The following is a 144179-nucleotide window of genomic DNA, read 5'->3' as shown; positions in this document are numbered from 1 at the left end:
CTCAGAAGATCCATCCTGAAACTGGCCAAGTTTCAGGAGGGACATTTCTTCTCCAAATAATTAAGGAAAGGGGGTATGCTTACTGTACTGGCCAAGTTCCCAATAAATACTCCCTTCCTTATCAGGGACCGGCTAGGTTTCCAGTTATATGAGTTTTTACTACAAGGTCACCATGCCCCTGACTTGTTTTACTATTTTTGTTCAGGTTATACTAGGGACATGGAAGAACTTCATTGATTAATCTTTCACTCATGTAAGTCCTTCCAGGTTTTCCTGAGAGCATCCTGCTCATTGTTTCTTATAGCAGAATAGCATTCCTTCACAATCATATGACACAGCTTGTTCAGTCATTTCCCCAACTATTGGTGTACCCTCAATTTCCATTTCCTTGCCATCAGAAAAGAACTGCTCTCCTTGAACATATAGCTCCTATTCCTTTTTGTTTTTGTCTCTTTGGGGATATAGGCCTAGTAGTAGCATTACTAGGTGAAAGGGTATGCAAAATAGTCCTTTGGGTATATTTCCAGATTGTTCTACAGAATGGTTGAAACATTACTCCAACATCAATGCAGCAATGTTTCATTTTCCCTATATCTCCTCCAACATTTGTCATTTTCCTTTTCCATCCTGTTAGTTAATCTAATATGCATGGTTTAGTATCTGAGAATTGCTTTAATTTTCATCTCTCCAATCAATAGTGAGTTAGTATATTTTTTAAATATAGATAGTATTAATATACTCTTCTGAAAGCTGTTCATACCTTTTGATTATTTATCAACTGGAAAATGGCTCTTATTTCCACATATTTGACTCAATTCTTTAAATGTTAGAAAAATAAGGCCTATTGCTAACTGTATTTCCCTCCATCCTATTCCCCTGTCCTTATTTTATTCTCTCTTTCCTTTCACCCTTTCCCTCCTCAAAAGTGACTAAGTCCACATCAATTTGCTTGCCTTTCCATCACCCTATTTCCCATCTTCTCTTAACTCTTTCCCCTCTATTTTATAGTACAGTAAGAGAGATTTCTAAACTCAATTGAGTGCAGCACCACAATTCTAAAACATCAGTCCAATTCACCTTTCCTTGTAGTTCAGCTCTTACAATCATACATTACTACTAGAAAAACTATAACTTTAACTATTTGGATCTTTGTCAGCAAGATTTTGTCTCTGCTTTTTGATATGTTTAGATCTGCCATCATTTTCCCTCCAGGGAGCAAGTCTTGTATTTTTAAATTTATTGCTTCATGGGACCAGTTGCTTTGATCTTAGTCTTTTTTGGCTGCTAAACTTCAAGCCAACACTTAAAATTTCTTTTTTCAACTCTTATTAAGAGATTTATTTGTTTTTCACTTTCTGCCTTCAGAGTGATATATCATCTGCATATGTAAGATCATTGATATTTCTCCTAGCAACTTTTATTCTTGTCTGGCATTTTATATAATGTGTTCTACATTTAAGTTAAATAAACAAAATAATAATACACAACCTTATATTCTTTTCCCAATCTTGAACAAGTTCATTGTTCCATGTTCAGTACCTTCCTCCTGAAAAAGAAGTAATGGATTCAATATGCAGAATAAGATAGACATTACTGGGTATGGCCCAACATAGGAATTTGGGTTATCGACCATGAATATATATTATAAGAGTTTCTGGGTTTTTTCCCTGTTTTCAGTGGAGAGTAGGAGAGAAAACACATGCTTGTTAATTGAAAAACAAATACTCTAAGAAATTGTTTTCAATTTTGTCAGTCTTTTCTTTGATTTTCAGAATTTCTCTTCTATTGTTTAATTGAGAATTTTATTGTGTTAGTTTTCTAGTAGCCTTAATTGCATCTCCATTTTATCATCTATTATTTCTTTTTTTGGAGATATAAATTTTTCATCAAATATCACCTTGACTGTATTCCCAAAACATTGCTATATTGTCTTATTGGTTTCCTTATCTTCAATAAAGTTATCTATCATTTCTATACTGTGCCCTTTGACCCATCAATTCTTTAATAGTAATTTTAAGAAGCATACTTGAACTAGAAGAAATACATATAATCAAAATTTATTATGCTTCAGCTGAAGTAAAGAAAAAAGGAGAGGCATTCATAATATTAGACAGAATAAAAGAGATAATCAGGAAAATAAGTTTTGCTAAAGGTTGCCATAAACAATTTAATTAGCAAAAATCAAATGAATTGGGCTTTCAACTTCAAAAAACCTTAGAAGGCCAACTAATTTCCCCTCCTTAAACAGCAAATAGAAATTCCGGAATCCAAAGTAGAGATGAACATAATTGAAAGATTTTTTTTTAAGTCCAATGCTCATTAAACTAACAAATAAAATTTAGAAGTTTAAAAAAATCAATAGACTACATAAACCCTTCGCTAATTGGAGTTTTAAAAAAAGAAAGAAGAAAACTACATTGCTGGTATCAAAATTATAAAGGTGAATTAACAACAAATGAGGATGATGTTCATTAATGTACTCTTTAAGGAAAGAAAACTAGAAGCAGAAGAATGCATTTAACAAACATGTTCTACTAACTATGTTTTTAAAAATCATTCCAATAATACATAAACTGTTTGAAAAAATAGGTTAAGAATGATTTCTACCAAATCCTTTCCAGAATATAAATATGATCTTCATTTTGGGTGATTTATCCAGAATTATAGATCAAAAGCTCCCACAATTAAACTCCTCCTGTTGATTATGAGTTGATATCAATTAGTTAGTCAGAGTTATTGGCTTTATGTTAGAGGTATTTATTGAGCTGATATAATAAGAATATTTGATGTAAGACATATCTTCCAAAGTCTAGGACATACTGTCTCACAAGAATATACCAAGTCAAGGATCATACTAATTGAAAGACTTTTATTTCTTTAAATAATCTTCATTACTTTCCCTGTAGGTATTGTGTAGTCTTCTGCTAGGTTTTTGGTAGATTCCAAAAGTTGCTGCTTGTATATTTAGATTGTCATTAATTACAAATGCACATGCTCATCACAATCAGTGCTGTTAGGAACACTGCTATTGTGCTCATAAGAAATCCAAAATTTTGAACTTTTTGAAAAAATTTTCAAAGTTCAAAGGCCATGTTCAAGTTGATCTGGGGGAGAGGGGAGATGGTGATTCAAGAGAAGTTCTCCTTTCCTCTCCCAAGTAATTCCTTCTCAATACCTTGGATATACTTTTTTTCTCTTCTGGCCTAGACAATTGCTGAAATGTTCTCCAAACTGGCTTGATATTTTATCCAAGTCCAATAGGATATGACTGAGATTCCTCATTCAACTTTTTTTTATTTTTTTGTAAGGCAAATGGGGCTAAGTGGCTTGCCCAAGGCCACACAGCTAGGTAATTATTAAGTGTCTGAGACTGGATTTGAACCCAGGTACTCCTGACACCAGGGCCAGTGCTTTATCCACTCTGCCACCTAGCTGCCCCCTCATTCAACTTTAATGTATTTCCTAGGTAGTGTCTTTTCATTTCATCCTATGATTTTTTTTACTTCCAAACTGATTATGAACTTTGATTGATTGATTCAATAGAAGTCTTCTCATTGATTAAAATAATTAATTTAAGTGTGATGGAGTGATTAATACACCTCTTCAAAAATTAATTTTGCAGAAGGTAGTGGGAATTTTCTCTCCAAAAAAATCATTAGAGTGTATTGATCAGGAAAGTGATTTGATCAGATTCTTATCTGAGCAATTTTACCTTATTCACTTTGTGAATGACATATTTAATAGGAAAAAAGGAGTCAGGGAGAACAGTCAAGAAGATGTTCTTACAGTGTTCTTGCAATAGGTGCTTAAGGTCTGAAGTTGGTAACTGTTTGAATAACAAGAATAGGGAAAGTACAGGGGTTGTTGAAGAGTCAGAATTGGTAACATGACAACTGACTGGGTATGTTGGGTGAGGGAGGTTCAGGAGACAAAGATGACTTCAAGTTTCCTATAAAAGTGTCCTCAAAAGAAATAGGGGAATTTTGCAAGAAGGGTGGAATTTGGTGAAAAGAGAAATGAGTTTGTTTTTTTGAAATGTTGAGTTTCAAATATCTATAAATTATCCAGCTTGAAAGTTCCATCAAGTGATGTATATGACTGAATCTGTGGGGGTTGATGAAAGCACTAAGAGAAAGAATTTGTGGAGAAGAGAAGAGGAAAAAAGAGAAGAGAAGGCAAATCAAGGCAAGGAAAGTCAAAGTAAGAAAGTACAAGAATGGATGAATCAAGCATTTTATTATTTATATGAGACTGGAGCACCCCCTCACTCAAATCCAATTCATGTGCTTGTCATGGCATTACCTCCCTGATGTCATGAACTTTCTCAAAAATGAAGGACAAAAAGCTCTGTGCAAAGCATTATGCTTAATATTGGAGGATACAAATAGAATAGTAAAATTGTCTCTGCTCTCAAAAAACTCACATTATAATGGAAGAGAACACATATTGGAAGGTTTCAGTTGCAAGTCAAAAGAAAAAATTTATGGGCATAAGGATGCAGTAGCAAAGTAAAAAGGAACATCTCTTCTTTAATGTCATTTCCATAGCATAGATCATAGTAGTTTTTGATGTTGACTCATTGGACATTGTCAAGGATTTTGGTGATGAGAACTTTGTTCCCCCTAGATCTTTAATAAATGCTGATTTATCATCTGCAAGACCAGTTTCCAGGATACAGGATACATCTCTATAGGATTTTCTCACCAGAATTTTATCTGTGAGCTCTGAACTATTACCAAGATTGTGGGGTTCAGAGTTTTGGTCCGTCTCCATCAACTCTAAGGGAAGATGGTAGTCATAGTACTAGTGGCTTGACTTGCCTAAGACATGCTACCTCTTGCCTCTCCCCCAGGGTACCTTCTTGTTTCAACTAGGTTGGTTTTGCTTCCCTATGGGAAGCAGTTGTTGGGGTTTGGTGGTTCTTCCTCCCCAAGAATTGCTTCCTGGAATAGTGACTGTAAGGACTGATCCAGAAGCAGGATTGGTAATATGAGTGAAGCTACCATTCTTGTGACTCTTATGCTTATCTAGCTGCTGCTGCTAGCGCTGGTGAGGAAGCTCCATAATGAATTTTCCCTTTAAAGATGTCTGACTTGGAAACAAGTCTGGTGAGAGAGGGAGTAAATGTTGTTTTACAAGAGGAGATGGTAGTCAAGGTGGTAGTGGTAATGATTTATCCTGGATGATACATACTGCTTCCTGAATATAGAATAAAACCTTGTGGTACTAAGCATTAGGTATTCATAGAATATTTATTTTATCTTAATCAGTGCTCTAGATAATTCTATAAGATAAATAGTTCCAGGAAATGTGCTGACTTGCATTAGTTGAAGGGACTTCCTAACCCAAGAGTTCTATATAGTAATGAGAACAGGTCCATGCTTATCTTATTTGATCAGGTCTTATGTCATATCATTTATCATATTCTATCATATTGTATATTACACAATTATTTTCCTGCTATACTTAAACTACAGATGTAGTTTTCCTCATATTATAGCCTTGCATTTTTTTTTAGGTTTTTGCAAGGCAATGAGGTTAAGTGGCTTGCCCAAGACCACACAGCCAGGTAATTATTAAGTGTCTGAGGCTGGATTTGAACTCAAGTACTCCTGACTCCAGGGCTGGTGCTCTATCCACTGCACCACCTAGCTGCCCTAGCCTTGTATTTTTAAGACTAAAGCAAGTTTTATGTTTTGAATCTGCCCCTCTAGACATAGAAATATCATTTCTCTAGAACTCTTTTTCCTTAACTGCAAAATGAATATAACCAGACATGTGCCATTTCCTTCAAAGAAATGTTATGCTGAATTAATAGGGAGAATAGAATTCAATATATTTTGTAGTTAAAAATCTATACAGATTCAAGATAAAAGCGATTTTTAAAATAAATGCCTGTTCCATCTAAATCTTAATTGGCTTGACTTTCTACTTTTGCTCTACTGCCCTGTGATCTTTGAGCCTCCAGCTTCCCTTTGTGCTGTAGCAGGCCAGGTGTCTTTCCCAATACTGTAAGCTTAAGTTCCAGAGTAAATGAGAAAGGATAGTGTATCTGACTAATTGCATCCATGGTGAGTAGAGACAGAGATGAATTACTAGTTATAATATGACCTTAAATCTAGACAGTGTTCTTTACAAAATGCTTTTTCTTGGCTCTTGTAAAACCAGGGACAGAGACTGGACCTGTGATTTCAATGACATAAGGAAGTCCTGGGTGAAAAAAGCTTTTTTTTTTTATTACAGATCATTACTGACTGGGTATGTTGTCCTTGTCTTAGAGCAGGGGTAGGGGCACAGTTACCACAGGGGGGACTCAAAATTCAATAAACCTTGGAGCTTAAGGGTGAATTAATTAAATGTTTGACCAAATATAATACTTGAATGATGTTATAAATATCCAAATAAATATCCAAATGGACCTTGGCAGAAAAAAAGGTTCCCTACCTCTGTTTTAGAGCACTGACCACTCATTGACAGGTAACGTGTGAGATCAGTCTCATACAGTTGTGTCAAAGATAGAACTTGAACCAAGGTCTTCCCAGACAGAACTCTATCTAGTACACCACAATCCCTCTTGTCATAATGACTGCTAATATTCATGTAGTATTGTAAAGGTTTACAAAGTCTTTTATTTACATTATTTCACTTCAGCCTTATAACAACTCTGAGAGTGTCATCATCCTCATCATTATCATCATGATCCCCCAATTTGCAGATGAGGAAGCAGAAGCCCAGTGAGGATAAGTGACCTACCTAATTTCATATAGCAAGGAGTATCAGAGATGAAGATTTGAATTCACATTCTTTTAACTTCCAGTCCAGCATTTCTTTTCCCACTATACTGGTGCTTATATATCTACAAACCATATTGTGAATATTCCTTCTTATAAACTTATGATAATCCTTTAAGGAACCAAGGATAAAGATTATTATCCCCATTTAGCAGATTAAGCTCCAAGACAATTGGCTTGTCCATGCTTATGGAGCTAGATATTTGGAGTGTTGGGGCTACATAGAAATCAGATCTCTTGACTGTCTGGCCAATGCTCTTCCCACTAGAGAACCATGTCTTTATGAAAGTCAAGGACAATGGATGATGATGGAAATCTCCTTCCAGGGAATTCTCCACTGCTAGCAAAAATGTTTCCTAGGAAGCAAACTACTCATTCTATTTAAACTCATCAACATTACCAGCCATGGTTCTGTCTCTGCTCAGTTGGCTTAGACTGCCACACAGCATTCCTGCCAAGTCCCAGACCTGAAAAACAACCTTTGTGTCCTAAAACTGCTATGGGCAGGGGAGGCCCTGGTTGAAGTCATCACTATTTTCATAAGATTTATTTCTTCTACTTTCCATTTTTTTCAGTCAGTATCAAGTAAAGCAAAATTCAAATAAAAAAGCAAATAAAAATAATTGTACTTGAAACCATAAAATCTAATTTTCAGTTTGTTTTAGAAATGTATCTTATGTTTCTTATTTAAATGGCAAAGATTGTGTAAAAGCCAAGCTATAATGTGGTCAAGTAGATATAGAGAATCAGTGAGTGGTTAGAAAATCAGTAGACTTTGGAGTAAAGGTGTGGGTTCAAGTCTTGCTTCTTCCAAATACTGAGGCAGAGTGACCTTCAACAAGTCACTTAAATTCTTGGTGACCCTCACAAATCTCTAAAACTACAACTACAAAACAAATGACAATCTGCATTAGTTGATAGATTTCTCTAAACCAATAAAATTCTAAGTTTAAACAAAATAAAAATTTAAAAATGAAATGTTTAGGTTTATGAAAAAAATTCAGCCGTTAAAGAAATTGCCCTAAAATACATATCAACTGTTCTAAAAAATCATGTCACCATTATGCCCTGCTCAATAAACTCCTTTTGTCCTCAGGAACACAAAAAAATGATTTTTTAAAAAATTCAGCTCTTCACAATCTAGTCCCCCCTCTGCCTTTACAGTCTTTTTACATCTTAGTTCCCACAACTGATCCAGTGACACTGGCCTTCAGGAAATTTAACACTCAGTGTCTTGATTCTGGGCATTCTCTCTGGCTAATTCCCTTTCTGGAACATTTCCTCATTCATTCTGCCTGGGACCTCAGAACTTCTTTTAGGTTCCAACTAAATCCCACCTTTTAGAGGAAGTCTTCCCAGACATCTCTAATTATAGTGTCTCCCCTTTTAATTGTTTCTCATTTATTCTGTGCATACTTCACTTCCCCATTAGATTGTAAACCCCTTAAGAACATGGACTGTCTTTTTCCTCTTGTATCCTCAGTGCTTGCTACAATTTCTGGAACATAGTAGAGAATAAATGTTTCTTGACTGATTAAATTCTGCATTGCTATTGCAGTTGGTAGTTAACATTTATTTAGCACCTACTCCATGCCATATACTGAGAATACAAATAAATTTTTTATTAATTTACATGACTGAACATGTATGATCTACATTAGATATTTTTCCCTCTCAGGAATGAGGGAGGGAATATAGGGAGGAAGAGAATCTGGAACTCTAAACTTAAAAAAATGTTAAAACTTGTGTCAACATGTAATTGGGGGGGGGGATTTAAAAAACTATTCAAAAAAAGAAAGCTAGTTACTACTCTCAAGAAACTTTCGTTCTGATGGGGGGGAAACAAAACATAAAAGGAAGCTGAAAAGTGAGGAGTGGGGAGGAGGTACCATCAAAAGGGTATGATGTCCATAGAATCAAGGATGAATTGTCTGGTCCTTTCCCAAGGAAGTTCTAGGAAGAATTCAATAATGAGATAATGGGTTTCTATGGTTTAGGGAAAAGGCAATTTAGTACTGGTGGAATAATGTGTAGAAATAGAGATTGTGAATTGGCATGCTGTTTTTTTGTTTGCTTTTTTAGGTTTTTGCAAGGCAAACAGGGTTAAGTGGCTTGCCCAAGGCCACACAGCTAAGTAATTATTAAGGGTCTGAGACTGGATTTGAACCCAGGTACTCCTGACTCTAGGGCTGGTGCTTTATCCACTATACCACCTAGCTGCCCTGTCATACTGTTTTAAAATTAGAAATTTAGATAATATATCTAGTAGTGCAATAAAAATCATAGAGATCTTCACAAATTTTCATCTAGTGAATATATATTGAAACTATATCATTAAAGATTTCATTGAAAACTACTTGTACAAATTTTTTTTTCACTGGATAATTAACAATAACAAAAAAATTGGAAATGAAACATGTTCTAACACAAGGTCAGGTATGTCTGAATAAGTTGTGTTATATTGAGAATATGTGATTATATGCATGTAATGTTGCTATCTTATATTTCAATGCTTTGTCTATGAATCCCTTTTGTTAAGGGCATTTCCTTCAGTGATACAGGTTACCACTTAAGTATGCCTTTTTCACTGAGTCCTTGCCCTATGCCTCCAGGTATTAACTCCATTGCAATGCAGCACTTGATCTGTCCACTGGACTGTCCCTTGAATTCATTGTATGGTCTACCTACCTGCTTTTCTGGCAGGCATATCCTTTCTGTTATATTTTCACTTATATTAATAATGATTTTCTGACTTTAGGATTATGCCGACTTAGTCATAGAATACTAAGAATTAAATTACTATTCAGACACAGGCCACTGTGTGATTCCTCTGTTCCTTTTTTGACTTTTTTTTTTACCATCACTGAAAACTGAGAAGGGAACTACATAGGAATGTGGGATCATTTGATATGTTTTTTTTTATTTACAGCTTGTTCAGCACCTAATAGCCAATCCACTCAGCTTTGTCTTTAGAAATCAGACGTAGTCTTCTATAGCAAGCTCAAGCTTATGCCAAAAGAAATAAAAATGTGAAGACTATAAATATGCGCAAAAATCCCTTCTGGGCTTATTTCCCCAACCTGCACCAGCCCTAGCAGGTTAAATGCTGAAAGAATGCAAAAACATTTACTCAAGCAACATAGAAAAACAAAACTCACAAAACCTTTCCCCTCAAAACCTGGAATTCACTCTTCACACACACACACACACACACACACAAACAGAGAGAGAGAGAGAGAGAGAGAGAGAGAGGTCACAAGCTTAAAGTAAAATATAATCAAGTGCTGCATAATAGTATAGGGAATACTACATTGTCAACACAATACAAAAATGCAAGGCTTTGATATCTTTCTTTCTTTGAATGATATTCATAAAAATGAGGTTATGGCATCAGTGATACATCTATCCCTAAAGATAGTATAGATATTATTTTCACTACTCAGTTGATCTGACTCTTTTTGGGACGTAGCATCACTGCTAAATAAGTTGTGCTTCTTAGGGGGATCTATCTCTGCAAGAAAGTCATTTGGTTGCACTTCACCTTCATTCAGCTCACCTAATGATGACTTGAGCTGGAGAAGTTTCTCAGCCTCTGTATTATCACCCTAAATAAAGTTATATAGTCAGTTTACTTCTGGACAGCATGCTAAAATAATACGTGGAGGAACCCATGGACACATAGCATATGTTCATGCACAATGGCAGAAAGCTTGATGGTCCATTTGGAGAGCAAAGGTTTTTAGTGGAGATGAAATGATCGCTCGTCAAGTGTGTCATAGTAGAGATTTCTTTCATTTATGGGTTGAGTTACATGACAATTGAAGCACTTTTCATCTCTCAAATTTTGTGATTCTGTGAATAAAACAATGTATTCCTGTCTGCTTTTCAAAAGACCAGAGGAATCTTGAGTATAATTGTCAGCTAGCTAGTGAAACAATGAATAGATGGATGAACATTAGATCAGGAAGGCCTGAATTGAAATCCTGCCTCAATCACTTACTAGCTGTGTAATCATAGCTAAGTCACATTAATTATCTGCCTTAGTTTATTCATCTGTAAAATGGGGATAATAAAAACCCCTCCTATTCTTCTTGTGAAGATTAAATGACAAAATTTTTAAATGTTTTGCAAGTCTTAAAGTGCTATATAAATGCTATTATTAGTAGTAGTATGTGTCTGTGATAAAATCAGTCTGGATATGATGTAAAAATGGGAAGAGGAGATGATGTAAAGGAGATAAGTTTGAAAACATTAAGAAGGATCTGAATTGGAAAGGGTCTTGAATGCCAATGAATTTGGACTCTATATTCAATATGAAAAAAATAAAGAACTAGTACTTAGAGGTTCTTTCACATTACAAGTGAGGAATTAGAGGTGATGATCATTGAATGTTTATATGAAGTACAATCATCAGAACCATGTTGTGTCAAGGAAGGTTTCTAAAAAGTGAAAGGAGGTTGTTGAGGTGAAAGGCAGAGTTTATGTAGGGGATTGGCACATGAAAAGACAAAGAGAAAAGGAAAAGTAGGTCGTGAGAGGAAAATATGCCCATTGACTTGAACAGAACTGGATGAAGAATGAGAAATGAGCTTTGAAGCTAGATAAGAGAATAGCTTTTTTGAGGTTTTTAACTAAGCTTCTAGGGAAAGAAGGACTATCCCCTTGAGAAACCATATACAATGCCTGCTTTCTCTTTCAGTGCAGTAGTCAGTAGAAGAGGAACTACCCAGCAGAATGGCTTAGAACTCAGAGGCAAAATTTGTCCTGCCAATGTAATCCTTTGAAAAGGTAGAGAAAATGTTCTTTTCAGCCGGAGATTTAGAACATCAAAAGTCTGATGACCCCAAGAGCTACCCAGCAGATAAAAGGCTTAGATCCAAAATCCCTGAGAATTACTAATATGACAAATCAAAAGGAATCCTCTCCAAATTAACTCCAAGTTAAAAAAATGTTTTTTCCCCATTAGAATTTTAGGATCATTTTCACTTGTTTGAAAGTGTTCATATTGACACAATAGTACTTATCTGAAAGAATTAATGTACTTCTAAACAATGAGTGGTTTACTACCTATATGATATATAAACCAAGTATAAAGCAATTAGTGAAATTTGAGTATTCATATAAGCTTCATGTGAATTTTATTAAAGCCAGGTTATTCAAGTAAAAAGTGTACCTTAGGCATTAGAATTAATAACTTTTTTTATTTACATCATCAAATTTAACCAACATTTGTTTCATTTCAATTTGGTTTTGTAGGTATAGCCAAGAACATTTGGATTTGTTTTTCTTTAAGTACTTCAAAATAGGAATATTTACATCAGGAAAAAAATATTACATTTGATCAAACTCTCTACAGAAACTGCTCTCTCAGGGCTGACTTATTTGTTGGTCCTGGAAAACAGGAGCCATGGAGTAAATTTCAGTAACCCAGACTCCTTTTATAATATCTCTTGCAGTGGAAAAGTCCAAGTGGCCATGCTGCTGGCAAAGCAGACTATCTGGTCACCAGGTGGCACTGTGCCTGCAAAAGTTGGGCTGCTGTCCAAGATACAATTTTCCACAACCTTTCTGTAGTGACGATGAAGGTATCATATCTTTTGAAATTCAGAAGAGTGGGAGCATCATAATAGTTGATAAATAAATACTTTTTAGGGGGCGGCTAGGTGGCACAGTAGATAGAGCACCAGCCTTGGAGTCAGGAGTACCTGGGTTCAAATCTGGCTTTGGACACTTAATAATTACCTAGCTGTGTGGCCTTGGACAAGCCACTTAACCTCATTTGCCTTGCAAAAACCGAAAAAAAAGAATACTTTTTAAATAAAATTGAAAGAAACTGTGTTTTTCTTGACCAAGGGAGTTGTTAAAAATTGTAACACTCCTCACATTTACATGGGCTCATAGATTTAGATCTGAAAGGAATCTTAGAAATGATCTAGTCCAATTTCTCCCTTTTTTTACAGATGAACCAGAAAGAGATTCAGGAAAGTTAAATGATTTTCTTGTTTACACAGGGAACAAAGTAGCAGAACTAGGATTTGAATACAGGTCTTCTGGTAACAAATTCAGAACTCTTTCTTGCATAGCATGAAGGAAATCTTATATTTTTTTCTCTAGTAGAATATACCTTTTTCGCTTATTTTGGGGGGCAATAAAATCAGGAACAACTTATTTTCCCTCAGCCAACCAATAAAAAAACAGGATGTCAGGGATAGGAAACGGGTATTCAGGTCTTAAGTTAAATGTGAAGAAATATCTATACTTTATTATTTTTTTAAAATATAAAGAAGATTTCTGTCAAACTGAATGGAATTAGCTAGCTATTGGCTAGCTAAAACACCAGGAGATGTATCTGAGGAACATGGACTCAGTAAGTCAGGAGTCAACTATGGTCATCTGAAATTGCTATTGTTGTGATCTGCCCTGAAACAATACAGGGAAAGAAGCATGATGATCCCAGGCAAAGGAATTAGAGCCATGCAGAGTTCTTGATTCAAACTCTGTGTACATATATTTCTCACTGATCTTTTATGTAATTGTTTAAGAATGATCCAAGTTTATGGGAAGACTGTTTTGCTACTATTATTCTTTAAAACTGTTTTAAAATGTTTCATAACCACTAATTCCTTCTCATTTCCATCCTTTCTCTCCTGTTAAATAATTTAAAAGAAAATGCTATCATAAAAATGTACACAACCCAGCAAAAAGAGAAAACAGACAACCACTCCCCATATTGGCCATGTCCAAAAATATATTTCATTCTGAATCTTCTACATGTTGGAAACTTAACTTGTTCCACTTCTCTATTTTTAACCAGTACCAAAATTTTAAAAGATTACTGTTTTATGGTATATTTTGTATTATAGCTGCTTTTTTCACTTTTTTAATTTTCTTAAGATTTTAAAATTTCTTGAGATTCTTGACCTTTTGTTATTTCATGTGAATCTTCCTATTATTTTTCTTAGCTATATGAAAGTCTTTTGGTAGTATGATACACCACTGAATAACAGTAGTATTACTTTCATTATATTAACTTAACAACAATGAACAATTCATATTTTCCAATTATTTGATTCTGTCTTTATTGTGTAGTGTTGTATAGCTGAATTTCTGTAGTTTCTAGGTCTATCTTGGTGGATATACTTTTGCACATTTTATATATTCCACAGTTATTTTGAATGAAATTTCTCTTTTCATTACTTTCTGAGAAGTTTTATTGATATATGAATGATGTTTTATATATAATTATTTTATCCCTGTGACTTAACCAAATTCATTGATCATTTAAATTGATAGATTGACTCTTAGAGTTTTCTAAATAATCATCTTTTCTGTAAAATTCCTAATATTTGTTTCCTTTTAACTTTGCTTTTCCCTTTGCTTTTTCTTTCTTTTTGTATCTCTATAGTTAGTATTTCTAGTATTATGTTAAATAATATGCATCATAATTGACATCCTTGCCTAATTCCTAATCTTGTTGGAAAGACCTCTAACTTTTCTTCATTATATATGATGTTTACCCTTGATACTGAATAATTACTATTTAATATATTGAGGAAAGGCTAATTTATATACTTTCTGAAATTTTTCACTTGGATTTTGTCGAAAAATCTTTTCAGGGGGCGGCTAGGTGGCGCAGTGGATAGAGCACTGGCCCTGGAGTCAGGAGTACCTGAGTTCAAATGTGGCCTCAGACACTTAATAATTACCTAGCTGTGTGGTCTTGAGCAAGCCACTTAACCCCATTGCCTTGCAAAAACCTAAAAGAAAATATTTGCAGCATGATAATAAATACTAATGGAATTATAATTATTTGTAATTAACATGGTGTATTATGTTTATGGTCTTCCACATTTTGAAACAACTCTGTATTAATGGTGCAGATCCAACCTGCTTATAGTATATAACCTTATAGTATATTATAGTATATTATAGTATAGCTATAGTATAGCTTATAGTATATTAACCTATATAAGCCATAATTCCTGTGCTAATATTTAAAATTTTAACATCAATATTCATTAAGGGTAATGTTCTACAACTGAGGGGTTAAATACATGGCTCATATGATCCCAAATCTCTTTTTTTTGTGAAAGATTTTATTTATTTTGAATTTTACAATTTTTTCCCCAATCTTGCTTCCCTTCCCCCACCCCCATAGAAAGTAGTCTATTTGTCTTTACCTTGTTTTCATGGTATGCATTGATCTAAGTTGAATGTGATGATAGAGAAATGATATCCTTAAGGAAAAAACATAAAGTATGAGATATAGCAGAATTACATAATAAGATAACTTTTTTAAAAAAATTAAAGGTAATAGTCTTTGGTCTTTGTTCAAATGCCACAATTCTTTCTCAGGATACAGAGGGCATTCTCCATTGCAGATTCCCCAAAATTGTGCCTGATTGTTGCGCTGTTGGTATGAGCAAGTCCATTAATGTTGATCATCACTCCCATGTTGCTGTAATGTTCTGGTTCTGCTCATCTTGTTAAGCATCAGTTCATGCAAATCCTTCCAGGCTTCCCTGAATTCCCATCCCTTCTGGTTTCTAATAGAACAATAGTGTTCCATCACATACATATACCAGTTTATTAAGCCAATCCCTAATTGATGGACATCCCTTCAATTTCCAATTCTTTGCCACCACAAACAGAGTTGCTATGAATATTTTTGTACAGGAGATGTTTTTACCCTTTTTTCATAATCCCTTCAGGGTTATTCATGGACCCCAAATCTCTTAAGGATAATTCAACCAAGATTAAAATATAATTGGGAAATATTTTACAAAATTAATAAAATATAAAATAGATGACATTGCATTTTAAAATTAAGTCAATTTGTGACTCAAATGACATCTCATTTTTACCAATTATATGTAAAGAAAAAATTAACATCAATTTTATATGTTATATATATTGTATTTTTATTCATTTTGTTAAATATTTCTCTATCATGCATTAATCTGATTCCCACCACAGTAGTTTTGTGGACCACAATGAACCATAGGCCATGTTTGATGCTTCTGCAACATATGGCCTTTGTCATTCCTTCTAGTTCTTAATTTTGATTTTAGTTCTTTTTTTCTGGACAATTTGGTTTATTTATTTCATATTATTATAATAATCTTATTGTGAGAAAAGATAGAGGAAACCTCAAGAATAGTGAGAGAAAAAAAAGTATACTTCAGTCTGTGTTCAGATTCCAATGGCTCTGTCTCTGGGATGAGTTGCCCTCTCTATGATAAATCCAGTAGAGAAGATGCTTCAATATTTTTCTCACAGTTGCTATTACTAGCTGTATTTTCCTTCACTCTATTCCTCCCCACTCTCATTTTTTTGTGAGAAGGTTCATATGAGTTATTGGTATCTTCTTCCCATGCAGGAATACAAACAGTTCAACAGCATTAAGTTCCTCATAAGCAGTCCTTCTTATTCACCACCCCCATGCTTTGCCTAAGTCCTGTACTTTGAGATCAAATTTTCTGTTCAACTCTGGTTGTTTCAATAGGAAAATTTGAAAGTCCCTTGTTTCATTAAAAATTCATCTTTTCCCCTGAAAGAGGATGTTCAGTTTTGCTGGTTAGTTGATTTTTGGTTGTCATACAAGCTCTTTTACCTTCCAGAATATCATATTGGAAGCCCTACAAACCTTTAACGTAGATACTGCCAAATCCTCTGTAATCCTGACTATAGAGTCATGGTAGTTGAATTATTTGTTACTGGCAGCTTTTAGTAATTTCCTCTTTGACCTGGGAGTTTGGGAATTTGGCTATAATATTCCTGAGAATTTTTCATTTGTGATCTCTTTCATTAGGTGATTGGTGAATTCCTTCAATTTCTATTTTATCCTTTGCTTCTAGGATCTCAGGCAAATTTTGCTGTCTTATTTCTTGAAAAATGAAGTCTAAGCTCTTTTTCTAGTCATGATTTTCAGGTAGTCCAATAATTTTTAAATTATTTCTCTGGATCTGTTTTCAATGTCAGTTGTTTTTTCAATGAAATATTTCATATTTTCTTCTAATTTGGGGTTCTTTTGGTATTATTTTATTGCTTCCTGATTTCTCATAAAGTCATCAGCTTACTTTAGTTCCATTCTACATTTGAAGGAGTTATTTTCTTCAAAGAGCTTTTTTTATCTCTTTTTCCAGCTGACCACTTCTGCTTTTTAAGGCATTCTTCTCCTCATTTGTCTTTTGGGTTGTTTATTCCATTTGGCCTAAACTGGTTTTTAATATGTTATTTTCTTCATTTTTTTTTTTGTATTTCTTTCACCAAACTGCTGACTTGCTTCTGATGATTAACCAGCACCACTCTCATTTCTCCTATCAATTTTTCCTCTACCTTCCTTAATTTCTTTTCAAAGACTCTTTTGAGCTCATCTATAGTCTGAACTCATTTTCTATTTCTCTTGGAAGCTTTGGATACAGAAGCTTCAAGTTTGTCATCTTCTGAGTGTGCATTTTGATCCTTCATGGGACCAAAGCAATTTTCTATGGTCAGATGCTTCTTTTTCTATTGTTTTGCTCATTTTTTTCAGCCTATGGCTGATTTATCACATTTCCAAGGCTTTGAGGAGTTTTTGGGACACCCCACAGGGTCCTGAATTCCTCCAAGGTCTTAGGAGAGACTCTGACTGCTCTCTTGCCTATGCTTTGGTATGTGGCTGACCACAGGCACTCACCTCTGCCCTAGAGCTGTGAGGAGAGTCCCTCTCCTCTCTGATAGTATGGAAGTCCAGACTGCAACCTGGATTTGAATGTGGGCAATGAGCAGAGTCCTGCCCCAGGGAGAGCAGAGAGACCTTTGAAGTCTCTCCTGACCCCCTTAGAGTCTGTGGGCTAGGAACTCTGGAAGTGCTGGGTGGCTTCACCAATTCCCACAGGGCTGCTCTGAGGCCAGTGCTCTGCTCTGCACTCTCTCTCTCTGGTGTGGCAGAGTTCTCTCATCACTCTCTTTAAGCTGTCTCTGGTGATACCTGGGCCAAGATATCTGGAAACTGCCATCTCTATCATGGATCTAGGCACCCCCCAGGAACCCAGACACCCTACAGGCTGTTGCTGGAAGGCTGGAACTTGTTTGCTCTGTCCAGTTGCACTACGGTTGTTCTTTCTAACCCCCGGGGCCCAGTGATACAGACCTTTCCTGTGGAACTTCCAAGTTGTCTTGGACTGGGAAATTGTATCCCTTGGTCTTTCTGTGGATTCTGCCCCTCTAAATTTTCACTAAGGTCATAGTTTGACAGCTTTTGGAGTTTTGTGGGGAACAAGTTTCCAGAAACTCCAGCCTTTATGCTGCCATCTTGGCTCTGCCCCATAACATCAATTTTTTTCAAAAAAATTAGTTCCAATTTTCTTCCTCTCTCTCTCCCCTTCCTCTTTCTTCCTAAGATAGCAAGCAATTTGCTATGTGCCATATACATTCAATCATGTAAGGCAAATTTCCTTAAAAGTCATGGTGTGAAAGAAAAATAAACAGATCAAAGGAAAAAATAAAGTGAAAACAGTATGCTTCAATCTGCATTTTGACTTCATCAATTTTTTCTATAGGTGTGGGTAACATTTTTCATCATGAGTTCTTTAGAATTATCTTGAGTCATCAAACTACTGAGAATAACTAAGTCATTAAAAGTTGATCATTGTATAATATTGCTATTATCATGTATAGTGTTTTCTAGTTCTGCTTACTTGCATCAATTCCTGTTAATCTTTCCAGATTTTTCTGTAGTCTACCTGCACAATAGTATTCTACCACATTCATATACTACATTTTTTGTTGAGAGATGCTTTCCCTAAATTTCCAGTTCTTTACCACGACCAAAAGAGCTACTATAAATATTTTTGTACATGTGGGTTAGTTTTTTTCTTTTATTAAAGTCTGTTTGGGACACAGACCTAATACTGGTATTACTGGATCAAAAGGTATGTATAATGTAATTGTCCTTTGGGCATAGCTCCAAACTGCTCTTCAAAATGCTTGTGACTCCCATTTCTATTTGAATTTGGTACCACTAATTCATAGTTTTCTTTCCCTGCTTTTTCTCTTTCAAATTTAGGAATTAAGACCATGTTCATATGACAAAAAGAAACTGTAAGACTATATTTGTATCACAGAAAGGGTTACCTCTAATGGCGCTACTCTCTTAGCTCAAGCTCAATGTTGAAATGAAATGAGGCGTTTATGAGACATTGAACAGTTAGCAAAAAAGCTTACTCTGTCCTAATGAAGCAATGTTTTATAGCAAGAATACAGTGTCACTTAGCTTATTTCATATAAAAATATATTATCTCATATGGGCAGGGCATTGTTGAAGATAGGGTGACTCAATTACTCTTCAGAAATTCATCAAATTAGAAGGATCACTACTGAATTCAGATGGGACTTTTTAATCTCTTGGAAACTAGGTCAGAGGAACATGGGTCATTTAGGTCTCTGCATAGATTTGCCTCTTTTTAAGGAAAATAAATCCATGTTGCAGAAGGTAAGAGGATGTGGAAGAACTAAATAATTTACAGGCACTTTCCCCCCATTGTTGCAAATAATTTGGGTGACAATGAAATTAATTGATTTTTAAAATTTGGTAGAATTCATCCATTTGTATTTCATTTGGCACCAGAAAGTTTTTCTTTTTAAGAAGATTGTTTTTATATATTGAGTCATTTAAGTTATCCTTTTCTTCTTTTGTTTAACATATTTTAAAATTTTTGTAAGTATTCATAATACAATACAGCTTCTGATAATTTCCTTTATTTCTTTTTTAACTGTTGGGAATTCTTTAGAAAATTTGAAATGAACAACTTGATGTTCCTCCTATAGCTAACTATCTACATATTGGGTTTTAAATAACAGCTCTGAATTTTAATTGTCAATTCAATGAAATTTTTTGCATTAAACTTTGTTAATTTCTTTGATTTTCAGAATTTCTAATTTGTTACTTATTTGGATTGTTTTTATTTGTTGTCTTATTTTTGTTGTTGCATGCTGATGTACTTATTTATTCTTTTCTTAAATTTTTGATGGAAGTGTTAATGTTAGAAATGAACTTCTTTCTAAAAACTTATTGAGATATGACCAATTATTGTAATTTTCTTTGATAACATTTTTCATTATTTCTATAATTTCATTGAATCATCAGTTCTTTAGCATTGAACTATTTAGTCTTAATGAATTTTAATTATACTTTGAAGAATATTTATTAAAGGTTTCTATTATATTATGATTACTATGTGATATGTTTAATTTTCTGCATTTTTGTTAAAGCCTCATGGCCCAATATCCATAAATTTTTGTAAAGAATATATATATATATGTATATATATATATACATAGCTAAGAATCATGAAAATTAGTTTCTATTCTTCTATTCTTTTATACTCAAATTTTTCTAAAATTCTATTCAAGTTTTTAATTTCTTTCTTATCATGACTAGATTTTTTAAAAACTGAAGTTACTTAACTTTTGTGATCTAATGAAATTAACTATTTCTGCTCTGTTGTCCCTTTTCTCTTCCTTTTACTTCTCTCCTCATTTCTTATTTTTACTTTCTTTCTTTCCTTTTAATGCTCTTTTCATTTGATTCTCCTTTTATTTCATTCTTCAACATATGAATTAGTTTTGCTATTACCATATCTTTACCTATCCTGCACTCTCATTTCCCCTTTTTGCTGTCTCTACCCCATCCTTTCCTTTTTTGTGTTCTCTCCCCCCCATGTTCATCAAAATAGAGAATTACCTTCCCCAAATCCTATAAAAAAATTATTTTTTCCTCTAAATCTATAGATGTCAGGATTCAGAAAACATATTTGTTCCTAATTTCCTTATTAAAGAAATTAGTAAATATCAAGTAAATAATTGTTAAGTAATTATTAAGTAAAGAATTCATTCTCATATATCTTCTTTTTTTTTTAGGTTTTTGCAAGGCAAATGGGGTTAAATGGTTTGCCCAAGGCCACACAGCTAGGTAATTATTATATGTCTGAGACTGGATTTGAACCCAGGTATTCCTGACTCCAGGGCCCATGCTTTATCCACTACACTACCTAGCCACCCCCATATATCTGCTTTAAACCGAAAAATAGTATGTCTTTCTGGGTTTTTTTGGCCTTCTACACTTCTATTTCAAAATGTATAGTTGTCTCTAGTCTTCTCATCACAAATGTTTATCAATTCTCTTATCTTATTAAAGAGCTATTTTCCCCCTAAGATTATATCTACTTTGCTATATAGGTTACTTTATTTACTTTCGTTTTATTTTATCTAATTTTGACTTTCTTTGGAATTGGAATATTAAGTCCCAAGTTCTTTCCCCTTTTATATTGACAGTTACCAAATTTCATGTGTTTCTTATTATGACTCCTTGATATTTGAATTTGATATTTTTGATATTGTGACTCCTTGATATTTTTGACTGTGTTTGTTTTCTTTGTCCTGGAAGTTCTAGATTTTGACTATGATATACTTGAGAGTTTTTTTATTTGGGAGTTTATTTTCCTGAGATGATTTTTTTCTAGTTTCCCTTTGCTCCCTGATTCTAGGAATTCTGAGAATTTTAACTTAAAGTTTCTTGAAACATGGCATCCAAATGTTTGTTTTTTTTAGTGTTGATGATTTTGATGTCTCTCATTAGTCTTTTTTCCAGGACAGTTTCTTTTGATATTTGTTTTCTTTTATCATTTGTTTTAAATTTTGTGATTTTGTTTTAATATTTCTTGTTGTTGTCTTCTTGAATCATCATTTTCTACATGATTCATTCTAATTTGTAGGGCATTCAACCCTTCAGTGAGGTTCCCATAGTCTGTTCTAAGGTATCAATTTTCTTGGCCATTTTTTTTTTGTTCTTACCTATTCTTGTTTTCTTCAAGATATTCTTATAGATCTATCAGTCAGGACATTTTTTATCTTTGAGGTTTTATCTGGACCTGCTCTGAGGTCACTTTCTTCTTAAGGAACTAATCTTGGAGCATTTCTTGATGCAAAATATTTTCTCGAATTACTTGTTGTTTTCCTTAGTTTCCATATCTCAGTGTCTAGATTAATGTGATTGTTATAAGTGTGCATACACATACTTGCTTGTGTTCTCTAGTCAGGTTCTATTCCTGCCTTCCTAAATGGAATGGGAAGGCCTTTCCTTGTCTTCAGAGTGATGGCCAACACTAGATTCCTCTTTCAAGAGCCTCCAGGGCTACTCTGTAGGCTCTACCTAAGGACTCACTGTGGTCATAGCTCCTTCCTTTCTGCTGCAGGGCCCAAGAAATGTTATATTCATTCATGCTGAGCTCCCATTATGGGGTTCCCCTTTTTTCACTAGTCCTAGACTGCCCACTGTGCTAGACTCCACCTGAAACCCTTCCTTCGTTTGCTGAACTCTGAGGCACTAACAATATCCCCAGATCTCTTTCTTCCTGTATGGCATGTGCACTCATTCCTGAGTATATTGACTAAAAAGGACAGTTAGGTGGTTCAGGGGATAGAGTCAGGAAAAACCTGCGATTAACTCTAGCCCCAGACACTTAACTTGTTCTGTGACCCCAGACAAGTTTCTTTTTGTTTTTTTAATACATTTTTAAAATTTATTTTCACAACTACATGCAAAGATAATTTTCAATTTTCATTTTTTGTAAGGTTTTGAGTTCCATACGTTCCCCCCCCCTCCATTCACAGAGGGAAAAGTGATGTAGATTTTCTATGCATCACCATGTTAAACAATTTTCATATTAGCTTTGTTATGAAAGAAGGATCAGAACAAAAGGGGGAAAACCATGAAAGGGGAAAAAACATGAAGTACAAAACAAATTTTAGAAATTAAAAACAGTACGCTTAGGTCTGCATTCAGACTCCATAATTCCTTCTCTGGATGTGGATGATATTTTGTATCATAAGTCCTTTAGAATTGTCTCTGACCATTGTACTACTAAGAATAGCTAAGTTCATCAGAGATGATCATCATACAATGTTGCTGTTAATGTGTACAATGCTCTTCTGATTTTGCTCAGTTCACTTCAGTTCATGCAAGTCTTTCTAGGTTTTTCTGAAGTCCTCCTGTTCATGATTTCTTACAGAAATCACATTCATATACCACAATTTGTACAGCCATTCCTCAATTTATTGGCATCCTTCAATTTCCAATTCTTTGTCACTATAAAAGAGCCCAAATAAATATTTTTGTACCAATGGGTATTTTCCCCTTTTATATGATCTCTTGGGATACAATTGAAGTAGTGGTATTGTTAGATCAAAGGGTATAGAGGCAGTTTTATAGTCCTTTGGGTATAATTGCAAATTGTTCTCCAGAATGGTTGGATCAGTTCACAACTCTGCCAACAATGCATTAGTATCTAGACAAGTTTCTTAACCTCTTCTGTGGAAGCAGCTAGGTGACTCATTGGATGGAGTGCTAGACCTAGAGACAAAAAAACCTAAGTTCAGATATGGCCTCTGATACTCATTAGTGACTAGGTTCACTAATGTGATCCTGGACTAGTCACTTAAGTATCACATTAAGTATCTTTGTCAAGAAAAACCCATGAGCAATATTAGCATGATTTACTCCATAAGATCACAAAGAATTGTGTATGTTTGAACAACAATAGCAATAGTGACTAAGACTTGTCCCTACATTTGCAGGAATTGTTAGATCTTTCCCATGCTATCTGTGTGATGAGTTGTGCCACAGCTACCTAGAGACCACTCAAGACCTTTTTCCTTAGGGGGTAGTAGCTCTAGGACTTAGTGATGTAGCATAGTGGAAAATTCACTCTTGAAGTCAGAAGATCTGAATTTGAATCATTGATCTACCACTTACTAGCTGTGTAATCTTAGGAGAGTCACAATAAGGTAGTTCCTCAGTTTCCCAATTAGTAAAATGAAGAGCCTGTGGTTCCATACCAAGTTATACCTTCCCTCTATGTCATTTCAGAATGAAGGAATTTAGTAAATGTTTACTGATTGAATAAAAATATAGTAGTTGCTTCTTCAGTCATTTTCTGGATTTGTTGGCAGGGAGAAGCACTGACTGATGACAGAATTAGACTGATTACAGGATTAGTGAACTCCTTGGAAGAAAGGATTTTCTGTTTTTTGCCTTGCCTTGTATCGCCAGCACAATGCATGGAACATGGCAGATGCTTAATAAATACTTGTTGGCTGTTGAATTGTCTTTTTTTCCTGACTATTGTCCTAGAGAAGAAAGGAATATAGGAATTCTCCCTTAGATTTTCATATACTTTCTACTTCCATGAGGACTCTTGCCCTATGTTTGAATTTCTTGCTCTGAAACAGAGATGCATGACATGGACACCGTTCTGTTAATTTTTCTTCTATTATTTCTGTTGACAAACATTAAATCTGTAGCATCTCCTAAAGGGTTTAACTTCTTAGCTGTCTATAGGCTGGAGCCTAAGTCAAAGAATCTTATAATTCTAATTTCTAATATTTTTAGGGATTGAAAATTTATGGCCTATAGTTATCATGATATAGTTCCTAGAGAGTCTGTCTTGGCACCAAGAAATATTCAGTTATGGTGCTATATCCAACACAATAAACTTTATGATCCTGGGCAAGGTACTTAACCTCTTTGTGGTTAAGAAGATTGAAGTAGAATTGAATATTGCTATGCTGAAAGGCTGAATATGAAGAATTCAGAGAATCATAAGAAGACTTGGGTGAATAAGATGAAGAATGAAATAAGCAGAACCAAGAAATCAATAGACATAGTCACTAAAATAATGTAACTAGCTAGAAAAATAAATTCTATGTAATTTTAATTCCTAATCTTAACCACAGAAAAGAATTGAGAAAATGTATGGTTCAGTACTGATTGCAGAGGATATATGTTGTCAGGCTAGGCCAATGTTTGGATTATTTTTCTTTCTCTTTCCTTTGTTACAAGGGATTGTTTGCTGGGTAAAGGCAGAAAATGATTGAAAATTAAAGGGAAGGGGCAGCTAGGTGGTGCAGTGGCTAGAGCACTGGCCCTGGAATCAGGAGGACCTGAGTTCAAATCTGGTCTCAGGTACTTAATAGTTAATTAGCTGTGTGACCTTGGGCATGTCACTTTAACCCCATTGCCTTGCAAAAATTTAAAAAAAATTAAAGGGCAATAAAAGACAATAAATATAAGATTTTAAAAGCAGTATTGAATAAACAAATAGGTTTAATGGGTTATGATAAATGAATATAAGAATTATTTTAACTTTATACAATAAGTAATCTTTTTTGTCCACTCCCTAAAGCTGGAGCAAAGTTCTAGAGATCAGGTTCTAGCCCTGACTCTCTCATGGATTCCCTAGGGATTGAACTTTGGACAAGCCACTGAAATTCCTCTTGGATGGAACCTATCCTTTGTCCTTCCTGTCTCATTGATGTTAGAATATTTCTTATCCTCCCAGTCTCCCCCAACACCCCCCACTCCCCCACATGCCTAGTTTGGTGAAAATACTAGCAGAGGGATCCCAGATAAGTAACTTAAACTCTCAGTGATTCACACAACTTTCTAAAGTTATAGTTACAAAATAGATGACAATCTGTACTGAATGAGAAATTTACCTATACCAAAAGAACTATAAGTCTAGAAAAAAAACAAAGCAAAAAAAAAAGCATCTTGAAGACAAGTACTGTGTCTGGTTTCATCTTTCTGTCATAGAATTAGATACCCAATTGATGTTTAATAAATTACTTATTGATTGACAGCTAGGTTGTACAGTGGTTAGAGCACTGACCTTGGAGTCAGAACCTGAGTCCAAATGTGACCTCAGATACTTACTAAATAAATAAAACTCATTGAAAAGCTTTCATGTTAAGAGACTCATAGATTCAGAGTTGAAAGAAATTTTGAACAGTACAAATGGAAAGAGGTTACAGGATCAGCTCTGGTTCTGTTGTTTATAACCTGTGTGACCTAGTCACACTAGATGGTTCCTAAGATTCCATTCAGTGATAAAACTATGACCTTTCTATGATTAGTTCAACTTCTTATTTTATAGAAAACTAGGGCCCAAAGTAAGTAAGTTACCTAAAGTCATTCAACTTTTGGGTAGTAGAGCCAGGATTTGAACCAGATCCTCTAATTTCAAACTCAATACTTTTAGGTTAGGAATAGAAGGAATATTTAAACATCAGTGATGTGTTGATTCTATGTGCAGATATTAGGAAGACAAGACAATACCTTTTGACTTGGCCTGATTGTGATTGAGAATTCTTGTTAGAAGGCCCCTACTCAGGTGTGTCTTCTCATATAAATGAGATTCTCCAGAATATCCTCTGCAAATACCAAGTATAGTATGGTATTATTGGTGCAATGTCCCTGAGGAAACCTAACCAACTGGTGTCGGATAAACATGGTGATCTCTACAAAACCGTGTGCAGTCATTCAAGAGAAATATTTTAGCTTGAGATTCAACAAAGAGGAAGGAGGCAGATTTGATCTAGGGTGACTTAACAACTGACCTTCTGGGCTTGGGGAGTTCTTACTGCAAGAAGTCAGTTCAACAAGTTGATGAGGTTGATTTGTAATGTCTACTAAACTGCCATAACATTATAAAACACTAAGTGCTGCATGGAATGTTCAGAAACAGTACATAAAAACAAGTTTTTATTATTAAGTAACTTGAGATAGAATGGAGGATCCAATCCTTGGAATATGCACAGGATTTGCCTGCTGTCAACATACATGAGGAGAGGTATGGGGAAAGAGTCTGCTTCTAAAAGTAGTGATGCTAAGTAATAGAAGAGCACTAATCCCTTTTGATAGCATTATACAGACTTTTTGTAGCTTTTCCATCTGCTAATTTTATAGTAAAGAAAATCTTTTCATTGACTTCTGAGAGGTAATGACTGAGAGAGCTACAAAAAGAACAAACTTTATCTCCAACTCTTCCCTGATGGCAAATACAAATGTTGTAAGCCCCCAAGTGGGAAGAGAGATAACACTCTTGGAGTTCTTTCTCCATTCAGACTAATATTTGACCTCAAGCACATGATTCCTTTGTTTCTTTGTCTTTGTGTTTGTTCTTTCAAGCTCTTGGTGAAGGAGTATCAAGATAAAATGAACCAGGATGTGACTTTATGAGTTTTGAAGAGAAGAACTACCAAAGGCTTATCAATTTTAATCCAAGGGTGACTTTAATTAGTGACCATGTCTGTGTCTGGCAAGGAGACAGTGAAATTTGGGAGACATCTGCATGATCCAACCTACCAGTGAACCAAAAGGGTAGTGGAGAGACTGTATTTTGTAGGCAAGTGAACTCATCCTTTGGCTATGTCTCATTTGGAAGTGGCCTTGACTTGGGAGGAGAGGGAGAATCTTTATAACTATCACTTTAAGCTTGAATTCATTCTCCCAAGGAATTGAAAGATAAAGGAGACAATGTGTTCAATGTGTCTTGGAAGGCAAGGGTGGGAACTTTTGTTGGTTTTTAATACATCATCTCAGTAAATTCCCTTGCTAAAAGCTGATTGATATCAATTGAATTTACAAAATCTTTAAAAATTATCTCATTTTCTTCTCACAATAACCCTGGGAAATAGAAGCTACTATTACTCCTATTTTACAAAAGTGGAAACTGAAGGAGAAAGAAGTTAAGTGTCTTGCCCAGGTTATAGAACTAGTGTTGGAAGAAATATTTAAAATCAGATATTCCTGACTTCAGGTTCAGCTCTTTATTGACTGTGATATCTAGATGTGTATATTTTTACATATATAAACATATACACATGTAACACAAACATACATACTTGCACATACACATATAAATATGCATGCACTATATACATACCATATATAAAACATCATATATATGTACTATATATGTATAATCTACTATATGTACACTATATATATGAATATATACATATAGATGTGCATGTGTGTATATATGTATTTTTAAAAAATAGTTTCTTATGTATTGCCCTTTCTAGGTTCATTCCTCTAATTCACTCTTCCACTTCAAGACTGGGTCCAAAGAGAATGGCTATTATTTCAATATCTTAGAGTACACTGTGAGTGTTCATAATCAAAACTACAGACCAATAGTCATCACCAGGGTGTTTCCCTTATTTCAGAATTAAGGAAATTGAAATCCAGGGAAAGAAACCCTTTTACTATGAATGTGTGAGTAGGAGGAAATTTTCTCTGTTTCTACCTCATCAGTTATAGCATCTTAAAAGAAAAGTTGTTTGCTCAGAGAAACACACTCTAGTCAGTAATTAGAAAGTCAATTTGAGAAAATTCAAATCATGGTTCAGAAAAGCAGTCCTGAAACAACTGCAAAAAATATAACCCCCCTGGCAAGCAAAGAAAAGCTTTGACTATTGATTTAAGACAGAATTAGACTTGACAATTGAGAGCTGAACTTGAGGGAGTACTCCAGAAAGGGAGAAAGGATTTTGACACTCTACACTTTCAGCACTAAGTGAGGTTTTTACCACATTTTCCCCACTACCATTGTATTTAAAATCTATGCCTACAGATGATATCTATATTTGTGGGACAGTGTGCCTCAAGTTTAAGGAGAAATAGTTTGTGATAATTATCCCTATTAATAGGCTAAACATTAATTGTATTCAAGGTCTGATTTAAGGATAAACACACAAATGGGAACTTTAGTCTATAGTTTTGATTTTGAAATATACATGCTCTCAATTGGAAACAGAATCCTCCATTATACATCATCACTACTTACAAAAGCTCTATATAAATGCTAGTCATTATTATGCATTATACATATATACATGCATACATACATGTAGTCCCAGAGAAAAGATTTTTTTCTATCTAAAGAGATATGACTAATCAGTTGAGGAGTCAGAATCTAGACTTCCTCACTACTCTCCCTCCAAGGCTCTTTCTTTTTTCTTTCTTTCTTATTATATAATTTTATATATTATAACTATTATATATTATTATATAATATCATATGTATTATATAATGATATATAACTATTATTTGGCATTTTATTTTTCCCCACTTGCATGTAAAAACAATTTTTAACATTGTTTTAAAAGTTTCAGTTTCAACTTTTGTTCCTTCTACCTTCCTCACACCTTCATTGAGAAAGCAAGCAATTCAATATAGGTTATATACATATATATATATATATATATATATATATATATATCTTATAAACTATAATATTCACATTATGAAAAAAACATAGACCCCCCCAAAAAGGAAAATAAAATTTTAAAACATGGGAGTGATGATCAACTTTGAAGGACTTGCTCATTCCATCAGTACAACAATCAGGAGCAATTTTGGGCTGTCTGCAAAGAAGAGTGCCATCTGTATTCAGTTAAGGAGCTGTGAAGTTTGAAGAAAGTTCAAGGACTTTTCCCTTGAATTTAGAAAAAAACAGATATCTTATTGTCTGATCTTGTTACCTCTTAGAATTCTTGTCTCTTCTCTAAGGATTTGATTTCTCTCTCATCACACCCAATTTGGATCAAGGTACAACATGGAAACAAAGTAAAGACTGACAGATTGCATTCCATGGGGGTGGGGGTGGGGGAGGGAAGTAAGATTGGGGGGAAATTGTAAAACTCAAATAATATCTTTAATAAAAATTAATAAGAATAAATAAATAAAGTAGGTAAAAATAAAATTTTAAAAAAGAAAGTCTCAATCTCTCAATCTGTATTCAGACATCATCAGCTTTTTCTCTGGGAAAGTGTAGCATTTTTCATCACAATTCCTTCAGAGTTGTCTGGGATCATCATATTTCTAAGACTAGCGAAGCCATTCACAGTTGATCATCTTACAGTATTGCATTATTTTGTACATGGTTCATTTCATTTACATTAGCTCATGTAAGCCTTTCCAAATTTTTCTGAAACTTGCTTATCATTTCTTATAACTCAGTAGTATTCTATCATAATTTTTCAGCTATTTCTCAATTGATGTCCTGTTAATTTCTAATTTGTTGCCACAGGAAAAGAACTGCTATTAATAATTTTGCACCCACAAATACTTTTCCTTTTTGTGTTTTTGATCTCTTTTGGGATACAGTCCCAGTAGTGTTATTGGTAGGTGGTTTTATAGCACTTTGGGCATGGTTCCAAATAACTACAGAATAGTTGAGTCAGTTTGCATCTCACCAATAGTGCATTAATGTCTCATTTTCCTCATATCCCCTCCAACATTTGTCAATTTCCTTGTCTATCCTATTAGCCAATCCAATAGTCAAGAAGGAATAGCTCAGAATTGTTTTAATTCACATTTCTCCAATCAATAGTAAGTTAGAACATTTTTTAAATATGGTTATAGATAGCTTTGATTACTTCATTCAAAAACTATTTGTAGCTTTTGAACATTTATCTTTTGGGGAATAGCTTTTTATTTTTATAAATTTGACTCAATTCTCTATATGCTTGAGAAATGAGACCTTTAACAGAGTAACTTGCTTCAAATTTTTCTCACAGTTATTATGGCAACTCTATTTCCCTCCATCCTATTCTTCCCCCTGTCAATTCTATACTTTCTCCTTTCTCCTTCCTCAAAGAGGACCATGACTTCTGGGAGGTGATACCCTGATGATGCAAGTATATTGGATTTGTGTGAGGAAGGGCTGTGCAAATTTCCCAACTTCACTTTCTCCTCAGGAGGAAGTAGCCAGGTATAGATCAGGATAACTGGTAATGGTCCTGGATACAGTAGGAGACCTTGACCTTTTAAAACTAAGATCTTTAATAGTACTGTTTGACTGAGGCAATGTCCTTTAAGTGATTAAAGCAGTTAAGAAAAAAATGAAACAAAGAATGCCCTCTTTTGCCTAGTGAGTTAGAGGTGAGTAGAATGAAAGAAATATTGGAAAAGAAAATATAGCCCAATTGTCTGTGACAAACTTTTTAAATTAATATTTTATTTCCTTTTCCAATTATATAGAATAGTAGTTTCTACCTATAATTTTCTGTAAGGTTTTGAATTTTACAATTTTTTTCCCCACTCTCCTTTCCCTCCCCCTATCCCCACCCCCATAGAATGCAGTCTGATAATCTTTACATTAGACAAAAGGAGTCTTTCCTTATCTTCATATCTCCAACTGCCACTTAGACATAATGAAGACAGAGGAAATTGTAGGGTGGTCTAGTTTAGGGTTTGAGAATGGATGAATGAATTCATAGAAAGACTTCTTGACCCAGAAGTATTTAGGAACAAAAAGGTTTATTCTATTTAAGGTAACAAAGTAAAGGGTTTAAACAGTAGAAAGTTAGCACAGTTGACTAAGACTTCTGGGGCACAGCAAAGATGGTAGGAAGCTCTTGGAGCTTTTCTTGAAAACAGTTTTGAATGAACTCTCTAAACAAATCCTAAAGCAAAAGAATCTCTCCCCCTCCCCTCCACCCCCCCCCCATAAAATGAAGCAACTTTTTAACAAGCTATCTTGGAGGAACTTCAGGAAAAGTTCTATCACATAGGTAAAAGGAGAGCATAGCCCAGTATAGGCAGGAGAGCTGGGAAGTTAGCAAGAAGTTTTTAGCCACAGAGTAGCTAAAGTCCCAGTTCAGTGAGGGAGGGTCCCAACTCCAGCTAAGAGAACAAGGGTTTGAGCCCTGGAAAGCTGGTGTGGCATTGTGCTACCCTAAGCATCGGGAGTAAACTGGGAACACCATAATTGTCAAAGTAGAAAGCCAGGGATCAGAACCCTGGCACCCCAGAAAAAAAAACTTGGGAGGATACACTCCATACCATAGGAACAGAGTTCAACTGACAAAGTGACCAACCCCCCCCCCCCCAAAGTGCTAGCCATTGACAGGTAATATTCAGACAGGGGCAATAAAAATGCCATCTCAGAAGAGAAAAGCAATGACAAAATGCCTACATGTGAAGTCTTAAAGGAGTTGAAGAATTGGTCTTAATTTCAAAAAGACCTCTTAGAATAACTCAAAAAAGATTTTAAAAAAACAAAGAACAGAGGAGGAAGAAAAGAAATAAGAATCATGCAGGAGAATTATGAAAATGAACTGAAGAAAACAATAATTTTAAAAGTAAAATAGACCAGCTAGAAAATAAAATTGATCAACTGGAAAAAGAAAACAAAAACAAATCAGCTGGAGAAAATGAAACCTAAAAAACTAGAACTGCACAAATGGAAATGAATGACTCAGTGAGATACCAAAATTCCATCAAACAAAACCAAAAGACTGAAAAAGATAGAAGAAAATGTAAAGTACCTCTTAGGAAAAGTGACTGATCTGGAAAATAGATCCAGGAGAGATAATTAATGAATCATTGATCTGCCTGAAAGCCATAATCAGAAAAAGAGACTGGATAATATCATAAAGGAAATTATCATGAAAAACTGCCTAATATGCTAGAACAAGAATATAAAATAGTCTTTGAAATAATTCATCAATCAACCCCCCCAGAAAATGATCCCAAAATTAAAAAAAACCCTCCAATTTCAGAATTCTCCTATAAAGGAGAAAATACTGAAAGCAGCTAAAAAGTAAGCAATTTAAACACCAGGGAGTCACAGTCAGTATTATGCAGAACTTATCAGTTTCAACATTTAAGAGTGGGAGGACCTATAATATGATATTCCAGAGAGCAATGGAGCTTGGATTGCAACCAAGAATCAACTCCTGTTGCGGTCCACTCTGGGCAACCGGGTCTCAGTTTAATTCACACAACTCTTCGGGGAGCTCCGCCGGACATGTCCCGCATGTTCAATAATGAAAGTCAGCCAGTGAGAGATAAGCAAGGAGTTTATTGCAGGTATATGCTACATCTCTGACTTACATAGTTGAAATAAGGGTATATATAAGCCTAGTCCCCTTGTATCAGCATCCCTCATCTCCAGGCCTGTGGGGGTATGCCACAAAAGGTCTGTATCCTGGAAAAATGTGGAATCTTCAACAAGATAAAGATGAAAGGTAGAGAGATAAGGACTAGAACTCCTTCCTGGGACAGTTGAACAATATGAGGATGAAAGGCAGAGGGATAAGGACAAAAGGTCCTTCCTGAGAATATTCAACAAAATAAGGATGAAAGGCAGGAGAACAAAGAGAGAGAAGGGCCAGAGCTCCTTCCTGAGTTCAGAGCACTCTGGTATGGACATTCCTGTTGTCCCAGGTCTCAATGACTCTCAGGATGAACTCCTCATGGCCACATACTCTGTCTATTATCCCCTTACAAACTCCCTTGCAAAATTCACCATATTCTTTCAAGGGGAAAAATGAAATTTCAACAAAACAGAAAACTTTTAAATTCACTTGATAATAAGACCAGAACAGAAAATTTGATTTTCAAATACAAGACTCAAGAGATGAATTGAAAAGGTAAATGCTAGAGGGGGAAAATGTTAGTTAACAAGACTAAATTGTGTACATCCCCACATGGAAAGACAATACTTGTAACACTTCAGAATTGCATTTCTCTTACTATAGTTAAAAGGAACATATTTAGATAGAGGGGATAGGTATTAGCTATTAATTTGTCTGTGAAGTGAAAAAATTTTAACTCTTGAGGGTTGTATTTCTATTGGGTCTTTGGAAAGGAGGGTACTTGAAAAGGAGGTATGAGAATAAATTGACTGTGATATGATCAAACTCTTAACTCTTGAATGTTATATTCATATTGGAGAAAAATGAAATGATGAAGCTGATAAATCAATCCTTGATAATTGTACTTCTATACAGACAAAGAATCATGCTTTGACAGAGGGTTTGAGTACAAGAGAGGTATAAAACAGTACATGAAAAAGATGATTATACTGAGAGAAGAAGGTATTAGAGGATAAATAAGACCTCATGAAAAGGTATAAAGGAAAATAAGGGAGTGTGTGAACCCTGAGTAAATCTTATTCACAACAGATCTGACTCAAAGAGGGAAAAGGTAGGATGGAGGAAAATATAGAATTAATAATCTTACCGTGAATGGGAATGGAATGAACCCTCCAAAAAATGAGAAGTGGATAGCAGAGTAGAGTAAAACAGAATCCTACAATATATTGTTTACAAGAAACACATTTGAAGCGGAGAGATTATACACAGGGTAAAGGTAAAAGGCTAGAACAGAATATATTATGCTTCAGTTGAAAAAGGAAAAAACAAAAAATCGGAAAAAATCATGATTTTAGACAAAGCAAAATAAAAAAAAATAGATCTAATAGAAAGACATTATAAAGCTAAAATTAATTAATATATTTGTTCAATTTTGTGAAATTCTCTTTATAATGATCATCAATTGGAGCATGACTAAACAAACTATGGCATGTGAATATTATGGAGTATTATTGTTCTGTAAGAAATCATGAATGGCTTGACCAGAAAAGACCAGAATGAACTGATACTGAGTGATTGCTGAGCAGAATCAGAATTATCTAATTGTACATATTTACAGCAACATTGTGAGATAGTCAACTATGGTGGAAGCAACTTCATTCAGCAAATCAGTGATCAAGGATAAGCCTGAGAGAAATATTAGGGAGAGAGTTATCATCCACATCCAGAGAGGAAATTATGGATTCTTAATGCAGAGCAAAGCATGCTATGTTTACTTTTTAAAACTTCTTTTATGTTTTTTTCTTTTTTTTCTCCTGGTTTTCCCCCACTTAGCTCTAATTCTTCTTTCACAACATGACTAATATGGAAATATGTTAGAAAATGAGTGTACATATATAATCTTTATCAAATTATTTGTTGCCAGGGAGATGGATGAGGGAAAGGAGGGTGGGAAATAAATGCAGAACTCAAAAATTGAAAAAAAAAGGATGAATTTGAAAACTATCTTTATATGTAATCGAAAAATAAATAAATAAATAAATAGATAGGTGTAAAAAAAAACAAAACAAAAAACTCAGGTGGTTGATCAATTACAGCCAGCAAGTTTGCAAGCAGCATAAGAAAGAAATTAAGGTTAGTTTACAATCATCTTGAAACTGGACTGCTAACAACCAGGGGAAAGTTAACAAGATGAAAATTAGAACAGTTCCAAGAGTATTACAACTGGACTGAATCAGCAATCAGCAGGGAAAACAATCAGGATTATGATGGGGAGCAGGGAAGGTGTACATGCAGGGAAAGGGGTAAAAGAGTAGGTTGGACGGTACTAGAGAGGAACTAATTAATGGTTTTAGGTGCTTCAGCATACCCTTTGAAGGTTGGTGGGCAGCCTCTGAAGCTTGGCAGCAATAACACTGAATAGGAGCCCCCCAGCCCTGCTTTTGGTAAGAAACTATGAATTTCTGTACAATAACTTTGAACAATGGGATGAGTATCAGTATTAATGTAAGGTCAGCTCAGAAAGAATAAGATTAAATAGTTTAATTATTTGACATGGTCAGCACAGAAGGTTCATATAAATTATAGAACATATTTCTCTAACATTTTCTTGACTTCAATCTCAAACTCAAACTGTCCAAAACAGAACTCATTACTTTACCCCATCCTAAACCCTTCCTGTTCCTGACTTTTCTATTACCATTGAGGTCACCAATTTTTCAGTCACTCAGGTTTACAACTTTGGTGTTATCAACCCTCCCTGATCTTAACATATCAAAGCTATCACCAAATCTTCTCATTTTTACTTTCACATCATCTTTAGTTCACAACATTCCCTTCTTCCCCTACACACACAGCTTCTGCCTCATTGCAGGACATTATCACTATTCACCTGGACTACTGAAGCCTTCTGGCTTCCTTTCTCCTTAAACTATCTTCTTGCTTCAGTTCATCTTTCATTCAGTTGCCAAGGTAATTATAACAAATCCCTGCTTATAATTATAATAAATCCCTGATCATAACAAATCCCTGCTTCACTGGATGCCCCTCTCTTCTTGAATCCCAGTTCTCTATTTGGCTTTTAAAGTCTTTGTCAATCTAGTCCTTTCCTACCTTCCTTCTAGTCCTCTTAAACTTTGCTTCCTTCACCCATTCTGTGATTCAGTGACTCTCACCTTTTTGTGATTTCTTGCACATGACATTGCAAGACTTTTTAATCTCTTGACGCCTTGCTTTTTAACTGGCTTCATACCTAGAATTTTCTCCTTCCTCACTTTTACTTCTTAGATTCCCTTATTTCCTTCAAGAACTTCAATTTCTGCATGATCCCTGCCCACCCACCCACTCTCTTCCTTTTGCTAGTACTCTCTCTGAGATTATCATCCATTTATATTTCATATAGGTTTTATCTACAGTGCTTTACATATTGTCTCCCTATTTAGAATCTTAATTTATTGAAGGTTAGGATTTTGATTTTTCCTTTAATTGTAGCCATAGGAACTAAGAGAGTATGTGATACAGAATGAATACTTAATAAGTTCTTGAGGATTTAAAGTTTGAAGTCAAACATGCTTTCACATATTTATGATATCAAGACTAAAATGGGTAGCATGATTTTACTTCCATGCTTATATGTCCTAAAGAGAACTCTGTATTTCCTTCTAAACTTACCCCTCTATGAAACATTTTCTATTCCTGTTGTAGGCACCTTGGCATTATTTTCTCTTCTTCATCATATATATGTTGTCAAATATTTCCATTTCAACCTCCATCACATCTTTTCTTTCTGTAACTTAATTTAAATCTTCATCTGTTCTTATTTATTATTATTGAAACAGCTCAGTATCTCATTTCCCTGCCTTGAGTTTCTCCTAATTTAAGCCTATCCTTTTAGAGTAATCAAAGTTCTATTCCTAAAGCACTTGTATGACCATGTTACTCCCTTTCGCACTAGATGATAGTGGCTCCCAATTTTCTGTAAGATAAATTAGAAATTCCTGTGTTTACTTTTTAAAGTCATTCAAAACCTGGCCCCAACTCATCTTCCTAACCCCATGAAGTGGGGCAGTGTGAAACTCACATTAAAATTGTGCCAGGAAATGTGCCTAAGGTTCCTTGTCAGTCTGTTGTTTACTTAGAAAACCATATGTTAACATTATCTCTGTTCTATTAACTTTTAATTTATTTTATCAAATATTTCCCAATTACATTTTAATCTAAATCTGGGAACTTGAAGTGATAGTAGGCCTGTATATTTGACATTTATTTTGCTATTTTACTCTTCCAATATCTATGATCCAACAAAATTTGTTTTGTATTCATTAGTCACACGATACTCCATTTTCCATATGACAGGGTCTCCCATATCGAGAATGCAATCCCTTCACTTTCACCTCCTCAAGAGTACCTCTCTTTCTTCAAGACATAGCTCAAGCATCACCATCTACATGAGGATTTTCCAGTTCTTCCTGTTAGTGCCATCCCTACCAAACTACCTTGAATGTAACTTTTATTTTTATATTACTAGTATTTATTTCTTTATATTTCAAGTTCTCATGATGAGAGAGCTCTCAAACTCAGCAAGACCTGGGTTCAGATCTTACCTATAGGACTGTTTACAAGTCATTTAACTTCTTATCAATCTAGAGGGTAATAAAGGTAAATTTCTGAACAGTTATACATCTCCTGAGAGATGGGACCATTGTGGGTGCATGAAAAATGGGACCTTGGGTACAATGAGTTCTTTTTAAGATAGATATTCAAATATAGATAAATATAGACAATGATCAATGTTGCCCTTTGGGGAATAATTCCTATTAACTTGCCAGAAAGGTTGGATGAGTTCTCAGATCCACCAACAATGCATTAGTGTCCCAGATTTCCCACATCCCTTCCAACATTGATCATTGTCCCTTCCAGTCAGATAGACCAATCTGAGAGGTGTGAGGTGGTACCTTAGAGATGCTTTAATTTGCGTTTCTCTAATAAGTAGTGATTTAGAGCAATTTCTCATATGACTATGGATTGCTTTGATTTCCTCAACTGTAAATTGCCTTTGACCATTTGTCAATTGGGAAATGGCTTGTTTTTTTGAAAATTTGGCTCTGTTCTCTGTATATTTTAGAAATGAGTCCTTTGTCAGAAATACTAGCTGTAAAAATTGTTTCCCAATTTACTACATTTCTTTTCATCTTGGTTACAGTGATTTTGTCTGTGTAAAAGTTTTTTTAATTTAATATAATCAAAACTATCTAGTTTATTTTTAATGGTCTCTCTCCACCTCTTCCTTGGTCATGAACTGCTTTCCTTTCCATAGATCTGACAGGTATACTACTCCTTAATCTTCTTGTTTGCTTATAATATTGTTTTTATGTCTAAATCCTGTATCTATTTTGCTCTTATTTTGGTATAAGGTGTGAGGTGTTGGTCTAATCCAATTTTCTTCCATGCTAACTTCCAATTTTCCCAACAGTTTTTATCAGAGAGAGTTTTTATCCCAATAGCTGGACTCTTTGGATTTATCAAACAGCAGATTATTATAATCATTTCCTGCTACTGCACCTAGTCTATTCCACTGGTCCACCACTCTATTTCTTAGCCAATACCTGACAGTTTTGATGACTGATGCTTTATAATATAATTTTAGATTAGGCAGGGCTAAGCCACCTTCTTTTGCACTTTTTTTTCATTGAATACCTGGAAATTCTTGATTATTTATTTCTCCATATGAATTTACATACAACTTTTTCTAACTCATTAAAGTAATTTTTTGGAATTTTGATTAGTAGGGGACTAAACAGGTAATTTAGGTGATGTTTGCCCAGTTGTTTAAATCTGCTTTCATTTGTGTGAGAAGTGTTTTGTAATTGTTTTCAAAAAAGGTTTTGAGTCTGCCTTGGCAGATAGACTCCGAGGTATTTTATATTATCTGAGGTTACTTTGAATGAGATTTCTCTTTCTAGGTCTTTATGCTGTATCTTGCTAGTCATATATAGAAACATGGAGAATTTATAAGGGTTTATTTATATCCTGCAATTTTGCTGAAGTTGTTAATTATTTCTAGTAGATTTTTAAGATGATTTTTTTGGGGGGATTCTCTAGGTATACCATCATGTCATCTGCACAGAGTGAGGGTTTTGTCTCTGCTTTCCCAATTCTAGTTCCTTCAGTTTCTTTTTCTTCTCTTATTGCTGAAGTTCACATTTGTAATACAATATTGAATAGTATTAGTGATAATGGGAACCCTTGTTTCACCCCTGATCTTATTTGGAATGCCTCTAACCTATCTCCATTGCATATAATGGTTGTTGATGGTTTCAGATAGATACTGCTTATTATTATGAGGTACAATCCATTTATTTCTACCCTTTCTAGTGTTTTTAGTAGGAATGGGTTGTATTTTGTCAAAATCTTTTTCAGCATCTATTGAAATAATAAAATAATTTCTGACAATTTTGTTATTGATATAATTAATTATACTGTTTTCCTGATATTGAACCATCTTGCATGCCTGGGATAAATGCCAAATTATAGGGGTGGCTAGGTGGCATAGTGGATAAAGCACCGGCCCTGGAGTCAGGAGTACCTGAGTTCAAATCCGGTCTCAGACACTTAATAATTACCTAGCTGTGTGGCCTTGGGCAAGCCACTTAACCCCGTTTGCCTTGCAAAAACCTAAAAAAAAATAAATGCCAAATTATTACTTTAATTTCCTCCTCATTGGTGGTGAGTTCACCTTTTTCATTTATGATACTAGCAATTTGTTCGGCTTCTTTCTTTTTTTAATGAAATTGATCAGAGGTTTATCAATTTTATTGTTTTTTTTCATAAAATCAGCTCTTGGTTTTTATTAGTTCAAGTTTTCTTGCTTTCAATTTTATGTTCTCCTTTAATTTTTAAAATTTCTAATTTGGTATTTAATTGAGGGGTTTTAATTTGTTCTTTCCCTAATTTTTTAATTGCATTAGTTCATTGATTTCTTCTTTCTCTAATTTATTCATGTAAGCATTTAAATATATAATATATCCCCTGACAGCTGCCTTGACTGTATCCCATAGGTTTTGGCATGTTGTTTCATTGTTGTCATTATCTAGGATGAAATAATTAATTCTTTCTATAATTTGTTGCTTGATCCCCTCATTCTTTAGAATGAACTAATTTAGTTTCCAATTAGTTTTAGATCTATATCTTCCTGGCCCAATATCATATATGATTTTTATTGCATTGTGATCTGAGAAAGATGTTTTCGTTATTTCTGCCTTTCTGCAGTTAATCATTAGATTTTTATGCCCTGGTACATGGTCAATTTTTGTATAAGTCCCATACACTACAGAAAAAAAAGTATATTCCTTTCTATCCCCATTCAATTTCCTCCGTAAGTCAATCATATCTAGGTTTTCTAACAATCTATTTACTTCTTTAACTTCTTTCTTACTTATTTTATGATTCTATTTATCTCAATCTGAGAGTAGGAGGTTGAGATCTCCTACTAATAGAGTTTTTCTGTCTATGGCTTCCTGTAGTTCTTTCAGGTTTTCCTCTAAGAATTTGGATGCTATCCCACTGGGTGCATACATATTTAGAATTGAAATCACTTTATTGTCTATTGTACCTTTTAGGAGGATATAGTTTCTTTCCTTATCTCTTTTAACACTATCTATTTTTGCAGCTGCTTTGTCTGTGATAAGGATTGCTACCCCTGCTTTTTTCACTTCAGCTGAAGCAAAATATATTTTGCTCAAACTTTTTACCTTTAATCTATATGTAGCTCTCTGCTTCAAATGAGTTTCTTATAAACAGGATATTGTAGGATTCTGTTTTTTAATCCAGTCTGCCATTTGCTTATGTTTTAGGGAGAGTTCATCCCATTCACATTCAAAGTTATAATTACTAACTCTTTATTGCCCTCCATGCTATTTTCCTTCTGTTTGTATTTTTTCCTTTATCCATATTTCCCAGTGTTTTGTTTCTAACTACTGTCACCTTGAGTGTGTTTGCCCTCCTATATCAACCCTCCCCTTTCTTTCCTCTTTCCCTTTTCCCCTTCTTCCTTCCCTTCCTTCTGTTAGTTCCCCTTTTTCTTCCCTCCCCATCCCCCCATCTCCTTTTCCCCTTTTAATACTTGAAAGGTAAGATAAATTTCTTAACTTAACTGAGTTAACTTTAAGCCAAGTCTGATGAGATGAAGATTCAGGTGGTTCTCACCTTCTCCCTTTTCTTTCCCTCTATTACAATAGGTCTTTTGTACCTCCTAATGTAATGAGATTTACCCCATTCAATCTCCTCCATCCTCCTGTCTCCTCACTGTCCCCATTTTAAGGAGGTATTGTTTTTAAATCATTCTATCTGAGACACAGAAAAGTCATGAATGTCCATTGCTTCTGCCTAAGTATATTCTCTCTAATAGAGTTACAATTCTTGAGAGTTATTAGACTCTTTCTCCTAGGTAGGGATGTAGTCAGTTTCATCTTATTGGATAGCAGTTTTTTTCTTTACCTTTTTTTTTAACCTTTTCATTTGTCTCCTGAGCCTCCTATTTGATATCCAAATTTTCTATTTAGCTCTAGTCTTTTCATCACAAAATGTTGGAAGTCTCCCATTTTGTTAAATGGCCATCTTTTCCCCTGGAAGAAATGATTCAGTTTTGCTGGATAGTGGATTCTTGGCTGCATTTCAAGCTCCCTTGCTCTTTGATATATCTCATTCCAGGCCCTTCAATCCTTTAACGTTGATGTATTCAGGTCCTACATAATCCTTACTATGGCTCCTTGGTATTTCAATGTTTCTGGCTGCTTGCAAGATTTTCTCTTTTATCTGATAGTTCTGCAATTTGGCCACAATATTCCTTGATGTTTTCATTTAGGATCTCTTTCAGGAGCGGAGCAATGTATTCTTTCAGGAACTATTCTGTCCTCTGGTTCCATGATATCAGGGCAATTTTCCATCACTAAATCCTGTAATATTAAGTCCAGGCTTTTTTCCTCTTCAATGCTTTCAGGAAGGCCTATAATTCTTAGATTGTCCCTTTTTGGTCTATTCTTGAGATTAGCGGTTTTGCTGATGAGGTGTTTTCTTCTAATTTTTTCAGTTTTTTGATTTTGTTTAACAGAATCTTGTTGTCTCATGAAGTCATTAGTTTCCAGATCCCATATTTTTTTTATTAGAGAAGAATTTTCTTCATTTACTTTTTGCAACTCCTTTTTCATTCCATCAATTCTAGTTTTGAAGGAGTTTTCCATTTGCCCAAGTTTTGAGAGAATCATTTTCTTTTTGCATTTGCCCAATTGAGGATCTGAGAGAATTATTCTCATTTTATATTTGTCCAATTGTATTTTCCAATGATTTGTTTTCTTGTTGCAAGATGTTAATTGATTTTTTTTTTAGGTTTTTGCAAGGCAAATGGGGTTAAGTGGCTTGCCCAAGACCTCTAGGTAATTATTAAGTGTCTGAGGCTGGATTTGAACTCAGGTACTCCTGACTCCAGGGCCGGTGCTCTATCCATTGTGCCACCTAGTCACCCCTCCAATTGATTTCTAAACTCCTTGATTTCTTCAAGGACGTCTTTCTGGGCTGGAGAACAATTCATATTCTCCTCAGAATTGCCAAATTAGATTAGATTAGAATCTATTTCTTCTAAGTATTTCTTCATGGGCCCCCCTTTCCAATAGCTTTTCTTCATTTTCCTAGGATCTTGGGGGGCTGGCTCCCAGAGATATGTGCATTTGAAAACCCTACAGGCTTTGTTCACTTGGCTTAGTAATTCAAATGGCTGGCCAGTAGGGGTGCTGGTTGCTTTCTCTGGAGTGTTTGAGGCTCTCAGCAGCAGGGACTGAGTTGACCTTGAACAATGGGCTGGGCCCTGGTTAATCTCCCTTTTAGCTGAGTGAACTCTGTTGCCCAGACCTAAGCCTGAGGGTGTGTGTGGGGGTGACATTTACCATTCCTTCTGGGAAGAGAGCTCTGTTGAAACTATGGAGCTCAGGTCCCTTCCTCAGCTCATCATTTTCCAGGTGTGCTCTGTAATTCTCTGTGTTGGAATGTAAGTTGACTGGACTCACCAGAGCTCCTCTCCCCCTAATCAAAGATTCCATGGCTAAAGTTAATCCTCAGACCCACCATTCACCAAAGCCTCTGCAACTAAGGCCAGTCCTCTGGTATCCCCCAGCTTCAGTCTCTGCACTGGGCCTCTGGTGTCCGCTCCCAGTTCACCCACAGTCCCCTGAGACAGACCTTCTCCTAGCTTTTCTTTTGGGATTTTGTCAATCAAATTTCTGTTAAGAAGTTTCTTTCATGTTATTTGTGAGGGGAATCAGGAGCACTTAAAACAGTGCCTGTCTTCTATCTGCCAACTTGGCCAGAAGTCTACCAGCTGTTACCTTTAATTTAAAAAAAAGTTATCTCATTATGTAATTTTGCTATCTTTTATACTTTATTTTTCTTCCTTAAGGGTATAATTTCTCTTTCATCACATTCAACTTATATCAATGTATATCATGGAAATAATGTAAAAACTAACAGACTGACTTCTGGGGGGGGGGGTGGGAAGCAAGATTAGAGGAAAAATTGTAAAATTCAAAATAAATAAAATATTTCTTTATTAAAAAAAAGTGCTTACTACATGCCAGGTATGTAAGGCTCGGTGCCTTATAGTCATTTACTTATTTGATCCTCCCAACAATCTTGGAAGGTAAGGGCTATTATTAATCCCATTGTGTAGATGAGGAAAATGAGGCTAACAGAAGTCAAATGACTTACCCTGGGGGTCACACAGTTTATTTCTGAAATCAAATTTGAACTCATCTCCCTGATTCCATGTCTCACACTCTATCTACCATACTTCTAGTCATACTGAGCCTGGTTTCTAAATTTCCCAGTTATAAATTCTATGAACTGTCTTTAGATTACTATATTAGTTTTACAAAGCAATTCAATAAATTGAGCATATGCTAATTAATGGACTATTAGATGATACTTTGAAAACATTGCTGGTTTAGTTCCAGATGACTGCAAAAAAACCCAAATATTGCTATAAAGTGAGTTGCAATTTTTTTTTGTTTCTCAATGATATAAAAGTCATTTTTATACTTTTGTGAAGTCTATTAAATATACAATAGTATTATGTCTTTAAAAAATGAACATAATTTAAAAAATCTTTGTTGTTAAAAAAAATAGCCAACCATCACATGAGCCTTCATTGAATCAGAATCTTTTTGATGGTAGGAGGTCATGACTTGATTAATAGCTGCTCAGGTTTTTGAAGACTGCAGTGGCAGTGGTAGTTTCTTAAAATAAGCCAACAAGTTTGTCACATCAATTGACTTTTTCACTTAAACACTTAAAAATCATTATAGGGTTAATGATTGGTCTAATTTCAATATTTCTGTATCTCAGGGAATAAAGAGGCCTAAGATAAAGGAAAGAAGTGGAAGAGAGACCAGTGATTATTGGAGTAACCAGAACACATAAAAAATTTATTGATTAGGTTTGCTTTTTCATATGGGTGTCCTCAAACAACTATAATAGTAACATTAAAGATCACTGATCAGATCACCATAACAAATATTATAGGAATGATGAAAAGTTTGATATATTTTGAGAATTACCAAAATGTGACACAGAGATATGATATGAGTCCATGCTGTTGAAAAAATGGTGCCAATTGAGTTGCTTGAAGCAAGGTTGCCAATTTGTAAAAACAAACAAAACTAAAGAACTTGCAAAGCACTGTGAATACAAAGACAAAAGAAGAGGAGATACTTCTCTCAAAAAGCATTTACTCTGCTGATATTGAGATAAATAAATACAAGATAACTTGGGAGAGGAAGGAAGCAGAGGTGAACAGTCAATTTTTTTCAGTTAAGATATGTCTTTCTCTGGGGTCATGCAGAATAAGTCATTTGTAGTATACTTAATATACTTACATCAATTCTCACTCATTCTTTTCTTTCCAGGCAAAACAGACCTTTCCAGGATTTCTGGGTAATTGATCTGGCCAATTTTTGCAAAATTTCTTTTTCAGATATCTCAAAGTGGAAAACAGAAATGTTCTTTTCTATTATACCCTAGTGAGAATTTTTAAGCCTTCAGAATTATGCACATACTAACCGATGGGTCAGAAAATAGTTTTATGAGTTTTTAGTTTAAGGAGAATGTGGTTTTTATTTTTTCATCTGAAAATTATAATTATCACAATAATTCTTAAAAAAATAATCTGTAACACTAATAAACATTCAAAGTAGAACCCTCACCTTTGTCTCCACTACTCACAAATCTTTACCATTCCATTTTATTGCTTTATCCTAGAAAATGAATCCTATTTTAAATGCTTACAACTTTAGAGAATACTAGCGTTGCAAGGCACCTTAGAGATCATTTCATTCAAATCCTTAATTAGATAATAGTCAGAGAGATCCACCTATTAGCCCCAGAGTCTACAGCCAATTAATTAATGGTAGAGCTGGAACTGAAAATGGAATCCAAGATCCTTTAACTCTTAAACCAGTTTATGAACTTCCTTCCCTTATACAAATGTTCGACACTACTAAATTAATAAACGAGCAGCTAGGTGGTACAATGTCCTGGACCTGAAGTCATGAAGACGTCTTCCTGAGTTCAAATCTGACCTCAGACACTGACTAGCTATGAGATCTTGGACAAATCACTTAACCCAGTTTGTCTTAGTTTCCTCATCTGTACAATGAAATTAAGAAGGAAATGGTAAACACTACAGTCAAGAAAATCCCAAAGAGAGTCCAGAAGAGTTGGATATGACTGAAAATGACTGAATAAACAGAAGGGCAGAATTAGAACTCAAGAGTCAGCATTCTTCCCTCTAGTTCATTTAAAATAAAGGACATATTTAAAAGATGAAAATTAACTCTGAAATTAAAGAAATTTAATTTACCAAATAGAAACCTATAAGAGAAATACAACAGAAACTTAGTTTTCTTACCTTGAAGAATATTTACTGCATCAAAATTCTAATTCCTTTCATTTTATAAGACAAAATTCCTATCATTATAACATACTGTTGTACTATAAAGGAGTGATTTTAGTGACTTCCCCCTCTTTACTCATTAAATAGGAACATTAAAACTTGAATTTTTCTTTATTTAAAACTAAGGACCTAATTTGTAGCATGTGCTATGGCAAAAGAAGGAAGCAAAATCTATTTTCTAATGCAGGCATAATAGCTTCTCACAATGTTGTTGGTTATAAGGCTTACAAGGTTATAAGGATTGAATAGGAGAGAAAGTCACCATTTTGACAAAGAAGTAGTATTAATCTCCTCATATGGAGGTGATGCTTGTAAGATACAAATGCATGTATATACCCTAATGGATTTTGGCCATCTTCAGTTATTCAATGATGAACCAGTTCTTTTGACCTGTCTCTTGAAAACCAGTCTTCAACTCTCAATATTTCCATCTCAAGTAGAATCTAGTTCAGATTTAGTTTTCCCTGGGTTTAGATACTAGTGGATAGAGCACCAAGTCATTCTCAGCTGTGATCATCAGAATTAGAATCACAATATTCCTTCTAGTTTCAGGGAAGACCCATTACTAATTCTCATTTTTTAAAGATGTTATTTATTTTGAGTTTTATGAATTTACCCTTATTCTTGCTTCCCTCCCCCCCACCCCCACAGAATGCAGTCTGTTATTCTTTACATTGTTTCCTTGGTATGCATTGGCTCAGGTCCTTTTCTAGTTCAGCTCTCTTTCTCCTGGTTTTTTATAAGTATAGTTAGTAACAAAAAAGGAGGCATCTGCACTGATCTTTGCTATGAAGCACCAGATGGATTAGATGACATGAAAGGTATATACAAATAGACCAAGCAGGCCACTGCCTTTACCCTCTCATGGGTATCCATGTTCCAGACTAAGAAACCATCCAGTTCATGGATGAGGAACACTGCTGGGGAAATGCCCAACTTATAATTCTTTCTGGAAATACTCCTATTTTAGGAGGGGCAGAAGATCCTTTGGAGTCTTTCATATTTAGAATAAAAACCTGGTAGTTTATAACTCCAGAACAGGTGTAGGGAAACTTTTTTTCTGCCAAGAGTCATTTGGATATTTAAAACATCATTCATGTGTCATCAAAAGTATCAACTTAAAAATTAGCCTGCTATATTTAGTCAAATATTTAATCAACTCACCCCTAATGTGATGACTGGAACTGCTTCTCTTTGGTGAGAAATGTGATGTTAGCTGGTAGTTTGCAACTACTTTTCCAGGTTTGTGTTGATCAGAGTGGTGTAAGATGGTTAGTTTTGGAAAGAACCACTTGCATATTTCAATGCATTTTTCCTCAAACTGGGAAATTCATCAATTGCTTGTGTAACAGTTGTAGAATTCAAGCAATGGGAGGTTGTTGTACCAGGCTTTCAGTTCATCATCACTTGGCATTGAATGATTTTGGATCAAGCACATTAGTTGGTTCCTCATTGAATGGTGTTTTTCATTTGTTTGGCTATTTCATTTGTTTACTTTTCACATCCTTGATTTTTCATTAAATGTCTCAGTTAGTTTTGCACATTCAAGTATCATAGAAGACTTTTATCCTTCCAGAGTGAGGAAATGCACTGTGTTCTTCCTTTTGAGCTTTACTTTCCACAGCTTTAATTTAGCTTCAATGATTTCATATTTGAAAACAGGGAACTGAGAAGCTGGTTCGGACCCTGCAGCTTGATGTTCAGTTCTGAGGGGTACTTAGTAATGTCTACCGTGAACAAATAGATCTTACAGGCACAGGCACTTGCTGTCATTGAATTACCTGTCAGGTTTTCCCTTTATCTCCCTGAGCTTCATTCTGCAATTCTCACAACTCAGCCACTCTCCTTCACAGTGATAAATTCACTATACTCATAGTCAAGATCATTCTGTAACTACTTAAAGTAGTATCTGTCAAACCCTCTGCTTTATACATAACACTTTTGATATCACATTGTTGAGCTGTAATGATTGTGCACAAAGACAGTCTTGGGATATGATTCAGTGGCATATAATTAAATCACTTGGATCACAAGATTGGGAAAAATTGTAAATCCCAAGATAAAATCTTTAAAAGAAAAAATAAATCACTTGAATCAAGACTCAGATGATTCAGTTTTCTTGAAAAATGTAATTAAGCCTTTTGTGAGCAAATCATTATATCCATCTATAAAGTAAGACCATTTAACTTTTCAAATGTCAGTTCAAGTTTTTTCATTGATAAAACATGTCTCTCAAACAAGTCCTTACCTCTTATACTACCATGCATGACTTCTCTGATGTCAAACACTGCAGTTATCCCACAAATGAAAATGGCCAGTTGGACAGTATTGTTATGTCCATTATTTTGTCATAAGCCAGAGAGAAAAACTGGAAATCTTCCACAGAATGTTTTTTCAATAGCTTGTGCTGTCAGTAATCTGATCTGAGACAGTTCTCCAAGGCAAAATAACACTCTGAAATGATTTTGCTTTCTCTGATGCTAGCAACTTCATAGCAGTCACCATGCACTATTTTGCAGTTTCTTCCTCTACATGAGACTGCAGCTTCTTAATTAACTCACTATGTAACTTGTCTGAATAATGTTGCTTCTGTCACAACAAGGCCAAGTGAAAATTGTTGTGATTTCAAACTCTGCTGAAAAGCATTGATTTTATCCAGACACATTTGATCTCCCAGTTCTTCAAGTTTAGCATGTTTTGAGTTATAATGACACTGCAGATTTGTTTTTTTTATTACTACTAATTTATTACCACAAACTAGGTACACAGTTTGCCTTTGAATTCAACCAAAAAATAATCATTTGTCCATTACTCCAGGAAAGAGCAGCATCTCTTTTCTTTGCAGTCATCATTTGTAGGATGTCATACCACTTAAGTTTTAATAACTATCCAGTGTGTGTGTCACCAGTGACAAAATTATTTTACCTTGATTGCTGTTCTAATTCTGTATCTTGGATTTGAAATATATCCAATATTCATATTATCTAATCTTGAGGTCTTTTCTATGTTCCTTAATCTTCATTTGAGATTCAGCTTTTGTGAGGATTATTAATCATGGATTTGTAGATAAAGGTTAGATTGGAGTTAGATTGGACAAAGTGGTCAACGGTATTATCATGAATCTTTGGAGGCAAGGTCATCAACTTAGAGGAGCATGCTCTCTTAGCATCTCATCCCATCATTACCAGATCACCCAGTTTTGCCATTGTGTGTTAGCACTTTTGCAATATGTACATTTTCATCCTGTCTGGCACTAACTGTCTTCTGAGTTATTGCAATTCAGGCAGATGGGTCCTAGGCAGCCAAGGTGAAGCATAATGTATCTATCCCATCATGAATTCAGATGTGTCCTGCCTATCCCACAATGGACATTCCTTGCTTGTCCCTCAAAACTTACTTTATCATTATGAATCACTTAATATACATGTATGTTACTATGAAAAATCTCCTAGATTTATTGAAATTCAAGTCCTACCTGGGATTGCCTTGGCTGGATCAGACCAAATGATTCCCCAGGTCTTATTGGCTATCCCCCACCCTTGTGCTAGAACAGGAATCAAATTCCTTCAAGAGAATCAGTTTCCAGAGACAAACAACTATACTAGTCCCTTCTCCATGAAATACAACATAACACTAGGGTTTTATTAAGTGATTCACACTCTTGAATCTATATCCTACTTCTAGGAGATCTACTCATATCTTTTATTTGGGGACCAAAATTGGTTTCAACATTCAATTCAACTGTTTTGTAGTTATTGTTTTTTCAACTACATTGCTGTAGTCATTGTTTTCCTGTTCCAATGTACTTTTCAACAGCTTATATAAATCATTCCATGCTTCTCTATTCACAGTTTCATCATTTGCATTATAATATTCATAATGAGGTTGAAACTTGGTATTTGGGGAGGTTTCAAAAGAAAGTGTAGGATAGAAGAGGAATTGGGACTGCCTACTCAACTGAAGGTGTCCAGAGTCATTGTGCTGACCTCATTGTTGTATGTTTATGAAACCTGGACAATCTACCAGTGCCAGGCCAGGAAACTTAATCACTTCCAATTGAATTGTCTTAGGAAGATTCTGAAAATCACCTGGCAAGTTAAGATACCAGGCACTGAGGTCCTTTCTTGGGCTAAACTGTCAAGCATTCAAACTCTACTGAAGGGAACTCAACTGCAATGGGCCAACTATTCTGTTTGAATGCCAAACATATATTTGCCTAAAAGTCTATTTTACCCAGAACTCAAGCAAAGCAAGTACTCACATATACTCACATAGAGAGGTCAGAAGAAGTGATAAGAGTTAGCTCTCAAGATCTCTCTGCTTTGAAATTGATAGAGGTATTGGAGATATTGGCACAGGATTGCCCAGCATGGCATGCCTACATCAGTATAGACACTGTGCTTTATGAGCAAAGTAAAATTGCAGTAGCTCAAAATAATGTGAGATGCTCAAATTTAGAGACATTTCTACTCCAAATGTTCACGTAGACTATTTATGCCTGATCAATGGTAAATCTTCTGAATTTATATTGGTCTGCTCAGCTACAGCCAGACACATTGTACCTTGAGCTAATGTCACTGAGCATGAACCATGTACCTCAATTTTTTGAGCTATTCTCTAATGGACAGACAACTACATGGTTTCCAGTTTGCAACTTTAATTTACTACTACTACTACTACTACTACTACTACTACTACTACTACTACTACTAATAATAATAATAATAATAATAAAAATAATAAAATATTTATCCAAAGTGCTTAAAAGTTTATAGAGTTTTGTATGCATATATTATCTCATTTGATCTTCACAACACTCCTAAGAGTAAGGTTGGTGTTATGCCATTTCCCAGAATGTGATATTTAGAAAAGTAAATAAAAATACAACTATATTTTAGTTCAATTAGTCATTCAAAATCAAAATCCACAATTTAGAAAATCCTGATCTTGAAAAAATTCATTATATTAAGGTTTGATGGGAGAGAATTTTACCATGAAGTTATTTCTGAAATTAATCACTTTCCCTTCTAACCAAGAAAAACAAAGCCCAAAAGGCTTGAACCAGTGATTTCAACTGATAATTGAAACTCTTCAACTTTCTGCCCTTAGTGGTTCCTGGCCTCTCTGCTTTGAGGAGACAGGTGTTTTATTATCTATTCACTACTGTTCCACCATCAGAAATTAACCATTCAGATGCTTTGGGGGTTTTAATCTCTGCTTTTTTTTTCTGAGCTACAAATTAAGAGTGGGCCTTTTCTTCCTACAGCGATTTGCAGGCATGCCAGTTTGCCGTGGGATAGCATAAGCCTTTGAATTTCTCTTTTGATATAGACTGTGCCAAGGGGTGCTCTGTATAATAAGCCCTGTCCTGGTCATTGCTTGGATTTGTGCACTGTGCCTTTAAGGTCCAGGGGCGTTCTGTAAACCCCAGCGGTGAGCTCCTTTGAGACATGTTGTGGGAGAGGTGAAGCGTCCTGCTCAGCTAGTTCTAAGTTCTTCCGAAACTTGAGAGCTCATACAGACACTCCCTGGGATAACGCAGAGCTGCCCTTGAATTCGGAGAAACCCTGGAGCTTTATCTTAGCTGCGGGAGGCTGGGTTACTAACAGGCAGCACGTGCAAAGGAAACTCAATGGGACTTGTGAACTTCTAAGGCTCCCCCCATCACCTCCTGCCCTGACCCCCATCCGCCCACCTTGTTTCCCAACACCCTTTAAAAATAAACAAACACATAGATCATCAAGTGGAGTTGGACCTGCACTGCTAAATTATGGAAGATTTTTTGGCTGGCTGGATTGGGGGTAAGTTTGTCTTTTGGAATCTCCCGGGAGCTAACGATCAGCGATGGGGAGGAGGGAGAAGTGATGTTATTGAATTCTGACCGTGAGCGGGGTAGAAGAGCTGACGGTGAATCACTCTGATGAAATAGCCAGGGGTGGAAGGTGCTGAGCAGATGGGCATTTCATAGCAAACTCGACTAAGTATGCCAACCGGTTGTTTGTTGAAAGTCAGAATAAATTTGCTATAGATTCCTCTCTTTAGATTTTTATGCCCATGCCCACTCTTACAGGGGATGTTTGTGGGTTATATCTGAGGAGGACATCTTTCAAAACTTTCACCTTTAGTAAGAAAAAAATATGAAAGATATTAAACCTAGTTTTTTTAAACTGTTACTGTTTTAACTAAAAATTCCCATATGGCTGGATTGATAGTCTAATTATTAAACTCCTAGTAAAAGTGCCCAGCCAATAAGCTGACTTAATTAACACACACCCTTTTATGACTGGCCATATCTGATTGCCAGTGGAAATCTTGATAACTGTATGTTCTGACTCAACAGAAACATATGACAAGAGTGTTTTGACAAAGTTTGGTGCTGACTGCACTTTTTACTGAAGGGTGGAGCTGCTAGGATCCAGCATACCTTATGAATTCCCATTTTGTGTCAGTTAGAGGAGGAAAGGACAAGCTAATAATCCCCTTGGCAGACTGATGGAGTCTAAGAGAACTGAGCAAGGATAGCGCATTTTGGAGTTAAGTGTCAGCTGTATCATCAGAATGAATTAGCTCAGAAGTCTTGGCAAGAAAGTAGCATGTAGCCAAATTATCTAACTGTTCAAGCTGACACTGTTACTGAAGTAGCTGGGAATTTGGTGTGATACTAAAAAAGCCTGCAGAAACCTTTCAAAGGTGTTATTTCCTGTTATCTTTGCCTCTCTCCTCTTCCTCCCTCCTCTATTCACATTGTTTAGTCTTATTTAAGCTTTTTTATTTTTTCCAATATTTTATCAAGATTATTTTTTTGGCATCCTCTGGATCACTTCGTTGCCCTCGTTTTTTCTTTCCCAAAGTCACTATTCATTCAAGCACACTTGGCCTTATTCCTTACTCTTCTCTATGGCTCTGTTCCCCTCCAGTAGAGGAGAAAGATATGCCTGGAACATAGTCAAAGGACACTGGACTTATTTTTCTGTGTTCTCTATTATTCACTAAACTCCCTCTCCTTCCTCAGTGATTCATTTACTTTTCTTCTGTCTTAAGTGCTTTCTGGCCCTTCTCTTCTTTGGACTGTTGCCCTAGGCTCCTATTTCCCCTTTCCCTTACTTTGTCACTTTTACCTTCACTCACCTCATCAGAAAGAGACTCTTTAGCACCTATCCTCAGGAAAGTGCTCCTAACCTGCACCACAAACTGTGATGCTCCTCAGTAAGAAATAAAGATAACCCTGATTATATTATTACCCAGAGTACCCTGAAGATATCTCCTGGAGTGGGTAAATATGTAGAAGTTAAGGAGAATCACAAATGTATGGGTGAAAGGGGCCTTGATAAGGAAGCTGAGGCACAAAGATGAGAAGTGATTTGCCTAGAGTCACACAGGTACTATTAAGTATCAAAATCAGATTCTGTGACACAATGTGCAGTGTTTTTTCTATTATACCATATACAAGATGTCAAGAGAAATAATCTCTTCACAGGGAATTTATAGGGAAAACCTCAACAATAATAAGAATTCACACTTTTAATGCATTTTAGTATGAATTTGGAATCATCTGTGATGTGGGCATATATATTTCCAATCTGTATCTAGTCTTAGATTCTCTTCAGAGGTTCAGGTCCACATCAACATCTTGCTTGTTGCATATTTCTAACTAAATGTGCTTTAAGCATCTCAAACTTAATTATCACAAAAATAAAGCTCACTGTTTCTTCAGAATTCACCCTTCTTCCACAATTACTATTTTTTAAAATCAAGGGCATTCACTATTCTTCTGTTTACTAAGGCTTGCAAACTTGAAATTATCCTTGACTCCTCAAATCTTATAGATTCTCTTTCATTTCAACATATATTTCCTATCTCTGGGCAGGTCGAACACCATGCCTGAAATGTTTTACCTCTTTACCTCTGGGTAACTCTAAGACCACAGTGAACTAGTCTCCAACCTCAAAAATTCTGCATTCCTCTGGGGGTGGGGAATAGGTATACATAGATTAGTAAATATACATTATATTCAAAAAAAGTATATATATTTAAAGTATATTTTAAAAATGATTACAAATGAAAAAGCCTTATTTTTTCTTCCCTATTTAGTTTGGGAAAGAAAAGATTTGTGAGGGACATTAAAAACTGCCTTTAAATATTTTAAGAGTTGGATGCATTGAAGAACAGTTGTATTTGTTGACTTGGTCCTAAAGGAAAGAACCTAGAAACAATGCATGAAAGTTATAGAGAACCATCTTTGAGCCCAAGGCAAAAACATGCATGTGAGGAAAGTTACATAGATCAGTTTGACTGAAATCAAGACTACATAATGGGGAGTAATAATCTTGAAAAAATAAAAATCTATGGAAGAGTTTTAAATGACAAGCAAGGTGCCTGTGCTTTATCTTAGAGGAAACACGAAGACACTGAAGTCTTTTGAGTAGAGGAATGAGATAATCAGTCCTTTGCTTCAGGAGTATTGATCTAGTAACTATGTAGAAGATGAATTGGAGGGGGGAATGACTTTCAGACAGGAAGAAAAATTTAAAATCTATAAAAGTAGTTCAGGTAAAGGGTGATAAAGACCTAAATTAGAGTAGTTATATCATGAATAGAGAAAAGGAGATAAATATGTGACCTATTGTGGAACAAAATCATTAGGACTTAGGAACTGAGGTATGAGGGGAAAATGGAAAATCAAGTATGATTCTTGGTTTATAACCCTTTGTGACTAGAAATATAGTGGTGCCCTTGGGAGAAATGAGAATGGTTTAGTTTAAGAGAAAAAAGGTAATAAGTTCTGTTGTAGATATGCAGAATTTGATGGACCTATGAGGTGCATTTGATCCAATAGGCCATTGGAGATGTAATCTTGTATCTCAGGAGTCATATTCATAGAGATGAAAGTTGAACTTAGGTGAGTTGATGAAACCACTGAGAGAGAGAGAGAGAGAGAGAGAGAGAGAGAGAGAGAGAGAGAACCAAAAGAGGAAAGAAGAGGTACCAAGACAGAGCCCTAGAATAAATTCAAGCACTGGGATCAGGATAAAGATGTTGATTACTGCAAAAGAGACAGAGAAATATTGGTCAGAAATATAGGGAAAGAATCAAGGAAGAGCAATGTCACAAAAATCCATGGAGAAAAGAGGATTCATATTTAGCAACAAAGGCTATAGGTTCAAATCCTAGATTTGCAAGTTACTACCTCTTTGATCTCAGACAATTGATCAATAATCATAGCATCATAAGATCATAGGATCACAGATTATAAAGAATTACATAGTCCATCCAGTTCAACACTATTTCACAGAAGAAGTTCAAGGTGTAGATTCAGGTTTATTAATAAAATTAAAAAGTATTATTTTAGCTTTGAAGTTATTTTCCAATGTAAGGCATAAATATTCTTAATGATGCCATATATAAAGCTTTGATGGAGTCTGGAATATGCATATGCTGTGATGAGGAGAAGCCTGGTCAGGTTAATATGGTTAAAGAATAAAGGCTTGGGGTGGCTAGGTGGCGTAGTGGATAAAGCACCGGCCTTGGAATCAGGAGTACCTGGGTTCAAATCTGGTCTCAGACACTTAATAATTACCTAGCTGTGTGGCCTTGGGCAAGCCATTTAACCCCATTTGCCTTGCAAAAAAAAAAACTAAAAAAAAAGAATAAGGCTTTATTTTGTATTTGAAGAGGTCATTTAAAAATCAAGAAGTGAATGTATAACTGCTGTGTGCTAGGAACATTGTTCTAGGTAAAGAATGAAAAAATTTAAATCTTCCCCCCCATCCTCCTAGGGAAAAAATCCATTTTCAAGGAAGCTACATTCTAAGGAGAAGAAATCCAAATAAATGAACAAATGAATAAAAGCACTTATAAAGAAAATGCAGAGTATTTTTGGTTGATAGAGAACTAATATCTAGGGGGGTCTTTTTGATGAAATCTCCTTGATTCAAGGTGGAGGTTGCCATGTTGTGAAGGGATATTGTCCCCTTTGACTTATCAAAGTCCCAAATGTAGGTTTTACTGTTAGAAAGACATCTAAAAGGGAGTGATAACTTTATTCTTTGTGATGTGTTAATTTGATGAGGCTGTTCTTGGTTATCTCTCTGTATGAGTATTCCATATTCATCATCCTTTAGATATGATAGCCAAAAGTTGTATTTGAAAGCTATCCATAGAATGTAAATACCTATGACTGAGTGAAACATTTTAAGACAGAGATGACTTCCCTTTGCAAAGCTTATGTTTTGTTGATTCTCTAAATGAATCTTAACCTGGTTTGTTCTTTGTGAGTTAAGTGGGAAGGAGTCAGGAGTCACCCTATTGTATTGTTTTTCTTTTCATCTGCAGGTGCAACAAGTGTCATTGTGGGTCATCCTCTGGACACAGTTAAGGTATGGAGGATACATTTCCCCATGATCATTTTGAAAGATAAAGAATAATTTCTGTGCAGAATAAGATTCTTACTGACCTAATACTTTCTGGTGTTTATAAGAGGTATGGTGAGAAACAGTTGGGTGGGTCCCACAGTCTTCTTCAGGAGCTCTGATCCAGAATGTCTTCTTATAGGAGTCAAAGAACCAAAGAACCCTAAAGAGCTCTAGTTCCCTTTCTTGGATATTCTCATTTACTTTCAATTCCTTTCTTAAAGGTATTTTAAAACAAATGGTTATTGCTTTAGAGCTAGAAGGGACCTTAGAAGTCATCAAATGCAACCCCTCATTTTACATATATAGCAATGAAGGAATAAGGTTAAGTGACTTGCCCATAGTTACACAGTAAATATCTGTACTAAGATTCAAACTCAAGGCTTCATGACTGAAGCTATTATTCAACAACATTTAAATGCCTTGTTATTGAAGAAGATTTAAATGGGGATAGGAAAAAAATATCAAAGAGTAATAAGGAGTAAAGGAAACTGGAGGCATTCTGAAGAGTGGATAACCATTTTGTCAGTGAGTCTGATTTCTGCAAAACTTAGAAATTGTTGTGAATGAGGATGATATTACCAGGATGGAATATAAGAGTACCAAACTCATTGTGGAGAAAAAGAATGGAAAAATTTCCGCCCCTAGTATTCTTCCCTAAAATTCTCTCCTTTTCCTAATTTCCCTGTTACTGTGGAGAATGCCTCTATTATTCTACTCGCTCAGCTTTGCAAATTACAGGTCAAGCATCCTTGATTCCTCATTGTCACAAATATTTCATATCCAGTCTATATGGTCAAGCCTTTTTGTTTTTGCCTTTGTACTATTTCTGTCCCCTGATACTGACTCTACCCTGACGCAGGCTCTCCATACCTCATATCTGGACTAGATCTCCCTGATTCAAGACCCCCCCCCCGTAATCATCAATCAAATTGATTTTCCTAAAAGTACAGGCTTGACAATATTTCTCTCTTATTCAATAAAATCCAGTGATTCCTAATTCTCTGTCTTTAAAAGTCTTTCATGATCTGACCACTTCTTCCCTTTTCAGTCTTCTTACATTTTTCTCTCCTCGTTGTACTATGCAGTCCAGAGACATTGGTCTTTTTCCTGTTCCTTGAATGATATACTCCATCTTACTGCTCCAAGCATTTCAATGGGTTTGCCCCCCTTGCCTGAAATTCTCACATCCCTCATTATTGACTTTTGACTTCCCTGGCTTTTTTCAAATCTTAGGTAAAATCCTACTTTCTGTTCATTACCTTTGAGATTACTTCCAACTGATTTTGTATTTATCTTATTTGCATATAGTTGTTTGCATGTTGTCTCCTCCAATAAACACTGAGTTTCTTGAGTTTAAAGATGTTTCTCCCCTTCTTTTCTTTGGTATCCCCAGTGATTGGCACACACTGGGCAACTGATATAGTAATAGGCACAAAGTAGGTATTTAATTTAGCAGACAAGTTGACAGACTTAGCCTTTTCTTTCAGTTCTTCATGCTTTCAAAGAAATATAATGACACGCATTTGTTCATCACCTTACTGTCATTGTCTCATGTAATCCATACAATAGCTCTGTGGAATAGATACAAATCTCACTATCCTCATTCTATAGACAAACAAAACAAAACAAAACAAAACAGAAATTAGGACAGACAACTAAAATGACATGTCTAAATTCAAATAGTTAGTGAATATTGAAATAATAGCAATAGTTTATGATTTACATGGCACTGTAATATTTAAAAACTTTCCAAAATACATTTCTTGAATATCCCTGGGGTCTGTGCTTGGGATTTATTTCTTGGAGAGAGCTTAAAGCTTATCCAATTACAGAGGCAGAACTCAAGTCTTGTCTGTTTTTCTCTCTACCATTTCTTTTTGCATTTCATCATTCTTATTTGCATGGGATATTGAAACTCTTTTCTTGGGCATTTACAGCCCTCACCAATCTGACTCTGGGCTTCCTTTCCGAACTCCCCTTCATATGCTCTGTGATCCAACAATACCTGCTCACTTGCTATCTCACACACAACAGTATGTCTCCTTCCACTGTCCCCTTGCCTGCAATGTACTCCCTTCTCATCTCCTCCTCTTATACCTATCTTCTTATAAAAGCATTACATTCTAGGAGATGTTTTAATTCCCCCAGCACTAATTCTTCTCTCTATATTGCCATATTAACTTTGCAAATATTTTATATATCTATATATTTTTGTCTAGTATATGTAATCAACACATATATTTATGTCTATTACATAGCATATAGAAATAAATAAATTATTATTATCATCACATTTTTTCACTCTATAAAATGTAAAATTCTCGAAGGCAGGGACTATTTTATTTTATTTTTATTTTTTGGTTTTACAACCCTAAAACCTATCCTAGTGCTTAACTGATATAGATATAGATATAGATATAGATATAGATATAGATATAGATATAGACATAGACATAGACATAGACATAGACATAGACATAGACAGATATAGATATAGATATAGACATAAATTTATATAAGTTTCTTGAGGGTTGAGTAACAATTGCCAATGGTATTCCTGGAAGCATCTAAATTGCTATCAATGTTTGCCTAATTTGTGATTAGAATTCATTTTAGTAAATTTCAATATACATGTGAAAGGAGTCAACTAGGAGCCTAAATTCTTCAAGCAGAATATAAACAATATAGTCAAAGCTAGATACTAAAAGCTTAGAAGTCACTAGATTCTTAGAGATCACCACAGAAGTCTCTAAATACAACTCCCACCATGGGAGAAGAATGCCTTCCACAATATTCTGGGTAGCTGTTCGATTAGTATCTATTTTAATATCTATAGTGATAGGAAACTTATTACAATATGAGGAAGACTATTCAAAGAACAGATATGAACAGACATCCTTAATTATTAGGAAGTTCTTTTTACCATGCTAATCCTAAAATGATCTCATTCCAGGGCTCAACTATTGATGTTAGTTTTATGTTGAAACAGAATCAGTCTGCTCCCTTTTTTCTATTGCATTCCTCTAAACATTTTAAGATAAAAATCTTATACCCCCTAAGTCTTCTCTTTTCTAAACTTGACATCCTTATTTCACAGAATTTGAGGTGGAATGGATCTGTGACAAAAGGAATCCCCATAACATCATATGTGGCAACTGGTCATCCAGCCTCTGCTAAAACACTTTTGAAGAAGGGAGTCACCTCCCCATTACCTCTCCAAACTGTCCATTTAAAATATTTGGATAGTTCTAATTCTTAGAAAAAAAATTTTAAACATCAAGCCTACATTTGACTCTTTGCAACATTTACCCATTACCCCTGGTTCTGCTCTCTGGGTCCACACAGAATAAGTCTAATCTCCTTGGTTTGCATTTTAATTTAGAATATTCATCAGGAATGTTTATACATCCTCTAATTCATTAAAGATCAGTTTTTTAGCCTTTCAGTTTTTTTCTGAGAATTTTATGCTTGGTTTTATGCTTTTACCCTTTGTCTATGAGAATTTTTTTATACCACATTCTCCAATCCTTTTTTGGTGATGACTGTAATTTTTTTTCCTAACTTTGATTCCTTGTTACTTTTTCTATTCTTTTTTGGCTTCTTGCAGTATTTTCTCTTGGATCTGGAAGCTTTAGATTTTATCTCTAATGTTCCTAAGTGTTTTCCTTTTCTGGTGTTCTTCATGGAAATAGTATATTCTTTTGATTTCCATATTTTCCTCAGGTTATGAGAAATCAGAACAGTTTATTATTAGTATCATCATCATCATTATATAACAAATAGATTTTTTCTTTTTGGTCATTACTTTCTTTTTTTTAAAATTTTATTTATTTAAGGCAATAGGATTGTGACTTGCCCAAAGTCATTTAATTTTTAAAAACATTTTAAACTATTGAAAACTCTTGCTTTACTCTGCCAAAGATTCTAGCTGACCTTGTTTTCAAGCTGTATTTTTATTTGAGACTCTGCTTGTAGTTGTTTGGGAGTCATTCTGGTTTTTTGTTTTTTTGTTTTGGCTTTGTGTCTTGAGTGTCCCTGTCACCATATTTGTTTCTACAGTGGAATTCATTTTGGAGTATTATTCATTGCTCCATGATTCTTTTTGACTTCAGACTGTTTTAGTACTAGGTCCTATGATCTTCTGGAGGAAATGTCTGAGCTAGACCTGATGTAGTTTTTCTTGTGTATTGAACACTTTATTATTCAAGGATTAGGCAGCTAGGTGGCATAGTGACCCTGGAGCCAGGAGGGTGAGAATTCAAATCCAGTTTCAGACACTTGATGTTTACTAGTTATGTGATCTTGGGCAAGTCACTTCATCCTGATTGCCTCAAATTCAGGGCCATCTTGAGCCATCCTGATTCATATCTGACCACTGGACCTGGTTGGTTCTGTAGGAGAAAATGAAGTTAGTGACTTAGCACAGCCCCCCTCACTCAAATCCAATTCGTGTACTTGTCATGGCATCATCTCCCTGATGTCATGGTATTCTTTGAGAATGAAAGATAAACATAATTCAAGAATTTCAGAGATGGGGCGGAGCCAAGATGGTGACAAGAACGGATCCTGTCTTAGGTGCTCTCTCATAAATCTTTGAAACCAAGGACTCTAACTAAATTTTCAAGAGACAGAACCCACAGAGGGACCTAGTGAGGCAGTGCTCCTACTCAAGGTAACCTGGAAATGAGCAGAAAGGCTCTGCTCCCTGGGGTTGGAGGGGCGACCCGCCAGAGGGGTAGCCCGCCACAGGGGTACCCACCACAGCAAAAGAACTTCAGCCTCCAGGAGGCAGCCCCAGGGGGGCTGGGAGCCATGGCTCACAGCAACGGGGGAGTTTCCTGACCTATGCCCCCCGGGAGCACAGGGTACAAATTGGGGGAAGAGCAGGGGACCTCTGCCAGAGCGAGCATGTGAAATCTAGCCCTCAGGGCACACAGCAAGCAGTGTGGCCACTGCATTCCAGATCCAGGAAACAGAAGCAGGTGGAGCTGGTAAGCCCCCAGGGCATGAGCCCATTGAGCTGAGGGAAGGGAGTGAAGAGACACTGCTGAGCTCTATCCTCTGCCCCTGGAACAGGACTCTGGGGCTCTGAACACATTCCAAGCCTGATGGTAGTCTAGGGCCCTCCATAGAACAGCAGGGGCACCCTCCATCTCAGCCCCATAGCAGAGGAGGTTGCATATGGTCATTCATAGACCAGGAGGGAGGACAGAGCCTCACACACTAAGACCCTTGTGGGAGTGTCCCAAAAGCTCAGGAAGCACCCCCAAAACAGGCTTAGACTGGGAAAATGAGCAAGCAGAGAAAAAAGAGGAACACCATTGAGAAATACATTATATATGATCCCAAAAAGGATCAATATACTCAGTCTGAAGATGTGGAAGCACAAGCTCCTGCATCTAAAGACTCCAAGAAAAACAGAAATTGGGCTCAGGCTATGACAGAGCTCAAAAAAGACTTGGAAAATCAAATGAGAGAGTTAGAAGAAAAACTGGGAAAAGAAATGAGAGAGATGCAGGAAAAACATGAAAATTAAGTCAGTAGCTTAGTCAAAAAAATACAAAAAAATGCTGAAGAAAATAGCATGCTAAAAACCAGCTTAGGTCAAATGGATAAAACAGTTCAAAAAGTTATTGAGGAGAAGAATGCTTTCAAAAGCAAAATTGGCCAGATGGAAAAAGAGATAAGAAAATTCTCTGAGGAAAATAAATCCTTCAAATAATGAATAGAACTCAGGGAGATTGATGAATTTATGAGAAATGAGGAATCAATACTTCAAAACCAAAAAAATGAAAAAGTAGAAGAAAATGTGAAAAATCTCATTGAAAAAACAACTGATATGGAAAACAGATTTAGGAAAGATAATTTAAAAATTATTGGAATACCTGAAAGTCATGATCAGGAAAAGAGCCTTGACATCATTTTCAAAGAATTTACTACAGGAAAATTGCTCTGATATCCTAGAAGCAGGGGGCAAAATAGAAATGGAGAGAATCCACTGATCCCCCCGAGAAAGAGATCCCAAAAAACCAACCCCTAGGAATATTATAGCAAAATTCCAGAACTCCCAAGTCAAAGAGAAAATATTACAAGCAGCCAGAAGGACACAGTTCAAATATCATGGAGCTGCAGTCAGGATCACACAGGACTTAGCAGCAACTATATTAAAAGCTCATAGGGCTTGGAATATAATATACCGGAAGGCAAAAGAACTTAGAATGCAACCAAGAATCTGCCCAGCCAAACTGAATGTCCTCTTCCAGGGAAAAAGATGGACTTTCAATGAACCAGGGAAATTTCAAATGTTCCTGTTAGAATGGCCAGAGCTGAACAGAAGGTTTGATCTTCAAATATAGGACTCAGCTGAAGCATCAAGATTGGAGGGGAAGGGGAAAATATGAGGGACTTAATGATGATGAATTGCATGTATTCCTGCATAGAAAAATGACACTGATAATACTCATATGAACCTTCTCAGTTAATAGAGCAGGTAGAAGGAGCTTTTATAGTTGAAGCACAGGAGAAAGATGAATTTGAAGATAAAATATGGTGTAAAAATGGAGTCAATAGAAAAAAAGGAAATGTAATGGGAGAAAAAAAAGGAGAGGGGGAATAGGCCAAGATATTTCATATAATAAGATTTTTCTTTATTACAATGAGCTATTGCAATGATGTGGAAGGGGGGAAGGCAAGGGGGAATGAGGGAATCTTCACTCTCATCAGAGGTGGCTAGGAGAGGAAACAGCATATATACTCAATGGGGTATAGGCATCTGGAGTAAGAAGGGGGGGACAGGGGGAAGGGGGATGATGTGAGTGATGGAGGAGAGGATGGGCCATGTGGGGAGAGTGGTCAGAGATAACACATTTTCTTTTTTTTACTTCTTGCAAGGGGCTGGGATTGGAAGGCCTGTCGGGAGCCATAGGGCCAATTGGATTCTGGGCCTAAGGGGTGGTATGGGGGCTCAGGGCCTCTTGGCCCCAGGGCCAGGGATCTGTCTGCTGTGCCACTCACTTACCCCACAGCAGAGTCAGAGTGAAAGGAGAGAGAGAAAATATAGTACCTGGCAATGGAGAAATATAAAAGGAGGGAGTTGTGATCAGCAATGGCAACAGTGGAAAAATATGGAACTAACTTTTGTGATGGACTTATCATAAAGAATGTGATCCACCTGTGACAGAGTTGGTGGTGTTGGAACACAGACTGAAGCACATTTTTTGTAATTATTATTATTTTGGGGGGGTGTAGGGCAAATGGGTCTGGGTGGCCTCCCTGGGGCCACATAGCAGGGTGATCTTTGGGTGTCTGAGGCCAGATTTGGACTGGGGTGCTCCTGGCTCAAGGGCCAATGCTCTGTCCACCACCCAGCTGCCCCTACTATTATTACTATTTTATTTTATTTTGGGTTCTTTTTTTTGGTTTTTGCAGGGCAGTGGGGTTGGGGTGGCTTGCATGTCACACGGCTGGGTGATTGTTGGGTGTACGGGGCTGGATATGGACTCAGGTGCTCATGGCTCCAGGGCTGGTACTCCATACATTGTGCCACCTGGCCATACTTACAATTATTACTATTATTTTTTTAATTTTAATTTTTTTCTCTCCCCTTTATTGCTCAAGAAAGTCTATATTTTTGGGGGGGAGGGGGGTATTTTGTTTACTCTTAAACAAGAATATTTTATTGTATAAACAATATTATTTGTACAAAATGAGAATAAATAAATATTAAATATATAAAAAAAATTTCAGAGATGGTTTAGATTGAGGATCTGTAAGTTGTCATTGCTTCCAAAATGGTCTGATCCATTGCTAAATATTATTTTTGCCCTCCTACTGTGATTTTTATGCATTCTTTTTTTTTTTTGCAAGGCAGTGGGGTTAAGTTGCTTGCCCATGGCCACACAGATAGGTAATTATTAAGTGTCTGAGGTCAGATTTGAACTCAGGTATTCCTGACTCCAGGGTTGATGCTCTCTATCCAACTGCACCACCAAGCCACCCCAAATTGTACACATTCTTGACATGAATTTGGGTCTGAATAACATATCCCAATTAAAATTCCAGGCGATTCATTCACTATCAGCTTGCTGGGTAGCTCACCTGGTTCAGAGTTACACAACTGCAGGCTCCCTTTTGGTCTTGGATTCCTGTTCTCACTATTACAATGCAGGCCTTTTTGTGTGTTTAATTTTCCCCAAGGAATGTAAACTCCCTGAGGGCAAAGACTACAATTTTATATTTCTTACACAATTTGAGTTATAGTTCCTGTTTTGCCACTATATAGATGGCCTTACCTAATTTATTTTCTCTTCTTGGACTTTACTTTTTTCATTTAGTTAATGAAGGAATTGGACTTAATTATGTCTGCAGTCACTCATAGTTCTAACATGCCATGCTCTTATAATTCTAAGTCCTCACAATTCTTAAATCTCTCAACAGACTCGCTTGCAAGCTGGAACAGGATATGGAAATACACTGAATTGTGTTCTCACTGTGTATAAAAAAGAAAGTGTAAGTATTCTGTGTGTTTGTGTGTGTGTGTGTGTATACATACATATATATATATATATATATATATATATGTGTGTGTGTGTGAATATGTGTGCATACATAATGTATGTGCCTCAGTGAGAGTTCTGAAAGTGGATGTGGTTTAATCTTTCCCTGAGAAGTGTTTTTCTTTTCACTGAGAAGCAGCAAAGGGGCAATGTATCTAGGGACATTTTGCTGCATGGAATATTCTTTGCCTTAGTGACATCCATGTTCATTTTTTTAAGGCTTATTAAGTTGTCTTTCCTGGTTATTCCATCCTGTTGCTGTTTTTGTAATTGAGTCATTGGCTTGTATTTTAATATCTTCTCTTCATTCTGAACAGGGGCATTCTCAGGACAAGTATTTGTTACACTCCTGACTTCTGGAGCAAGGCTCATTGATTATCATTATGAGATTACTTGGGTTGCTAGAATCCAAGGTTATTAACTGGAGAGAAGAGGTTAAATAATAAATATATCACAAGAAAATGTGCAAGTCCCCCTCCTACACAGCTATGAGACTTTAAATATGAATACTCTAATCTCCTTGAAGGAAGAGATTATTTTTCATTTTAACTCTGTCTCCACAGAAACATGATACTTAGATGCTTGCTGAATTGAAAATTTTTGAAATCTGTGTGTGGTGGAAGATGCTATATGCTGGTATTTAGTACTATCAGGAAAATAGAGACTTCAAATTATAATAAGTTTCTTCACATTCCTCTCTTCTTTGTAGTGGTTAGAGGAACATAGATATGGAATATGAATTGAAATGCTGACTGATTTTGCTGAATTGCATTTTTTCTCTTCTAATTTGTTGTGAACAATGGATGGCTTGCTTCCTAGGGTAGGGAAAAAGAAATATATTAAGAATAGAAATTAACATTAAAAAAGCAAAAGATCATTTTTATAGCTTTAAGGTACTTATGGCAAACTTTTTCCTGAGTAATTTGGAGAAAATATATAATTATTTAAAATGCATTTAGGTCGCCTCAATCCCAAGATGATACCCTATACCTTTCAAAAACCTTGTCTCATGCCATAGTTTGAAATATATATTATTTTATTAAATCTTTTTAGTTCTTTTTATAGACCTAATTATAGGGTCAGTGAGACATGTATGTCATATCTATTATTTGGAAAGATTTAGCACTAGAAAACTAATTATAAGGTGACAGCCTGTTTCAGCCACAGTAATGAATTAAGACATTCTAATGAGGTGAAAGGGGTTGTGGTATGCATTAGTACAAGATCAAAAAAAACTAATACTCTTTATGAAGACCAATTTCTCTCTAAAACTGTGCAATGACTATGTGTCTTATACTTTTACTCCAGTCACAAAGCATAACATTCTTCTGTATTTGAGGAGTCCTCAAAAATACTGGTATTTTTTTACTCTATTTTAGTCATTTCTATAAGATTCGCCCAAGGCAAATAGCATCCCACTAAAAATTGTTTTCAGCTTTCTGTCACTGTGGAGATCAATAACAAAGGGAAGAATTTAACTTAAAAGTTACATTTCATCATTAGGGAAAACTCTGAAGAATGTTAGCTCTTTTTAGGTTTTATGTATCTGTGTATATATGTATGTGTGTGTGTGTGTGTGTGTGTGTGTGTGTGTGTGTATCTGTCCTGAATGTAGCAAATAATAGGAATATTAGTCCATATGGGTACAAACTGTGGTGACTGGTTGCTACCTAAAGGCCTCCTAATATTTTTACTATCTTTATAAAACAAGAAGTATAATCACATACTCAAATATGTACACATACATGCATATATGTTTAGACACATATACATACATACATACTTCACTGAGTCATAGGAATCTGTGGAACTAATAATTGACTAAAGTGTACCTTTGATGATCCCACAAGCCAGATGAAATTGATAACTCTAAAAAATAGTTTTTAGCAATAATTGAGCAACTCATCTTTTAGACATCATTAAAATTCCATTCATGTTCATTGATCCTCCCACAACCAATGTCATTTCTCATAGTGGATGACAAGGGCCTATTTAATTTTGTCTATGTCTAAACCCAAGGCCTAGAATACTTTCTGTTCTAATCATGACAGATGTTTAATACTAGAACCACAATTTAAGATCAGGATGCATCAATTGATAAGGTATATTTCAAAAAATTATGTACAGTGAGAAGAAATTGGAGTTAATAGGATGAAAATTTTTGTTTCAAAATACTTATATTATTTTCACATCAACTGATATTGAATACTTGTTGATAGATTAGTTCTCCATTCTCACCCCTAAGTCATCCTTAGGATTTCTTGCTTTCTATTTTTATTGTCCTGGTCTTATAATTTCATCTAACTAGAGATATCACAATATGGGGAATCCTTCCAATGATTCAGTTTGGCAATTTATCTATAGTTTACTATCTTAGAGAATTACCTAGGGTAATCTGAGACTTAGAAACTGTCACAAAGCTCAGATAAGTCAGAGGCAGAATCTAAATACAGGCTATCCTGATTCCAAGGACAGCTATCAATCCACCATTCTATGTTACCTCTCTTCTCTTGAGAACATAGTCACCTACACAGTAAAGCTGAGTCTACACAAATAAATTCTCAAGGAAACAAATTACATAGATAAAAATGAAATGTAGCCAAATAGTGAGTTTATTTTTTTCTTTTGTTCTTTGACGCCTAGGGCATCTGGACCATGTTTATTTTTGCATCTATATCAAAGACACTTCGGTAGAGTAAATAAAAACTCTAACCTCTCTAGCTTCCATCAGAAATTATAGAGGGCAACAGAATGGATATAGTTGGTGTGTTTTTATGTTTTGGTGTTTAATGTACCGTACCTTCCAATGGGCAAGTAACTATTAGTAAGACTATGTTCACATAGCTTCAGTCCTTGAATTCATAGTAGACTGGGAATGGTAAAGCAGAAGGGTCAGTTTCTACCTATTTGGCTCCAAAAAGGAAGGGCACTGTTTTCTTTGAATACTAATAGATTGCTATTAGGGGCATGGCTAAATATCTGAAAAAAAATATATTCATGAAATACTTTTAAATTTAATCTACATTCTTGACATTTTCTCCATCACTTTCTAAAGTCTATACAATCACAAAACAACAAATCACTTCTAGCATTTGCTGATTTCCAAAGTATATACTAAAAATTTAACAATGGGATCTTGTGAGCCTTGTGTGCTGCCTCCAGTCCCTCACCATGGACTAGCTACTAACTGCCTATAGTAGCCCGTTTTGGGGACTAATCATCTGCCTTTGGTATCTACTTGTCACCCAACTTTCACCTGTGGCTCTAAGAAACTGTAGCCTGAGCAGAGACCACAACCCTGTAAAATTGTTTTCATAGACAAGCTAAACTAGGTGGAGGCATAAATAGGCTAAACTGATAGACTAGATGGATGTCTACTCCAGGCATGTGAAGACTTCCTCTGGTAGAATAGGCAGATGAGAACAACTTATTCTAACAGACATGAAGGCAACTGAAGCAGGTGCTGTGGAGCACTTAGAGCTTAATTAGATATCCGAGACAGTGAGGTCATCCATTACATCTCAGACCATTGTGAGTTATCTTGAGTTTTGTCTTGTCACTGGACTTTGATAACTGGAAGAAAGAATGAGCCTGATTGCCTTTTTTGCAATCCTGCCTCACTTAAATCTAATTTACACACAAGTCAAGATATCACCCCATGATGTCATTGTCTTCTTTGAAATGGTCAAACAACAACAGCTACCTTGTAAGGTGGAAGATATACCGACCACAGGCAGTTGTGTTTTGAGCCTCCAGAAAGAAAAGAACTATGAGGCAAGACTTGAATTCATTTGTTTTAAGTATTTTTTATTGCTATATTTTGTTTTTATATCTCATTTCTTTTTTAAATATTTTCCTCCTCTCTCAATTTTCTAGCAAATTATTCCTTGTAACAAAGATTAAAAAAAAGAAAAGAATAAAAGCAGTTTCTCTGCACTAAATAGCACATCCACCTGTCTGACAGTATATGCACATTATTTCACATCTGAGAGTCAGGGTAATGAGCCAGGGTGATTTGGGGACCTGTTCAAAAACAAAAGCATTTCAAACCTGTTGAGCCTGACTCCTGAAGAAAAGGGAAGGAGATGCTTTTTTTCACTTCTTCTCTGGACTCTAGTTTAAACCTAAATTCCTATTAACTTTTGATTTATTTCACTGTTAGGTGACTGGGTTCTTTAAAGGAATGTCTTTTCCGTTGACAAGCATTGCCGTCTATAGCTCTGTCGTGTTTGGTGTCTTCAGCAATACCCAGAAGTTCCTCACCCAGTACCGCTCTGGAGAATCCAACAATACAAGCACCCTATCAGATCTACTTGTGGCTAGCATGCTGTCAGGAGTGGTTTCAGTTGGACTTGGAGGTCCTGTGGATTTAATTAAGATAAGACTCCAGATGCAAACACAGCCCTTTCTTAAAGGTAGGAAGATCAAATTTTTGCTGCATTTCTCTTTTCATATTTGACAGGTTTTTTTAAGATTTGGAAGAGTTAACTATGAGTCAATTATTAAGTCATTATTTTCATTATTCATTTTGGCATTTTGAAATATGTTCTTTATTTTAGATAATGTATTGGAAAGAAAGTTGGCTGAAATCAAAAAACTTGGGTTCTAATCCCAGCTCTTGTTCTTGTTTGATTGTTTTCAGTCAAAGCCAACTCTTCATTTGTTTTAAAAATCCATTGGGGCTTTCTTGGTAAAGATGTTAGAGTGGTTTGTCATTTCCTTCTTAAACTTATTTTACAGATGAGGGAAACTGAGGCAAACAGGATTAAATGACTTGTCCAGGGTCACATAGCTACTAAGTGTCTAAGGTCAAATTTGAACTCAGGAAGATGAATTCTCTTGACTTCAGGCCCATTATATTACCCAGCTACCATTTACTATTTGTTTGACTCGAGGCAAGAGAAAACCTCAGTTTTGTCATCTGCAAAACAGTCTCTTCCATCCTTTAAATCTATTATCTCTCAGTTATGATTTGAAAAAGATAGATGTTCCCATATTCATCATTCATTAATTCTTCAATGATTTACTGAATAATTTCTTCAAGCAAAATTGTTCAGTATTATGCTGATGAATAATATCTCAATCATCAGAGAACTCAAGCAAGTATAGCTAATTAATTCAAGATTGTAATTACAACATAGGGCAGAATATGTTGGTAAGCTTGAAGAGAATTAAGCATGGTCCTTTGGAAGATGTAAAAGGGAGACTTAATCAACAGTCTTTTAGTAATCCCAAGTCAATTCAGGGATAAAGAATGAAAACAAATAGTGATGTTCCTAACAATATTTTCCCTATTTTTAACTGATCCACTCACTATGAACCCTGAAATTTCACAAATAGTGAGAGATTGCATCCATCCAACTAACAGGTTAAAATCATGTTAATGGGAACCATAAATAGAAAAAAATGCTTTCTATAAATAGAAAAAAAAGCAAACTTCTTCTTAGTAGAGAAATAAAATTAAACATAGGGGTAGATGGTTCCAAGTATCTTGGAATCAGAAGACCTGGGGTGGAATTCTTGGTAGTTATATGAATATATTCTTTTCTTAGCTTAGTTTCCTCTTCTGTAAAATCAAGAGATTGAACTAGGTGACCTCTTAGGTACCTTCCAACTTGCATATTCTGTGATTCTATGAAGCTCATGATAAATCAAGCAAGTATTTTTTAAGTACCTACCATGTGCCAGATGCCAGTGATACAGAAAGAAAAATGGAGCAGTGCAAGGAGTTAGAGCAGGAAGCTAACCATGGCACTGTTGCCTTTCTATGGATGGTTTATGTCCTTCCTAACTCACTAGAGTCCTTCTTATAGAACTTCTACATAAGAAACTCAAAACCAGGTCACTGGTCAAAATGAGATAAACATATACAAACCAATGGAGAGAAAACTTAGGTGATCAGGATGCTGGATTAAGGGAGGCAGGAATCAATTAGGAAAAACAAATTCCTCAAAAATGTAGTGGATATTGATCATATTATATATCATCCCCATGATAATATGCTGCCAAGGTCTTCTAGAATACCTTCAACCATTTACATTCTTTCAAGGCAAAGACCATCTTGGCTTTGTCACTATTAAGAGGAAAAGGAAAAAAAAACAGAATTCAATATTCTCTTACCTATGCCTCCAGTCAAAAAAGTCACCATAAAGAACAAGAAGAAAGAAAAAAAATGAGGACAGATCCTAGACTTTTGTCTCTTATCCTGAAGGACTGGTATGAATGCTTCTAATTCTTCTAATTAGAAGAATAACAAACTTAGTCATAAGGTGAATGAGAACAATGGTTCTCCTAATGTAAAGTAGGGACATTGAGCTAAGGAGTCAGAGTAACACTCTGATGTTACAGCAAAGATGACATTTTTGGCATAATCAATAATTTTTCATTATAGATCATGGTTACCTAAAGTGAATTAGGTTATAAATCTCTTCTCATGAAGCCTGCTATGAGATCTAAATTGATACTGAGGTTTTCAACGGTACTGTCACTCACTTGGCATTTTTTGACTTATCTGCCAAAATCTCCTTTTCTCTGAAAGTCATATCAGACATGATACAAAATCTTAGCCTCCTTAGAGATTTCAGTGGAAATTCTGTTCCCACCTTTCCTTGGGGCTTAATAAGGACTCTCTCCCTTCCCGGTTGAGGGATTTAGAATTATTGCCAACTCAGCAAGGGAAGTATTCATAAATCATTGGTTAGCAAAAGGAGATTTGCTTAGTTGTAACAGCAAGGATATTCAATAATGATACAATGTATTTACACAAGTAAATAACAAGTAAAATAACATTTTACTCTAGCAACAGTTTTACATCCTCTAGGCTATAAGAAAATACTGCATTAAACAATAATAACACCCTTTGGTTCCTCAAACCAATTGGAGTGACTGTTCAAACAATCCCAGAGGAAAGAAAGTCTACCAAATGAAGGGGACCTGAGCCTTTTCTCTACAGTACTTTGATGAGATAAGGACCTTGAGACCAAGGCAACACTGCACTGGGGAAGGAATGAGGAAGGACTAGAGAGAGTAAACTGAAACTATGTCCCAAAACAATTCCTTCTTATCATGTAAGTCTTTGAAACAACTGGATCAGAGAACCCTTTCCTTTCGTAGGTTGGTATTGATTTGCCACTTACATGGCTACTTGAAGGTTAAACAATTGTCTAGTAAAGTATATAATGATGTGCTAATAATTAATGGGTCAAATCTCTTGCTTTAAGATGGGAGAGTCCCATTTATTTTTTTTACCATTTGAGGACAAATTTAAGGCCATTTGGTTATATACACATGTTCTTACTGGTACAAGGAGTCCAAGTAGGCAAGAATAGGGATCATATTACCTTAATTTCAATTTCTGTATTGGTTATGGAGCCATTCTTTAACCCCTATTATTCTAGTAACAGCTCCAATATAATTGTTAAGCATGTGATATCTCTGACGAGTACTGCCATCCCCCACCAATAATTGTATATAGTGGGAGACATTCGTAATATTTCCCCACTAGCCATTATCCTAAAGGGGAGAATCTTTGTCAAGTCTCATGATCTTCAGGTCCCAGAGTATTTAGCCATTCTTATGCCCCCTCCCAGGACTTGCCAAAGATGAAGATTTCTGACTCATTCCTCAAAGCTCTCTCACAAGCCAATCAATCACAAGCTTAGTTCACTGGGAGGACTTTCCAAGATCCCTATTGTCTAGGATATCCCCTGTTACTGTAATTTAATTGCATATACTTCTCTTTCTTAGTGACTAGCTGTGCAGAAATCAGGCAAAGCAACATTCCTCAGGTGCCAGATCCATACAGGTGGGGGCTAACAGAAGAGGTAGGACAATAGGGTTTGGATTAGAAGCCTTGGTGTCTGGCATAATTGAACTCTCTTAAGGAAGGGCACTAACACTATAGGGGCCTGAGCAATCACCATTTTGATTATAATATTTTAGTTTAGCAACAGAAACTTTATTTTCCCCAATCTGTCCTGTTATCTTACAGCATTTTATACTACCTTTAGACAACATTAGACAAGGAATTATTGCATGCTATTATATACTGTTTAGTAGCAATTAGAATCCAGTACCAGGTAAGCACCTTTTTTCTTTTTTTAATTTATTTTTATTAAAGATATTATTTGAGTTTTACAATTTGCCCCCCAATCTTGCTTCCCTCCCCCTCCACCCCCCACGGAAAGCACTCTGGCAGTCTTGACTTTGTTTCCATGTTGTACCTTGATCCAAATTGAGTGTGATGAGAGAGAAATCATATCCTTAAAGAAGAGAAGAGAAGTCTAAGAGGTAACAAGATCCGACAATAAAATATCTGTTTTTTTCTAAATAAAAGGGAATAGTCCTTGCACTTTGTTCAAACTCCACAGCTACTTATCTGGATATAGATGGCACTCTCCTTTGCAGACAGCCCAAAATTATTCCCAATTGTTGCCCTGATGGAATGAGCAAGTCCTTCAAGGTTGAACATCACTCCCATGTTGCTGTTAGGCTGTAGAGTGTTTTTCTGGTTCTGCTCATCTCATTCAGTATCAGTTCATGCAAATCTCTCCAGTCTTCCCTGAAATCCCATCCCTCCTGGCATCTAATAGAACAATAGTGTTCCATGATGTATATATACCACAGTTTGCTAAGCCATTCCCCAATTGAAGGACATTGACTTGATTTCCAATTCTTTGCCACCACAAACAGGGCTGCTATAAATATTTTTGTACAAGTAATGTTTTTACCCTTTTTCATCATCTCTTCAGGGTATAGACCCAGTAGTGGTATTGCTGGGTCAAAGGGTATGCACATTTTTGTTGCCCTTTGGGCATAGTTCCAAATAGCTCTCCAGAAGGGTTGGATGACTTCACAGCTCCACCAACAGTGTAATAGTGTCCCAGATTTCCCACAACCCTTCCAATAATGATTGTTATCCTTCCTGGTCATACTGGCCAATCTGACAGGTGTGAGGTGGTAGCTCAGAGAAGCTTTAATTTGCATTTCTCTAATAATTAATGATTTAGAGCATTTTTTCATATGGCTATGGATTGCTTTGATCTCCTCATCTATAAATTCCCTTTGCATATCCTTTGACCATTTGTCAATTGGGGAATGGCTTTTTGTTTTAATATTATGACTCAGTTCTCTGTATATTTTAGAAATGAGTCCTTTCTAAGAATCATTAGTTGTAAAGATTGTTTCCCAATTTACTACATTTCTTTTGATCTTGGTTACATTGGTTTTATCTGTGCAAAACCTTTTTAATTTAATGTAATGTAATCGAAATAATCTAATTGGTTTTTGGTGATGTTCTGCAACTCTTCCTTAGTCATAAACTGCTCCACTTCCCATAGATCTGACAGGTAAACTATCCTTGATCTTCTAATTTGCTTATAGTATTGTTTTTTATGTCTATGTCCTGTAACCATTTGAATCTTATCTTGGTAAAGGGTGTGAGGTGTTTGTCTAATCTAAGTTTCTTCCATGCTAACTTCCAATTATCCCAGCAATTTTTATCAAAGTGGAAATTTTTATCCCAATGGCCAGACTCTTTGGGTTTATCGAACAGCAGATTACTATAATCATCTCCTGCTTTTACACCTAGTCTATTCCACTGGTCCACCACTCTTATTTCTTAGCCAATACCAAACAATTTTGATGACTGATGTTTTATAATATAATTTTAGATCAGGTAAGGCTAAGCCACCTTCTTTTGCACTTTTTTTCATTAAGCTCCTGGCAATTCTTTACTTTTTATTTCTCCATATGAATTTACTTACAATTTTTTCTAACTCATTAAAGTAATTTTTTGGAATTTTGATTGGTAGGGCACTAAACAGATAGTTTAGTTTTGGTAGAATTGTCATATTTATTATGTTAGCTCTACCTATCTATGAGCATTTGATATTTGCCCAGTTATTTAAATCTGATTTAATTTGCGTGAGAAGTGTTTTATACTTGTTTTCAAAAAGCTTCTGAGTCTGTCTTGGCAAATAGACTCCCAAATATTTTATATTGTCTGAGGTTACTTTGAGTGGGATTTCTCTTTCTAGCTCTTCCTGCTGTTTCTTCAGACATATATAGAAAAGTTGAGGATTTATGAGGGTTTATTTTATAACCTGCAACTTTGCTAAAATTGCTAATTGTTTCCAGTAATTTTTTGGATGATTTCTTGGGATACTCTAGGTAGACTATCATGTCATCTGCAAAGAGTGAGAGTTTTGTCTCTTCCTTCCTAATTCTAATTCCTTCAATTTCTTTTTCTTCTCTAATTGCTGATGATAACATTTCTAATACAATGTTGAATAGTAGTGGTGATAATGGGCACCCTTGTTTCACCCCTGATCTTATTGGGAATGCCTCTAGCCTCTCCCCATTGAATATAATGCTTGTTGATGGTTTCAAATAGATACTGCTAATTATTTTAAGGAACAGTCCATTTATTCCTACACTCTCTAGTGTTTTTAATAGTAATGGATGCTGTATTGTGTCAAAAGCTTTTTCAGCATCTATTTATATGATCATATGGTTTCTGATAGGTTTGTTGTTGATATAATTGAGTATACTAACAGTTTTCCTAATATTAAACTAACCTTGCATTCCTGGAATAAATCCTACTTGATCATAATGTATTATCCTAGTGATGACTTGTTTTAATCGTTTTGCTAAGATTTTCTTTAGGATTTTTGCATCTATATTCATCAGGGAAATAGGTCTATAATTTTCTTTCTCTGTTTTAACTCTTCCTGGTTTAGGTAGCAATACCATATTGGTTTCATAGAAAGAGTTAGGCAGAGTTCCATCTTTCCCTATTTTTCCAAAGACTTTATATAGGATTGGAACCAATTGTTCCTTAAATGTTTTGTAGAATTCCCTTGTGAATCCACCAGGCCCCAGAGATTTTTTTTTATGGAGTTCAATAATGGCTTGTTGAATTTCTTTTTCTGAGATAGGGTTGCTTAGGTATTTAATCTCTTCTTCATTTAACCTGGGCAACTTATATTTTTGTAAATATTCATCCATTTCACTTAGATTATCAAATTTATTGGCATAGAGTTGGGCAAAATAATTGCAAATTATTACTTTAATTTCCTCCTCATTGGTGGTGAGTTCACCTTTTTCATTTATGATACTAGCAATTTGGTTTTCTTATTTCTTTTTTTTTATCAAATTGACCAGAGGTTTATCAATTTTATTGGTTTTTTCATAATACCAACTTTTGGCCTTATTTATTAATTCAATAATTTTTTGCTTTCAATTTTATTAATTTCTCCTTTAATTTTTAGAATTTCTAATTTGGTATTTAAGTGGGAATATTTGATTTGTTCTTTCTCTAATTTTGTTAGTTGCATGTTTAGTTCATTGATTTCCTCTTTCTCCAATTTATTCATGTAAGCATTTAGAGCTATAATATATCCCCCGAGAATCACTTTGAATGAATCCCATAGGTTTTGGTATGTTGTTTTATTATTATCATTATCTAGGATAAAATGGTTAATTCTTTCTATAATTTGTTTTTTTGGTCCACTCATTTTTTTAAATGAGGTGATTCAGTTTCCAATTTTTTCTGGGTCTATATCTCCTTGGCCCAGTATTGCATATGACTTTTATTGCATTGTGATCTGAGAAAGATGTATTCACTATTTCTGCCTTTCTGCAGTTGATCATTAGATTTTTATGTCCTAGTACATGGTCAATTTTTGTATAGGTTCCATGTGCTGCAGAGAAAAAGGTATATTCCTTTCTATCCCCATTCAGTTTCCTCCATAAGTCTACTGTATCTAATCTTTCTAACAATCTATTTACCTCCTTAACTTCTTTCTTGTTTATTTTATGATTCGATTTATCTAGATCTGATAGCAGGAGGTTGAGGTCTCCCACTAGTAAAATTTTGCTGTCTATGTCTTCCTGTAGTTCTTTCAGCTTCTCCTCTAAGAATTTGGGTGCTGTCCCACTGGGTGCATATATATTCAATATTGAAATGACTTTATTGTCTGTGGTACCTTTGAGGAGGATAAAGTTTCCTTATCTCTTTTAAGGGTATCTATTTTTGCTGCTGCTTTCTCTGAGATAAGGATTGCTACCCCTGCTTTTTTTACTTCAGCTGAAGCAAAATATATTTTGCTCCAACCTTATTACCTTTACTCTATATGTATTTCTCTGCTTCAAATGTGTTTCTTGTAAGCAGCATACTGTAGGATTCTGGTTTTTAATCCACTCTGCTATTTGCTTACATTTTAAGGGAGAGTTCAGCCCATTCACATTCAAGGTTATGATTACTAATTCTTTATTGACCTCTGTGCTATCTTCCCTCTGTTTGTATTTTTCCCCCTTCCCCCCCTTATCCATAATCCCCAGTATTTTGTTTCTGAATACCACCCCCATCCGTGTGTTTGTCCTCCTATATCACACCCTCCCCTTTCTTTCCCCTTTCCCTTTTTCCCTTCCCTTCCTTTTGTTATATCCCCTTTTCCCCCACTTCCTTTCTCCATCCCCCCTCCCCTTTTCCCCTTTTAATACCTGAAAGGTTAGATTTTTTATAAGTTAACTGAGTTTGTGTAGGTTGACTTTAAGCCAAGTCTGTTGAGAAGAAGATTCAGGTGTTTCTCCTCTGCTCCCTTCTTCCCCTCTATTACCATAGGATTTTTTGTACCTCTTAGTGTAATGAGATTTACCCTATTCAATCCCTTCCCTCCTCCAGTCACATTCCTGTCCCTCTTTTTAAGGAAGTAGTGTTTTTTAAGATCATTCTAAGTCATAGAAAATTCTGAATGTCTGTCCCTTCTAGTTCAGTATATTCTATCGAATAGAGTCAAAATTCCAGAGAGTTATTTGAGTCTTTCTCCCAGGTAGGGTTAAAGCCAGTTACATCCCATTAGATAGCAGTCTCATGGATAGGTCATGAATGTCCATCATTTCTGGCTAGGTGTATTCTCTCTGTTAGAGTTACAATTCTCAAGATTTATGAGAATCTCCCCCCCCCCCCCCGCCCATGCTGGGATATAGCCAGTTTCAGCTTACTGGACTGCATTTTTTTTCCTTTTACCATCCCCCCCCCCTTTCTTTTTACCTTTTCATGTGTCTCTTGAACCTCCTGTTTGATGTCCAAATTTTCTGTTTAGCTTTGGTCTTTTCATCAGAAATTTTTGGAATTCTTCCAGTTTGTTAAATGTCCATATTTTTCCCTGGAAGAGAAGGCTCAACTTTGCAGGAATGTAGATTCTTGGCTGCATTCCAAGCTCCCTTGCTCTTCTAAATATCTCATTCCAGGCCCTTCGATCCCTTAATGTCAATGCAGCCAGGTCCTGCATGATCCTTACTGTGGCTCCTTGATATTTAAATTGTTTCTTTCTGGCTGCTTGCAGGATTTTCTCTTTTATCTGATCGTTCTGGAGTTTGGCCACAACATTCCTTGGTGTTTTCATTTTAGGATCTTTTTCTGGTGGGGATCGATGTACTTTTTCAATAACTACTGTGCCCTCCGATTCCATGATATCAGGGAACTTTTCCATCACTGGATCCTGTAATATTAAGTCCAGGCTTTTTTTCTCTTCAATGTTTTCAGAAAGTCCTATAATTTTCATGTTGCCCCTCCTTGATCTATTCTCGAGGCCAGTGGTTTTGTTGATGAGGTATTTTACATTTGCTTCTATTTTTTTCTACTTTTTCATTTTGTTTAACTGACTCTTGCTGTCTTATGGAGTCATTAGTTTCTATAGACTCCATTCTTTTTTGGGGGAGGAGTTTTCTTCATTAACCTTTTGCAATTCCTTTTCCAATTGGTCAATTCTACTTTTGAAAGAGCTTTCCATTTGACCAATTGAGGTTTTGAGAGAATTAATTTCTTTTTGCATTTGCCCATATTCTCATTTTGTATTTGTCCAATTGAGGATCTGAGAGATTTATTCTCATTTTGTATTGGTCCAATTGATGCTGTGAGAGATTTATTCTCATGTTGTAATTGTCCAATTGATGATCGGAGAGATTTATTCTCCTTTTGTATTTCTCCAATTATACTTTCTAAGGTTTTTTTTCTTCTTGCAAGGTATTAATTGTCTCTCCCAAATTTTTAAGCTCCTTCCTTATTTCTTCAAGGAAGTCTTTCTGTGCTGGAGACCAGATCATATTCTCCTCAGAGGTTCCAGGTCTCTCTGAGTTAGCGTCTTTCCCTTCCAGGAATTTTTCTATGGATCCACCTTTCCGCTGACCCTTCTTCATTTTGCTAAGACCTTGAGTTGTGGGGGGGCTAGTTCACAGGGGCTTGGGATCACTAAAGGGTTTACTCACTGAGTGCAGTTTCTCGGGATGGCCAGTAGGAGGTGTTGGTTGCTTTCTCTGCAATGTCTGTGACCTTGGCTGAGGCCTTCTCCCTTGCTTGAAGGGAGGAGTTGGAGCTATTGAATTCTTTTGCCTTCAATCAATGGTGGGCTTTACCCTGGCCTGAGGTCATTCCTCAGCTGGGCTGGTTCTTCTGCTTACACACATGGGCCTGAGGCAGAAGTAGTTTGCATTTGTTTGCTCTGGGAAGAGGTCTGAGCTGTAATGGGACTCAGAGTTCCTCAGACAAGAGGAGCCCAGGGATGGTGTCCACAGCTATCCTGCACCAGAACTACCCCCGCAGCCCCATCCCCAAGCTCCAAGGGGACAGCACCAACACCAGCGCCTCTGCTGCCCTACGGACCCAAGCCCCTGTCATCCAGCCCCACCTCTGATCCAGCAGGTTCAGCTCTCCGGCCCTCAGACTCCTGGTTTCAATTCAGCTGTTAATCTGGCTGATCCAGGTCTGATCCTCCCTCTGAGCCCAGTCTCACCCGCCTGAATTCGGCCAAAGCTGCTGCAGGAGACAAATCCTGAGGTAGATGTTCTTTCTCCTGGCTTTTCTTTCTGGGTTTTGTGGGTAAGATTTCTTTTAAGATGTTTGTTTCATGTGATAGATGGGGAAAGATCAGGAGACTTTAGAATTGTGCCTGTCTTCTCTCCGCCATTTTGGCCAGAAGTCCTAGCACCTGATTTTTCAAAAGCAGTACAGTAACTGACTGTTCTGAGAAACGTGGAGCTCCAGAAGTTCAGTAGTCACTTAATTTGGACACCTTTTCGTATATACCAAGACCCTACATATTCTTATCTTTGTGGACAGAAATGGCTTTGTAGGGTCATAAAAGCACAGGGAGACAGATGACTGGAGAGCCTGTATTAGATTTTTGAAAGAAGCAAAACTGGAAATGACTCAGTAAATAGGAACAGTTAGGACATTCGTGTGAGGAATGTGGGTTCTCTAAAACTTGAAATAGCTAATAACTCTCTGTACTTCTCTTTTAGATTACAGAGAAGTAAATGTCATTAGCATATTCTATACTTCCCATGAAATCCTCTGGGTTTCCCCTATTTACTGTATTCTTCAGAACTTGATTGAGCAGAGTAAACCCTGGATATTATTATTATTTTTTTTTGTAAACAATATTTATTTTGTTTCCAATTGCATGCAAAGATACTTTTCAACATTTATTTTTATAAGATTTTGAATTACAATTTTTCTTCCTCTCTTTCTTCCCTTCCCCTCTCCCCAAGATAGCAATTTGATATGTTTTTCATGTGCAATCATGGAAACATATTTCCACATCAGTCATGTTGTGGAAGAAGAAACTGAAGAAAATGGAAAAGTAACACACACACAAACACACACACACACACACACACACACACACACACACACACACACACACCCCAAAACAAAAAAGTGAAAATAGTATGCTTTGATCTACATTCAGATCCATAATTCTTCCTCTGGATGTATATAGCGATTTCTGTCATGAGTCTTTTGGAATCATCTTGGATCATTGTATTTCTGAGAAGAGCAATGAAGTGTTACTGTTACTTGTGGTACCTTGCTGGCTAACTTATCTGTTTCCTCCTAATTAATACTTGTCTCAGACAAATGTGCCAGAGCTTGAATATCCTCTTAGTCCCTGGTTTACCGCCAATTCATGTGGAGTTCTCCAATTAAGAAATCAAACAAATGCTTCCCAGCTAGTAGACTGCAGATGGTAAAGTTTACTTCCTCAGGCTAGTACTTCTTACACCATAATGCTATCACCAGTTTAGGGTTAAACACAATGCTCCAGGTAGTGCCAAACAGGAGGAACAGATAAAATCCAGAGAGCCTACTCAGAAGATTAGGCCAAGGGTGAACCTGGGCAAGAGGGTGGTTAGCCATTCCCAGGCATGCAATGACCTTTCTTTGACCCTCAACAATCTCTTACAGTTACTGTGTACAATGTTCTTCTAGTTCTGCTCATTTGACTTTGCATCAGTTCATGTAAATCTTTCTAGATTTGTCTAAAATCTGCCTGCTCATCATTTCTTATAGAACAATAGTATTACATTTCATTTGTATACTACAGCTTGTTCAGTTACTCCCCAACTGATGGTTATTTCCTCAATTTCTAATTCTTTTCCATCCCCAAAAAGAGTTGCTATAAGAATTTTCCTTTTTAATGACCTCTTTGATTTATAGACCTGGTAGTTGTATTGCTGTATCAAAGGGCAGTCTCAGTTTGTCCTTTGAGCATAATCCAAATTGCCCTACAGAATGGGTGGATCAAATTTACAACTCTACTAACAAGGCATCAGTGTCCCAACTTTCCCACATTTTCTCCAGTGTTTATTTGTTTCCTTCTCTGTCAGATTATCTAGTCTGATAAGTATGAGGTGTTCCTCCTCAGAGTTATTTTAATTTGCATTTCTCTAAGCAATAGTATTTTAGAACATTTTTATATGAGTTTATTCATCTGAAAATTTCCTGTTCAAATCCTTTGACCATGTATCAGTTGGGGAAAAACTTGTATTCTCATAAATTTGACTTAAGTAATCTGCATATTTGAGAACCAGAAACTGACTAATAATTATTTTCCAGCTTTCTACTTTTCTTCTAATCTTGGTTACTATTGGTTTTGTTTGTTAAAAAAAGTTTTAAATTTAATATTATCAAAATTTTAGTATTTCATTATGTTCTCTATCCCTTATTTGGTTATAAATTCTTCCCTTTTCTATAGATGTGACAGATAAAAATATTCCTTGTTCCCCTATTTGCTGATGAAATCATTCTTCATGTTTAAATCATGTACTTATTTTGACTTTATCTTGATGTAGGATATTGGTCTTTACCTAGTTTCTACCATTCTATTTTCCAGTTTTCCCAGAAAATTTTTGTCAACTGGTAACAGCTTCTGAGTCTTTGGGCTTATGAAATAGTAGATTATTAATGGCTGCAGTTTTATGATATAATTTTAGATCTGACCACCTTCTTTTGCATTTTTTCATCAAATTTCTTGATATTCTTGACCTCTTATTCTTCCAGATTATATTTTTCCTAGTTCCATAAAATAATTTTTTGTTTGTTCAATTGGTATGACACTGAATAAATTAATTTAGATAGAATTATCATTTTTATTATACTAATTTGACCTACTTATAAGCAATGGATATTTTTCCAATTTTTTAGATGTTTTGATTTGTGTGAAAAGTATTTTGCAATTGGGTTCACATAGTTTCAGGGTTTTTCTTGGCAAGGAGACAGACTTCCAACTATTTTATTTTGGAATTTATCTTTATTTTTGCTGCTGAGTTTTGTTCATAATAAATTGAAACACTGATGATTTATGTGGGTTTCTTTTTTATCCTGCAACTTTGGCAAAATTGTTCTTTATTTCAACTAGTTTTTTAGTTGATTTTTTGGGATTCTCTAAATATCAGTTTTTTTCCTTCTGTTATTGTTAAAGGCAAAATTTCTAGTACAATTTTGAATAATAGTGGTGACAATGTGCATCTTTATTTTACCCCTGATCTTTTTGGGAAGTATTCTAGTTTATCCCCATTACATTTTGATGGGGATATATCCTGCTTATCATTTTAAGGAAAGCTCTATTTATTCTTTTGCTCTGTAATATTTCTAATAGGAATGAATGCGATATTTTGTTCTGTGTCTATTGAGAATTATCTCAGTAAGATAATTATAACAGAAACCATAAGGTTTTTTATTGGTTTTGTTATTGTTATGGACAGTTATGCTTATAATTTTCCTAATATTGAACCAGCCATGCATTCCTGTTATAAATCCTACCTGGTCATAGAGTATTATACTAGTGATGAATTGCTAAATCTCTTTGCTAATATTTTTATTTAATTTTTTTGGATTGATAATCATTAGGGAAATTGGACTATATTTTTCATTGTTTCAACTTTTCCTTATTTAGATATCAGCATCCTGTTTGTGTCATAAAGGGAATTTTGTAGGTCTCCACCTATTTTACTAAGCAACTTATATAATACTGGAATAAATTGTTCTGTAAATGTTTGGTAGAATTCATTAGTAAATCCATCTGACCCTAAAGATTTTTTTCCTTAGGGAGATCATTGATGACTTGTTCACATTCTTTTTCTAAAGTGAGGTTATATAAGTATTTTATTTTTTCTTCTATTGATCTGGGCAATTTATATTTTTGTATATATATTCACCATTCCACTTAGATTGTTAAATTTATTGGCATACAGTTGGACAAAATGGCTCTTAATTTTTAAAATTTCCTCTTACTGTTGGTGAAGTCACCTTTTCCAGTTTGACAAATTGGTTTATTTCTTCTTTTAAAAAATCAAATTAACCAAAGATTTATCTGTTTTATTTTTTTCATAAAATCAGCTCTTAGTTTTACTTGTTAGCTTGACAGCTTTCTTCCTTTGAATTCTAGTAATCTATCATTTGAGGCTCAGAATTTCTAATTTGTTGTTCAATCAGGGATTTTATACTTGTTCTTTTCCTAGCTTTTTAAATTGCTTACCACATTAATTGTTCCGCTCTTTATTTTATTCATGTTAGCATTTAGAGATGCAAAATTTCCCTAAGTACTGCTTTGACATACCATAAATTTGGGGATATTGTCTCATTATTGCCCTTCTCTTTTTGATGCAATTGTTAATTGTTTCTATGATGTGTTGTTTGAACCACTCATCATGTAGGATTGTAATTTCCAACTAATTTTGAATCTATCTTTCCATGAACCTTTTTTACATATAATTTTTATTGCATCATGATCTGAAAAGGATGCATTAAATATTCCTGACTTTTAATATTCAATTTTGAGATTTTTATTGCTTTAATACATGGTATATTTTTGTTTAGGTGAGGAAAAGGCATACTTCTTTCAAATATCCTTCAGTTTTTTACAGACATCTCTCATTTAAATTTTTTGAAATTCTATTTACCTCTTTCTTGTTTATTTTGTGGTTAGAGTTATCTATTTCTGAAAGGGGGAGGTTAAAGTCTCCTACTAGTATAGTTTTATAATATATTTCTTCCTGTAATCCATTTAACTTTTCTAAGAATTTGGATGCTATACCACTTAGTAAATGCTTAGTATTGTTATTACTTCATTATCTATGGTATCTTTTAGTAATATTTAGTTTTTTTCCTCTTGTCTCTTTTTAATTACATCTTTTTTTTGATTTTGGATTTTTTTGAGATCAGGATGGCTACCTCTGCTTTTTAACTTCTGCTGATGCATAATGTATTCTGCTCTAGACTGACTCTCTGCTTCAAATGTTTCTCCAAATTATCTCTTTAATGTCCTCCTCATTGATGATGGGTTCACCCTTTTCATTTTTGATACTGGTAACTTGGTATTCTTCTAACATTTTTTAAAAGCAAATTAACCAAATATTCATCTATTTTTTTTCCATAAAACTTACTCAGTTGTATTTATCAGACTAATGGGGTTTTTGTTTTACAATTTTATTAAACTCTCCTTGGATTTTCAGAATTTCTAATTTTTTATTTAATTGGCCATCTTTAATTTGTTCTTTTTTCCTAGCTTCATTAGTTGCATACCCAATTCCTTGATCTCCTCTTTCTCCATTTTATTCATGTAAGCATTTAGAGATATAAAATTTCCCCTAAAAATAACTGTGGCCACATCCCATAAATTTTGGTATGATGTCTCAGTCTTATCATTTTCTTGTATGTTATCGTTTTCTTTGATTTGTTGTTTGATCTACTCATTCTTTAAAATTAAGGTATGAGTTTCCAATTATTTTTTGGTTTACCTTTCCATGGTTCTTCATTACATGTACTATTTATTGTATCATGATCTGAAAAGTATGCACTTAATATTTCTACCCTTTTGCATTTGATTGTAAGGTTTTTAGTGCCCTAGGACATGATCAATTTTGGTATAAGTGCCATGTCCTATAGAGAAAAAGATTTATTCTTTTCCATCCCCATTAAGTTTTCTCCATAGTCCTATCATATTTAGATTTGCTAATATTTTATTCATCTTTTTAAAATTCCTTCTTTTTATTTTGTAGTTAGATTTATGTAGTTTGGAGAAAAGGAGGTTGAGTTCCCCCCCACTATTATTGTTTTGTTTTCCATGTCTCCTTGTAATTCACTGAGCTTCTCCTCTAAGAATTTGGTTGCTATACCAGTAGATACAAACATTTTTTAATAATGATATAACTTTATTGCCTTTGGTTCTTTTAAAGAAAATGCAGTTCCCCTTTTTCCCTCTTTTAATGAGATCTATTTTTGCTTTTTATTTGCCTGAGATGAGGATCACTACCCCTTATCTTTTTTTTTACTTCTGCTGAAGCATAATATAGTTTTCTTTAGCCTTTTGTGGGTATCTTTCTGTTTCAAATGTCTTTCTGGTAAATATCATATCATAGGAATCTGGTTTTTAATCCATTCTACTATCCACTTCTGTTTTATGAGAAAACTCATTCTATTTACACTTACAGTTAAGATTACTAATTCTGTATTTCCCTCCATGCTATCCATCTCCATTTGTACTTTTTTCATTCTGCCTATTCCTCCTCACTAATGTTTTTGCTCCCTTTAACTTTTCTTTTAAATTTTAACCTTAAGTTTACTTTGACCTTTACCTTTTTCTTCCTTTTTATCAGTCCCTTCTTCCCTTTTCTTTCCCTTCCCCCCTCTATTTCCCTGTAGGATAGGATAGATTTTTAAACTCATTTGAGAATGATGTTATTCCCTCTCTAGGTCAAATCTATTGAATAGGATTTACTCAATTTTATCCCTTCTTTCTCTCTACTATAATAGCTCTTTATGCCTCTTCACCTGATATTATTAATGCATTAATGCCTAACCTAGTGTAGTCCTTTTTATGTTTTTATTGTTTTAACCTGTCATGTACTTACATCCCCTTTGTCAAATGATACTACTTTAATCAGACCTAATAGAAGCACTATTGTCAATGGTTGATTGATTGATCAATTGATAAGCAGCATTGCCTTATAGTCACTAAATACCCTTCCCTCTTTTGGCTCATTAGAAATACACTTCCAAGAATCATGAATCATATCAAATTATAATCACTTTTTAACTTGCCCCCTTTTCAAGTACCTTCCATGGATATATAATCATCATGAACCAAAGCATCATGAAAAGCAAGATTGTTTCATGAATAAGATAATATCACTTCTTAATTTTTTTTGTCCAACCTAAGTAAATTGTATCATGATCTAAGTTAACTCACACCCTCTGCCCCTAATGTACTATAAATCTTTAAGTATCTAGTAAAGTCCCTTCTGATTCATATAGTGCTTCAAAGTACTGGGACACCCTAAAGGTCTCTCTTAAGAGCTTTAGAATCAATTGTGAGACATGGGAGACACTGTAATAGGATTGCCCAGCATAGGATGCTCTCATCACAGCAAGTGCTGAGCATTATGAGCAAGGTAGAATTAAAGTAGATCAAAGGAATACATAAGGTTAGAGTAAACACTCCAGGTGTTCACTTGGATTATTTGTGTTTAGCCATAGTCAGATACATTGTCTCAAATATAGTGATGTCATTTTGGTCTTCTTTGAATAAAGGACAAGAACCAATCATACCCATTTCCTCTAAATACAATGTCTTCTACTATATTCAACTTTTTAACTATCCTAAGAGAAATATAATTCTCAAAAGTTGTTAACATGTGTTGTCTTCCTGTATAGGGTTGTATACAATTAATGTTCTTGACTAACATTTGCTTCTTGCCCCCTTTCTGTTTACTATTTTATGCATTTTTGAGTCTTATATTTGAAGATTGAATTTTCTTTTCAGTTTTAGTCTTTTTATTAGGATATTTTGAAAGTCATAAATTTCATTGAACATCCATCTTTTCCCCTAACAGAATATGCTGAATTTTCAAGGCAGTAAATTTTTGGTTATAATCCAAGGTCCTTTGCTTTCTGAAATATCATATTTCAGGCCATCTGCTCCTTTAATGTTGAAATTCATAATTCCTGTGTTATCCTGATTGTGCTTCCTCTGTATTTCAATTGCTTCCTTTTCTCTGCTTCCAGTATTTTTTCCTTTATTTGAGAATTCTGAAATTTGGCTATGATAATACTTGGAATTTTGGGAGTATTCTGGTTATTCCTTCAGGGACTACTTTGTCATCTTGATCTAGTATATTGGGACAGTTTTCTCTGATAATTTCCTGAAAGATATTTTCCATGCTCTTTTATTGGGTCTAATCTTTCTGGTAGATCACTAATTCATAAATTATCTCTTCAGTATCTATTTTCAATGTCATTTGTTTTTTCTAAAAAGTACTTTACATTTTCTTCATTTTTTTCAGCCTTTTAATTTTGTTTGATGGAATCTTGTTGTCTCATAGATTCATTTCTTTCTATTTGTCTAATTTTAATTTTTAGGAATTTATTTTCTTCAGTTAGCTTTTTTGTTTCCTTTTTCAGTTGGTTAATTTTACTTTTTGCCCAGTTACATTACCTTTCCAGTTGCTTGATTTGATTTTTAGATGAATTGTATCCACTTTTCAGTTGATTGATTTTATTTTTGAACAGTTGTATTCTTTTTTCCAGTTCACCATTTATTTCATTATCTTTGGTCAATTTTCCATTAGTTTCCTGCATGGCTCTCATTTCTTTTTTCTATTTTTCTTCTTTCTCTCTTCTTTAGTTTTAAATTTTTTTAAGCTCTTCTATGGGGTTTTGGATTTGAGTATTCACATGCAGGCCTTTTTGACATTGTTGTCCTCTTCTGAATTTGTGTTTTGATCTTCCCTGTCATTGTAACCTTCTATTATCAGTGTTCTTTTGTTTTTGCTCATTTTTTAAAGTTGAGTTCTGTTTCTGGGATACAGAAGGCACTGTCCCAAGCTTCTTACACTAAGGCCATGGTTCAATAGATGAATTTATGCTCTTGGTCTCTGGGACTGGCAGCTTGCCCACTGTATTAAGGGGGCCTGACCTAGTCATGCTTATTTTACCCTGGGATCTGGGGCTGGTAGTTTGCCTTCTGTGCTGGGGTTTGAGGCCTTACAGCTGGCCTGCTGAACCCAGGTCATGGGACCTTGAATGCTGAGCTATGCTATGACTAAGAAACTCCCACTGGCTTTCCTGGATAAAGCTTGTGCTGGAATGTTTCCCCATCCCCTTTAACCCAAATGAGACAGATTTTCCCTAAAGTCATAAGTTATCATGGGGGGAAATTGTTCATCTTTTTGTGGAATCTGTTGCTCCAGATTTCTTTTAGATGTTTGATTTAGCATTGTTTCCAAGGGAAACTGGGGAGAGTTCAGGAAACTTACTGACTTCTCTGTGCTATCGTAGCTGTGCTCTGGATTTTCTTTTAATTTTTTTTCCAATTTTTTTTCAATTCTCCATTTATTTATTTATTCTTATTTTTGTACAAATAATTTTTATACATTACTAAAATATTCTTGTTTAAGAGTAATAATACCCCCTCCCCCCAAAAAATATAGACCCGCATGATCGATAAAGTAAAGGGGAGAGAAAAAAATTAAAATTAAAAAATGATAATAATAATAATTGTAGGTTTGGCCAGCTGGCACAGTGGATGGAGCACCAGCCCTGGAGCCAGGAGCACCCAAGCCCAAATCCAACCCCATACACCCAACAATCACCCAGCTGTGTGAACCCATGCATGCCACCCCAACCCTATTGCTCTGCAAAACCCAAAAAAAAAAGACCCAAAATAAAATAAAATAGTAATAATAATAGTAGGGGCAGCTGGGTGGTAGACAGAGCACTGGCCCTTGAGCCAGGAGCACCTGGGTCTAAATCCAGCCTCAGACACCCAACAATCACCCAGCTGTGTGGCCCCAGGTAGGCCACCCAGGCCCATTTGCCCTTCAACCCCCCCCAAAAAATTAATAATAATAAAAAATGTGCTTCAGTCTGTGTTCCAACACCTCCAGCTCTGTTGCAGATGGATCACATTCTTTATGATAAGTTCATCACAAAAGTTACTTCCATATTTTTCCACTGTTTTCTTTGCTGATTGCAACTCCCTCCATTCTTACTTCTCCACTAACATGTACTATATTTTCTCCCTTCCTTTCACTCTGTCTCTACTGTAGGGTAGCTGAGTGGTGCAGCAGACAGATCCCCAGTCCTGGGGCCAAGAGGCCCTGAGCCCACATACCACCCCTTAGGCCCAGCATCCACTCAGCCCTATGGTACTGGACAGGCCATCCAATCCCAGCCCCTTGCAAGTAGTAAAAAAGAAAGTGTGTTATATCTGACCAATCTCCCCCCATGGTCCATTCTCTCCTCCTTCATTCACATCCCCACCCCTTCCCCCTGTCCCCCCCACCTCCTTCTTACTCCAGATGTCTATACCCCATTGAGTACATATGCTGTTTCCTCTCCTAGCCACCTCTGATGAGAGTGAAAATTCCCTCATTCCCCCTTGCCTTCCCTCCTTCCAGATAATTGCAATAGCTCATTGTAATAAAGAAAAATCTTATTATAGGAAATATCTTGGCCTATTCTCCCTCTCCTTTTTCTTTCTCCCATTACATTTCCCTTTTTTCTATTGACTCCATTTTTACACCATATTTTATCTTCAAATTCAGCTTTCTCCTGTGCTTCAATTATAAAAGCTCCCTCTACCTGCTCTATTAGCTGAGAAGGTTCATATGAGTATTATCAGTGTCATTTTTCTATGCAGGAATACATGCAGTTCATCATCATTAAGTCCTTCGTATTTTCCCCCTCTCCTCCAATCTCCATGCTTCACCTGAGTCCTGTATCTGAAGATCAAACCTTCTGTTCAGCTCTGGCCATTCCAACAGGAACATTTGAAATTCCCCTGGTTCATTGAAAGTCCATCTTTTTCCCTGGAAGAGGATGTTCAATTTTGCTGGATAGTTGATTCACAGTTGCATTCAAGGCTTTTTTGCCTTCCAGAATATTATATTCCAAGCCCTATGAGCTTTTAATGTAGTTGCTGCTAAGTCCTGTGAGATCTTGACTGCAGCTCCATGATATTTGAATTGTTTCCTTCTGATTGTTTGTAATATTTTCTCTTTGATTTGGGAGTTCTGGAACTTGGCTATAATTCCTGGAGGTTGTTTTTTTGGGGATCTCTTTCTCGGGAAGATTATGGTAGATTCTCTCCATTTCTATTTTGCCCTCTGCTTCTAGGATATCAGGGCAATTTTTCTGTAGTAATTCTTTGAAAATGATGTCAAGGCTCTTTTCCTGATCATGACTTTCAGGTATTCCAATAATTTTTAAATTATCCTTCCTAAATCTGTTTTCCGTATCAGTTGTTTTTTCAGTGAGATGTTTCACATTTTCTTCTAATGTTTCATTCTTTTGGTTTTGAAGTATTGTGTCCTGATATCTCACAAAATGAGAACCTCCCTCAGTTCCATTCTTTGTCTGAAGGATTTGTTTTCCTCAGAGAGCTTTCTTATCTCTTTCTCCATCTGGTCAGTTCTGCTTTTTAAAAGCATTCTTCTCCTCAGTAACTTTTTGAACTGATTTATCCATTTGACCTATGCTGGTTTTTACATGTTGTTTTCTTCAGCATTTTTTTGGATCTCCTTGACTAAGATGCTGACTTCTTTTTCATGTTTTTCCTGCATCTCTCTCATTTCTTTTCCCAATTTTTCTTCTATCTCCCTCACTTGATTTTAAAAGTCTTTTTTGAGCTCTATCATAGCCTGAGCCCAATTTCTGTTTTTTTTTTGGAGTATTTAGATGCAGGAGGTTAATACCTCCTCATCTTCAGATTGAGTGTTTTGATCCTTCTTGGGATCACAGGCAAAGTATTTCTCAATGATGTTCCTCTTTTTTCCTCTGCTTACTCATTTTTCTAGCCTGTGCCTGGTTTGGGGGTGCTTCTTGAGCTTTTGAGTGTGTGAGGCTCTGTGTTCCCTCCTGGTCTGTGAATGACCACAAGCGCACCCCTCTGCCATGGAGCTGAGTGGAGGAAAGGCCCTGCTGTTCTATGGGGGGGCCTAGACTGCGATCAGGATCTGAATGTAGTCAGAACCCCAGAGTCCTGTTCCAGGGAGGGAGGCCAGACCTCAGCAGTCTCTCTTCACTCCCCTCATCCTTTATTTTCTTAAGAGTTGGTTTCCTACCCTTTGTTTTTCATATTGCCCTTCATATTATTGCTTCATCTTGTTTTGTCAGTATAATGATGTATATCAATGCTCTTAAGAAAGGAAGTCACTTTTTTCTTTTTGATTTCAATTTCATTTATTTTCTGATCCATTACCTTTTCCTCCTCCTCCTTTCTTCCCTTAACAATTAAAAGGTATGAAAAATAAAAGCCATTACAAATATATATAGTCATAGAAAACAAATTCCTATACTTGTTATATCCAGCAAAAGAAAAAAAAAAGACAAAAGGAAAAGAAAATATATTTCATTTTGTACTCAATCTCTATTATTTCTCTACCAGGAGATAGCATATTTCATCATGAATTCTTGGAATTATGGTCAACCATTGTGTTTTTTTAGAGACCCCAAGTCTTTGCGAGTTGACTATATTCAGGGTGGGATTCAAATAAATTAACAACTTTTTCTCTGCCCTAGTGATCCTTTTTAAGTATACAAAAAGATATACAAAATGATAGTTTAATATTTCATTCAGTTAATAAATAACAGTAATAAAAGTACTAAAAACTAGATTATGTTGTATTACAGTAAGCAAATGCCTCCTTAGTGAAAGTAGTCACATGACCACAGCAGTCAATGTTGGAACATATGCAAAACCAAAACTCATTCTACCTAGTCTAACTCTTTTTTTTCTATTTCTAATGACTTTTGAAGTGGGTGATAAAATAACCCTTAAAATCTATATTTCTATTGGTTATTGTGTCCCAGCTTACTACTTACTGGTTTCACCATAGAGGGAACCCCAGCACACTCATAATATCTCAGAGAAATTTTGGGCATAACACCAAGAAGAAACAAGAGGCAAAAACAAACAATAGGTCACCTCCTGGTTGTTTAACACTTTTTCTCTTTACATTATGTATTTGTTTGCTGAAGTAACAAAAACAAGGGAATTAAAAGGTATAATGAGTTTTAAGAAATGAATAAATAAATATTACAAGCATAGTTCTGCCAATCATTTTTCACCTATGGACAGAATGAACATTATCACAGGCTGTTGAAATGCTGTTTGCCCAGATGAACATTAAAAAAAGAGTAAGGAATGTGAATTTGTGATTTCTACATTGGGCAGCTGTCCAGGCACCCACCTTAGAGAGAACCTTGATTACAAGTGACATGTTAACATCTGATTCACCCAACTCAACAAAAATTAAATATCAGTTCTGCTAAATATGTATGAACTGGCTGACTCCCACCACTGAACTGTATTGCTGTTCTTATAAATTGTTCTGCTGGTTCTGATCACTTATTTTGCATCAGTTCATATAAGTCATGTCATATTTTTCTGATTTTATCCCCTTTATCATTTCTTGGGACTGTGCAATGAAATGGAGTATGACAGAACTCCATCACATTCATATGTTATAAGTTGTCAAGACATTCCACTATTGATAGGCATTCCCTTGATTTCTAGTTCTTTGCACACAAAAAAAGACTGCTATAAATAATATTTGCTTTTTTTCTTTCTTTAATCTCTTTGAGGATATAGACATAATAATGATATGGCTGTGTTTACACAATAAATAAACTGTTTTGAGGCAGTTCCAAACTTCTATCCAGAATGATTGGAATAGTTCACAATTCTACCAGTAGTATGTTAAAATATCTATTTTCCTACAGCCACTCCAGCATTCATCATCTTTTTGTAAAACTGAAAGTTATGAAATGGTAGTTCTTCAGAGTTGTTAAAACATATCATTTTTCTCATTACCAATGATTTGAGGGATTTATTTTTTCATGTGATTATTTGTATTTCTTTCTCTGAGAATTAGCTGTTTATTTTTGATCATTTAGCAATTGGAAAATGGTTCTTATTCTATTAAATTTGATTCAGTTCCCTATATGTCTTTAAAATGAGACTTCTATAAGAGAAACTTCCTGCAGCACCTCCCCTACTAATTTCCTATTTTTCTTTTAATTTTAGCTATATTGGTTTTGGTTGTGAAAAAAAGTTTTAAGTTTATCAAATTATTAAAATTAATAAAAATTATCAGTTTTATCTCCTATGGACATTTCTATTTCTTGTTTGGTCATGAATTCCTTTTCAATCCATAAATCTGACAGTTAATTTCTTTCATGCTCCTCCTCCATTGCATCATTCTTTATATACCCTCTGGAGCTTATCATAGTATAATATATTGTTTCTGTCAGACTTTTTCCAGTTTTCCCAATTGTTTTTGTTGAATAGTTAGTTCTATTTCTAATAACTTCTATCTTTGGTTTAGCAAAAACTTGGTAATTAGGTTTTTGCTTCTGTATATTATATACCTCATTTGTTCCATTCATCAATGTATTTCCTACCCAGAATCAAATTGTTGGATAAATACAGTTTTGTTGTATAGTTTGAGATTACATACACTTGGGCCTGTAAGGGAGTCCTCTTTCAGTCTCTCCCTGAGACCATAATATGGCAGTATGAAGGAGAGTTCAATCACCCTGAATGACAGTGAAAGTATCCTGGATTCCTTCCCAAGTGAAAACAAACTGCTTCTGCTAATCTCAGCCAAAGGAAGAGAGAAGACAATATTGGTGAGGTCAATAACCATATACCACTCACCCTGGGCCTCTGCTAACCTGGTCTAAAACATTAATGAGTTCAAGAACAAGTGTACTATCAGTACAGGCTTGCCAACTTTGTTCAGCTCCCATAATCCATATAAAGCTTCCATATGCCATTTGCCTTACAACAACACTGAGTTATTGTAAATAGAAACAGTATAATGAAATGTTCCATATAACTTCTTTATCACTAAGGAAAAAATATCTTTCTCATCCTATCTCCTGACCAATTCTGGAACCTGATATTATTTGGTATTAACTACACAAGGTGCTTCAGGTAACTGAAAATAAGGGTCTCTGTTTGAACTAACCCCCCAATTATATATGTAAGAATTGGCATGGATCCTGACTTCTAAGAGTCCATAAGACCCCTTTCCTCCAAGATTTGCTTTCTATAGTTTCCCCTGAATGATTTAAATGGCAGGAGTTTTAGGAGGTTACTTTTGCCTTAGGTGAGATTTAAGGGTGCTGAATTTCAGTATTTGATTTCACTAGTATCCCCATAGACTGGCAATCAATTAATGTGACTTATCAGGTTTTAGGAGCCCCAACCCAAGCTTCCTGTCCCACCCCATTCCCCAAAGGATGTCATTACCCCTTGCCTACCCAACAGTAAAGTAAACTCCTTCACACTGCCCATTCTAAAATATTGACAGCTGTATTTGCCCAAGTCATAAGTATTCTGTCTTCCTGCTCAAATTTCATCAGTTTCATTGGCCTATGTCCATCTGTCTTTCTATCCATCCATCTTTCATCTATCTCTCTGCCTGTCTGTCTATCTGTCTATAATCTATATAGCAATTTCACCTCATCTTTTGCAACTTCCCACTAGAACTGGTTGTAACTAGAAATCATATTTATGGGGTCAAGTGTGAGTGACCCTATTTTAGCCAGATAAAAAAGGAAGAGAGGACAGGTCTGTGAAAAGCTTCAGATATCTCCTTAAGCCTATGTTACTCAGCTGCAGAGAATGTTTATTCATTGGCTTCCTCAAACCACTAACCTGGGAGTCATTACGATAATGATTCATCAGCTTTCTATTTGAAAAATCTCATTCAAATTACCCAGTTCCTAGATAATGAAGTCTTGTCCATTCTGTTCCCTCAGGCGAGGAAATTGTTCTCCTTCTAGGAATAGTAATAAGATAAATCTGGATTTTCTGTTGTTTTCTTATCAGTGGTAATTCCCAAGTCTCTACTTCATGTTCTCATTCTCTGGTCTCATGGTTCTGAAAACCTCTGGGTCAGAGTTGAGTTCTTTTCTGAGTGCCTGCCAGTCCTCACCCCTCCAATCAAGAGAGATCCCTTTTGATTATGCAGCTACCAATTCCATTAGTTGTTTCTCAGCTTTCATTGCACTGTTCTTAGAAATCAAAAGTTTTCTCCCCAGTTTTAGAGTGTGTCAAACCAGTTCACTCTCAGAGTTATGCTTGCAATACAACTTTTGCAGGATGATCAAGACAGGAAGATATGCAACAGGTTTATAATGACACAACTTCTTTATAGAAGCTTATGTCCTCATTTTCATATAGAGATATATCTGATCAGTGGGATAACAGAATTTTCACTGGTTTCAGAGATCTACCAAGTCAGAGACCACATCCTTCGCTCCCCACCAAGTGTGTATTTTTTTATGCCCTTATATAATAACCATGAAATTTCATGGAATTCAGGAGACAATCAGGTTCTTATCTTAAAGGGAAAGCTAATCTTTATTGCAGAGGAAGGGAGAAATCTGCTAGGTAATGGTCTTATTACAAAGTTTTCTTACCAAACATTTTATACCACATTTCTGAATAATTGTGAATCTTTTTCACTAGAGTGGAGAAGAATTTTAAGTCAGGTAGCCCTGGTTTCTCTGATGCTACTCTACCTTTAGTATTTAATAAAAACAGATTTTTCTTACAGAAATTTCAAAAGTTCTTACATGGCAACAAAATAAAGTAAACAAATATTTGCTCAGTCCTACAGTTTTCCAGAAAGTTCGCTGTATTAAATGTCTATGGGTTGCTCTTCAACCAGAAAATTCACTAAAATTGGAAGGAGAGTCCATTAGTTATTGAGAACCAGAGGCTTTAATTTACACCTCAGTGAAAATAAGGAAAGGGATGCAATAGATGAGAGTCTTTCTTTGGGTACAATATTTGCTCTGTTATAGAGATACCTCTGTTTGTTTTAAACAGTGTCTTTCTACCTACTTTCCCATCTTAAAAAAATTTTATTGGTAGTTTTTTATCTTTATATTTTATTAAATTCCAGAAATTTCCTGACCCTTCCTGATTAAACCCAAGAAAAACAAAAAAGACTGACACAATGACAACATCTGGAAATTTGTCCTTGTAATTCCCCAAGTTCTTCTGTTAGAAGAGAAATATGTTGGGGCAGCTAGGTGGCGCAGTGGATAAAGCACTGGCCTTAGAGTCACGAGTACCTGGGTTCAAATCCAGTCTCAGACACTTAATAATTACCTAGCTGTGTGGCCTTGGGCAAGCCACTTAATCCCATTTACCTTGTAAAAACCTAGGGGGAAAAAAGAAATATGTTTCATTCATGGCAACTAGGTGGTACAGTGACCTTCTGAGGTAGGAGTTCAAATTCAACCTCAGACTACTGACACTTACTAGCTGTGTGATCTTGGACAAGTTACTGAACCCTGATTGCCTCATATCCAGGGTCATCTCCAGTCATTCTGATTCATATCTGGGTTCTGGACTCAGATAGCTCTGGAGCTGAAATTAAGGCTCATGACTTAGCACAGCATCCCCTTACTCAAATCCAATTCACTTGCTTGTCATGGTATCACCTTCTCTGATGTCATGGTCTTCTTTGAGAATGAAGAACAAGCATCACTTTCTTTTTTTTAATTCTTGTTTTTATTGATATCTTTTGCTTTTTATATTACCTTCATTTCTGAATATGCCCTGCCCCGCCCCCATCACTTACTCAGTCAACCCATCCTTTGAAACAAGGATTTTTTTTAAAAGAAAAAGAAAAAGACCATGTCAATAAAAACCCAATTAACTAGGTCTGACAGTAAAAGCAATATTCTGCATCCATAGACCCTCACCTCTGAAAAAAGGGTAGGAAGGGCATTTTTCAACTCTTCTTTAAGTACAAGTTTTAGTAATTAGAAATTATTCAATGATGAATTTTGATTTTTGTTCTTTCCATTAACATTGCTATAGTCATTTCAAATATTGTTTTCCTTGTTCTCCTTATTTCACTATTCATTGATTCATAAAAGTCTTTCTGGGTTTTTTTTAATCTTCTATATTTATTTTTTCTTATTGCAAAGTAACATACCACCCTGTTCACATGTCCCAATTTATTTAGTTATTCTTCAGTCAATGGGCATCTGTCTTGTTCCTCACCTTCCCCTTTGAAGTATAACCCTGAATTATAATGCTCTTTGGTTTTCCTTGGTTAGAATCAGTTCTAGAATTTCCCTCAACTGCTTGTATACTTGAAGTCCATAAGACATGAGTTAAAATCCTGCTTCTAAAATTTACTTAACTTTGTGGGCAAGTCATTTAACTCCTCTGAATTTCAGTTTCTTTATCTGTAAAAAAAAAGGAATATTAAGATCTATTGTAGCTGAGAGGTACAATGGGCTTTTATAGGTTTATTCAGAGGCTCAAATGAGGCAATGAAAGCTTTGCAAAAATTTAAGCACTATGGGTCTTTAATCTTTTCCTCAACCATTCATCTTTTCCCCTTTTTATCCATATAATCTGTACTATACTTCCATGACAATATCAGTTGCTTCTCACTCCACTGATCTCCATCTAGATGTTCTGTGCTCTGCTTTCACCTTCCTGAATTCTAACACATGAGTATGTTTTTTTTAAGTCCAACAAACCAATTATTCAGTGTGCTCCTATTTAAGTGACGACTGACACCTTATCATTTCTTGTTTGATTCATAGATGACTTACAAGAGTGTTATTTCATCCCAGAATTAAACCTGAATGAATACATACTGACATAAGGCCTGCCCTAACATTAGTAATAATACTTGGTTGAGTAAGGGGTAGAGTGATCAGGCAGCCAGACACTGAGTGGTAGCATTTGATGGCAAGAGGTCTTCTAGTTATACATGATAAATTCTTTCAATGGACCAATGGTTCCTGCTTGAGGATCTCTAGTCTACTTTTCTTATTGTTTATACTATATGCATTTTTATAGAGAAATATGTATATATGTTTTATTGCTAGATGCCTTCTTGAATTTTGAATTACTAAGTATCTTAATTGTGATTTTTTTTCTCCCATTTAGATACCTCCCTAGATGTTCTCTTGGTTAGTAAACACATGTGAGCAGCTTTTTCTCTGTACCTTCCCTTTTCAGTTTAAAAATTTTCTATTAAGAGAACAAGAAATAGTTTATCTGTCAGGTCTATGGAGGGGGAAGAATCTATGACTAATCAAGAAATAGAGAATATTATGAAATACAAAATGGATAATTTTGATTTTATTTTTTTTAACTTTTACACAAGAAACAATGCAACCAAGATTAGAAGGAAAACAGAAAACTGGGAAACAATCTTTGTTAGATAGTGTTTCTAATAAAAGCTCCTCATTTCTAAAAGAGCACTGAGTTAAATTTATAAGAATACTACTCATTCCCTAACTGATAAATAGTCAAAGGATATAAACAGGGCAGTTTTCAGATGAAGAAATTAAAAACTATAATCATATTAAAAATGTTTCAAGCCCCCATTAATTAGAGAAATGCAAATTAAAACAATTCTGAAGTCCTACTTCATACCTATCAGATAATTTATAGGACAGAAAAGGAAAATGATAAATGTTGGAGGGGATGTGGGAAAATTGGAACTGTTGGTAGAGTTGTGAATTGATCCAACCATACTGGAGAGTAATTTGGAACTGTACCCAGCTACAAAACTGTGCATTCCCTCTGATGCAGAAATACCACTACTAGGTTTTTATCACAAAGGTATTATAAAAAAGGGGAGAAGGCCAACATATACAAAAATATTTATAGCATATTTTTCTTTGGTGGAAAACAATTAGAAATTGAGGGAATGTCCATCAAATGGGGGATGGATGAACAAGTTATGGTACATGAAAATAATTGAATACTGTTTTTCTGTAAGAAATGATGAGTAGGGACAGCTAGGTGGCACAGTGGCAAATCACTTAATCCCATTGCCTTAAAATAAAAAAATTTAAAAATAAATTAAAAAGAATTGAGTAGTTTTCAGAAAAACCTATATAGACTTACATGAACTGATGCAAAATCAAGTGAATAGAACTAGAATATTGTACATAGTAATGTTGAAGGAGAAATATTAGAGAAATATTTTTCTGGCCTTTCCAGTAGTATTAAGGAACTATGTATGCTTGTCTGACATTTTTCTGTGGATCTCTGACTACCTCCTCAGTATTCATTTTAACTCTTTTCTCAAATGTAAATTCACTAAGATAATAGAAAGCAACATCAGCCCCTTCCCCGTTTCCTTCCTCCACATGTCTGGCTCTTAATTTTCCAAGGTATCTGCCTGACTTCAGTCAAGTTCAGATGGGTCAGTCCTTGACCCCCACCCCTTAATTCCTCCCTGCATGAGAGATGGGCTAGGCTCCCTATTAAAGTTTGGTCTATGCTCATCTCCATATAGGATCCATGACTGTCTCATGGCTGTTTTCCTTTTTTGCCTTTCTTTGTCCTTGCCTGTCTTTGCTATTCTCCCCAGGCTAGCTTATAGCTGTCTCTTCCTTGCTTAAGTTTACATTTTTTTAAAAAATAAAGCAATGGAGTTAAGTGACTTGCCCAAGGTCACACAGCTGGGTAATCATTAAGTGTCTGAGGCCAAATTGAACTCAGATACTCTTGACTCCAGGACTGGTGCTCTTTCCACTGTGCCCCTAGCTGCCCCCCCTCCAGTTTATTATTTTCTTAAAATTCACTTAGAATCATCAACCTGTGAACTTTTGTAGTAATCTGTGAATTGAAATCTATGCTTTATCTTACCCTTGTAAGTCAAAGAACCTGATTTCATCACCTAAAATCCATATCGATCCTTAAAGCCCCACTCCTCAAGACTATTTTCCTGGCATCAATAAAAGCCGCATTGTGTGATGATCAACCATGATAGACTTAACTCTTCTCAGCAATAGAGTATTCAAAGACAATTCTAAAGACTTGCTCTGGAAAATGCCATCCACTTAAATAAAAATAACTATGATGTCTCAATGCAAATTAAAGCCTACTGTTTTCACTTTCTTTCTCATGGCTTTTCCCTTTTGTTCTGATTCTTCTTTGCATCATGACTAATATGGAATGATTATACAAATATTATGTATGTATAATCTTTATCAGAATGCTTGCCATCTTAAGGAGGGTGTAAGGAAAAAAGAAAAATTTGGAACTCAAAATTTTACAAAAATTAATGCTGAAAACTAGCTTTCTATGTAGTTGCTAAAAAATAAAATACTAAGAAAAATTTTTTAAAAATCTTTCTAATCAATCAGATTTATAAAATTATAATTATATTTTTACTTGATCTAGTCTATCCTAGGTCCAGAGCTCAAAATTTCTTTATTTTAAACCAGCACCAAATGTTGATATGATAACCTCAGAAACCTGTTTGTTCAACAATTGTTCTCTTCCTGGATCTGCCTTCTTTTAGGGACTTCTACCTTCCATGATAAGAACATGATTTGTGCCCTCAAAGACTAAAGTATTTTATTCATATCTTCACAATCCCTAGCAATGGCACAGTCCTTGTTGCAATATTATTTATCTTCATTTTTAATAACCAGAAGTGGGTAGAGTTCAAAATATTAAACAGTCTTAGCAACCCTTTGACATTATCCTAGTGTCATGCCTCAAGGAAGACAGATGAATTTTTAATTATAATTGTCTTATCAAACAGTTACTTCCTTAGCTTTTGTCAGGGTGTCCACCTCATTAGAACAGAATGAAACCTCTTTGGGAGAGGCTTAGTGAAAAGTACACAGCATCTGGAGTCAGAAGGTCTGCCTTCAAATACTTCTTTTTTATGATTGTGACTGAACATAATTTCCCTTGGGCTCATTTTCCTGATTTATAAAATTGAAAGAATGGGCTAAATGGCCTCTAAGGGCTCTAGACTCCTTGAAAGGACTATTTGTATTTTTATTTTTGTTTTTCCATTACTTAACACAGTGGCTGCTACATTGCCCATACATAAAAAAAATGTTGATAAAATTGAATTGAATTCTTCTTCCAACCTTTTTTGATGGGTCTTCCATATTCCTTAGAATGAAGAGGTTATTTTTCTCAGAATATGCAAGTTCCCTTTTCTAAATTAAAGATTTAAGCTTGTAAGTTACTAAGTATTCGTAGTCCTTTTACCTCTGCTGGCTCCTATTCTTCTTTTATGTATTATTTCTTTTTTTCCTAAATCTTAATGATATTTTATTTTTCCATTTCCACTTAGAGATAGTTTTTACTTTTCATTTTTGTGAAATTTTCTTCCTAACTCACTTTCCTCCCCCTTCCTGGCCCCAAGACAGCAAGCAATTTGATATAGGTTATACTTGCACAATCATATTAAACATATTTCCATAGTAGTCATGTTATGAAAGAAGAATCAGAGTAAAAGGAGAAAACCATGAGAAAAAAAAAATGAAAAAGTGTAAAAAGTATCTTTGTTATGCATTCAGATTCCATGGTTCTTTCTTTGGATGTGGATGGCACTTTTCATCACAAATCCTAAGAGTTGTCTTTGATCACTGTATTGCTGAGAAGAGGGAAGTCTATTATAGTTGATTGTGATATAATGTTGCTATTAATGTGTACAGTTGTTCTACTTTGATTGACTCAGCATCAGTTCAGATAAATCCAGGTTTTTCTGAAATCCACCTGCTTATCATTCCTTATGAAACAATAATATTCTGTTATATTCATACATCACACAAAGCTTGTTCCATCTATTCCCCTTTTGATGGGCATTCCCTCAATTTCCTATTCTTTGTTAGCATGAAAAGATCTGTTATAAATATTTTTGTACATGTGGGTCCTTTTTCCTTTTTTATGATCTCTTTAGGATACATAAATGATGTTAATGATATTTGTCATTCATTCTCAAAGAAAACCATGATATCGGGGAGATGATGCAAGCACATGAACTCAATTTGAGTGAGTGGGTGCTATGTTAAGTCACCGGCCTCACTTTCTCCTCTGGGTCCAGTGGCCAGTTATGAATCAGGACGACTGTAGGGGAGGTGACCTTGGATTTGAGAGATAATCAAGATTAAGTGACTTGAACAGGGTCACATAGCTAGTTAGTGTCAAATGTCTGAGGCGTGATTTGAACTCTCAAATCCTAGTCGATGGAGTCTCTGACTCCAAGTCCAGGGGACTATCCACTGCATCCAATAATTGTTGGATCAGAGAGTTTGAAAATTTTATAACCCTTTAGACATAGTTCCAAATTGTTCTCCAGAATGCCACGAACAGAACATTAGTGTCCCAGTTTTCTCATATTTCCTCCAATATTTATTATTTTTTCTTTTCTGTCATATTAACCAATCTGACTTGATTTACATTTCTCTAATTAATAATGATTTGGAGCATTTTTTTCATATTTCAGTTTTCATCTGAAAACTGCCCTGTTTATATCCTTTGACTATTTATTAATTGGGCAATGACATCTTTTCTCATAAATTTGATTCAGTGCTCTATGTATTTCAGAAATAAGGAGTTTTTAATGAGAAACACTGTCTATGAAATTTTTTCACAGCTTTTTGCTTTCCTTCTAATTTTGGTTGAATACTTGATGTTATAAATGACTCAAGAATATTTAGTCCAAAGTGATTAAATTTTTTTTTTTATTAAGATATATTAACAAAATGGCACACTTCTCTCATGGTGGGAGAGAAGGGAAGAGAAACCCCAAAATACAAGCTCTTTTATGCAGTTTGAAAGTCTTTATTCCTTCCCCTTCATGCCAGTCATAGGCTGGGGTCACAAATCTAATTGATACATTGGTTCCTATACATTTCCCCATCCTACTCCTTATACTAATAAGCAAGAACAGTTAGATCTCCTTGAGCTTGCACAAAGGAGAAGGTCAGTCTCTAGGTTAAAAACAGGTGGGGCAATCTCATCAGTTTTTTCATCAGATTTGAGGCCACCTGCCCATAAGGCAACAATAGACAGAGCCCAGTCTTTGTAATATAAAGTTACAATCCTCCCTTCACATTCTTGTGGAACCCAAACACCCACATCTTCCTCACACTTGATTTGGTTGGTTGATTTCTTTGTGCTAAATGGTCAAAATTATCCATTTAACATATTCTCTATCTCTTGTTTGGTCATAAATTCTTCCCTTCTCCATTGATTTGACAGGTAAACTATTCATACCTTTTCTAATTAGCTAATGGTATCACCTTTTATATCTAAATCATACCTTTTGACTTTATCTTGGTATAGAGTATCTGCATTATTGCTTTTTTTAAAAAAAATTTTTTTTAAGAAATTTTATTTATTTTGAATTTTACAATTTTCCCCTAATCTTGCTTCCTTCTCCCCACCCCATTCTCCACAAAGGCTGTTTGTTAGTTTTAGCATTGTTTCCATGGTATACATTGATCTAAGTTAAAAGTGATGAGAAAAAAATCATAACCTTTAAGGAAGGAAAATAAAGTATAAGAGATAGCAAAATTATATAATAAGATAATGTTTTTTTTTAAATTAAAGGTAATAGTCTTTGGTCTTTGTTGAAACTCCACAATTCTTTCTCTGGATGCAGAGGGTATTCTCCAATTGTGCCTGATTGTTGCATTGATGGGATGAGCAAGATGAGCAGAACCAGAAGAACACTGTACACCCTAACAGCAGTGCAACAATTATGCATTATTTTTTTAAAATATTTTATTTATTTTGAGTTTTACAATTTCCTCCCCTAATCTTACTTCCTTCCCCCACCCCCCACAGAAGGCAATTTGCCAGTCTTTACATTGTTTCCATGGTATACATTGATCCAAATTGAATGTGATGAGAGAGAAATCATATCTTTAAGGAAGAAACATAAAATAAAAGAGATAACAAAATCAGACAATAAGATAGCAGGGTTTTTTTTTTCTAAATTAAAGGTAATACTCCTTGGTCATTGTTCAAACTCCAAAAATTCTTTCTCTGGATACAGATGGTATTCCCCATTGCAGACAGCCCCAAATTGTCCCTGATTGTTGCACTGATGGAATAAGTAAGTCCATCAAGTTTGATCATCACCCCCATGTTGCTGTTAGGGTGTACAGTGTACAGTGTTCTTCTGGTTCTGCTCATCTAGCACAGCATCAGTTCATGCAAATCCCTCCAGGCTTCGCTGAAATCCCGTCCCTCCTGATTTCTAATAGAACAATAGTGTTCCATGACATATATGTACTGCAGTTTGCTAAGCCATTCCCCAATTGAAGGACATTTACCTGATTTCCAATTCTTTTCTACCACAAACAGAGCTGCTATGAATATTTTTGTTCAAGGTATAGACCCAGTAGTGGTATTGCTGGATCAAAGAGTATGCACATTTTTGTTGTTCTTTGGACCTTGGCCCAGATTGCTCTCCAGAAAGGTTGGAAGAGTTCAAAGCTCCACCAACAATGTATTAGTGTCCCAGATTTCCCACAACCCTTCCAACAATGATCATTGTCCTTTCTGGTCATATTGGCCAGTCCAAGAGGTGTGAGGTGATACCTCAGAGATGCTTTAATTTGCATTTCTCTAATAAGAAATGATTTAGAGCAATTTTTGATATAGGCATTATTCTTGACATTTACTTCACTTTCAGGAAGAAGTCACTAGAGACATTGTTTAACCTTATCAGTATTTTGAACAGCAACTCCCTAGGGCAATGAAACTTCTTTCAAAGTAATGATTGCTTGAGTGACTCTGGGCAATAAAAGCCAATTATATGCATTATTATCCTAGGGTAGCTTGAAAGAATTTACTTATGGCTTCACAAAAGGTGAAAACAAACTGAAATCTTGTTACACAGTTGGTAGTTTCTGAGGTTAGCAAGTGTTTTTCCATCTACTCAAACATTATAGCAAGAAATTTAAGGAACAGCATTTTGATTCAAATAGTAACCATGGAAATCTATAACATATTAATGATTGCTGAGGAACTTGATTTCTGAGTCATCATCATTATTATTATTATTATTATTATTATTATTATTATTATTACTTTGAGATGAACAAGATTTAGGTGATGCATATCATTTTATGCAATGAAATCTGATTCATTTGATAAATTAAGTTCCTGGGGCGGCTAGGTAGCACAGTGGATAGAGCACTGCACTGGCCCTGGAGTTAGGTGGAACTAAATTCAAATCCAACCTCAGGCACTTAATAATTACTTAGCTGTGTGTCCTTGGGTAAGTCACTTAACCCCATTGCCTTGCAAAAACAAAAGCAAAGACAAAAAAACAAGATAAATTAAGTTCCTAAGGAGAAAATTTGGGGGAAGTGATGGGAAATATTGTTGGACAAATCAGTGGAGCATGGTCCTTTGTTCTTCCTATAGTTTCAAAAAGGAGGTTCTAGGTGCATCTCTAACCCTTTGCCATGTCGTTAATGAAATTCAGTGAGTCACTATGGAAAGATGGGTATATTGGATTCAACTTGTCCAATATCTTCACTATTTCTATAATGCTGAGTACAGGTGTTTATAATTTACTAGCTTCAAAAAATATGAGTAAGAGGTACAGAATATATTTGTTTAGGCACTGATACCAGATCAATGAAAAAAATTACCCTGTAACTGTAACCTATTTGTAAATACTGTGGGGTTTGAGGGATTTTGAATTCAGTTGATTGTGAAAAAAACAAAGAGCATGGGTTATTAAAATACTTTATTAACATTAGCTGTTTTGGGGGTAGCGAGGTGGTGCAGTGGATAGAGCACTGGCCCTGGAGTCAGGAATACCTGTGTTAAAATCTGGCCTCAGACACTTAATAATTACCTAGCTGCATGGCCTTGGGCAAGTCACTTAACCCCATTTGCCTTGCAAAAACCTAAAAATAATTAGCTGTTTTTATATATCATTTAATTTTCACAATATGGTCCTTTCCCCAAGCCATTCTTTATAACCAAAAAAAAAAAAAAAGAAGGAAAAAACCCATCAGTTTAGCAAGGCCAAACAAACACCAGGTACAACATTAGATATGATATTTTTCATTAATGGTCCTCACCTCTGCAAAGAAGGGAAGGTGGTGAATTCTCATCTATTTTTTCAAACCAGACTTATTCATTGCAATTTTGCATTATTACGATATTGTTGCTTTCCATTTACATTGTTTTAGTCATTATGTGTGTTGTTTTTGTTCCTTTTACCTCACTTTATATTAGTTGATGTGGAAAGACTTCATGCTTTTTTATTCATTATATCTATAATTTCTATTATATTCATGTACTAAAAATCATTCAGTAATTTCCCAATTATTAGGTATCTTGTTTTCCCCCAATACTTGTACATGGATCATATAATTTGTTAAACTTTGTACTCTGCCAGCATTTATAAAGTTTGACTTCCCCTACAATTTAATGTTGGGAACGAGATATGAGATGACAAGAACAGCCTATGTCAGGGCAAGAAGGAAAAACAATGTGTAATCAGAGGCTCTATAACCTATATGAGACCTTATAGACTTTTGCCTTTCAAGGGAAAGTAGGGTCCATTTGATTCAGTTGGAAACCTAATGGAAAGGAAATAAAATAAGAACCAAAGGAGAAGGCCTTAGTTCTCAATAGAGATTTAAGAGAGTCAAGGGTGAGGGGCCAGAGAGGGAGGAAGGAAGGAATTATATAGTCCTTCATTAATTAATTCATTCATGCATGGAGCATCTATTGTGTATATGCCCCCAAGCTAGGAAACATGTAGAGGGCTGTTATGGGTTCTTTTGCTATTTTACATAATGACAAAACTATCTGTTAAAAAGATTTTCCTTCTAAAAAAAAGATTTTCCTGACTAAATAAAAATGGACACCTCAGATTTTCCTTCCCACTGACTGAGAATGAATTGCTGAGCATAGAAGTGAAGGCCAAATACAGGAGGATGTTTAACTTTCAATGTTTGTTGTACTTAGACCTATCCTCTTGCCCTCCTCCCACCCCCATAGAGTGGTGGAATTCAGTGTTCTCTTCCTCCTCAAATTATCTTGTGTTTGTGTAAACATGTACTTCTCAAGTTTCTCCCTTTGGTTTCATTTTTGTTTTTTCCATATCTAGTGTCTAGGACAAAACTTTGTACATAGTTTGTGTTTAATGAATGTTTGTTGAATTCAATTTGGAGGTTGAACTTTAATTGGAGAAGTTATCTTGAGGGTATATCTACTGAAAACTTTGCTACCTGAGTATTACCTGAGAGTTTTCCTTTCAGGACCAGCCAAAATCATTTAAAGAATCTCTGAAACCATTTCTAGTCAGACATCAGAGCAATCCTCTCTTACCTCCAAAGCTTCAAGTATATCCTCTCCTTCAAGTATATCCCTCTAAAAAATTTTTAGATGGTAGAGAGAAAATCTAATTCATTAAGAAACTTTTTTTTCTTAACTTGCATGGAAGGATGTATAGGGAAACTGAATTTCTATTTTTTTTTTTTTAGTTTTTGCAAGGCAATGGAGTTAAGTGGCTTGCCCAAGGCCACACAGCTAGGTAATTATTAAGTGTCTGAGGTCACATTTGAACTCAGGTACTCCTGACTCCAGGGCCGGTACTCTATCCACTGTGCCACCTAGCTCTCTTAGAAACCGAATTTCTTAATGACTTCTTTCAAGGTAATAGAATATTCTTATATTCATTCTTCCCTGCCCTAGATTAAATTTTCCCTTCTGATAAAAAACAGTTAAGCAAAAACATCCAAACAGTGTCTTCATCTAGCAATGCATACAATATTATATTTTGTGCACCTCCACCATTCTACTGTGAGTCAGGCATCATTTTTTTTTCATTAGCAATTACCCAGGACTATCAATTATTGTTTTTTTTTATTTACTCAGGGTTTTCCTTCCTTTAGGAATGCTTTCATTGACATTGTTATAGTTTGTCCTAAGACCTATCTTTAACAACATTTTCTTCAAAAGTGATATTGATTAAAAAGAATGTGATCTGGGGGAAGCTAGGTGGTACAGTGGATAGAGTACCGGGCCTGGAGTCAGGAGTACCTGAGTTCAAATCCAGCCTCAGACACTTAATAATTACCTGGCTGTGTGTCCCTGGGCAAGCCACTTAACCCCATTGCCTAGCAAAAAAAAAAAAAAAAAAGAAATGTGATTTGGTTGTTCAAAAATCCTTCTAAGGGTTTGATATCCCCCCAAATGTCAGAAGCCTCACCTCTTTAAAGACTTTCCTGGCATGTATTTGTGTGAGTGAAGCCAAAATCAAAATTTGGCAGCAATAATAAAAGCTACAGATGTATTATCCCATAGATACAAAAGTACAATAAATAATCACCATTGGATCACTAGTGATGTAACAACAAAGATTCAGAGAGTAGTATTGAAATGAACAAATATGAATGAATGACACAAAGCAAAGCAAGCATGAGTGGCCGTGACAAAGATGATCATTTCATTAATTGTAATACTCTCTCCCCTGTATGTGCAGCAAACCTCCATTTGAAGCCCACATCAAAGGACCTTTGGAACCAACCTAAGTACCGAGGACCTATTCACTGTATGACATCAATTATCCAGAAGGAGGGCTTAGTGGGACTCTACCGGGGGGCCAATGCCATGCTGCTAAGGGATGTCCCAGGCTATTGCCTCTACTTCATCCCTTATGTGTTTATCTACGAATGGATCACTCCTGATAACTGCACAGACTCCAATCCCTATACAGTATGGTTGGCAGGGGGCATTGCAGGTATGGATAACCCCTTTTCTTTAATTCATCTTAGGAAAGAGATGGAAAATTGGTGAATTGAATGCCAAATCTTGACTTTAACTTTCATATCCCCCAGGAATCACTAGGTTATAATCTCTTAGAGAGAAGGAACTTCAGAGATATCTAGTCCAACTTTACGCAGAATTCCTGAACAGAAGTCCCTTTTTTTAAAATCCCTAAAAAAGATCATCCAACTTGAAGCCCACCAATTTATGGAAAATTTATTCCCTCAAAAGGTAGCCTATTTCACTTTTGGATACCATTACTTCTACCATTTGCTTCTAGATTCTACCATTCTGGACCAAGAAAACCAAATTGAATTCCTTAACTTCTGATTAGCAGGATTCAGGAAATACTAAATACATATTTGGTGAAGAGAATAAGGAAAATCTAAGCAGAAAAAGATCTCTTTGAATAGTTTGGCAATATATGCTCCTCATTCCTATATTAGGGCAAAGTTTTATAGGATTAAAGATAGATGAAATTCATATATTGGGAGGAGATCTTTGGTTTGAGAATAATGGGAAAAGTGATGGATTTAAAGAATTGGAGTTGATTTGTATCACTTCAGTATGTGGCATTTGATATTTCTGCTTTCTGGGACTAAATTACCTTATTTATAAGATTAAAGCATTTGAACTAGCTGATTTCTATTTTCTCTTCCAACTATATTTTCTGTTCTAAAGTTGCTTTAATCTTTTTTTAGTTAGTTTTTTTTTTTGCAAGGCAAATGGGGTTAAGTGGCTTGCCCAAGGCCACACATGTAGGTAATTATTAAGTGTCTGAGACCACATTTGAACCCAGGTACTCCTGACTCTAGGGCCGGTGCTTTATCCACTGCGCTGCCTAGCCGCCCTGCTTTAATCTTTTAAATTGTATAAAACTGAATCTCTCCCTGTCTCTTCTAGAACTATGAAGGCAAGACTATCATTACTTGGGGATTCATGAGGTTTTATTCCATTATATTTTTCTATTTTCCATAACAAGTTCATCTGACTCCATGATTCTTCCATTTTCTGCTTAGGATTTAAAAAGGAATAGAGATTCTAGTGAATTAGTTTTGCAATCCATTTTATCCTTTTTATTAGTCAGCTGAGAGATCTTAGAGAAATTTTAGTATAAACCATTTGTTTTGTAGATGAAATTGAGACTTAGAAGTGAAAATTACTTATTCAAGATCACAAATGAATTCGATCTCATCTCCACTGCTTTCCAAAAAGAATGCTATGTTCCCTAACCTTGAATGAATCTTGAGTAACAATTATTGTCTATTATACCTTCCTTTCTAATATGGAACTATGTAGTCCCTGTTCCCAGGATGTTAATGATCTACAGAAGAAAAATGTGGTGGAGTGGATAGAGTACCAAGTTAGGAAGAGTTAGGTGCAAATATTGCTGCCAGAAATTGCTAATAGGCAAGTCACTTGATTTCTCTAAACTTCAGTTTACTTTTCTGCAAAATAGATGAAATAATACCTGTAGTACCTTGCTGGCAATATTCTGAAATTCAAAAGAGGCAAAATGTCTTATGTGCTTTGTTTACCTCCAAAATTCATTGTTGTAAGAGAGCTAGGGGTATGAGTAGGAAACAGTATGGAATAGTATAGGAATCCCTATGTGTCTCCATATATGTAATCACTTTAGGTCATTCTAAGGACATACTGCCTTTATTCTTTTATCTTTTTCAGCAGTCAGATATATGACAGCATGAAGAAGTTCCCTTATCTTCCAATGAAGAAGTTCTATCTCTGCTCATGTAAAATCTCCATATATCAGCAATAATAGGAACTTGGAGTCAGGGAGGTCCTAAGATAGGTATAGATTTATTTTGGTCAGCATGAAGAGTTGAAAGAGCCATGAATGTACAATCAGAAGACTTTAATTTGTGTCATGGCTCTAACATCTAGATCTGTGACAATGATCAAGTAACTCAATCTCAGCAGGATATTGCCTGTCATAGAGGATGGCTGTGAGGAAAACTTTCCATGTGAACCATTAAGTTTGTTATTGAGGGAACCAGTAAAGCAACAGTTGCAAAATTTGGACTTTGGCACAAATTCTCTTTTTTTTTTCCTTTCCTGCCTACAAATCTAATAGTTTCTATATTTGCTCAGAAGCCTGAGGGGTGGGTTTTAAAAGAAGTATTGTGTTTGCTAAACAGAAAAATTTGTTCAGACCAGGCTGTCAGTCAGCCAGGAAGCAGTGATTACTGAGCAATTACTATTTTTTAAAGATTAGATGCCTATGTTTAAGGGAAGTAGAAATCTATGAGATCAGACTTTACTGGTCTTGTTCTTTTTTTCTTCCTATATAGTAGCTCTTCAGGAAAAAAATTCTAATCAGAACTAGTTAACCTTATTGAAATGATCAAACTTTTGGTGGCAATTTCTACCACTTAGCTGACTTGGCAAAAGCAAAAAGCATCATAGAGTGTTTCTTTTGTGGACTTTAAAAAATCATATAAAAACCCCAAATGCCATTATAAATTCTTTCTCCCTGTCTCTCTGCCTCTCTGTCTTTCTTTCTCTCTAGGTTCTCTGTCTGCTAGATTCCATTCCCAATTTAGTCTCAAATTACTTCCTTTTTCTGGTCTCTATCAAATTAGTTCCAAAGGCCCATTCTAGTTACAACATTTTATGTTCTAACACATTTTATTGACAGTGATAAAAAGTAATATGAGGTTCATTGAAACAGCTAAAATTATAGGACAATATAAAGTGATAAAAATATGCTGTAACTCAACAGTTTTCAAACATTTGGTCTCAGTACTCTTAAAATTATTGAGGATCCCAAAAAACTTTTATCTATATGGGTTATATCTATTGATAATTTACCATATTAGAAATTAAAACATATATTTAAAATTATAAAAAGATAAACCCATCATATATTAATAAAAATCATGCTTCTCTATTGAAAAAAATAACTCTTTTCCTAATCAAAAAATTACTAAGAAAATAGTTGCATTTTACAAATTTTTACAAATTTCTTCTTAAATGTCTGATTTAATAGAAGGCAGTTGGATTCTCACATTTTCCCCTTTTAAATCCTTTGCAAGCTGTTGTTTTAAATGAAGTATATGAATAAAAATCAGGTTTTACATATGTACATAGTTTTAAGAGGTTAATGATATTTTAATACTATTATGAAAATAATTTTGGCTCTTTAAGGTGTCTTGAGATCCCCAGGAGTCCTTAGACTACACTATGAGAACACTATTCTAATCATTCAACAACAGAGAAAGATACCTACCTTAGTACTTCAAAGAATGGTGAAAAGTATTTCTCTAGCTTTAAAATGTATGGTGACTCATTGTGACATTCCTGAGGAGTGATAGCTCCTGCCACAGTCAAGTTAGTCACTTTTAAGTTAAACTCACAGTTTGTATTACATATATATGTTTGTATATGTGTGTATATACACATATGTGTATATTTCATATTTATTTAACTATATTCATGCACAGGTAGATTTTTATCCATTGTATTCATTACAAATAAATACATAATGATGTCACTGTCTTATTTAACTTATTGAATGATTGATCTCTAACTGGAAGTGTTTTTAAACCCATTTAGTCCAATTCCCACATTGTACAGATGAGGAAACTGAGGTTTATGGAATTTAAATGATTTGTCCAAGGTCATACAGTTAGTAAAAATCAGAAATAGGATCTAAATCCTAGTCCTTTGACCCTAAAGTAATTCCACTTAGGGGTGTGTTGGAACCAGTTCATACCCCCCAATTTTACACTAAGCTGGCATGGTTGTGATTGAGGTCAAGACAGAGTATGAAATATAAGCCAAGAAACCACTAAAATTAATGTGTATCTATTATATATATATATATATATATATATATATATATATATATATGATGTATATAAACTTGTATGTGTGTGTACACACACACACACACACACACACACACTTAAAGACATCTATTTTGGAATATTTTGTTACATGTACAACCCAGTTTCCAGTAAGCTTGTCAGTAGGTTGCTTAGAATTGTGAGCATTGCATTCATATCTCCATATATGTTGTTATTTCCGGCACCACAAACTTGTGATATATTATCTCTATCCATCATCACATGACTCATATATGATGTATGATTTTGACCAAATGGTCTCCAAACTCCAAGTTTAATATGTTTTCACTGTAGTTGTATTTCAAGAAATCTGATTTATTCTGCATGGATTTTATTGATGCATATCACAATCCCTCCTTGCCAGGTAAATGGGGTTATGTACCATTCAAGTCAAATATTTCTCTTCAGTCTTACCAACTGATTCCCATATATGATCAAGTTAGTGACTTGCAGTGGGTTCTAGCATCCTAACTCTGTGTGTGTGTGTGTGTGTGTGTGTGTGTGTGTGTGTGTGTGTATCTCTGTCTTTTTGTAGGAGCAATTTCATGGGGAACTGCAACTCCCATGGATGTTGTTAAAAGTCGACTCCAAGCAGATGGGGTCTATTGCAATAAGTACAAGGGTGTCATGGATTGTATCTCCCAGAGCTACCAGAAGGAAGGATTTAAAGTAAGCAATATTGAAGTAAGACTCTGTGGGGGTACTTGGCTCCATGTTGAAAATATGATTAAGACAGAGGAAATATGGGAGATATTGCAGTAGTCAGGGAATAAGGGATTTAATATGTTTTCCAAGATAGGTTTCTTTTGTGATCTTATAGTCAATTCATTCAAACTCTCAAACTTGGTTTAACCTTGTATACTGGATTTGGGGTAAGTCAGCCTAAGTTTATATCCCAAATATAAACTGAGAAAACTGATCCTTAGCAAATCACTCAGAGCTTGTTTTCTCATGTGAAAAGTGAGAGAGTTTGATTAAATGACCTTTAAGGTTCCTTTTAATTCTAAATTTTTGATACTGTGGTGTTTTTTTTTTAATTGGGGAGGGAAGGAAAAGGTCTGAACTTGTGATGTGTTCAATGAACTAGTGGGAAATCTTAACTCACCATGCAGATGAGCCACTCCTTGATAATTACCTGGGGGGCACTAAAAGGTTAAGTGACTTGTTTGGAGTAGTCAGGAAGTTGATAGGAATCAAAGGCAGGACTTGATTTTCCTGATTTCAAGATAATCTGTTTTACCCTACTTCTCTTCCCTAATAAATGGTAAATATGATCAATGAAGATTTATTGAAACCCACCTTACAGGAACAAATTAGATTAAGTATATAAAGTGCTTTGAAAATGTTGGTTATTATTATCACAATAAATTACTATATCCATATTGCTTATTATATCATAAAGTAAAAGATAGGTAAGACAGTTTGTAGGATTTAGGGTGGGAGGGACCTGAGAGATCATAAGTGCCTACCACTTCATTTTATAGATGAAGAAATTGAAGTCCAGAGAGATGGGTACCACAAACATTAAGTTGTAAAGTCAAGGGTCAGACCCAGTTCTTTTACTACTGATTCAGTATTTCTTCCAATCTATTAAAAAAAATACTTGTTAATTCCTTACAATATGCAGATCATAGACCTTAGATCAGATCCTATAGCTTCTTCCTTTCCTTCCTCCTTGTCCCACAGTTGGGTCTCTGCCTATATCTGAGTCTGGGGTCAGAGTCAACAAAGGCCATTCTTTATCCAGGCCCAGGATACACTGATAAGGAACTTATAGTTGGGGGATACTGAGTTGACTGAATTGGGGTACTTAACCTTGCTACATATTTCTCATTTCTATCCTCTGAGATATGCCCCAGGTTTGAGCCAGGCTAAGTTCTACCAAGAGGCAGCTCCAGTGAACAAATATATATTTCTGTGTACCATATGTTGGTGTGTGTATACACAGGTCTGTATGTGTGTCTCTGTGGGGGTCATATGAGTATTTGCATCTATGTGGCCATTGTTTGTCTCTGTGTATTGCCATGTGAACCTAGTCTATTTTGCAGACAGATCAATCTTTGAAAGACTGAAATTTTCATCTCTGCTCCTCTTTTGTTTGTCATCAGTAATATAGTTTACAATGGATTCTTGGGGTTGATAGGATCCTAAAGTTCTTCTATTCTAGTTCAGTGCTCAATGTAGAGGAAACAATGCTTCAGAGGTGACCACAGCGGTTATATGGTTACACTGGCAATCAAAAACCAAGCCAGAGAGCTGTCAGTCCAGCAGAAACATAAGGCTTGAAACCACACTCAAATGGGACTTGAAACAGAATGTACTTTGGGCCAAGTATCAATTTGGCCAATTTGAGACAACTACCAGAGGGAATTTCCAACCTTATCAGGGATTGAATTGTCCAGAACTGAGAAAAAAAAAAAAGCACAGCTTGGAGTATTTTGCAGAAATTTACTGGAAGACCTCCAGATGGTGATATGACTCTAGGAAGTCTCTCTCTTTTCTTTCTTCTTTGTATCACCTTGAATACTACTTTTCTAAGTCGTGTGTGTGTGTGTGTGTGTGTGTGTGTGTGTGTGTGTGTGTGTGGTGTGTGTGTGTGTGTGTGTGTGTGTGTGTGTGTGTGTGTGTGTGTGTGTTTGTGTGAATGCATTTATGAATGAATGTCTATGGTAACTTTACACCCTTCTCTGTCATTGTTTCTCTTTTTCTGTTTTTTTCTGTTTCAGGCTTTCCTATCTATCATTTTTCAGTTTGGCTCTCTGATTTTCCCTTTGTCTCTCTCATTTCTCCATGCTTATTGAGCACCTCAATAGTAGCATTTCCATTTTAAAACATTGCTTCTCCTTCAGTTTTCTAACACATGGAAAATTTCATGGAACTTAATTCTATTCTTGGTCATTCTATTTTCAGTGAATCTAGAAATCTAGTTATAGGGGCAGTATTTCTAAACATTCTTTCCCTTTTTCAGATCTGAATAAGAGTAGATAAATAGCACATGAATAGGTTGTAAACTCCTATGAGTGGGGGATTTGTAACTTTCCATGTGTGTGTGTGGAGTGGTGAGAAGTATGAAGCCAGGGCTGTACCTTAAGCTAAAGGGAGACTTGTGGCTTTAGCTAGACTCAATAGGACAGAAACTTTGCTCTCTGAGAGAAGAAATCAGTTCAGGCAGCCAGGTAGATGCGAACCCAGTGGATGGAATTTTCCCCTCCAAGTTTGTCTCAGTTCCTTACCTACCACTTATGCAATCCTTCATCCTGTGGAATATTTAGAAAGGTTAAGAATTAGCTTCTCAAAATGTTGTTAAAATGCTGATGACTTTTTTTTCACTTACCCTGTTTAAACTACCTCAGGGTCTGGGCACTGAATATCAAATGCTAGCAGTGACAGTTTTCAGGGATTTTTAACCTTGTGAACTTATTTATTTAAAACATTTTGATAAATATATTTCTTTCCATTTGTCTTCCTTTATAATCTGTATTTTATTATCCACATTAAAAAAACATTATTATCTGCATTTAAACACATTATTCTGAAATGGTATCTACAGTTTCATCAGACTGACAAAGGGATTCATGATAGAAAAAAGATTAAGAACTGCTTTAAGTCATCTCATAGCAAAGGACCAGAAGCAGGTATTGACTTTTTTTTTCATTTTCATGAACTGAGAAAAGACAATTAAGTGTTGTCAATATACTGAACTTGTAGTAATGGACCAGAGTTCAAATCCTTTGTGAGAAATTTTTTAAATTTTGACTCTGGGAAAAACATGTAAACTCTCAGATTCAGTTTTCATATCTACAAAATGAAGATAATAATAATTACCAAATAGGGTTGCTGTGAGGATTAAATGAGATAAAAGCCCTTTAAAAATGTTAATTTTGCTAAGTAAATTCTAGTTATTGTCATTCTTATTATTAAAAGATAATTCACCTCAAGGTACAAAATAACTTTGCTTTCTTCCTCAACAAATTTGAAAATTGTTTGGTGACTGACTATAGAATCCATAGATAAAATTAACTGACTTAAAACTAACTGAGATTCAAGCACTGACTTACCAGGGTTAGAATTTCCTTAAGAGGTTTAAATATCCCAAAGGGCATTGAATACAATCTGTAACTTAGCAGAATTGATCTCTCTGACATCCCTTAGCAGTGGTAATACAGAATATGCTTGATAGATTCCAGATAGGACAAACTTTCATCCCATAAGGCAATCCATTTCATTTTAAGAATGATCTAATTTGGGGTAGCTAGGTGGCACAGTAGATAGAGCACTGGCCCTGGACTCAGGAGGACCTGAGTTCAAATGTGATCTCAGACACTTAATAATTACCTAGTTGTGTGACCTTGGGCAAGTCACTTAACCCCTTGCAAAAACAAAAAATAAAATCAAAAAATCAAAAAAGAATGATCTAAGTTTTAGGAAGATTTTTGTTTCCTCAAAACTCCTTTTTAAAAAATGAATAAGCATTTATTTACCATCTCTCACTTCCTTATTTCCAACCACTATTAAGAAAGAAAGGAAGAAAATAGGGTTGAAACAAAAATGCATAATTATTCAAAACAAATTCTTACATTAGCCATTTCAAAAAATAATGTCTCATTCTGCATGTTGATGTCATCTCCAAGAACAGAAACTATCTTGGTCCTCTAAATAATTGATCCTCTGAAATTATAATTGGTAAACATTGATCAGAATTCTTAAATCCTTCAAAGCTGCTCATGTTAATAATATTATTGAGGGGGCAGCTAGGTGGCATAGTGGATAAAGCACCAGCCCTGGAGTCAGGAGTACATGGGTTCAAATCTGGTCTCAGACACTTAATAATTACCTAGCTGTGTGGCCTTGGGCAAGCCACTTAACCCCATTTACCTTGCAAAAAAAAATAATATTGTTGAGATACACACACATATTGTCCTCTTGGTTCTATTCACTTCACCCTGCATCAATTCACATTTCCCCATATTTTTCTCTGAAACCAAACATTTGATCATTTATTGTCACCTCTGCTTCACTTCTTTCTTACCAAGATCTGAATAGCTATTGCCTCAAACTGAGAGCTGTTAAAGACCTAGCTAAAAAAGGCCAAGTTCTCCCACTGAATCCAGGTCTATCTCCAGTCATCCTGATCCATACTGGGTCACTGGATCCAGATATCTCTGGAGGACAAAGTAGGACTGGTAACTTTGAACAGCCCTCCCTCACTTAAATCCAATTCACTTGCATGTCATGGTATCCCTGCCTTATGTCACAGTCTTCTTCCAGAAGGAAGGATAAACAGGAACACCAGCAATGACACAATAGCATCCCTACCAATTCCCTTTTCATATGAAATATTCTTTTTTTAATTGAGATTTTATTTTAGAAAAAGAAAATATTTTATGTTATTTTCATGTTATGTCATTAACAGTTACATGTGATGAAAGTTTTTCAACATTCATCTACATGCATATATGTATTTTTAAGTTATATAATATCTTTACACCCTCCCTATTTACTCCCTTCCCCTTCAGGTGGATATTATAAGTATACATTTGTGTTTAACATCACATGAAATATTTTCAACTTTTTGAAAGACTATTAATGATAAGAGAATTAATATGAATGTAATATATTATTAATTACTTGTCCATATAACAACCTTTTCCAGGTCTTTGAAAACAGCAATGAATCCCCACTCACTTTTCTCTTTAGGCTAAATAATTTGTTTCTTCAATTTAGAGATACAACTAGAATGGATCAATTGGGGCTTTTCCCTAGGAAACCTGCATCTAGAAGAAAAGGGACATATTTTCTCCCCATTTCTGCTGGAAACCCTGGAGAATTCCAGCCTTTGCTGAAGATTGTTTTCCCTACCAATTCATTTCCTTTACCCCACTTTCCTCCTGAGGAGTAGCCCTGCCTTTTTGCCTTGAGCCCCCAACAAGAGATGGTGGTCTGATAAATTCTCAGGGTTATATCACTTTCTTATCTCTTAGAATTCTTTCTTTCAATCAATTCCTCCCCAGTTTAATCCCAATAAGTGCCCCCAGACTGACCTTTACCTGTAATTAACACTATTTATAAGGAAAACATAAATATTTAAAACAAAGGGAGTCAAGGTAAATTTTCCTAGACTGAGAAGTCTTCTTTGGTCCAGTGGAAGTGATTTCAGCAACACAGCATTTGTCCTAATACTCTTCATACCTAATTGACCCATTCAGTCTTGTTCTCCAGTCTGATATTCTCCTTTGGCAGCTACTTTTTCTTATGTACCCACCTTCCCAATTTCCTGGAGTTTCTCTCAGTCTCTCTCCAGCTCTGTTTCTGATTGGGGTTGGGCTCCTTCTCAAGTCTTGGTCTTGCCCTTATTCAAAACTACACTCTTTTTAACATCCTTCTACTTTTACCTTGGATGTGCTCACTCATTTCTTCAGTGTATTGTTTTCTTTCTGATTTAATTGAGATTTATTCATAAAGATATCACAACATCTGCCTGAATTATTATCATTTTTTTTTTTAGATTTTTTACAAGGCAAATGGGGTTAAGTGGCTTGCCCAAGGCCACACAGCCAGGTAATTATTAAGTGTCTTGAGACCAGATTTGAACCAGATTTGGTACTCCTGACTCCAGGGCCAGTGCTATATCCACTACGCCACCTAGCCGCCCCCTGAATTATTTTTTTAATTAATTAATTTTTCCAAATACATGCCAAGATAGTTTTCAACAATCCTTTTTGTTTGTTTGTTTTGGTTTTTAGGTTTTTGCAAGGCAAATGGGGTTAAATGGTTTGCCCAAGGCCACACAGCTAGGTAAACAATCATTTTTTTAATGATTTTTTTCTTGTTTAAGAGTAATTGAAATACCCTCTCCCCCCCATGAATGTAGACTTGCTTGAACGATAAAGTAAAGGGGAGAGAAAAAAAATTAAAATAAAAAATAATAGTAATAATTGTAGGTATGGCCAGGTAGTGCAATGGACGAAGCACCAGCCCTAGAGCCATGAGCACCTGAGCCCACGTCCAGCCCCATAGACCCAGCAATCACCCAGCTGTGTGACATGCAAGCCACCTGATCCCCACTGCCCTGCAAAAACCAAAAAGAATAAAAAAAAGACCCAAAATAAAATAAAATAGTAATAGTAGGGGTGGCTGGGTGGCAGACAGAGCATTGGCCCTTGAGCCAGGAGCACCCAGGTCCAAATCCGGCCTCAGACACCCAAAGATCACCCTGCTATGTGGCCCCAGGCAGGCCACCCAGCCCCATTTACCCTGCACCCTCCCCCAAATAATAATAACAAAAAATGTGCTTCAGTCTTTGTTCCAACACCAACAACTCTGTCATGGGTGCATCACATTCTTTATGGTAAGTCCATCGCAAAAGTTACTTCCATATTATTCCACTGTTGCAATTGCTGATCACAACTCCCTCCTTTCTTATGTCTCCACTACCATGTACTATATTTTCTTTCTTCTTTCACTCTGACTCTGCTGTAGGGTTGCTGAGTGGCGCAGCAGACAGATCCCTGGTCCTGGGGCCAAGAGGCCCTGAGCCCACATACCAACCCTTAGGCCCAGCATCCACCTGGCCCTATGGTCCTCGGCAGCCCTTCCAATCCCAGCCCCTTGCAAGAAGTAAAAAAAGAAAATGTGTTATATCTGACCACTCTCCCCCCATGGTCCATCCTCCCCTCCTTTATTCACATCCCCACCCCTTCCCCCTGTTCCCCCTTCCTTCTTACTCCAGATGTCTATACCCCATTGAGTATATATGCTGTTTCCTCTCCTAGCCACCTCTGATGAGAGCAAAGGTTCCCTCATTCCCCCTTGCCTATCCCCTTCCACATCATTGCAATAGCTCATTGTAATAAAGAAAAATCTTATTATATGAAATATCTTGGCCTATTCCCCCCTCTCCTTTTTCTTTCTCCCATTACATTTCCCTTCTTTCTATTGACTCCATTTTACACCATATTTTATCTTCGAATTCAGCTTTCTCCTGTGCTTCAATTATAAAAGCTCCCTCTACCTGCTCTATTAGCTGAGAAGGTTCATATGAGTATTATCAGTGTCATTTTTCTATGCAGGAATACATGCAGTTCATCATCATTAAGTCCCTCATATTTTCCCCCTCTCCTCCAATCTCCATGCTTCACCTGAGTCCTGTATCTGAAGATCAAACTTTCTGTTCAGCTCTGGCCATTCTAACAGGAACATTTGAAATTCTCCTGGTTCATTGAAAGTCCATCTTTTTCCCTGGAAGAGGATGTTCAATTTTGCTGGATAGTTGATTCACGGTTGCATTCAAGGCTTTTTTGCCTTCCGGAATATTATATTCCAAGCCCTATGAGCTTTTAATGTAGTTGCTGCTAAGTCCTGTGAGATCTTGACTGCAGCTCCATGATACTTGAATTGTGTCCTTCTGGCTGCTTGTAATATTTTCTCTTTGACTTGGGAGTTCTGGAACTTGGCTATAATATTCCTGGAGGTTGTTTTTTGGGGGATCTCTTTCTCAGGGAGATTATGGTAGATTCTCTCCATTTCTATTTTGCCCTCTGCTTCTAGGATATCAGGGCAATTTTTCTGTAGTAATTCTTTGAAAATTATGTCAAGGCTCTTTTCCTGATCATGACTTTCAGGTATTCCAATAATTTTCAAATTATCTTTCCTAAGCCTGTTTTCCATATCAGTTGTTTTTTCAATGAGATATTTCACATTTTCTTCTAATTTTTCATTTTTTGGTTTTGAAGTATTGATTCCTGATTTCTGGTAAATTCATCAATCTCCAGGAATTCTATTCTTTGTCTGAAGGATTTGTTCTCCTCAGAGAGTTTTCTTATCTCTTTTTCCATCTGGCCAATTTTGCTTTTTAAAACATTCTTCTCCTCCATAACTTTTTGAACTGTTTTATTCATTTGACCTAAGCTGGTTTTTAGTATGCTATTTTCTTCAGCATTTTTTTGGATTTCCTTGACTAAGCTACTGACTTCATTTTCATGTTTTTCCTGCATCTCTCTCATTTCTTTTCCCAGTTTTTCTTCTAACACCCTCGTTTGATTTTCAAAGTCTTTTCTGAGCTCTGTCATAGCCGGATCCCAGTTTCTGTTTTTCTGGGAGTCTTTAGACTCATCTTCAGACTGAGTATATTGATACTTCTTGGGATCATAGATAATGTATTTCTCAATGGTGTTCCTCTTTTTTCTCTGCTTGCTCATTTTCCCAGCCTAAGCCTGTTTTTGGGGTGCTTCCTGAGCTTTTGGGGCACTCCCACAAGGGTCTCAGTGTGTGAGGCTCTGTCCTCCCTCCTGGTCTGCGAATAACCATATGCGCTCCCATCTGCCACGGGCCTGAGGTGGAGGGGGCCGCTGCTGTTCTGTGTGGGGGCCTAGACTGCGATCAGTATCTGAATGTGTTCAGAGCCCCAGAGTCCTGTTCCAGAGGCAGAGGACAGAGCTCTGCAGTCTCTCTTCACTCCCCTCCCTCACCTCAATGGGCTCATGCCCTGGAGGCTCCTGCTTCCTGGCTCTGCCTGCTTCTGTTTCTGGATCTGGGCTGCCAAAAGACCATGCTGCTGGCTGTTTGCCCTGAGGGCTGGGCTCCACGTGCTCACTCTGGCAGAGGTCCCCCGCAGTTCCCCTACTTTGTGCCAGTGCTCCCCGGGGTGTAGCTCAGGAGACTCCCCCACTGCTGTGAGCTGGGGCTCCCGGCACCCTGGGGCTGCCTCCGGGTGGCTGAAGTTCTTTCACTCTAGCGGGCTACCCCTCTGGTGGGCCACCCCTCTGGTGGGCCGCCCCTCTGACCCTGGGGAGCAGAGCCTTTCTGCTCTTTTCCAGGTTACCTTGAGTAGGAGCACTGCCTCTCTGGGTCCTTTTGTGGGTTCTGCCTCTTGAAAGTTTAGTTAGAGTCCTTAGTTTAGAAGTTTTATCAGAGAGAGTCTAAGACTTGATCCTTTCTTGTCGCCATCTTGGCTCCACCCCCCCCAAACAATCATTTCTATAAGATTTTGAGTTTCACATTTTTCTCCCTTCCTCCCTCCTTCCCCCCTCCCCTGAAGAAAACAATCTAATAAATGTTATACACATATAATTATGTTAAAACATACTTTCGAATTAATCATAGTGTGAAAGAAGAATAAGAACAAAAAAAAAGAAGAAAAATCCAAAACGCATAAAATAAATTTTAAAAATTGAAAATAGTAAACTTTGGTTTATATTCAAACCGCATAGTTCCTTCTTTGGATGTGGATAGTAAATGCATCAATTCTTAAATTGACTCTCATGAATCTGTTTTCCTGAGACAGATATTTCACATTTTCTTCTATTTTTTCATTGTTTTGATTTTTCTTGACTGATTTTTTATGTCTTTTAGAGTTTTTAGCCTCCCTTTGTCCAAGTCTTCTTCAAGAAATTATTTTCTTAATTAGCTTTTGCATTTCCTTTTCCATTTGGTCAATTTTATTTTTTATTTACTTTTAACATCACAGCAATAGTCATGTTGTAAAAGTAAATGTAATTCCCCTCTCTCACCCCCAAAATAAGAGAAACATAAGAAAAATAAAGTGAAAAAAAAGTGTGCTTCAATCTGTAGTCAGATACCATCAGCTCTGTCTTTGGGATGGGATAACATTCTTTATCCCTTCACATTTGTCTTGGGCCACAACATTACTGAGAAAAGGTAGGCCATTCATGATTGTTTATCCTGCAGTATTGTTGTTATTTTGTATAAGGTACATTTCCCATTGCATCTGCTCAGGTAATTTTTTATTGAAAACTTCCTGGTCATCATATCTCATAAACAGAATAGCATTTTAATCTCAATCATATTCCACAATTTGTTCAGCTATTCCCCAAGTGCTGGGCATCCCCTCAATCACCACCAAAAAAAAGAGCAATATTTCATCTCTTCTGGAATATAGAACTAGCAGTAGCACTGCTAGACGAAAGGATAGACAAGGTTTTATCACCCTTTGGGCATAGTTCCCCTCCTACAATCTTCTCTCCCTTCTATCACCTACCACCTGCCCCTAGTCCCCTTTCTCCCATTCCTCTCTTTATCTATTGTCCTCTGGGGAAAGATAGATTTCTATATCCAATAGAACATTTCTATTATTTCCTCACTGAGTCAATTCCAATGAGAGTAAGTCTCACTCATTCTCCCCTCTCTTTCCACTCTTCTAATACACTGCAAAACTATTTCTTGCCTCTTTTATATGAAATAACTTTAGTCCATTCTACCTCTCCTTTCACTTTCTTCCAATATATTCTTTCTCCCCCCATTAACTCTATTTTTTTATATACTAAATCTTTAAATTCAACTCCCATTTGTGCTTTGTCTATATATGCTCCTTCTTAACTGCCTTAATGAATGAAAAAGTTCATGAGTTATCAGTATCATCTTCCCATGCAGGAATATAAGCAGTTCAACATCATTAAGCCCCCTATGATTTGTATTTCCTATTTCTTTTTCATGTTTTCCTGGGTTTTTTTATGCTTCAACTGAATCTTGTATTAGAAGATCAAATTTTATGATCAACACTGTTCATTTCATCAGGAAAGTTTGAAAGTCCCTTATTTTGTTGAAAGCCCATCTTTTCACCTGAAAGAATATATTCAGTTTTGTTGGGTAGCTGATTCTTGGCCATAATCCAGGCTCTTTTGCCTTCAAGGATATGATATTCCAGGCCTAGAATCCCTTAATGTAGAAGCTGCTAAATCTTGTGTTATCCTGACTGTAGGTCCATGATATTTGAATTGTTTCTTTCTGGTGGCTTATAATGTTTTCTCCTTGACTTGAGAGTTCTCAAATTTGTCTATAATATTCCTGGCTGTTTTCATTTTGTGATCTCTTTCAAGAGGTGAATGGTGGATTGTTTCAATTTTTATTCACCCTCTTCTTCCAGGACATCAAGGCAGTTTTCTTAGATAATTTCTTGATAATTTCTAGGTTCTTTTTCTTTGACCTTGGATTTCAGGTAATTCAGTATTTTTAAAATTATTTCTCCTGAAACTGTTTTTTCAGGTCAGTTATTTTTCCAGTGAGATATTTCATATTTTCTTCTAGTTTTTCAATTCTTTGGTTTTGTTTTATTGTTTCTTGATTTCTAAAAGTCATCAGCTTACCTTAGCTCCATTCTACATTTTAAGGGATTGTTAACAGAGAGTTTTTGCATCTCCTTTTTCCATTTGACCAATTCTGCTTTTTAAGGCATTTTTCTCCTCTTTGGCCTCTTGAATTTTCCCATTTGATCCAAACTGGTTTTTAAAATGTTATTTTCTTCAGTATTTTTTTGTATCTCCAGATTCAAGGTTTCATGATTCTCCTGTATTGCTCTCATTTCTCTTTCCAATTTATTCTCTACCTCCCTTACTTGATTTTTAAATTTTTTTTTGAGCTTTTCTATGGTCTGAGACAAATTCATATTTTTCTTGGAGGTTTTGGAAGAAGAAACTTTGTTTTTATTATCTTCTTTTGATTGTGTCTTGATCCTCCAAAGTAATTTCCTAATAGTTTTTTTCTTCTGTTGTTTTCTCTTTTCCCCCAGCCTATGACTTGATTTTAACTCTTTGTTAAAAGGGGTTCTGCTTCCAGGATGGTGGAGAGATTGTCACAAGTTTTTGAGGGGTTTTGTGGCTGTTTTTAGGAACAACCTTCTCTCCACAAGGGACCTGCAAGTTCTCAATTCCTCCAAGTTCTTATGAGAGGCCATGATTGCTTTCCTGGGACCACAAGCACTCTTTTTTACCTGGAACTGTGGGGAGGGTCCCTGCTCCACTGCAGACAGTAAGCTCTGTTGTACTTCTGCTCCTTTTCCTAAGATTGCAGCCCTAGGCTGTGACTTGAATCTGAATAGACACAAAGCACCAGAGTTCTGGCTCAGGGATAGTAAAGAGACTTCTATAATATAGGTCTATACTGAGACCTGTGCTGTACTGGGCTCCACTTTCACTCTGGGGTGACTGAGTTTTCCTGCTGACCTTTCCAATTATTCTTGGCAATCCCTGGACTGAGAGGTCTGTTCTTAGAATGTTGGAGCCAGTTCACTCTGGCATGGCCCAGGCTGTGCTTCAGGACATTTCTAACCCAAGTGCAACAAAACCTTCCAATGGATCTTCCAAATTGTTTCAGACTGGAAAGCTGTGTGTTCTGGCACTCTAGAATTTGATTAGAGTCATCATTTAAATGTATTTGGAGTGGTTTAGGGGAGAACTTGTGGGAGCTCCTGCCTTTACTCTGCCATTTTGACTCTCTTCTTCTCCCCCCATCCATCAATTTTATTTTTAAAGAAGCTCTTATCTTTTTCCATTTGCCCAGTAGTATTTTTTTCTTTTTGATCAGGAGAAAATATGTTCATTAAATAGCATTTTGATAAAATACCAAAGCAAAAATTTTCTTGATTACTCAAAGGAGTCTGCTGAGAGAGAGAGAGGAGTAAAATTTTGACAGTTGTCTTTCCTGTGAAACAAGAAAGCTGGAGTGAGAGGAGCAGAACCAGAAAAACACTGTATACCCTAACAGCAACATGAGGGCAATGATCAACCTTGATGGACTCCCTCATTCCATCAGTGTAACAATCAGGGACAATTTGGGGCTGTCTGTGATAGAGAATACCATCTGTATCCAGAGAAAGAACTGTGGAGTTTGAACAAAGACAAAGGACTATTACCTTTAATTTAGAAAAAAAAAAACCTGGTATCTTATTGTCTGATCTTGCTATCTCTTTTACTTTATGTTTCTTCCTTAAGGATGTGATTTCTCTCTCATCACATTCAATTTGGATCAATGTATACCATGGAAACAATGTAAAGACTGGCAAACTGCCTTCTGTGGGGAGTATGGGGAGGGAAGTAAGATTAGGGAAAAAATCCTAAAACTCAAAATAAATAAAATTTTTATAATAAAAAAAAAGAAACAAGAAAGCTGGATTAGGGAGAAAAATTTCTCCTAGCTCAAAAAGGTGTGTTTGCAGTAGACTTCACTTCCAATTATAGGATTATTCTGTTTCTCATATACTTTTCTTAACTCTATATTGAAGGTAGTGCTAGATCTGACTCATTGCTTTTGCTAATGAAATATAAAATGGTTTTCTGTGGATTAATTTTATCTTCACATTATTTTCTCTGTCTTAAAGTAAGGTTGAGGTTGAAGGGTAAGAAGAAACTTTTATTTAACGACAACCATTTATCAGCAATGATTTATTTTCCACAATGGCCAGAGTGTTTTATAATTTTATAATTCTTTACATATATTATCTCATTCAACCTTTTTAATAGTTCTGTCAGTCACTCTATGCATTACACTTGAAGAAACAAGGGCTCAATGATTGCCCTCAGTTAAATACAATTATTAAATGTCAGAGGTGGGATCCTAGCTATATTTTTGAAAGAATTATTTTCTTTTTGCAATTGATTGTTTTTTAAAAAAATTATTTCCTTCAGTCAGTTTTTGTGCCTCCTTTTGCAAGATGTTGAATTTCTCTTGTATTTCTTTTTCCAGTTTTTCTATTTGATTTTTAAAAATCCTTTTTGAGCTCTTCCAAGAAGTCTTTTTGGGCTGGAGACCCATTCATATTCTCCTCTGAAGCTTCACATTACTACTTTTTCTGCCATCCTCTTCTGAGATGGTATTTTGCCTATCCTTATGTCTAAGGTAACTTTCTATCTGCAAGTTTTCTTTGACTTTTCTTATTCATTCTGAGTTTTGTTTCAGCATTGTCCCAAGCTTTTTGTATAAGGGGAGGGCCTGCTTGTAGACTTTCTGCATCAAGAACATTAGAGACTTTGTTCATTGGACTGAGGCCTTCTGGATTGAGATTGTTACTAGCTTGCTGTCTGGGCTGGGATGTTCATCCCAGTTACCCTGGTTGAACAGGGGACCTGGGGTATCTATGTTGGAGCCTTCCCAGCTGAATTGCTGAGCTGGGATTCAAGGGGTCTCCCTTCCAGATCTCTCCAGTGACAGAACTTTCAGCTGCCCCCTCCAGTTTACCCACATACTTGTGCAGTTTCAGTTCCCTGCCCTGCATATACTTCCACTCCTCTGAAGACAGAATTTGCTGAAAAGTTCTCTACCCTGTTCTGTTCTTTTGTGAATTGTGTCACTGCAGAATCTGTTTAGAGGCTTGATTTATGTTATTTCTGGGGGAAACTGGGGGAGCTTAAGGAAGTTCCTGACTTCTCTCTGCCATCTTGGCTCTGCCCCCAATCTTCCTTAGCAATAATTTGACCCCTCTTCTTCCTTTTACTTTCAGTTTTAAATGCACCTTAGTACAATGTACAATAAACAAAATGTTGGTGAAGATGATAACATGAACACAATGGAAATTTGGGCAATTGAGTCATAGAATAAAAAGTGTCCCCTTCATTCCCCTAGATATAACAAATTATCTTGAAAGACCTCCTGATCATCCTCCTTCTGGCAGGGTAAAAAAACATATAGCACAAACATTGTAGTAATATCATTTTTTTTTAAATTTCCTCAATGCCCATTTCTACCCTCACCATCTGTGAAATAATAAATCTCAGTCCTTAGTTGAGTTTTAGATTCAAACCTTTAGATAATCAGGGATTTTTACATTTGTAACTCATGAAAGTTAGAGGAAATAATACCAATTATCTAGTCCTCATTTGACAAATGAAGTCTGGGTTAATGAGTGGGAAATGACTTGCTCAAGATTATATTGTCAAGTAATGGCAAAACTGGGACTAACACCCAGGTCTTCTTACTCTTATACTAGTGCTTTTAGGATAGAGAACAAATTCCTTACACATACCCTGTTTTTGTCCATTGAAGGAGATTTAGGAACAGTTTAAAAGAATTAATTGAGGGCTTTGAACAAAAAACAATTTATTTTTTTTCATGAGCTCAACTCCCCTGTGCAAAACTTTGAAAAAGAACCACAAATTTCTATTCAATAGACACCCTCCTTAGAAGTCAATAGCTCTAGATGGGACCTAAGCATGCATGAAGTCCTCATTAATCACCCTTTGATAATAGAGTGCTCAATGGATTAAGAAACTGGGGGAAATGAAGGGAAGAATTAAATACTCCCAGGTTCTAAAAAAGTCAAATTTTACATGTTTTATCTGTCTCTGTATCCATTTTGTTCATCATGTTACTTTATGTTTATAAGGATATTTTTGTGGGAATGCATATTAAAAAGGTATGCATATGTAAAATATTTTGTCAAAGTAGCACTGGTATCTATAAGCCATGAAATAACTTGATTCCCTTCCTCAAAGGTGTTTTTCAGGGGGATCACAGTGAACACCATCCGGGGCTTCCCAATGAGTGCCACCATGTTTCTTGGATATGAACTTTCACTCCAGGCATTGAAGGGAGACCAAACGGTGCCGAATCCCTGAGCTTCAGGTCAACTTCCTTCCTTTTTCCCCATTCCCTCATTTGTAAGTGTCTATTTTAGAGAGGGAAGACTTCCTAATATGGAGGAAAAAAATGACAAATAGATTTTGTTTTTCTAACATTGACTATTTAATATGGGAATTATTACTGGAGTCATCCTACAAAAGCAACTTTTAGTGTCTTAGATACTGTCCAGATTATAACCTAGTCACAGTGTCCCTTTCTTTAACTTTACACCTTTGATGAAGGATCAATAAGCTTTGGCTCTGGAACCTCTAAGGGGTGTTGGTTGAAAACCTTCTTTTTTACATCTTATTTCTGCTTCTTCACACCCCTTCTCTCCTTTATCCTTTATCTCCTTTCTCCTTTATCTTATGATTCCACTTTTTATATACTGTCTTTTTATTCTCTTGAAAAGACCTACCTGGTCTTGGTACAATGCAAAAAATATTTAAGAGCCTTTGGGTTGGGGAGAGAGAGAGAGAGAGAGAGAGAGAGAGAGAGAGAGAGAGAGAGAGAGTCAACCCCTTGCTCTCATTCTACCTGACAGTGGACAACACAGATAATGTTTTTAATATAGATATTAGAACTCAGGTCAAATGCTACCTCTTACATACATATCCAAATTACCCCAGCTTCTACTGCCTCTACCTGATATATAGATATTGATATAGATATATATCTCAAGGATCATTTCATTTGTTTTTGTCTTTACATCCCAAGCACCAAGCAGAGAGCTTGGCACATATTAAGTACTTAATAAATGCTTATTTATTGATTAACTGAATAATATTAGGTACAAAATACCTCTTATACTCATCTATAAAATAATCTGGAGAAGAAAATGGCAAACTGCTACAGTATCTTTGCCAAGAAAACTCCAAATGGGGTAACAAAGAATCAGACATGACTGTAAAATGATTAGAAGAAAAGCTCCTTCCATGCCCATTCACTCACCATTCAATATTTCCTATGTGATGTGGTTAGGGACATGGATCTGGATGTCAGGAAATCTATTTTCTGGTCCACTTTCTGATCTTATGCTGGTCCACTCTCTGATCTTATGAAAGTTATTTCATTCACTGATTCATTCAACAAAATTTTGATAAGTATCTACTCCATGAAGAGCATTGTGCTGAGAGAGATAGAAAGGTAAGTCCTTGCCTTCACTGAACTGACAGTCTGATAGGAGGATATACAAACAAATGACTAGAACTGGGACTTTAAGAGATAATAAGGTGCTATTTGAGATTTTGAAATGAAGTTAGGACATAATCAGACCTATGTATTTAAAGATAGAAACATGAAGGACAGAGCAGAATGGGAAGAAGGTGGTTATGGGAAGGTCATTAAGGAGGATATCATAATTGTCCATATCAGTGGTACTATCTGTGCAGTTTCAGTGATTTCAGTTTCATCATCTATAACAGGGTTGTCCAACCTTACTTTTAAAAGTTTTTATTGTAATAGACAATATATTTTGATTTTTCATTTTAGTGAGAGCTCTGAGGTAACTCAGCTTCATTTACTAAAGCATTTAGTAATTCCACAGCAGGTCATTAAAATCGCCATGAGCCACGTGAAGCCTACAAGCTGCATTTTGGACAGCCCTGTTCTATGTGATGAAGGATTTGGACCAGATTATTGCCAAAGTCACATCACTAAAATTCTAATATTTTTTAGAGATCTTTCTTAACATCAGGTTAGTTTATATAAATCATACCATATTACCATATGTAAAAAAGCTAAATAGTATAAAACAAACAAATTTTAAATATTTAGTGAAACATTAAAGGTTTTCATTTATTCAAGGAATGAATTATCTTCTTTCACTGAAGCCTTCTGTCACCTAAACCATAACAGTTAAAAATCCTTTTACAATGTCTGAATCAGCCCACATTACTGATTTTGCACTGACCATGATTCTTAGAAAAGGTCATCATTCTGAATGTTAATGGGGTTCTTTGACATTTTAAGTTCAAAAGAGGTTCTCAACTGCTATGAAGCATGAAAAGCATGAGTTGCATTCTCAGCCAATATGGTGAATACAATATAGGTCACTACTTAAATTTTGAGGGAAGTAGTCATAGAAAGAAAACTGGGCTAGAAATTAGAGCACCTGCATTCAAAATCTGCTTCTGACACTTAGAAACTTATGTTAAGCAATTAGCTTAACTTATCAAAGTCTAAATTTTCTCATCTACAAAATGGGAATAATACTACATGCACTACCTGGTGTGGTTTAGAAGAAGGAAACTGTGAGGTTCGCTACAAATGAATGCCACTGTAATGATCACTGCACCTTTAAGGGAGAGGTACAGGGGTTTGGACCAATTCTATACTAAAGTACAGCATATGTCATAGAAGTGTAGATGACACAAAGAGAAGGGAGGGCATAAGCATTTTTATCTACCTTCAATATTCCAAACATTGTGCTTAACACTTTACAAATATATTTCAGTTAATCACTCTCAAGAAACTAATGAGGTAGGCATTATCATTATTCCTATTTTACATTTGAGTAAACTGAGATTAAGTAACTCGAGGCCACACAGTCAATAAATATAGAGCCTGAATTTGAACTCAGGTCTTCCTGACTTCAGACCCAGTACTTTATTCATTGTGTTAACCAGACACCTCTGGAAATGATAGCAAACATAATGGATACAAGGTTAATGGATCAAATCAGCCTTGGACAAAACTTGTATACACTGAAATCGGATATAGTCTTAGACTTGGGCACAGAACATCTCCAAGTTGGTGAAATTGTGGTTTTATGGCAGTCATTCTGAAAAAGACTGGGATTTTAGAGGTCTGCAACCTCACTCAGAGTGAGCAGTGTGATGTGGTATCCAAAAAAATAATCAATAAAAAATAGCAAAAATAGCAATCATGGGCTACATTAAATGGGTACAGCTTCCAGGAACAGAGATGATTGATTATTCTTCTGTCCTCTGTCCTTGTCAAACTGATCCAAAGAATACCATTCAGATCTGAATGCTACAGTTAAAGAAGAATATTTATAAGCTGGAGAGGATGAGGATTCAATGAAAGAACTAAGAACAATAGTCAGGGAGGATAAGATAGTTTTTTTTCAAGTTTTTGAAAGTTTATCATTTCGAGGAGTGTTTTTTTCTTATTTTGTTTGGTCCCAGAGGACAGAACCAGGAGTAAAGAATGAAAATTGGAAATTGATCAACTTAAGCTTGATATCAGGGAAAATCCTCACATTATCAAAAATATCTAAAAGTGGAATGGGCTGATGTTGGAATCATTCATCCCCCTTAGAAATCATCAAACAGAAGTTGGTGGATCTCCTGTTGAGAGTCTTGTAATAGCCCTTTATGGTTATTTGACCCCTGAGGTCTCTTCCACTTCTCAAATTCTGTGATTCTGGATGGTTTGTTATTGTTGTTTTAATTAAATGAGATTTACTAATTTATTTGTTTGTTATTTGATCTTTTTCATGAAACTCTATTGCAGCAAAAAGTTCTGGGAAATTTAAAGTTCTAGTTTATTGGCATCTATATTTTGTGCTGATCTTAATGCAGAAATAAGAATTTTTTAAAAACTTTAAGAAAGGGGTGGCTAGGTGGCATAGTGGATAAAACACTGGCCTTGGAGTCAAGAGTACCTGGGTTCAAATCCGGTCTCAGACACTTAATAATTACCTAGCTGTGTGGCCTTGGGCAAGCCACTTAACCCCATTTGCCTTGCCAAAAACCTAAAAAAAAACTTTAAAAAAAACTTTATTTAACCTAATTTTTACTCTTAATATATATGAGATAGCATGACCTCATTAGTAAATATCCAGGAATGGAGGTCAGAGTTTAAAGTGACTAAGTTTATCTAAGTTGTCTAAGTTTATCTAGGTTTAAAATGACTATTTTTTTTTTATCATAGTAGACTTATCCCCATCTGGTCACTTAATTTCTATACGCCTCAGTTTCTTCACCTATAAAACAAATGTATTGCTGTAAGTAATAGCTACCATAAGAGATTTTTTTCTTTCTATTCTACTTTGCATATAGAAATTCTTATGGTTCTTTTGTTTGGATGTAAATCTAGAATTTCCAAAAAATAGTAAAATGAGGGGATTAGATATGTCAGATTCCTTCCACAAATATATGATTACATTATCTTATCCCAAACTGTTTTCAAACAGATTTGTCACTGTACTCCAGATATCATCTGCTTCTATATGTAGATACACTAACTTACTTCTTCAGCAGAAGGGATAAAGTTAACTACAAAGTAGAAAATCATTTAATTTTGTCTTTCAGAATGAGAGCTTTTGTCCTATGATTAGCAAGTAGTCCTGGGGGTTTTCTAAACAATTTATCAAGAGGATTTTGGGGGGGGAGAATTATAGTCTATTCAAAAGATCAGATATTTATAGTTAGAAGGGACTTTGAAAGCCAATGGGTCCATACCATTCATTATGCAGATGAGAAAATCTAAAGTGCTCTGATTCATAGTCTAGTCAACTGCAAAGTTCTGTAGGTTTAAAGCGGCAGAACATCATGATCTGCTTTGGTCAGGGCTTCCTTCCCACTGAAGACTTCTAACTGAACTGGAAATTGAACCTGAGACCACTTCCCACTTCTGGGGCCAGATTCATGCCACCACTGCTTGTTTCTTGTTTCTTGGTCACAAAACCAAAACCCAGCATCACTCTGAGTCCTTACCTCTAAATATAGAATTTCCTCCTTCAACTTGGAGTATGAGTGACAGAGCTTCCAACTGGCATTCATTTGTAACTCCTCCACAAGTTCATCTGCCAGTGATCTTAGCTGCTTCCAGGCAGTCAATAATCTCAAGAGACAAAAAATCTCAACAGACATTGCCTCCTCAATCCAGGGCCAGTGCTCCATCTACTCTATATTACTCAGAATGGGGAAGATATACATCATCATAAGAATTTGTCCTCAAATAAGTTATTTGAATTTGTTGGTTGACCTCACTACCCACAAACCAATTAATCATTTAGCATGTATTTAACATGTTCAGCCAGATATCAGAGATGCCAAGATCACCCATTGTGTCTTGGGTCATCACTTGACTTTTGTCCTAACAATGAACTTTGATGACTCTGGAAGAGAGAGAGTGAAGGTTACTGACTTTGTGCATCTCTGCCTCACTTAAATCCAATTCACTGCAAGTGATGTGATGTCATTGATCCTCTTTGAAATTGAAAGATCATCAACAATTTATTAATGCCTACTTTGTGCCAAGAATTCTATGAGGCAACATGTTTGGGCCTCAGTTTTTTCCCTCTATAAGTGAGGGGATTGGATTAGATGAGCTGTGTGAGAAACCTTTAGAGACAGTATAATATAGTAGGGAGAACACTGATTCTGGAGTCAGAGGATCTGAGTTCATATCTTATCTTAGAAACTAGCTGCGTGATGCTAGGTAATTCATTCAGCATCTTTTCTTCTCTACTCTCTATAAAAAAGGATTGTAGAAAACCATAAAGATAAAAGAGAATAGTATGTAGGAAAATCTTTAACAAGTATAATTGTGAATGTTAATGTTAATGAGATGAACTCAGCTTTAAAACAATAGAATAAGAGCAGTAGGTGGTGCAGTGGATAGAGCACTGGCCCTGGAGTTAGGAGGACCTGAGTTCAAATCTGGTCTCAGATACCTAATAATTACTTAGCTGTGTGACCTTGGGCAAGTCACTTAACCCCATTGCTTAAATTTTTTTTTTAAATTAAAAAAATAGGGGCAGCTAGGTGGAGTAGTGGATAAAGCACCGGCCTTGGAGTCAGGAGTACCTGGGTTCAAATCCGGTCCCAGACACTTAATAATTACCTAGCTGTGTGGACTTGGGCAAGCCACTTAACCCCATTTGCCTTACAAAAAAAACCCTAAAAAAAATAAAAAAATAAATTAAAAAAATAAAGTAGAATGTATAAGCAGAATCCAATAGTATATTGGAATCTTTAAACAAAGACATAATTAATAAGAGACTGAAAACAAATTATTATATTTTAACTATAATAAAAGAGACAGAAATAAGAAGCATATCTTAGATAAGGTTTCAAAATAGATTTAATTAAAAGTCATAAATAGGAAACTACAGTTACTAAAAGGTTGCATAGAAAATGAATTAATATAATACTAAATATACATGCCCCAAATGACCTAACATTTCACTACATAAAGGAAAAGGTAAATGAATTAAAATGAGAAATAAACAGTAAAAGTATGTCAGTGGGGATCTCAATAGACCCCTTTCAGACCTAGATAAATCTCACTCAAAAATAAATTAGAACTTACAGACCTGATTAAAATTTTAAGAAAAAATGATATATTCCTCTAACAAGTATTAAAGGAATAGAAAAAGGAAAACATATTTCTCATCTGTGCATGGTATCTTTACAAAAATTGATCATATATTAAAGCATAAAAACCTTAGAGACAAATGCTGAAAAATAGAAATATTAAATACATCTTTTGTAAACTAAAATGCAAAAAACAATCCATTTAAATAGTCACTGAAAAAAGAGAGACTAAATAACTTGAAACTAAACAACCAATGGACAGGAACAAATAATAGAAATGATAAATAATTTCACAAAGATAATGATAACAATAAGACAATATAACAAAATATTTGGAATGAAACTGAAGTTATCCATAGGGGGAAAATTATATTTCTAAAATATTTGCTTTTGGAAGCAAAAAAATCAAATAATCAAATTGATTATGCAACTGAAAAAAGTGTACAGAACAATTAAAAAATCCAATTAAACTTTAAAATAGAATTTTTTTAAAATAGAAATTTTGAAGAAAAAATAAGACAATAATAAATTTGAACAAAAAATCAATAAAACTAGAAACTAGTTGGAGAAAAACACAATAGAATAGATAAACCATTAGATAATTTGATATGAGAAAAGTAATAGGAAAACCAAATTAGATGAATTTACCCCAAAGAAGAAGAAATAAATGAAATCATTGGAAACCAATTTTGCCCAATTTTATTATGATCTATTAAAATTAAACCCTCTAAATGAATGGGTAAATATTTATACAACAACAACCAGAAAACCCTACTATAGTTTGATAGAATAAGAAATAAAAGAATTAAATAACCCAGTCATGGAAAAAAAATTGAACAAGCCTTAAGTGAAATCCCTAAAGGGAATTTAAAAAACAAAGCAAAACCAAAATAATAGAACTAGATAGATATGTGAGCAAATTCTATCAATCCTTCAAATAACAAGTAATTATAATATTACATAAACTTTTCCCAGAAAAAATAGGAAAAGACAGTTCTTACCAGATTTCTTCTATGATACAAATCTGATCTTGATACCTAGGGAAACAAAACAAAACAAACAAAAAAAAAGGAAATGAAACTAAAAATCAACTTCCTTGAAAAATATTTATGTAGATTTTAAATGATCTAAATATATTACCAAGTAATAATTCTCAAAAAAAATCATCAAATGTACACATAGAAATTCTGAAGTGTTACCTCACAACTTTCAGATTGATTAAGTGAACAAAATAGAAAATGTCAAATCCTATAGGGATTGTAGGAAATAGAAACATTTAAGCACTGGTGAAACTGTGAAATGGTCCAACCATCATGGAAAATAATTTGGAACTATTCTCCTAAGGTTACTAAATTCTTCCTACATAGTAATGCCACTACTAACTTCAAAGAAGTTAAAGAAAGAAGAAAAGATTCACATTTAAAAGAATATTTTAGCAGCTCTTTTTAAGGTAGCAAAAAACCCAGGAAATTTAAAAATGCCCATCATTTAAAGAATGACTAAACAAATTATGACATATAAATGTGATGCAGTGCTACTATACAATAAGAAATTATGAAGGGGATAGTTTCAAAGAAACCTGGAAAAACTTCTATGAACTTATTCAGAGTGAAATGAGCAGAACCAGGAAAGAATGGTCTAAATAATAGCCACATTGAAAGGATTAACAATTTTGAAAAACAGCTCTGATTAACTCAGTGAACAACTGCCATTCCAGATGATTTATGACAAAGTATGCTACATACCTTCAGAGAGAGAGAAGTTGGGAATTCAGGATACATATTGAGACATTTTTGGATGTGATCATGCAGAATTTTTTTCTTGACTATGTATATTTGTTATAAGGGTTTTGCTTATTTTTAATTTTTGGTTGAATAAAGGTAGAGGTGGGAGAAGGTAGATTTTTCTTTTTTAATGTGAAAGTTTTTATATTTTTTTCAATTTCATGTCAAAACAATTTTAATTTTTTTTCAGTTTTGAGTTCTAAATTATCTCCCTCCCTCTCTGTCCCCCTTCTTGAGAAAGGCAAGCAATGTGATTATGATATGATATACAATCATGCAAAAATATATTTCTGCATTAGTCATAGTGCAAAATAAAATACAGACAAGACCCCCCCCAACAAACAACAACAATAAAAACAAACAAGGAAAATAAGCAAATTAATTTTTAAAAAGTATGCTTCAATCTCAGATTCCATCAGTTCTTTTTCTGGAGTTGGTTGGAATTTTCCATCATAAGTCCTTTAGAATAGATCCTTAAATTACTGAGAATAGCTAAGTTATTCACAGTTGGTCATTATACAGTATTGATGTTACTATGTACAATGGCCTCCCAGTTCTGCTCACTTTACTTTGCATGAGTTCATATATCTCTTTCCAGGTTTGATTATTAATTTGTATTCATGAAATTAATTATTAATTCTTTTAAAAAATCTATTTTTTAAAAAGAGGAAAAAATCTGCATATGAAAAGCAGAATTAAAATATATTTGCTACAGTGAGTAACAAGTATGTTCTTATAAATGCATTTTGTTATATTGTCTACAACATAGAATCCACAGATGACACCATGGACAGAATTCTGGGCCTGAAACCAGGAAGATCAGAGTTCAAATCCAATCATTTGCTAGTGTTATAACTCTAGGAAAGTCTTTTTTTTTTTGCAAGGCAAATGGGGTTAAGTGGCTTGCCCAAGGCCACACAGCTAAGTAATTATTAAGTACCTGAACCCGAATTTGAACTCAGGTATTCCTGACTCCAGGGCTGGTGCTCTATTCGTTGCACCACCTAGCCGCCCCTCTAGGAAAGTCTTACTCTCTATCTGCCTTAGATTATTCAGCTGTAAATTTGGTATATTGCCAACACCTATCTCTCAGTCTTGTTGTGAGGATAAAATGAGATATTTGAAAAAAGCACTTGGTACAATACCTGGTACATAGGAGATGGTTAATAACTCATCCTATAACTCATCCTATAACTGCCCATATTTATTCAATTTTGCAAGAAAGCCTCTTTTTTTCTTTTTCTTTTTTTTTAAAGATTTTTCAACGCAATAGGGTTAAGTGGCTTGCCCAAGGCCACATGCCTAGGTAATTATTAAGTGTCTGAGGTTGGATTTGAACCCAGGTACTCCTAACTCTAAGGCCAGTGCTCTATTCACTGTGCCACCTAGCCACCCCAAGAAAGCCTCTTAAAGAATGTACTTCTTCAAAGTTGTGTTCTCACTGATAAATTTTTTGTTCATTTTTTTCATAAAAAAATTAGTCAAACTTTTTTGAAAAAATACATTTCCATTTTATTTTTTGAATAAATTTTAATTGATACATTTAGCACTTGCATTGTGCAAAATATCCCTCATTTCTCTCCATCCTAGAGAACTATTCCATAAGATTAAAAAACTGGGCAATGGGTTCAGCAAAACAAAAAACATACTTAAAAAACTCAGCTAAATTTAGTGTTCCCTACAAATTCATCTCCATCTCTACAAAGCAGCAGGAATGAGATGCCTTCTTCTATTTCTTCTTTGGCCAATTTTGGATCATTAGAATTTTGTAACAATCTATTCCAAAGGTCTTATTTTTTATGTTCTTTCCCTTTGTGTAATTTGTTGTGGTCCTCACTAAGTACCTTGCATATCTGAAAAGTGCAATTTATTAAATTGTCAGCACCTGTTCACCTTTAATTCCTGAATACAAAAAAAATGACTTGGTAGACACTTCTTCAGGTTGTGATTTCACTAAAGAAACATTTGCCCAATTTTTAAAGAAATCACTCAAAGTTTGTTGATCTAGGAAAATGATATATATTTTAATTTTATAATTTTTTGAAAGTTTATTTCTTTAGTCAAGAAATTTTGTGCTTATATAACCAATATATATATATATAGGAATCATTTTACTAAATATATATATTTAGTAAAATGATTCCAAGAAGAAATAAAGAAAAAGAAGAAATGGAATAGATTGGTTATGAAAATGTTCATTTTGGATCATAAAATCAGAAATCTAGAATTGAAAAGAATCTCAGAAGGCATCTAGTCTAGTCTAGATTATTTTACAGTTGAAAAAACTGTTATGAGTGATTTGCCCAAGGTTATATAGAGTCAGAGGCTGGATTTGAATATGGGTCCTTTAAGCCCTGAATATCTACTCTTTCCACCATATACTTTTCTTTTTCAAATAGAAAAAAATTCAGAAGATCCTCAAACTGAATTATTATCTATTTTTCTTTTTCATTTTCCTCCTATTCCTCATTTTTTTCAGGAGTGATGTTACCTGAGCAAGACTTCCTACTCTTCTGAGCCAAATCACAGACTGCCCTCTGAAAATGGAGACTCTGAAGAGTTGTTTATGGATCATACACTTCCTCAGTTAAATACTAGCTCCTTTCTGACTTGCACATTTGCACCATTTATGACTTCAGAGAGATATTCAACAAACCAACTCTTTAATGATCCTTTGTTCATAATTTTTAAGCACTTCGATTACTATTTCCTTGACTGAATCAAGGAATAAAACATATGATCAATGGAACATATTTCCTCTCCCTGAAGGGAAGTATTACTTACATTCATTGATTCTTTATCTGATATGGTTGCTGGGTTAAATAAAGGGTCATTTGTGCCAAGGTATGGTGGATCCAATTCACTATAACTTTTTTAGTTTTTTTTTTGTTTCTTTGTGGACTTTTAGTTTTCACTGTGATTTGAAATAAAACATTTAAAAGTCTACACAGATTATTTCTTATTGTATTGTCCATAGTTGCATATTTGTTTCTAGAACCCCAAAATCCCTGAGCAGTGAAGCCTATTAATAATTTGCTTAGATACTTTAGCTTCAAGGAAGCTGTTAGAGCTTGTAAATGTTTGTGCCCTTGTTTTTTGCGATTCTTATATCTTTCTATCTCTTAGTTTTACTTGAATGATTCTAAATAACTATTCAAAAGTTATCATTGACAGTTCTCTTAAGTGACGGCTGAACATTTGACAAAATGGCACTCTAGTTGAAGATATATGTGAATTATTTGATTGTGTTCTCTAGAATAAAGTTCTTTTAATCTATTTTTTTTTAAATCCTTCAGGCAAGAAGAGAATTAGATCTGCTTTCTCCACTATATTCCAACCCAGGGTTCTTCTCTACTTATTTTATACTGGATTATTCCTCAGAGAAATTGTAATAGCAATCATTAAGTCAATCAATTACCCTAAGTCAATCAACTAGCATTTATTAAATGCCTACTATATTACAGGGATTATGCTAAGCAATGGCAAGAACCAGTTCCTGATCTCAAGGAACTCATAATCTAATAAGGGAGACAATAAATAAACAACAAGTTTATATATAAATATATGTACAGGTTAAATTGGGAATGGTTCAAAGGGAAGGCACTAAAATGAGCATTGGAAAAGGTTTCTTACAGAATTTAAAGCATTATCAGAGACTTGAAGGAAGCCAGGAATGCTAGAAGGCTGACATGAAGGAGAGCATTCCAGACATGGTGGATAATCTGTGAAAATACTTGAAGTTGAGCTGGAGAGTCATGTTGTCACTAGGTCAAAGAGTATTTGGAGGAAAGTAAGGTATGAAGCAATGGAAAGGTTAAAAAGAAAAGGTTATAAACGACTTTGAAAGTCAAAGAGAACTTTATAATTGATCCTGAAAGTGACAGGGAGCCACTGGAGTTATTGAGTAGAGGAATGTTGTAGAACTGCACCTTAAAAAGATCAATTTGAATGCTATAGAAAATAATGAGCAGACATTTCAGAAAAACCTGAAAAGACTTGCAAGAACTGATGCAAAGTAAAATGAGCAGAACCAGTAGAACATTGTACATTAACAGGATCAGCTGTGAATGACTCTTAGTTCTTCCTAGAAATACAATAATCAAGCAAAGGACTCATGATGGAAAATGCTATCCATGTCCAGAGAAAGAAGTAATGGACTCTGAATGCATATTGAAGCATACAATATTCACTTTTTTTTGTTTTTTTTCTGTTTCTTCTTTCACAACATTACTAAAATTGAAATTTTTTTTTAGGTTTTTGCAAGGCAAATGGGATTAAGTGGCTTGCCCAAGGCCACACAGCTAGATAATTATTAAGTGTCTGAGACTAGATTTGAACTCAGGTACTCCTGACTCCAGGGCCGGTGCTTTATCCACTACGCCACCTACGCCCCTGAAATATGTTTTACATGATCGCACATAATATAACATATCAAAGTGCTTGATGATGATGATGATGATGTTTGTTCTTTGTCCTTGAAGAGAACATGACATCAGGGAGGTGATGCCATGACAAGCACATGAATAGGACTTGAGTGGGGGAGGGGAGGGTGTATGGAAAGACACCAACCTAACATTCTCTTCCAGAGTCATCTGGGTCCAAGTGGTCAGATATGAATCAGGATGACTTGAGATGCCCTGGGGAGAGTCAATCAGGGTTAACTGACTTGCCCAAAGTCACACAGCTAGTAAGTGTCATATGTCTGAGGCTGATTCAAACTCCCATCCTCCTGACTCCAAGACCAGTGCTCTATCCACTGTGCCACACTTACCATTTTAGGAAGAGGTGAGGGAGGGAAAAAATGTGGAACTCAAATTCATGTAAAAATGAATGTTAAAGATTATATTTACATATAATTGGAAGAAATAATTTTTATTGATATTTTATTTGTTTTCAATTATATACAATAGTAGTTTCTACCTATCATTTTTTGTAAAGTTTTGAATTTTACAATTTTTCCCCCACCCTCGCTTCCCTACCCCCATACCCCCACAGAAGGCAGTCTGATAATCTTCACATTATTTCCATGCTATACATGTATTGAAATTGAATGTGTTGAGAGAGAAATCATATCCTTGAGGAGAAAATAAAATATTAGAGAGAGCAAAATTATGTTTTACATAAGACTATTTTTAAAAATAAATTAAAGGCAATAGACTTTGGTCTTTGTTTAAGCTCCACAGTTCTTTCTCTGGATACAGATGGTATTCTCCACCACAGGTACTCTAAAATTGTCCCTGATTATTGCATTGATGAAATGAGCAAGTCTATTAAGATTGATCATTACCCCCAAATTGCTGTTAGGGTGTAAAATGTTCTTCTGGTTCTGCTCATTTCACTCAGTATCAGTTCATGCAAGTCTTTCCAGGCTTCTCTTAATTCCCATCCCTCTTGGTTTCTAATACAACTATAGTGTTCCATAACATACATATAACACAGAATGTTCAGCATTGCCCCAATTGATGGACAATCACTTGATTTCCAGTTCTTTGCCACCATAAACAGGGCTGCTATGAATATTTTTTGTACAAGTGGTGTTTTTACCCTTTAGAAATAAAATTTGCAAAAAAAAGGTCATTTTGATAGTTACATGGAGAATGATTTGTAGTAGGGAGAGATTTGAGGCAAAGAGACCAATCAGTGGACTATTACAATAGTTCCAACATGAGATAAGAGGGTCTTAGCAAAAACATTGTTAGAGAGAGAAGGGGGTTTATATATATATATATGTATATATATATATGTGTGTGTGTGTGTGTGTGTGTGTGTGTGTGTGTGTGTGTGTGTGTGTGTGTAAATATGCAATGTTTTGAAGGTAGACATGATAAGCAACTGGGTGGAGCCAAGATGGCAGCAGGAGAACAACCTTTCTTAGGCATTCTCTCCAAAATATTTCAAAAACCTTAAAATTATGAGTCTAAATTTTTGAGAGACAGAACCCACAGAAAGATCCAATGAGGCAATTATCCAGCCCAAGGTACCCTAGAACATAGTGGGAAGGCTCTGCTCCATGGGAATGGAGGGCTGGCAGTACATGGGAGTGAAGGAGCTTCAGCCTTCCAGGAACAGCCCCAGGGTGCCTGGGAGCCCCAGCTCCTGGCAACAGAAGCAGTTTCCTGACCTGAACTCCAGAGAGCACCAAGAACAACTTGGAAGATAAACAGGGAGACCTGTGCCAGAGCCAATACAAAGCCCAGGCTAGCATGGCCCCCCACAGCCCTCAGTGCAGCCCAGATCCCATGAAATGGAAGCAAGCCCACTGAGTTGTCTGTCAGCTGTGCCTTGAGTACTCAGCCCATAGAAGGTAAGGTAGTGGAGGGAGACTGCTAAGGTCTGTCCTCTGTCCCTGGGATAGAACTCTGGAGATTTAACCATATTCAGACTCTGGCCACAGTATGGGCTCCCCATAGAGCTGGGATCCCCCCCACAGCCCCAGGGCAGAGGAGTATGCTTGTGGTCATTCAACAGACTGAGAACAGTCAAAGCTTCACACACTGAGGTCCTGGTGGGGGTCCCAATAATACTCAAAAGCTCAGGAAGCACCCCAAAACCAGACACAGGCTTAGGAAATGAGTAAACAGAAAAAAAGGAACCTGACCATAGACAATTACTTTGGTCCCATTAAGAACCAAAATACTCAATCTGAAGATGAGAAAGTACAAGCTTCTGCATCTAAAGACTCCAAGAAATATAGAAGTTGGGCTCAGGTTATGACCGAGCTCAAAAAAGATTTTGAAAATCAAGTAAGGGAGGTAGAAGAAAAATTGGGAAAAGAAATGAGAGAGATGCTGGAAAAGCATGAAAATGAAGTCAGCAGCTTAGTTAAGGAGGTCCAAAAACAATGCTGAAGAAAATAACATGTTAAAAACCAGCTTAGATCAAATGAATAAAACTTTTCAAAAAGTTATTGAGGAGAAGAGTGCTTTAAAAAGCAGAATTGGCCAGATGGAAAAGGAGATAAGAGAGCTCTCTGAGGAAAATAAATCCTTCAGATGGAGAATGGAGCTAAAGGAAACTGATGACTTTGGGAGAACTCAAGCCACAATACTTCAACACCAAAAGAATGAAAAATTAGAAGAAAATGTGAAATATCTCATTGAAAAAACATCTGATCTGAAAAACAGATTCAGAAAAGGTAATTTAAAAATTATTGGGCTCCCTGAAAGTCATGATCAGGAAAAGAACCTTGATCTCATTTTTTTTTTAGGTTTTTACAAGGCAAATGGGATTAAGCGGCTTGCCCAAGACCACACAGCTAGGTAATTATTAAGTGTCTGAGACTGGATTTGAACCCAGGTACTCCTGACTCCAGGGCCAGTGCTTTATCCACTGCACCACTTAGCCACCCCCTTTTGATCTCATTTTTAAAGAATTTCTACAGGAAAATTGCCCTGATATCCTAGAAGCCATGGATAAAATAGAAATTGAGAGACTCCACTGATCTCCCCTGGAAAGAGATCCAAAAAAAAAAAAAACCCAATCCCCAGGAATATTATAGTCAAGTTCCAGAACTCCTAAGTCAAAGAGAAAATAT

General features: G+C 35.5%; 1 protein-coding gene across 2 annotated transcripts; it reads left to right on the top strand.

Moving 5' to 3' along the window:
- Positions 1-50939: 50939 nt before the first annotated feature.
- On the top strand, positions 50940-141624 carry SLC25A48 (solute carrier family 25 member 48). 2 transcript variants are annotated; one of them, XM_074213508.1, is made up of 8 exons: positions 50940-51297; positions 55829-55872; positions 64345-64416; positions 68626-68878; positions 108078-108335; positions 112763-112896; positions 128448-128577; positions 139125-141624. In XM_074213508.1, exons 1-7 carry the CDS (start codon positions 51267-51269, stop codon positions 128568-128570), a joined length of 915 nt encoding a protein of 304 aa, XP_074069609.1. In that variant the 5' UTR covers positions 50940-51266; the 3' UTR covers positions 128571-128577; positions 139125-141624. The 2 variants fall into 2 exon arrangements, with proteins under 2 accessions (XP_074069609.1, XP_074069608.1); XM_074213507.1 differs by having other exon boundaries at positions 128448-128612; positions 139125-141621.
- The last annotated feature ends 2555 nt before the right edge of the window (positions 141625-144179 follow it).

The sequence above is a fragment of the Macrotis lagotis genome, chromosome 1 (assembly GCF_037893015.1).
Source record: "Macrotis lagotis isolate mMagLag1 chromosome 1, bilby.v1.9.chrom.fasta, whole genome shotgun sequence".
In the NCBI taxonomy this organism is placed as follows: domain Eukaryota; kingdom Metazoa; phylum Chordata; class Mammalia; order Peramelemorphia; family Peramelidae; genus Macrotis; species Macrotis lagotis.
The sequence above is the reverse complement of the archived record's forward strand: the minus strand, read 5'-3'. Positions and strand labels throughout refer to the sequence as shown.

Bases quoted from the DNA above. Each gene is read 5' to 3' on its own strand.
- SLC25A48 (XM_074213508.1), top strand. From the start codon at position 51,267: ATGGAAGATTTTTTGGCTGGCTGGATTGGGG. The intron at 55,873-64,344 runs GTATGGAGGATA...ATCTCTCAACAG, and splicing joins ATCCTCTGGACACAGTTAAG to ACTCGCTTGCAAGCTGGAAC. The intron at 68,879-108,077 runs GTAGGAAGATCA...CTGTATGTGCAG, and splicing joins AACACAGCCCTTTCTTAAAG to CAAACCTCCATTTGAAGCCC.